The sequence below is a fragment of the Mytilus californianus genome, unplaced genomic scaffold (assembly GCF_021869535.1).
Source record: "Mytilus californianus isolate M0D057914Y unplaced genomic scaffold, xbMytCali1.0.p SCAF_22, whole genome shotgun sequence".
In the NCBI taxonomy this organism is placed as follows: Eukaryota; Metazoa; Mollusca; class Bivalvia; order Mytilida; family Mytilidae; genus Mytilus; species Mytilus californianus.
Genome location: NW_026262671.1, coordinates 2,457,743 through 2,601,921, shown reverse-complemented (window position 1 = coordinate 2,601,921; position 144,179 = coordinate 2,457,743). Strand labels below are relative to the sequence as shown.

Below are 144,179 nucleotides of genomic sequence, written 5' to 3'. Positions count from 1 at the left end.
CACAAAACAAATGAGTCCACAGTATAATCTTCAATATGTAAACATGATACCAACGGTTGAAAACAAATAAATACAAATATCGTATTACAAATGATTGGGGTCATATTTCAAAACAAAAATATGTAAGCTACGTAATGATGTAGATATCATCAAAGTCAACATTGATAGAAAAGAACCCTAAAGAATTGTTTTTGAATGTCTATATTTATAAAATTATCAGTGGCAGATCCACAGGGTGAAGAGGGCATACGTCCCTTTTGATCGCCCCCAAAATAATTATTTCAGATTTATATATTTAAGCATAAAATTGTCCAATTATTTTGTCATACATACAACAGTATATAATGTGTCTTACGGAATAACGCCCCGCCCCCTTTTTAAAAAATCCTGGATCTGCCCCTGATTATTACCTTAAATTTTTTGAATATTTAAACTTACCACATATTTCTCATAGTAAAGCCTCAGACTTGGTTAAGATTTAATTGACCATCTTCCTTAGAGCTGTTTTTCTGGCTGCCAAGGTTGCTGTCCTCATCTTTTTGTCAATCTATTTTTTTGTCCGTTTGTTTTTCTTAATAAATTTATACATATAAAAATATCAGATGCTCTTTTGAAAAATCAGCTTTTTTGAAAAAATTTATCAAATGATTTTTACCAAATAACCAAACCATAACAGATCCCACCCTACATATCTATTATTTAGACTTTTGTTTACATATTTTTTCTTTTACAGAGCTCTAAATAATAGTAAATTTTAGCAAGTATACATCTGATATTTAAAAACACCAAACTTATACAAATATCAATCTTAAAGTACATTATAAGTTAAATTTCCTATTACTGAGGGAATTTCTCAGAAAATATGATGAGTTAAACAGGGGTATTACTTCCCTTTGCCCAAAATTTCACCGTTAAAAATCCACATTCTTGCTATATTTTACAAAAATATAAAATATAGCACAATTAAAATTAAAAAATAATAAAATAACAAAAATTCAGCACATTTTAATAAATTTTACTTTAGTGTTCACCTATGGGCCATGGTGGCCAATCGTGTGTAAAGAGATGTTAAGCACCAAAAATCAATCAATCAATCAATATATTTCCCCCAAGCTATTCTTCAACTATACTTTTTCACAATATTCTTAAAAATGTTTATGCTTCATTACAAACGCAGCATAAAAAAAACAAAAAAAATTACAAGATAAATATCTAACAATCGGGAAACCCAAAAAATACTGTTCAATACAATAACATTTTTTTCTTTTCTTTTTCTTTTTTCTTCTTTTTTTTAGATTATCCATTCTTAACCTACTGGAAGTGTTTGGACTAGACACTGACCATAATCAATACATCTAAAGTAGGTCAAAACCAGATCATTATCCTTAACCATGACAAAAAAATGTCAGACAATAATGGACATGAGCAGAGCTATCGGAATAACACATGGGGCTAAAAAGGAAACATATCAAATTCAAAATACAAGATAATGTACAACTTCATATCCGGTTGAAAATGGAGAATCTTTACAATCTTTTTTTTTTTTTTTTTATGTTAAAAATTATTAACAATTCCTGAAACATACACAAAAATTGTCTGAATTACATTCTTTACTGTTACATCACACAGCCATTTAATGCAGCCACAGTTAAAATTATCTGAAAAAGAAATATACATTATAAACATAGCTGTCAAAACAATATAAAAACTGAAACAATATTTAATGCAAAATAATAACCAAAGTGATTTGTTGACATATATTTTTTAACAGTAAATTCAGAAATTAAAGCGTGCATTTGTTATTACGATTTTTAAAAGAATGGACAAAACATGTGAGATTAATTATTGCAATTCAGGAAAATCTTTATACAGATATATGTATCAGATATCAGAATGTGAGTTCTTATTATTGCGATACTCAACCAGTATTTCACATTAATAAAAACCTTGCAATAATTTCTGGATTCACAATACGAGTTTTTATTAGCAAATAAGGATGAAAACCAAGTTGTTTGTTGCTGTCTGTCAAATTTAATTTGAATTTTCAACATTTTCAACAATGTTTGAACATTAATCAAGCAAACGGTTTTCTAATTTTATTTGTTTCACAAAATTGTCATGTTGGGGTCTTTATAGCTTACTGTACAGGCCATGTTGTTCATTGTTGAAGGATGTACAGTGGCACTTTAGTTCCTTACAATCATCATATGGTCTCGGGTTGATAAATGTCTCATTGGCAATCATACCACATCTTCTTATTTATAATAATAATGGATGAATAGTTCATAAATCTTTGTATTGGTTCTTACCATAAAAGTCAGCGCCAATGGCCCTTCTCAGCCTCAATCCTTACAGACAAGCTGTGATGCTAACCTGAAATATGAAATGCTTCATCAATAAAAATTGTTTAAAAGGATCATAGACTATTTATTATATATATATATATAGAAATGGGTTCATATCTTTTAGACTCATAGAAATGGGTTATATATATATATGTAATAGATGTTGAAAACATGTCGATTAGACAGAAATCCAGCAACCAAATAAATTTTTAATGTAAAGATTTTTAATTTACTCATATAAAATGGTACTGATAAAAGAGAGTAGACTTCTGACCAAACTCTTAAACTTTCAAGCCTAGGGGACATGATTTCTAAAAATATTTTTTATAATACAATTTTTTAATTTTTTTTTTTATCAAAAACAGGAATAACATACTGGTACCTACCTACATATTAGCTGTATTAGACCACCAAGTCTTACTCCCACACCATGAAAACATTTGTCTCAGAAAGAACCTAAAATACAAATTAAAATTGACACATTATATAATTTTTACAAATCCATTTCTGTTGACCTCAAATTTACTATCAACACCAGTTTGCAAAATTAATGAGATGGAAAACAAAAAATAAGTCAAAGATTAATGACTTGAATTTCAACTGCACAAAAATCATCTGCATGTTTTACAGAGTTATCTCCCATTGAATGAACAAAAACTTGCTATAAATTGTACTTGTCTCAGGATTTTCTATTGTTATTCAAATAGAAATTCTTGTTCAACTTAACCTGATATCTTAATATATTAAACCCTTAAAATTAATTCCGCAATGGTGTTTTCTAATCAGAAGTTCTAGAAAATGTATATAAATTGTTTGGGTTAAATAAACTTGCCTGATTATTTTCTTGGTAAGGCATCAGACTTGGTTGAAGATTCATTTAACCATCTTCCATGGAGCTGTTCCTGGCTGCCAGGGTCAGGGGTTCAAATTTTCTTTAAATAATGAAAGGTCCACAACCATTTGAAATTTTAAGTGAAGGGTCCTCCATAAGAAATCAATGGTTGTGTATCAAGCATCATGTAAAGAATGGTAGGTCCTTGACTTTTGTAATTTAAAAATGAAAAGTCCTCTCCTAGAAAAGACAGGTCCCGGACCTCGGACCCACACTAATTTGAACCCCTGAGGGTGGCTGTCATTATTTTATTGCCAATCTATTTTTTGTTCGTTTGTCTTATAAATACAGTTACATATAAAAAAAAAATATCAGATGCACTTTCAACTAATAACTTTTTTGAAAAAAATTCACCAAATCAGTTTTTGTACCCAACAATTTCTCCCACCCAAGAAATCTATAATCTAGAGCTTTGCTTACATATTTTTTTTTTATTACAGAGCTCTAAATAATAATTGATATTCGGTAGTATACATCTGATATTAAAAATAAATTATACAACGTGACGTGAATATCCAAGTAAATAAAAACCTAACACTGAGGAAACTTCAAGTATGTGGAGTTTAACGGGGTATAAAAAATTACCTCCCTTTGACCTAAATTTCACTGTTAGGACTCCACATCCTTGCTATATCTAACAACAATACAAAAAATAGTAAAATTAAAAAATAATTTAATAACAAAAATCCAACACATTTCAATAATATATTAAGTACATTTTGTACATAAATTTTCACCTCTTGGTGACATGAGTGATCTTAGTAGTTCAACTAGTATAACAGTAGCCTGTCAATACTTAAGTTGTGATTTTGAACCCGGCAAGCGGTAGGTTTGACTCTGGTCTTAATTGACGAGGATTGTGAGTTTTCCTTTTAAATATCGGTGATTCTCTTATATAACTGGAGCTTCCTTCCTCAATAAAAAAAATGGCCATCAAGATATAGCCAATAGTGCTCAAAGTGGTGTTAAAAACACCAAAAATCAATCAATCAATCTATTTTCACAAAGATATTCTTCAACTATACTTCTTGCAAAATATTATTACAAACTTTTATTCTTCCTTAGAAACTCAAATTAAAAAAACCAAAAAGTTGGCAAAAATATATATATCTAACGATCAATAATCAATAAAACAAAAAATACATTATAATAAAATTTACATTTTTTTCTTTTTCTTTTCTTTTCCTTTTTTTTTTTTTTTTTAGATTCTCCGTTCTTAACGGACTAGGAGTGTTTTGACTAGACACATACCAATACAAATCAGTTCAGTATCCATAAGCATGACAAAAAGAAATGTCAAGACAATTCTGGACATGAGTAGAGCTATCAGAGTACAGCCATGAGGCTAAAATGGAAAAAAGATTTTAAAAATTTTTAATACAAGTTAACATTCTACTTCCAATCTTGTTGAAAATGGAGAATCTTTACATTTTTTTTTTTTGTAAAAAATTATTAACAATTTCTCAAACATACACAAAAATTGTCTGAATAACATTCTTCACTGTTACAGTTATATCACTCAGCCACAGTTAAAGTTACCTGAAAAATAAATAGACATTCTTAAAGATAGAAGATAGCTGTCAACACTATATAGAAATTGAAACAAAATCTAGTGCAAAAGGATAATTAGTAATTTGATATTGTATATTTGTAGCTACCAGTTTTTATTAGCAAATTAGAATGAAAAAAATTGTTGGTCGCTGTCAGTCATATGGCCGGCGAACACAGTTATTTCGTAGTGCATTTCTTTTAGAGAATAAAGTCAAATTAAAAAAATCGCACCTGCTTCATCTCAAAAAGATTTTTACAGTGTAGTGTACTACTATTGGGACAAATAATATCAAAATTATAGAAAAGTCTACCAGCTCTAACTCAAAATATTGACAATTCTATGTTAAGGGAGTCTAAATTTCAGTTGGACAGCTTCAGTCATACTAGTTTTTGACCTTTTTTAACTGGACCAAATCACTACTTAACAAAGATTCAGCACCCCAATTTTTTTAACATGTAATTTCATCCCCTTACTTAATATTTCATGCATTAAAATATCAAGAAATAAATTTGGAAAGTGTATGAAAAAAATTTGCAAGTTATACACTGTCCACACTAGGGACTATATTTGTAGACAACGAAAATCTGACGACGATAACTGTGTCCTCGGACCGTATTTGATTTGTTTCATAATAAATCAGGCAAATGGTTTTTGCGTTTGAATTGTTTCACATTTTGTCATATTTGGGACTTTTATAGCTTACTATATATGACAGGTGTTGTTCAATGCTGAAGGATGTACAGTGACATTTAGTTGCCTACATCCACATCATTTGGTCTCTGGTTTATAGTTGTCTTGTTGGCAATCATACCACTTCTCCTTTTTTTCATTTTGGGGGACAAATTTAAATACAAAAAACAGAAAATAAGATATCCAAAATTTATCTTGCTTAACCACCTTCCAGATTATATATATGTAAGACTCAGATCGACGTCCACATCTGACGTCATTATAAAATAAGATATGCCCCTCTCATCGACGTCTTTCTTCTTATCAAATCGATGTCCAATTTTTGTCTTCTCTAATTGATGTCCTTTTAACGGACTTGCTGCAATGACATCATAACTTTATTCATTGGTGGGTTTAACCTAAAACTCAAAAAGTTGTTAAAAAAATATATATGATTTTAAATCTTACATTATCCAAATAAAAATAACAATTGGCTGTACTTTTTTTATGTTTATTGTTTGAGACAGTGTATATTGTCCTCTATATGTCACTGGATTATCTTTGTTGTTAGGTTGTTGTCACCTTGTCGTATATCCACATTTATATGAATATGAAAAGAATACAACAACGTAGATCAAGAGGACTCCTTTCACCAAAATATTCAAAATGTGCATGTACATGTAATATGATGTCGGTGGTTGTCTCATTATCATTTTCTGATGTTTGTCCTTTTATTTTGATAAAGATATAAGGAAACAATCAGTTTCTTTAAGCAGCTGTACACCAAGACAAAACTATACAGATAATATGAACAGAGATCAAATTATATAAACAATTGAATGATATTGGACATCGATGAGAGGAGACTCCGACTGAGGACATTGTTTTGGTAATAACGTCACATTGGACGTCGATTAGAGGGTAAAAATATTGGACACTGATTTGAGAAGGTAACGTCACACTGGACATCGATTAGAGACCGGACGTCGATCTGAGTCTAACATATATACAATTATAACTTGAAGAAACAATTAAATATTAGCTCTACATTTGTGCATATTTAAAATCTAGAAGCATTTATATGCTCTTAGATGAATATTTAATAAAAATTTGCATTGGTTCTTACCATAAAGGTCAGCTCCAAATGGCCATTACCAGCTTCAATCCTTACAGACAAGCTGTGATGCTAATCTGAAATATGAAATGCTTAGACATTCAAATTGTTTAAAAGGATCACTGTTGGTATACTATATGTATATTAGATAGAAATGGGTTATATCAATGAAATTGATGTTGAGATTAGACAGCAATCCAACAATCCAGCAAATGTTTAAGCAATCAATTCAGATCCTTAAATTTACTCATATAATGATACTGATAAAAGAAAGAGTAAACTTCTGAACAAAACCCTTATAAACCTCCAGGCCTAGAGGACATAATTTTTTCCAAATATTTTGTAAAATACTTTTCTTGTTTTTCCTTCAAAGCAGGAGTAACATACTGGTACCTACCTATGTATTAGCTGTATTAGACCGCCAAGTTTTATTCCCACACCATGAAAACATTTCGCAGAAACACCCTAAAAAGAAATTACAAATTGACACATTACATATTTTTTCCAAATCCATTTCTCTGTCAACCTCAAATTAAATATCAACAACAGTTTGTAAAATTAATCTTAGAAATAAGTCAAAGATTTATTACCAGTTTGAATTTCAACTGCACAAAAATTATCTGCATAATTTACAGAGTTATCTCCCATTGCATGAAAAAATCTTGGCGGTTTATTGTATTGACTATATATCAACACCAGTTTGTAAAATAAATCTTAGAAATAAGTCAAAGATTTATTATGAGTTTGAATTTCAACTACACAAACATCATCTGCATATTTTACAGAGTTATCTCCCATTGAATGAAAAAAACTTGGCTGTTTATTGTATTGACTGTGAGTCTCCCTTTGAAGTTTATTCCTATCTAAGGATTTTCTATTGCTATTTTAACAGAAAGTCTTGTTCATGTACGTGGTATCTTAAAATATCAAACTGAAAATTAATTCCAAAATGGTGTTATGAATGCTATAGAGGAGATAGATGCTGTTTGTTGTCTTTTTTATAAAGTGCCAGTCTTTGTAAGAATCAGGCATTTTTGAAAAAAATCAAAACATGGCCGAAAAAACCCATAGACCTAACCACCCTATTTTGAAGGTACCGTCATCCCGAGTTAAAAATGGTAGGTCTTTTGTTTCTGCTTGTCTGGTAATTTGAGAAATATCTAGATAAATTTTGGTTAGAATGATAGCAAATTACGGAGTTATTTCCCCTTAATTATTAATTTCTAGTGCATTTCAACCAAATTATATCTTGAATTACAAGAACAGGGAAAGGAAACAAATGTTATATTCATGCATCATTATACATTCTGAACTTAAATTAATGTTAAGTTGAGCCTGTTTTTGTTTGTCATGTTTTCACCACTGCCCGATTCTTAGGCATATTGGCATTTAACAAATATTCACTTTTTTATCAAAAGTTCTAGAGAATGAATAGAAACTGTTTGGCTTAAATAAACTTGCCTTATTATTTTCTTGGTAAGGCCTCAGACTTGGTTGAAGATTTAATTGACCATCTTCCTTGGAGCTGCTGTCCAGACTGCTTTTTTGCTCTTCACCACAGGTTTTTATGCTAATCAGTTCACTGAATCCATTTTATACAATTAATGAAATGTCCTTTCCATAGTACAAATATACAATTGTCACCAGAATATTCCAAAGCACATTTTCTTCCAATCATGGCAACTGGAGTAATTCTCAATGTAACATACAAATGATTTATTAAATTCTTTCATAAAATACTGTAAAAATACCAGATGTGCTATTAAACAGGTAACTTTCTTTTACATTGAAAATTTACCAATTGCTTACATTTTTTTTTTAATTACAGAGCTCTAAATAATAGCTTATATATTGCTTAGCAGACATCTGATATGTAAGTACTTTAATGCAAATGTAATAAAAAAACTAGAGGCTCTAAAGAGCCTGTGTCGCTCACCTTGGTCTATGTGCATATTAAACAAAGGACATAGATAGATTCATGACAAAATTGTGTTTTGGTGATGGTGATATGTTTGTAGATCTTACTTTACTGAACATTCTTGCTCCTTACTACTATCTCTATCTATAATGAACTTGGCCGTGAAGTTACAGTGGAAAATACTTTGTAAAAATTTACAAAAATTTACAAAATTTATGAAAATTGTAAAAAATTGACTATAAAGGGCAATAACTCCTTAAGGGGTCAATTGACAATTTTGGTCATGTTGCCTTATTTGTAGATCTAATTTGCTGTACATTATTGCTGTTTACAGTTTATCTCTATCTATAATAATATTCAAGATAATAACCAAAAGCTGCAAAATTTTCTTAAAATTACCAATTCAGGGGCAGCAACCCAACAACGTGTTGCCTGATTGGTCTGAAAATTTCAGGGCAGATAGATCTTCACCTAATGAACAATTTTATCCTCATCAGATTTGCTCTAAATGCTTTGGTTTCAGAGATATGAGCCAAAAACTGCATTTTACCCTATGTACTATTTTTTAGCCATGTCGGCCATCTTGGTTCGCGAGCGGTGTCATCGGACACATTTTTTAAACTAGATACCCTAATGATGATTGTGGACAAGTTTGGTTAAATTTGTCTTAGTAGTTTCAGAGGAAAAGATTTTTGTAAAAAAATACAAAAATTTACGAAAAATGGTTAAAAATTGACTATAAAGGGCAATAACTCCTTAAGGGGTCAACTGACCATTTTGGTCATGTTGACTTATTTGTAGATCTTACTTTGCTGAACATTATTGCTGTTTACAGTTTATCTCTATCTATAATAATATTCAAGATAATAACCAAAAACGGCAAAATTTCCTTAAAATTACCAATTCAGGGGCAGCAACCCAACAACATGTTGCCTGATTGGTCTGAAAATTTCAGGGCAGATAGATCTTGACCTAATGAACAATTTTATCCTCATCAGATTTGCTCTAAATGCTTTGGTGTTAGAGATATGAGCCAAAAACTGCATTTTACCCTATGTACTATTTTTTAGCCATATCGGCCATCTTGGTTCGCGGGCGGGGTCATCGGACACATTTTTTAAACTAAATACCCTAATGATGATTGTGGACAAGTTTGGTTAAATTTGTCTTAGTAGTTATAGAGGAGAAGATTTTTGTAAAAGATTACAAAAATTTACGAAAAATGGTTAAAAATTGACTATAAAGGGCAATAACTCCTTAAGGGGTCAACTGACCATTTTGGTCATGTTGACTTATTTGTAGATCTTACTCTGCTGAACATTATTGCTGTTTACAGTTTATCTCTATCTATAATAATATTCAAGATAATTACCAATAAAATGCTTCGCTGGGCGCAGCTTGATACGACCGCAGAGGTCGAACCCTGAACAGTTGGGGCAAGTATGGACACAACATTCAAGCTTGATACAGCTCTGAATTTGGATTGTGATTAAATATTTGACACAGCATAGGTTCTGACACAGAAAGAATGTGGTCTAAGAACTTCAATTTTTTTAATTTACCTATTATGGTCCAATGTCCAAAATCAAAATACATGGTTAGATTCGGCATATCAAAGAACCCCATATATTCAATTTTTGTTGAAATCAAACAAAGTTTAATTTTGGACCCCAATTTGAACAAACTTGAAAACTGGTCCCATAATCAAAAATCTAAACACATGTTTAGATTCAGCATATCAAAGTACCCCAAGAATTCAATTTTTGTTAAAATCAAACTAAGTTTAATTTTGGACCCTTTGGACCTTAATGTAGACCAATTTAAAAAACGGGACCCAAAATTAAAAATCTAAAAACACGGTTAGATTTGGCATATCAAAGAACCCCAATAATTCAATTTTTGATGAAATCAAACAAAGTTTAATTTTGGACCCTTTTGACCTCAATATGAACCAATTTGATAGCGGGCCCACAAAATAAAAAATCTAAATACATGGTAAGATTCAGCATATCAAAGAACCCCATATATTCAATTTTTGTTGAAATCAAACAAAGTTTAATTTTGGACCCCAATTTGGACCAACTTGAAAACTGGGCCAAAAATCTAAAATCTAAATACATGTTTAGATTCAGAATATCAAAGAACCCCATATATTCAATTTTTGTTGAAATCAAACAAAGTTTAATTTTGGACCCCAACTTGGACCAACTTGAAAACTGGTCCCATAATAAAAAATCTAAACACATGTTTAGATTCAGCATATCAAAGAACCCCAAAAATTCAATTTTTGTTAAAATCAAACTAAGTTTAATTTTGGACCCTTTGGACCTTAATGTAGACCAATTTAAAAAACGGGACCCAAAATTAAAAATCTAAATACACGGTTAGATTTGGCATATCAAAGAACCCCAATAATTCAATTTTTGATGAAATCAAACAAAGTTTAATTTTGGACCCTTTTGACCTCAATATGAACCAATTTGATAGCGGGCCCACAAATAAAAAATCTAAATACATGGTAAGATTCAGCATATCAAAGAACCCCATATATTCAATTTTTGTTGAAATCAAACAAAGTTTAATTTTGGACCCCAATTTGGACCAACTTGAAAACTGGGCCAAAAATCTAAAATCTAAATACATGTTTAGATTCAGCATATCAAAGAACCCCATATATTCAATTTTTGTTGAAATCAAACAAAGTTTAATTTTGGACCCCAACTTGGACCAACTTGAAAACTGGGCCCATAATCAAAAATCTAAACACATGTTTAGATTCAGCATATCAAAGAACCCCAAAAATTCAATTTTTGTTAAAATCAAACTAAGTTTAATTTTGGACCCTTTGGACCTTAATGTAGACCAATTTAAAAACAGGACCCAAAATTAAAAATCTAAATACACGGTTAGATTTGGCATATCAAAGAACCCCAATAATTCAATTTTTGATGAAATCAAACAAAGTTTAATTTTGGACCCTTTTGACCTCAATATGAACCAATTTGATAGTGGGTCCACAAATAAAAAATCTAAATACATGGTTAGATTCAGCATATCAAAGAACCCCAAGAATTCAATTTTTGATGAAATCAAACAAAGTTTAATTTTGGACCCTTTTGACCTCAATGTGGACAAAGTTGATAACGGGGCCCAAAAATCAAAAATCTAAATACATGGTTAGATTCAGCATATCAAAGAACCCCATATATTCAATTTTTGTTGAAATCAAACAAAGTTTAATTTTGGACCCCGATTTGGACCAACTTGAAAGCTGGGCCCATAATCAAAAATCTAAATACATGTTTAGATTCAGCATATCAAAGTACCCTAAAAATTCAATTTTTGTTAAAATCAAACTAAGTTTAATTTTGGACCCTTTGGACCTTAATGTAGACCAATTTAAAAAACGGGACCCAAAATTAAAAATCTAAAAACACGGTTAGATTTGGCATATCAAAGAACCCCAATAATTCAATTTTTGATGAAATCAAACAAAGTTTAATTTTGGACCCTTTTGACCTCAATATGAACCAATTTGATAGCGGGCCCACAAAATAAAAAATCTAAATACATGGTAAGATTCAGCATATCAAAGAACCCCATATATTCAATTTTTGTTGAAATCAAACAAAGTTTAATTTTGGACCCCAATTTGGACCAACTTGAAAACTGGGCCAAAAATCTAAAATCTAAATACATGTTTAGATTCAGAATATCAAAGAACCCCATATATTCAATTTTTGTTGAATTCAAACAAAGTTTAATTTTGGACCCCAACTTGGACCAACTTGAAAACTGGTCCCATAATAAAAAATCTAAACACATGTTTAGATTCAGCATATCAAAGAACCCCAAAAATTCAATTTTTGTTAAAATCAAACTAAGTTTAATTTTGGACCCTTTGGACCTTAATGTAGACCAATTTAAAAAACGGGACCCAAAATTAAAAATCTAAATACACGGTTAGATTTGGCATATCAAAGAACCCCAATAATTCAATTTTTGATGAAATCAAACAAAGTTTAATTTTGGACCCTTTTGACCTCAATATGAACCAATTTGATAGCGGGCCCACAAATAAAAAATCTAAATACATGGTAAGATTCAGCATATCAAAGAACCCCATATATTCAATTTTTGTTGAAATCAAACAAAGTTTAATTTTGGACCCCAATTTGGACCAACTTGAAAACTGGGCCAAAAATCTAAAATCTAAATACATGTTTAGATTCAGCATATCAAAGAACCCCATATATTCAATTTTTGTTGAAATCAAACAAAGTTTAATTTTGGACCCCAACTTGGACCAACTTGAAAACTGGGCCCATAATCAAAAATCTAAACACATGTTTAGATTCAGCATATCAAAGAACCCCAAAAATTCAATTTTTGTTAAAATCAAACTAAGTTTAATTTTGGACCCTTTGGACCTTAATGTAGACCAATTTAAAAACAGGACCCAAAATTAAAAATCTAAATACACGGTTAGATTTGGCATATCAAAGAACCCCAATAATTCAATTTTTGATGAAATCAAACAAAGTTTAATTTTGGACCCTTTTGACCTCAATATGAACCAATTTGATAGTGGGTCCACAAATAAAAAATCTAAATACATGGTTAGATTCAGCATATCAAAGAACCCCAAGAATTCAATTTTTGATGAAATCAAACAAAGTTTAATTTTGGACCCTTTTGACCTCAATGTGGACAAAGTTGATAACGGGGCCCAAAAATCAAAAATCTAAATACATGGTTAGATTCAGCATATCAAAGAACCCCATATATTCAATTTTTGTTGAAATCAAACAAAGTTTAATTTTGGACCCCGATTTGGACCAACTTGAAAGCTGGGCCCATAATCAAAAATCTAAATACATGTTTAGATTCAGCATATCAAAGTACCCTAAAAATTCAATTTTTGTTAAAATCAAACTAAGTTTAATTTTGGACCCTTTTGACCTTAATGTAGACCAATTTGAAAACGGAACCAAAAATTAAGAATCTAAATACACGGTTAGATTCGGCATATCAAAGAACCCCAATAATTCAATTTTTGATGAAATCAAACAAAGTTAAATTTTGGACCCTTTGGACCTCAATGTGGACCAATTTAAAAACGGGGCCCGAAATCCAAAAACTTAATACACGGTTAGATTCAGCATATTAAAGAACCCCAAGAATTCAAGAATAAAACCCCATTGAAATTGATCAAGAAATAAGCAATTTATACGAAGTATCTTCTTTTGCACAATACTGTGCAATTGAATATTTCTTGCTATTGTGCAATACTGTACAATTGACAATTTCTTGCTATTGCGCAATATTGTGCTATTGGATATTTCTTGCTATTGCGCAATACTGTGCAATTGAAGATTTCTTGCTATTGCGCAATACTGTGCAATTGAAGATTTCTTGCAATTGTGCAATACTGTGCAATTGAAAATTTCTTGCTATTGCACAATACTTATTATATAATAATTTACACATCCTGTTTGGTGTGTATCTCCTACCATATCATTATTATTTGCTTTTAAATATTAATCAGAAATAACCAACTTAAAATGGAAAATTTTAAAAGAAAAAAAAAAGGAAAAAAAGAAAAAAAAAGAAAAAAAAAAATTCCCCCCCCAAATTTTTTGAACCCCCTTATGATTCATCACCCCCAAACTCAATCCCAGCCTTCCCTTTGTGGTATGGTACCTTGCAGTACAATTTCAGAGAGATCCATACACTTGAACACAAGTTATTGTCTGGAAACTAGAAAAATGCTTATTTTTGGCCCCTTTTTGGCCCCCAATTCCTAAACGTTTCGGGCAATTACCCCCAAACTCAATTCCAGCTTTCCCTTTGTGATATGGAACCTTGTAGTACAATTTCAGAAATATCCAAACACTTACACACAAGTTATTGTCATGAAACTAGAAAAATGCTTGTTTTTTGCCCCTTTTTTGGCCCCTAATTCCTAAAATTTTGAGGCAATTACCCCCAAAATCAATTACAGCCTTCCCTTTGTGATATGGAACCTTGTGGTACAATGTCAGAGAGATCCATACACTTACACACAAGTTATTGTCTGGAAGTTACAAAAATGCTTATTTTTGGCCCCTTTTTAGCCCCTAGTTCCTTAACTGTTGGTTCCATAACCCCCAAAATCAATCCCCACCTTCCTTTCGTGGTATTGAACCTTATGGTAAAATTTCATGGAGATCCATTCACTTAAACTAAAGTTAGAGTGCGAAAACCAATGTGTCTTCGGACGACGACGACGACGACGACGACGACGCCAACGTCATACCAATATACGACCAAAAAATTTTCAATTTTTGCGGTCGTATAAAAACGGCAAAATTTCCTTAAAATTACCAATTCAGGGGCAGCAACCCAACAACGGGTTGACTGATTGATCTGAAAATTTCAGGGCAGATAAATCTTGACCTAATGAACAATTTTATCCTCATCAGATTTGCTCTAAATGCTTTGGTTTCAGAGATATGAGCCAAAAACTGCATTTTACCCTATGTACTATTTTTTAGCCGTCGGCCATCTTGGTTCGCGGGCGGGGTCATCGGACACATTTTTTAAACTAGATACCCTAATGATGATTGTGGACAAGTTTGGTTAAATTTGTCTTAGTAGTTATAGAGGAGAAGATTTTTGTAAAAGATTACAAAAATTTACGAAAAATGGTTAAAAATTGACTATAAAGGGCAATAACTCCTTAAGGGGTCAACTGACCATTTTGGTCATGTTGACTTATTTGTAGATCTTACTCTGCTGAACATTATTGCTGTTTACAGTTTATCTCTATCTATAATAATATTCAAGATAATTACCAAACGGCAAAATTTCCTTAAAATTACCAATTCAGGGGCAGCAACCCAACAACGGGTTGACTGATTGATCTGAAAATTTCAGGGCAGATAGATCTTGACCTAATGAACAATTTTATCCTCATCAGATTTGCTCTAAATGCTTTGGTTTCAGAGATATGAGCCAAAAACTGCATTTTACCCTATGTACTATTTTTTAGCCGTCGGCCATCTTGGTTCGCGGGCGGGGTCATCGGACACATTTTTTAAACTAGATACCCTAATGATGATTGTGGACAAGTTTGGTTAAATTTGTCTTAGTAGTTATAGAGGAGAAGATTTTTGTAAAAGATTACAAAAATTTACGAAAAATGGTTAAAAATTGACTATAAAGGGCAATTACTCCTTAAGGGGTCAACTGACCATTTTGGTCATGTTGACTTATTTGTAGATCTTACTCTGCTGAACATTATTGCTGTTTACAGTTTATCTCTATCTATAATAATATTCAAGATAATTACCAAACGGCAAAATTTCCTTAAAATTACCAATTCAGGGGCAGCAACCCAACAACGGGTTGACTGATTGATCTGAAAATTTCAGGGCAGATAGATCTTGACCTAATGAACAATTTTATCCTCATCAGATTTGCTCTAAATGCTTTGGTTTCAGAGATATGAGCCAAAAACTGCATTTTACCCTATGTACTATTTTTTAGCCGTCGGCCATCTTGGTTCGCGGGCGGGGTCATCGGACACATTTTTTAAACTAGATACCCTAATGATGATTGTGGACAAGTTTGGTTAAATTTGTCTTAGTAGTTATAGAGGAGAAGATTTTTGTAAAAGATTACAAAAATTTACGAAAAATGGTTAAAAATTGACTATAAAGGGCAATTACTCCTTAAGGGGTCAACTGACCATTTTGGTCATGTTGACTTATTTGTAGATCTTACTTTGCTGAACATTATTGCTGTTTACAGTTTATCTCTATCTATAATAATATTCAAGATAATAACCAAAAACGGCAAAATTTCCTTAAAATTACCAATTCAGGGGCAGCAACCCAACAACGGCTTGACTGATTGATCTGAAAATTTCAGGGCAGATAGATCTTGACCTAATGAACAATTTTATCCTCATTAGATTTGCTCTAAATGCTTTGGTTTCAGAGATATGAGCCAAAAACTGCATTTTACCCTATGTACTATTTTTTAGCCATGTCGGCCATCTTGGTTCGCGGGCGGGGTCATCGGACACATTTTTTAAACTAGATACTCTAATGATGATTGTGGACAAGTTTGGTTAAATTTGTCTTAGTAGTTTCAGAGGAGAAGATTTTTGTAAAAGATTACAAAAATTTACGAAAAATGGTTAAAAATTGACTATAAAGGGCAATAACTACTTAAGGGGTCAACTGACCATTTTGGTCATGTTGACTTATTTGTAGATCTTACTTTGCTGAACATTATTGCTGTTTACAGTTTATCTCTATCTATAATAATATTCAAGATTACCAAACGGCAAAATTTCCTTAAAATTACCAATTCAGGGGCAGCAACCCAACAACGGGTTGACTGATTGATCTGAAAATTTCAGGGCAGATAGATCTTGACCTAATGAACAATTTTATCCTCATCAGATTTGCTCTAAATGCTTTGGTTTCAGAGATATATGCCAAAATCTACATTTTACCCCTATGTTCTATTTTTAGCCATGGCGGCCATCTTGGTTGGTTGGCCGGGTCACCAGACACATTTTTTAAACTAGATACCCCAATGATGATTGTGGCCAAGTTTGGTCAAATTTGGCCCAGTAGTTTCAGAGGAGAAGATTTTTGTAAAAGTTTACGGACGACGGATGACGGACGACGGACGACGGACGCAAAGTGATGAGAAAAGCTCACTTGACCTTTCAGGTCAGGTGAGCTAAAAAGAGAATGGGACAGTGAGAAAAAATAATTAAAAAAGACATGTAGGAGGTCAATAGAAAGTCTAGATAATTATGAGCTACAAAGATCTCATCAAATTTACAATATACAATGTATAAATAAAATGCTTCGCAGAGGTCGAACCCTGAACAGTTGGGGCAAGTTTAGACACAATATTCAAGCTTGACACTGTCTGAATTTGGATTGTGATCAAATTTTTGACATAATATAGGTTTCTGACACAAAATAAATGTGGTCAAAGATCTTAAAAATTTGAAATGGGACATTTAATTTACCTAGAATGGTCTGATATCCAAAATCTAACAACATGGTTAGATTAAGCATATAAAAAAACACCACAGATTTAATTTAATTCGAAATCAAACACAGTTTAATTTTGGACCCTTCAAACCTTAATATGGACTCATTTGAAAACAGGGCCCAAAATAAAAAATCTAAATGCGCAATAAGATTCAGCAAATCATACAGCCGCAATAATTCAGTTTTTGATGAAATCAAACAAATTTTAATTTTGGACCCTTTTGACGAAAAAATGGTTAAAATTGATTATAAAGGGCAATAACTCCTAAAGGGGTCAACTGACAATTTCGGTCATGTTGACTTCTTTGTAGATCTTACTTTGCCGACATTTATCGTTTTTTACAGTTTATCTCTATCTATAATAATATTCAAGATAATAACCAATAAAATGCTTCGCTGGGGCGCAGCTTGATACGACCGCAAAGGTCGAACCCTGAACAGTTGGGGCAAGTATGGACACAACATTCAAGCTTGATACAGCTCTGAATTTGGATTGTTATTAAATATTTGACACAGCATAGGTTTCTGACACAGAAAGAATGTGGTCTAAGAACTTGAATTTTTTTAATTTACCTATTATGGTCCAATGTCCAAAATCAAAATACATGGTTAGATTCAGCATATCAAAGAACCCCATTATTCAATTTTTGTTAAAATCAAACAAAGTTTAATTTTGGACCCCAACTTGGACAAACTTGAAAACTGGGCCCATAATCAAAAATCTAAACACATGTTTAGATTCAGCATATCAAAGAACCCCAAGAATTCAATTTTTGCTAAAATCAAACTAAGTTTAATTTTGGACCCTTTGGACCTTAATGTAGACCAATTTAAAAAAACGGGACTTAATATTAAAAATCTAAATACACGGTTAGATTTGGAATATCAAAGAACCCCAATAATTCAATTTTTGATGAAATCAAACAAAGTTTAATTTTGGACCCTTTTGACCTCAATATAAACCAATTTGATAGCGGGGCCCACAAATAAAAAATCTAAATTCATGGTTAGATTCAGCATATCAAAGAACCCCATATATTCAATTTTTGTTGAAATCAAAAAAAGTTTAATTTTGGACCCCAACTTGGACAAACTTGAAAACTGGGCCCATAATCAAAAATCTAAATACATGTTTAGATTCAGCATATCAAAAAACCCCATATATTCAATTTTTGTTGAAATCAAACAAAGTTTAAATACTGGACCCTATCTTGGACCAACTTGAAAACTGGGCCCATAATCAAATAAAATGCTCCGCAGGGCGCAGCTTGATACGACCGCAGAGGTCGAACCCTGAACAGTTGGGGCAAGTATGGACACAACATTCAAGCTTGATACAGCTTTGCATTTGGATTGTGATTAAATATTTGACACAGCATAGGTTTCTGACACAGAATGAATGTGGTCTAAGAACTTAAAAATTTTAAATTGGACATTCACCTATTATGGTCTAATATCCAAAATCTAAATACATGGTTAGATTCAGCATATCAAAGAACCCCAAGAATTCAATTTTTGATGAAATCAAACAAAGTTTAATTTTGGACCCTTTTGACCTCAATGTGGACAAAGTTGATAAGGGGGCCCAAAAATCAAAAATCTAAATACATGGTGAGATTCAGCATATCAAAGAACCCCATATATTCAATTTTTGTTGAAATCAAACAAAGTTTAATTTTGGACCCCGATTTGGACCAACTTGAAAACTGGGCCCATAATAAAAAATCTAACTACATGTTTAGATTCAGCATATCAAATAACCCTAAGAATTCAATTTTTGTTAAAATCAAAATAAGTTTTATTTTGGACCCTTTGGACCTTAATGGAGACCAATTTGAAAACGGAACCAAAAATTAAGAATCTAAATACACGGTTAGATTCGGCATATCAAAGAACCCCAATAATTCAATTTTTGATGAAATCAAACAAAGTTTAATTTTGGACCCTTTGGACCTCAATGTGGACCAATTTAAAAACGGGGCCCAAAATCCAAAAACTAAATACACGGTTAGATTCAGCATATTAAAGAACCCCAAGAATTCAAGAATAAAACCCCATTGAAATTGGTCAAGAAATAAGCAATTTATAGGAAGTATCTTCTTTTGCACAATACTGTGCAATTAAATATTTCTTGCTATTGCGCAATACTGTACAATTGACAATTTCTTGCTATTGCGCAATATTGTGCTATTGGATATTTCTTGCTATTGCGCAATACTGTGCAATTGAAGATTTCTTGCTATTGCGCAATACTGTGCAATTGAAGATTTCTTGCTATTGTGCAATACTGTGCAATTGAAAATTTCTTGCTATTGCACAATACTTATTATATAATAATTTACACATCCTGTTTGGTGTGTATCTCCTACCATATCATTATTATTTGCTTTTAAATATAAATCAGAAATAACCAACTTAAAATGGAAAATTTTAAAAGAAAAAAAAAAGGAAACCCCCCCCCCCCCCCCCAAATTTTTTGAACCCCCTTATGATTCATCACCCCCAAACTTAATCCTCACCTTCCCTTTGTGGTATGGTACCTTGCAGTACAATTTCAGAGAGATCCATACACTTGAACACAAGTTATTGTCTGGAAACTAGAAAAATGCTTATTTTTGGCCCCTTTTTGGCCCCAAATTCCTAAACCTTTGGGGCAATTACCCCCAAACTCAAACCCAGCTTTCCCTTTGTGATATGGAACCTTGTAGTACAATTTCAGAAAGATCCATACACTTACACACAAGTTATTGTCATGAAACTAGAAAAATGCTTGTTTTTTGCCCCTTTTTTGGCCCCTAATTCCTAAAATTTTGAGGCAATTACCCCCAAAATCAATCCCTGCATTCCTTTTGTGATATGGAACCTTGTGGTACAATGTCAGAGAGATCCATACACTAACACACAAGTTATGTCTGGAAGTTACAAAAATGCTTATTTTTGGCCCCTTTTTGGCCCCTAATTCCTTTACTGTTGGTACCATAACCCCCAAAATCAATCCCAACCTTCCTTTTGTGGTATTGAACCTTGTGGTAAAATTTCATAGAGATCCATTGACTTAAACTAAAGTTAGAGTGCGAAAACTAATGTGTCTTCGAACGACGCCGGATGACGACGACGACGACGACGACGACGACGCCAACGTCATACCAATATACGACCACAAAAATTTTTTTGCGGTCGTATAAAAACTAAACACATGTTTAGATTCAGCATATCAAAGAACCCCAAGAATTCAATTTTTGTTAAAATCAAACTAAGCTTAATTTGGGACCCATTGGACCTTAATGTAGACCAAATTAAAAAACAGGACCCAAAATTAAAAATCTAAATACACGGTTAGATTTGGCATATCAAAGAACCCCAATAATTCAATTTTAGATGAAATCAAACAAAGTTTAATTTTGGACCCTTTTGACCTCAATATGAACCAATTTGATAACGGGGTCCACAAATAAAAAATCTAAATACATGGTTAGATTCAGCATATCAAAGAACCCCATATATTCAATTTTTGTTGAAATCAAACAAAGTTTAATTTTGGACCCCAATTTGGACTAACTTGAAAACTGGGCCAAAAATCAAAAATCTAAATACATGTTTAGATTCAGCATATCGACGACGACGCCAACGTCATACCAATATACGACCACAAAATTTTTTTGCGGTCGTATAAAAACAGCAAAATTACCTTAAAATTACCAATTCAGGGGCATCAACCCAACAAGGGGTTGTCCGATTCATCTGAAAATTTCAGGGCAGATAGATCTTGACCTGATAAACAATTTTACTTCATGTCAGATTTGCTTTAAATGCTTTGGTTTTTGAGTTAAAAGCCAAAAACTGAATTTTACCCCTATGTTCTATTTTTAGCCGTGGCGGCCATCTTGGTTGGTTGACCAGGTCACGCCACACATTTTTAAAACTAAATAACCAAATGATGATTGTGGCCAAGTTTGGTTTAATTTGGCCCAGTTGTTTCAGAGGAGAAGATTTTTGTAAAAGATTACTAAGATTTACGAAAAATGGTTAAAAATTGACTATAAAGGGCAATTACTCCTAAAGGGGTCAACTGACCATTTCGGTTATATTGACTTATTTGTAAATCTTACTTTGCTGAACATTATTGCTGTTTACAGTTTATCTCTATCTATAATAATATTCAAGATAATCACCAAAAACAGCAAAATTTCCTTAAAATTACCAATTCAGGGGCAGCAACCCAATAACGGGTTGTCCCATTCATCTGAAAATTTCAGGGCAGATAGATCTTGACCTGATGAACAATTTTACTCAATGTCAGATTTGCTTTAAATGCTTTGATTTTTGAGTTAAAAGCCAAAAACTGCATTTTACCCCTATGTTTTATTTTTAGCTGTGGCGGCCATCTTGGTTGGTTGGCCGGGTCACGCCACACATTTTTTAAACTAGATAACCAAATGATGATTGTTGCCAAGTTTGGTTTAATTTGGCCACGTAGTTTCAGAGGAGAAGATTTTTGTAAAAGATTACTAAGATTTACGAAAAATTGTTAAAAATTGACTATAAAGGGCAATAACTCCTAAAGGGGTCAACTGACCATTTCAGTCATGTTGACTTATTTGTTAATCTTACTTTGTTGAACATTATTGCTGTTTACAGTTTATCTCTATCTATAATAATATTCAAGATAATAACCAAAAACAGCAAAATTTCCTTAAAATTACCAATTCAGGGGCAGCAACCCAACAACTGGTTGTTCGATTCATCTGAAAATTTTAGGGCAGATAGATCTTGACCTGATAAACAATTTTACTTCATGTCAGATTTGCTCTAAATGCTTTGGTTTTTGAGTTATAAGCCAAAAACTGCATTTTACCCCTATGTTTTATTTTTAGCTGTGGCGGCCATCTTGGTTGGTTGGCCGGGTCACGCCACACATTTTTTAAACTAGATACCCCAATGATGATTGTGGCCAAGTTTGGTTTAATTTGGCCCAGTTGTTTCAGAGGAGAAGATTTTTGTAAAAGATTACTAAGATTTACGAAAAATGGTTAAAAATTGACTATAAAGGGCAATTTCTCCTAAAGGGGTCAACTGACCATTTCGGTTATATTGACTTATTTGTAAATCTTACTTTGCTGAACATTATTGCTGTTTACAGTTTATCTCTATCTATAATAATATTCATCAAGATAATAACCAAAAACAGCAAAATTTCCTTAAAATTACCAATTCAGGGGCAGCAACCCAATAACGGGTTGTCCGATTCATCTGAAAATTTCAGGGCAGATAGATCTTGACCTGATGAACAATTTTACCCCATGTCAGATTTGCTCTTAATGCTTTGGTTTTTGAGTTATAAGCTAAAAACTGCATTTTACCCCTATGTTCTATTTTTAGCCGTGGCGGCCATCTTGGTTGGTTGACAGGGTCACGCCACACATTTTTAAAACTAGATACCCCAATGATGATTGTGGCCAAGTTTGGTTAAATTTGGCCCAGTAGTTTCAGAGGAGAAGATTTTTGTAAAAGTTTACGGACGACGGACGACGGACGACGGACGCAGGACGACGGACGACGGACGCAAAGTGATGAGAAAAGCTCACTTGACCTTTCAGGTCAGGTGAGCTAAAAAGGCAGTTTAGTAATTGCCGAACACTAAGGGGTCCTCCCGTAGGAAGAGTTAACCATGGGTATTACCTCCCCTTGCCCTGTTTGGACCCCAAACACAGTAACTTAAATGATAGGCTTAAAATTATACATTCAGTCAAAAACAAGTCCGTGATGGAATGAAATAAAAAATCATAATTAATGTTGTTGCCAGTTATTTTCTAACTGCATTTTTCATTCAAGACAAAACAAAAATGTACAGCAAGAATGAATTGTATAAAATACATCACCAAAATCCTTTTTTAAATATTTTTGAAGTATAGTTTAACAATATAACTCCTCCTTTATAGGGTAATTACCAGTGAATATTGTACATAGGTGTGAATTTGTGCTTAATTCTCATGGTAAAGTACTCATGCATGGTCCAAAAATGGATCGTAGACTCAAACGGCTAGGTTACACAGATTGTATTTTTAACAATGGAGGATCATGTCTATATTGAAATTTAAATATATGGGAATATAAACTGCAAAAATGGGGAGAAATCTTTAAAAATCCATATTGAAAGGCGCTAAACCCCTGCTTGTTTTCAAACTATCTGTGACGTTACAAAGATCAGGGTTAAAAAAAAAATGTTACCATCTTTAGAAAGTTGCTGGAAAAAAAGTTCCCTAGTCAATAAAAATTGAAAAATTTTATCAAACGATTCCATAGTAGCAGGTGAACAACTTCTATATTTGTGCAATCATTCTGGAAAATTTCAGAGATCGAGTGAAAACTGAGAGAGTTGATTACACAAAATTGGTACACCGTCTTTGTAAATTTTGATGAAAAATGATACAAGTTCCAAAATTAAAGTTGAATGGGGGAAAATTCCTCAAGGAATTCCATAATAGCAGGTGTGCAATTTTTCTGTGAAGTTTCATAGATAGGAGTTGAAAACTGTAGGAGGAATTGAATACACAAAACTGTTACAATCTTTCATAGATTTTGCAGACAAAAGTTCCAAAGTTTTGATAAATGAGAATTTATCTTACAATTCCTGTCCATGGTACAAGAAACACTGAAATAAAAAAAAATACAAATATCATGAATTATTTAGTATGAAATTTGATTAAAGACAGACAGGCCAATCAATGTTGATCAAATTCAAAATCAAAATTTATGGTGACACTTTAATTGATTTGTTGTTTAAACTTTAATACCTGAAGAAAAATCTGTTTCAAAATTTCAATTAAAAAAGAAATGTTTTTGTTCTTCTGTTGGATAGAAAGTAAAAACACTGATATCTTGCTATAAATAGAGATGGACTAACATGGGGTAACTCTTGGAAACCACTGGTTCCTTAAAGTGATAACAGTCAAAAGTGAACCAGATCGATGTTCTGCATTCAATATACAGACTACAGGAAACAGCTCTTTTTTGCTATTTGAAGATAAAACGGATCCCCAGTATAAACTTAAATTCATTAAGTGATTAAAAGGCGATATTTGAAATCTTCATGGTCTAGAACAGAGTTCAATATAAAACTGCTTGGTTAATAGAACTGATGGTATGCAATTCTTAAAGAATTGACGAGAGTCAGCCTCAGTTTTTTGAAATTATTTTGCAATGTTATTTAAAAAGGATTCCACGGAGAAAATTTATATATGTTGTAATTTGAAAAATATGATATGGTTATAAAGATTCATCTAATATCCATTTCAATAAAAATTCTAAGTTGTATCAATTAACTTCATATTTGTACAAACTAAAGACAATTCATAGAGTGAATGCACATTCATTTGAAAACTCATGTAAAGAAGATGTAAAGAAGTAACTTAACCAATAATCAGCTTCTTATCTAAAATTATAATCTTGAAATGTAATAACTTTTGATTACAAAAAAAAGCAAAATGTCAATCATATCAAGAATTCTGTAACATAAGCAAAATATGTAAGGTGTGATATCATTCAATTCATCGATCACAAAATGGCTTTGGGAGTTAAAATAAGAAACATTTTTTGAGGATGATTTTTAAAAGAAAAGTAGAAAATTTACATTATAACCTTGTCTATAAATCATGAGCAATTGTTAAATGGGATGAAAAAAGTAAAGAAAAAAACAAGTTGTCAATTAGGTTCGGAAATGTTATAATATATTTTTAATTAAATAAAAATACAATGATTTTAGAAAAAAAATGACACCAATTAATGGTCAAAGAAGGCAAAGAAATTAACTTGTTCCAAAAACTTTTAGTATCTAGAATGTAATCTAATCAAGAGTTATCTCCCTTACCACATCCTGCATAAAGAAGTAAAAGAAATTTACAAAAAAAATTTCTAAACTATTATACATTTCTACCCAAGTCCTTCTGTTGGAGTTTGATTTGAAGTATGTTGGAAGTAAGAATATTGAGGATTAATATTTTATTCCTTGGTTCCCCATTTTTTCTGGATTCAGGTGAAGTGCAAACTTAAGCCTTTGACAAAATTAATCTCCATGGGCTTTTATGGAGAACTGATCAAAACCATATTTCAAGTTATTAAAGTAATCATTCAATGTCAGAATGAGGCCAGAATTAAAAATAAAAAAATAATAAAATGCTTTGCTGAGCGCAGCCTGATACGACCGCAGAGGTCGAACCCTGAACAGTTTGGGCAAATTTGGACACAATATTCAAGCTTGATATTGTCTGAATTTGGATTGTGATCAAATTTTTGACATAATATAAGTTTCTGACACAAAATAAATGTGGTCAAAAATCTTACAAATCTATTGCGCAATACTGTGCAACTGAAGATTTCTTCTTGAAACTTTTCAAAAATTTGCAATTTGAAAAATTTTGAAAAAAAAATATGAATCCCTTAAAAAAATTGGAAAAAAAAATCCCCCCCCGCCAAATTTTTTTAAACCCTCCTTGGAGCAATAACCCCAAAACTCAATCCCAGCCTTTCCTTTGTAGTATGGAACATTGTAGTACAATTTCAGAGAGATCCATACACTTAAACACAAGTCATTGTCTGGAAACTAGAAAAATACTTGTTTTTAGCCCTTTTTTGGCCCCTTATTCCTACATGTTTGAGGCAATTAACCCCAAACTCAATCACAGCCTTCCCTTTGTTATATGGAACCTTGTGGTACAATGTCAGAGAGATCCATATACTTACACACAAGTTATTGTCTGGAAACTAGACAAATGCTTGTTTTTGGCCCCTTTTTGGCCCTTAATTCCTAAACTATTGGTCCCATAACCCCTAAAATGAATCCAAACCTTTTACTTGTGGTATTAAACATTGTATAACAATTTCAGAGCAATCGAAATACTTATACACAAGTTATTATCCTGAAACTAGAAAAATGCTTGTTTTGGCCCCTTTTGGGCCCCTAATTCCTAAACAGTTGGGACCATCATCCCCAAAATCAATCCCAACCTTCCTTTTGTGGTATTGAACCTTCTTAAAAAATGTCATAGAGATCCATTCACTTAAACTAAAGTTATTGTCCGGAAACCAATGTGTCTTCGGACGACGACATCATACCATTATACGATCCCAAAAAATTTTTTGCGGTCGTATAAAAATCAAACATTCTTTTTTATGGCCTGAAAGCCTAGTGTTAATCCAAGGTTAAGATGTTTAAAGCAAAAAGAGACAAATTTTAACTGTCCGAAATCAGGATCTGTAACTTGAAAAAACTCTGGGAGATGATGATAGTTTCAGATAGCAAGAAATAAAGTTTTTTTGTGGTATAGTCAAAAAATTAAGTGATTGCTTTTTTTAAATAATAGAAATAACACATTAGACTGTTATTAAATGTTATTTTCTTAACTTCAGGATTACCTTGTTAGCAATCAGTGCTTTGAAAAAGCCGATACCCAGATATTATTTTGAAGAAGCTAAAGTAAAATAACCTATGGGATCATCACACTTGACTTCAATTTAATATACAAAAAAATTTGTTTTCTAATTTTTCAATTTCCAGTTCATTACAATATGTCAAATACAACTTAGATTTGAATAAAAGATATTTTTTTATTCTAACATAATTTTAAATTAAAAAAACATAAGAAAAAGTATGTCTGTTGTACAGATTCAAAGTTCAAAGCAGCTTTTAAATTTTTTTGATCTTATTGACTGCAAAAATATCAAATATATTTCATTTCAGAATTACATATAAAGATCCCTTTGAATGAAAAACACCATATCCTGAATACAAAAAAAACCATAGAACCATCCAAAGAACAAATGAAACAAACAGAAGATATAAACAACCCTACTGCAAGCTTTTACACCCATAAGCAACTATGTAACATGTTAGTAAAGACGCAGCGCTCCAAGCACAATGTATTTCTGAAATGATAATTTGATATTTGCTGTGTCTACAAAAAAACTTTTAAGATAAATATTAATATTCTGCTACCAAACTTTGAATGCACTTGACCATAAGTTATGTTTTTCTACAATCTGACAAATATTGAAAACAGAAAAATTTTAGGAAAATTATAAATATGAAATTTTATTTTGAATGATAATTTTTTTAATGTAGTACAAAAAACAAAACTACATGTATTTTTTTGTTGTTTTTAAAAACCCATTTTTACCTTTAAAAAAGCACTGATAGAGCTAACAAGACAATGTTCAAAAAGTTTCTAAAAAAATCTGTCCGTCATTGGATGATAGGAATCTGTTGTGGAGTAATTTACAGAGACATGTATTACAATCTGATAAACCTCATTCAAAGTCATTGAAACTATCACCATCAGTACCATTGGCGGACTTTGGGAGGTGTTCAGGGGGTTGGAACCCCACCCCCCCCCCTTTTTTTCAATTACGTAAAGTTTCATGGTGTTCCGGGGTTGGAATTAAATTAACAACTTAAATAACAAGAGTGCACACGCTGAAATGTCTCGCCTTCTTTACTAATCATTGATATTATGTTGATAGTCCTAAATATAAAGCTTTATTACAACTGTCACATAAACTTAACATTAACCAAGTAAACTAAACATTGACCAATGAACCATGAAAATGAGGTCAAGGTCAGATGAACCATGCTAGGCAGGCATGTACAGCTAACAATTCTTCCATACAACAAATAGAGTTGACCTATTGCTTATAGTTTAAGAAAAACAGATCAAAACACAAAAACTTAACACTGAGCAATGAACCTTGAAAATGAGGTCAAGGTCAAATAAAACCTGCGTGACTGCCAAATAGATCATAAAATATTTCCATACACCAAATATAGTTGAACTATTGCATATAGTATAAGAAAAACAGACCAAAACACAAAAACTTAACTATAACCACTGAACCATGAAAATGAGGTCAAGGTCAGATGACACCTGCCAGTTGGACATGTACACCTTACAGTCCTTCCATACACCAAATATACTAGACCTATTGCTTATAGTATCTGAGATATGGACTTGACCACCAAAACTTAACCTTGTTCATTGATCCATGAAATGAGGTCGAGGTCAAGTGAAAACTGTCTGACGGGCATGAGGACCTTGCAAGGTACGCACATACCAAATATAGTTGAACTATTGCACATAGTATTAGAAAAAAAGACCAAAACTCAAAAACTTAACTTTGACCACTGAACCATGAAAATTTTGTCAAGGTCAAATGACACCTGCCCGCTAGACATGTACACCTTACAATCATTCCATACACCAAATATAGTAGACCTATGGCATACAGTATAAGAAAAACAGACCAAAACACAAAAACTTAACTATAACCACTGAACCATGAAAATGAGGTCAAGGTCAGATGACACCTGCCAGTTGGACATGTACACCTTACAGTCCTTCCATACACCAAATATACTAGACCTATTGCTTATAGTATCTGAGATATGGACTTGACCACCAAAACTTAACCTTGTTCATTGATCCATGAAATGAGGTCGAGGTCAAGTGAAAACTGTCTGACGGGCATGAGGACCTTGCAAGGTACGCACATACCAAATATAGTTGAACTATTGCACATAGTATTAGAAAAAAAGACCAAAACTCAAAAACTTAACTTTGACCACTGAACCATGAAAATAAGGTCAAGGTCAGATGACACCTGCCCGCTAGACATGTACACCTTACAATCATTCCATACACCAAATATAGTAGACCTATGGCATACAGTATAAGAAAAACAGACCAAAACACAAAAACTTAACTATAACCACTGAACCATGAAAATGAGGTCAAGGTCAGATGACACCTGCCAGTTGGACATGTACACCTTACAGTCCTTCCATACACCGAATATACTAGACCTATTGCTTATAGTATCTGAGATATGGACTTGACCACCAAAACTTAACCTTGTTCACTGATCCATGAAATGAGGTCGAGGTCAAGTGAAAACTGTCTGACGGACATGAGGACCTTGCAAGGTACGCACATACCAAATATAGTTGAACTATTGCACATAGTATTAGAAAAAAAGACCAAAACTCAAAAACTTAACTTTGACCACTGAACCATGAAAATTTTGTCAAGGTCAAATGACACCTGCCCGCTAGACATGTACACCTTACAATCATTCCATACAACAAATATAGTAGACCTATGGCATACAGTATAAGAAAAACAGACCAAAACACAAAAACTTAACTATAACCACTGAACCATGAAAATGAGGTCAAGGTCAGATGACACCTGCCAGTTGGACATGTACACCTTACAGTCCTTCCATACACCGAATATACTAGACCTATTGCTTATAGTATCTGAGATATGGACTTGACCACCAAAACTTAACCTTGTTCACTGATCCATGAAATGAGGTCGAGGTCAAGTGAAAACTGTCTGACGGGCATGAGGACCTTGCAAGGTACGCACATACCAAATATAGTTGAACTATTGCACATAGTATTAGAAAAAAAAACCAAAACTCAAAAACTTAACTTTGACCACTGAACCATGAAAATAAGGTCAAGGTCAGATGACACCTGCCCGCTAGACATGTACACCTTACAATCATTCCATACACCAAATATAGTAGACCTATGGCATACAGTATAAGAAAAACAGACCAAAACACAAAAACTTAACTATAACCACTGAACCATGAAAATGAGGTCAAGGTCAGATGACACCTGCCAGTTGGACATGTACACCTTACAGTCCTTCCATACACCGAATATACTAGACCTATTGCTTATAGTATCTGAGATATGGACTTGACCACCAAAACTTAACCTTGTTCACTGATCCATGAAATGAGGTAGAGGTCAAGTGAAAACTGTCTGACGGGCATGAGGACCTTGCAAGGTACGCACATACCAAATATAGTTATCTTATTACTTATAATAAGAGAGAATCTAACATTACAAAAAATCTTAACTTTTTTTTCAAGTAGTCACTGAACCATGAAAATGAGGTCAAGGACATTGGACATGTGACTGACGGAAACTTCGTAACATGAGGCATCCATATACAAAGTATGAAGCATCCAGACCTTCCACCTTCTAAAATATAAAGCTTTTAAGAAGTGAGCTAACGCCGCCGCCGCCGCCGCCGGATCGCTATCCCTATGTCGAGCTTTCTGCGACAAAAGTCGCAGGCTCGACAAAAAGTAGGTCTGCCACCCTAGGCCTGGGTTAATCTCCAACCACTATTTTAGCTTGTCATGTTGTTGCAATCAATACATGAATTTCAACTATTGAAAATTATGGACATATCTTTTTACTGCATTCCAGAAGAAAATTTAGTCCTATTGTATTTGTCTTACTTTCTGTGGTTCATTCAACCTATACCAACAATTTGAAAATTATAAGGTATAGAATTGTATGAAAAAATGTTGAAATTATCAGAATGATGGTTAAAAAAATGATCATTTGGCTACTGTTATAATTAATGAGATGAAAACTTTTACAATTAAAAATGGCTCATCATAATCTTTCAGAAATATTAAAATTTTTATGGTGAATATTTTTTGAATTATCAATGAACACTTTTTCATATAATAATAACTAATTCAAAAATTGAGACGTGCATTTTCGAATCATCAAAAGTTGGTAGACATTTAAAAATTACTGGATTAAATTTTTATCTAAATATAAATTTAAAATAAAAATATGAAATTCAAATAATCTGAACCCAGTCATATTTTTTTCAATTACTAAATACTTCACAAAAATATCTAAATAGACAAGCAGAAACTGTTTACCATAAAATATTGTCAAAATGTTTTGTGAAAATATTTTGCCATTGATTTATTTTAAATCTTTTAGTTCTAATAAAAAATGGAAACCAAAGGATGTAGTTAATTCAGAAATTAATGTGTGCATATTTTAAATCAAATCATAAAAATTTGTTTTCACATGCATAAATTATTGAAAAGTTTTACACTAGAAAATTAATCTGAAAATAAAGTATTGTCCCAAGTATCATAGGAGTAGGCTATTTCACCTACAAAACTGATTTCATTTCACATATTACACATTAAAGGCAATTAAGCCAGAGGCGGATTTAGGTGGCCCCCTTAATGGAGCTACATTTATGGTAAATATTTTATCTAGTTTGGGACCCCCAGGACCCCCTTTTTCAATATCCTGGATCTGCATCTGATAGCATCACATTTCAATGATGCTAAAATACCCTTGGTAAAATACTGTACACCACCCTTTACTATCAAACAAGATACCAGTGTTTGCATGCAGCAAGACTGAGTCATCATGTATCATTGCTATACTTAATATTTTCTGTAAAAAAGTGCATCAATTAAATTTTGGAACAGTTTAAATGTTAAAAAAAGTTGGAACAATTTCAATGTAAAAAAAATTTTGAACAGTTTAAATGTAAAAAATTATGGAGGCATACTTTCATTTACTAGATATGTGATTTGTGAACTATAATATATAACACATTCAGTAATACAATAATTTAATGTATGAAAAAGGTTTGCAAATTTCTTTTTATATCAGTGGATTAATTAAGGTTAGATTCAAGTGAAATAACATTTCCACATTTTGGTTTTATTCAAGAAATTATTTACTTATTATTTTTAATTGTTCAATGGGAGTTAAAAATATTTAAATATTATTAAGTAAAAAGTTTTGTAGAAAGAGAAGATAAAAAATACAAAAGATCAATGTTGCATTTTAACAATTTTTGTTAGAATAAATGGAGACTTGGGGAATATGTCCATGAAATATCAAAGAATACAATTTGTATCCTACATGAATTCTTAACAAATGTTAAATATGATGATAAGGCAGCTATCATTTGATTTTTATGGTTGAGAGAGTGGGGGGGGGGGGGGGGGGGGGTCTAGGATGAATTTGAAAAAAAAGGCAGGACAGTAGTTTGGGTAAAAAATGGGCAAGATGAGCAACTTGGCAAAAAAAAAGGCAGGATGACAATTTATGTAAAAAAAATTCGTAAGGGTTCCGCGGAACCCAGTGTCTCGCCTACTTTTGCTGTTCATCGCAGGCTCAACAAAAATGAGGAAAAAAATTATTAAAAATTCCTTTCTATACCATCTTTTGATTGTTAGTAGCTTCTGTCCAAGTTTGGTACAAATCCAGGATAGTTTATGAATCTAATAAATGTTTTAAAAACTTAAACTGCAGACTGTATGTAATGTTAACTGGAAGAAAAAATTAAGTCCATTTATAAGTAAAATACGGAAAAAATGGAATTTTTTTTTTACAAAATTTACTTCTGGATACTATCTTTTAATCATAAACAAGCTTCTTTCCAAGTTTGGAACAAATCCAGGATAGTTTAAGAAAGTTGCTAAAATTTTAAAAACTTTAACCACAGAGTGAATGTAATGTTAACTGGCAGAAAAAATTAAGTCCATTTATAAGTAAAATACGGAAAAAATGGAATTTTTTTTTTACAAAATTTACTTCTGGATACTATCTTTTAATCATAAACAAGCTTCTTTCCAAGTTTGGTAGAAATCCAGGATAGTTTAAGAAAGTTATTAAAATTTCAAAAACTTTAACCACAGAGTGAATGTAATGTTTCTTGGCAGAAAAACTAAGTCCATTTATAAGTAAAATACAGAAAAAATGGAATTTTTTTTTTACAAAATTTACTTTTGAATATTATCTTATGATCATAAACAAGCTTCTGTCCAAGTTTGGTAGAAATCCAGGATAGTTTAAGAAAGTTATTAAAATTTCAAAAACTTTAACCACAGAGTGAATATTTGTGGACGCCGCCGACGACGACGACGACGACGCCGACGGAATGTAGGATCGCTATGTCTCGCTTTTTCGACAAAAGTCGAAGGCTCGACAAAAATCAGGATAAACTAATAAAAAAAAAAGGCAGGACAGATTACAACTAAACAAAAATGCAGGACAAAATTTTTCATCCTAGCCCCCCCTCCCCCACCCATAAAAATCAAATGGTAGCTCCCTAATAGAAATTAACAGATGAAAAATAACCTTTTAGTTAAAAAATGTATTTGCATATTATGTGCAATCTTTAACTTATCACAAAGGTATTAACATTTAAAATTGAAGAAACTCTTTGTGAATGGAAAAAAGCTTTTGATTTGTAAATTAGTTAACATATCAAATACTTACTGCCCTTCTGCAGTGCCTAAGTTCCTCCCTGGTCTTTGGGTGGGTTTTTGCTTGGTGTCTGAGAGCATCACTGGTCATTGGTTTGGTTGGTGCTCAGTGCCTGAGATCATACCTGGTCTTTGGGTGGGTTTGTGCTTGGTGCCTGAGTGAATCACTGGTCATTGGTTGGTGCTCAGTGCCTGAGATCATACCTGGTCTTTGGGTGGGTTTGTGCTTGGTGCCTGAGTGCATCACTGGTCATTGGTTGGTGCTCAGTGCCTGAGATCATACCTGGTCTTTGGGTGGGTTTTTGCTTGGTGTCTGAGAGCATCACTGGTCATTGGTTTGGTTGGTGCTCAGTGCCTGAGATCATACCTGGTCTTTGGGTGGGTTTGTGCTTGGTGCCTGAGATCATACCTGGTCTTTGGGTGGGTTTGTGCTTGGTGCCTGAGATCATACCTGGTCTTTGGGTGGGTTTGTGCTTGGTGCCTGAGATCATACCTGGTCTTTGGGTGGGTTTGTGCTTGGTGCCTGAGATCATACCTGGTCTTTGGGTGGGTTTGTGCTTGGTGTCTGAGAGCATCACTGGTCATTGGTTTGGTTGGTGCTCAGAGCCTTAGATCATACCTGGTCTTTGGGTGGGTTTGTGCTTGGTGTCTGAGAGCATCACTGGTCATTGGTTTGGTTGGTGCTCAGTGCCTGAGACCATACCTCGTCTTTAGATGGGTTGGTGTCATATGTTTTTCTTTTCTTTCAGTGTAGTGTTTCATAGACTATTGTTCATTTTTTTTTTGGTTTTGTTTAGTCTTCTGTGTGTTTTATCCCATTGACAAAAATACCAAGCTATTTCTGTAAGAAACCATAACACCCAAAGGACATATAAAGACCGAAATAATTAATACAGTATACCTATACATCTCTGTAAGAACTCTGTAATGGAAACAAATAATAAAGATTAGTGATTTGTTGGAGAAACTTGTTGTCCAATCCATCTAAGCACGCTGTCTAACAAGCTTAGAATAGATTCACCTTGCTACTATTGTATGGACTAGTGAATATATATATGCCACTTGTCCTGGCTGCATCTGTAACAAAAAATAAAATTTTTATAGTAGTAGTGTGTTGGAGAACGTTGGTGTCACTTCCATCAAACAGGCCCTTTAACAAGTTCAGAGTGGAGTGATCATTCTACTGTTGTATAGAGTTACGGAAACTATATGCCACTCTCCCTGGTCTGCTACAGCGGAGCCATATCCAAGATCTATGACTGAAACATCCTCCTCCCGATTGCATCTGTAACAAAAATAAAATTTACAAATTAGTAGTGTGTTGGAGAACGTTGGTGTCACTTCCATCAAACAGGCCCTTCAACAAGGTCAGATCGGAGTGATCTTGCTACTGTTGTATAGAGTTACGGAAACTATATGCCACTCTTCCTGGTCTGCTACAACGGAGCCATATTCAAGGTCTACGACTGAAACATCCTCCTCCCGGCTGCATGATCCTGTAACAAAAATAAAATTAATAAATTAGTAGAGTTTTGGAGAACGTTGGTGTCACTTCCATCAAACAGGCCCTTTAACAAGCTCAGAGCGGAGTGATCTTGCTACTGTTGTATAGAGTTGCGGAAACTATATGCCACTCTCCCTAGTCTGCTACAACGGAGCCATATTCAAGGTCTACGACTGAAACATCCTCTCGGCTGCATCTGCAAAATCAAAATAAAAAATTAAACATCTGTGGGTGAACTCTGAAATGAAAGATAAATATATATGTATATATATACAATTTGACGTATAATTGTTATTTTTTTTTATATTTTGTGACTTGTATGGAGACTTGTCTCATTGGCACTCATACCAAATCTTATTTATATATATATAGGCATTACACAGAAAAAACCGTTCTTCATGATGGCTCTCTTTTTATACGACCGCCAAAAAATTTTTTGGGTTCATATAATGCTATGATGTTGTCGTCGTCCGAAGACACATTTGGTTTCCGGACAATAACTTTAGTTTAAGTGAATGGATCTCTATGAAATTTTACAAAAAGATTTAATACCACAACAGAAAGGTTGGGATTAATTTTTGGGGTTATGGTACCAACAGTTAAGGAATTAGGGACCAAAAAGGAGCCAAAAACCAGCATTTTTGTAGTTTCCGGACAATAACTTGTGTGTAAGTATATGGATCTCACTGAAATTGTACCACAAGGTTTCATATCACATCACAAAGGAAAGGCTGTGATTGAGTTTGGGGGTAATTGCCCTAAACATGCAGGAATAAGGGACAAAAAAGGGGCCAAAAACAAGCATTTTTCTAGTTTCCAGACAAGAACTTGTGTTTAATGGTATGGATCTCTCTATAATTGTACTACAAGGTTCCATACCTCAAAGGAAAGGCTGTGATTGAGTTTGGGGGTAATTACTCCATTGGGGATCAAAAAGATTGGGGGGAGGGGGGGAATTTTTTTTCCAATTTTTTTTTCTTCAAAATTTTTGAAATTTCAAATGTTTTGAAAAGTTTCAAGAAGAAATCTTCAATTGAAAGTATTACGCAAACGCACAGTATTGCGCAATAGATTTTTATGATCTTTGACCACATTTATTTTGTGTCAGAAACCTATATTATGTCAAAAATTTGATCACAATCCAAATTCAGACAGTATCAAGCTTGAATATTGTGTCCAAACTTGCCCCAACTGTTCAGGGATAGACCTCTGCGGTCATATCAGGCTGCGCTCAGCGAAGCATTTTATTTTATTTTGACATTCTTTTTATTTAATATCTGACCATACAGAGCATATGTGCAACTATCAAATACTATGTGTCAAATGAAATGTTGCATGCATACAGACCAAAGTTGAATTATTGTCTTGGAAAACAATAATATATCAGCAATGTTTTTTAGCTCATTTTTACAAAATATAACCAAACTGGCTGATAATAGCAAATTATTACTTTATTATTACACTTTAATTAATGGTTAGAATAAAAATTCTGTTATTTCTGTCTAAATTATAGCGGCTATGCCTCTTTAAGTGATAAATATTCTAATTGTATTTTTTCAAACTTTTAAAAAGCGAATGGAGGCTGGTTAAATTACACAGTATAATTAAGTAATTTATGTAACAATTTAAACCATAAATTCTAAAAAGGTATAGCACGTAAGTGTGTCTAACATATCAACCTTAAGCTTAGCTTTACAAACTTGTTTGATTCTTTCATGTTTATTGAGTACTAGTGACAATCTTCTTGTGAAAAAAAAATATGTTCTTAAGTGCACAAACCCTAGGCCTTGCTAAGAAAAGTAGAAAATAGTAAAAACTTTATCAATTATTGAAATCAAATCTTCTTAACACTTAAAATAGGTTAAGCTGTTTTTTGATCAAACTCATTTTTACTGTGTAGAAACTAAAAATAAGTCTTCAGTCAAATTCAATCAGATGCTAAGCAGTTATTATGCACTGAACATTTCAATGCAAAAAACGAACTAATTGTTTCTTTGTGAGACCTCACTCTAGAAGTCAAAGATGATAAAATACCAGCAATGACAAAGTGCTTTCAAGGTCCTCAACCAAGTCTTCACTAGTGCCATTCAACTTTGATATTTTGTTTGTCGGAAGTCTTTGTGTATCAGTCAAAGTGCAGTGTGAGTGAAATAGTCTTGACAGAGTAAAAATGAGTCAAAATCTTTTAATGAAAATTCTTCTTGTATTTGAACATTTATAAAAATCATATTTATCTAATGATGTGGGATACACATTTGACATATTAGTGTGCTGATGTTTGTATGATGTGGGATACACATTTGACATATTAGTGTGCTGAGGTTTTTATGATGTGGGATACACATTTGACCTATTAGTGTGCTGAGGTTTTTATGATGTGGGATACACATTTGACATATTAATGTGCTGAGGTTTTTATGATGTGGGATACACATTTGACATGTTAGTGTGCTGATGAGGGTCTACATGCATTCAAATGTTTTGTATAAGAATGGCATCCTACATCATAGCCTCTTTTTTTTAAATTTAAAAAAAAATCTTTTGTTGAATTTTTTGTAAGCTTGGCAAAGGGTAATGTTTATATTGTCAATTTCTGCATTTCTTAATCTTAGTTATCAATTACCAATACCTAAGACACTAACAAAGTAATAAAAGAGAAAAGAAAAATAAAGTATTGTTAAAAAAAAATGTTTTAAAAAACAACCAATTATCAAAAAAAAAAGAAAAAAACGTGAAATAACTCACTTGAATAAATTTATTAAATATTGACATTCATATGATAAATAAATTAAAATTAAAAAAAATCCTTTTCAGTTATATGTTACAATATGTGGAGAATATCTTAGAACTGACATATTGGACACAACTTAGTAAAAATTAGAAGGCTAAACATTTAGAAGCAATGATCGATTTACATAAGAAAAGTGTAACTTTCTATCGCAGAAAACAAATGGGAACAAAAATTTTCTTAATTGTTTGAATGAAATGATAATCTGAAAGCTTCTCACACATAAGTTAGTAACCATTGAGTTTTCAAAATTTCAACATTTTGGTCAAAGTTATCTCCCATTGAATTAAAGTTAAAACTTCATCAAAACAACTTCCATTCACTTGTAAAATTTTGAAAAATTACCAGAGCAATTGAAAAATAAATAATTTTAAAGGCCAATGAGATAGCGTTAACTGAAATAATAAGATTGACATTTGTGTCTTGGTGTTAAATTATGGATTTTCAACAAAAAAAATTGTTAAATAATTAATTGCATCTGGTATTTTTTTAGAAAGAAATAAAGTTAGCTAATTTAAAGTTTGAAGCTATACACAAAAATTTCTGCATGAAATTTTGTTTATCAGTAGTATGGTATGATATTAAGCATTGCACAAGATTTCATATCAACAAGTCAAGAACTTTGAGCTTACTTTCAAAATATAAATGCAAGAAATCTTTACTGACGGTGAGATTTGAGATATAAAAAGAAAATTGAATAACTCTGCCATATATGCTCATCTGTTGGTCAGAATTTGGTGGTCACATAAGATTTTTGTTAGTCTCTGTTCATTTTATTCACAAATCTTTTAGATTGTTGTAAACCGTCCAGTCTATAGTTGAAGACATATAGATGTCTTTGGTTATTTATTTTCATTTGGGTTACTGCCTCATTGATTATCAATGCCAATATAAGACAAAAATTTAATATTGTGATGTATAATTTTTAAGCAACAAAAAGTACTCACCATGTATTATTATAGACAAGACTCTTATCATACTCTTTGGTAATTACAGAGATAGCTGTCTTACTGTACACATTGCTTACTCTTCAAGGTCATTGAAAACTGTTCTGCGCTCTGCTCAGTTGTTGGGTTTCTCTAAAATATCAGTTTTGTTTAAAATATTTTAAAGGATTGAAACTTAAAACTCTATATTATTTAAAGTTCTTTATAAAATGTTTATTCCATCCAAGACAATCATATGTTTTCTTTATACATATCCTTTAATCAATTACTTATATATTTATCTAAACAAGTCACAAATATCCAACCAAATATTAATATTATCCTGTAAAACTATTTATTTTTATGATTAAGGATATTATTGTTCTGTGACCTATAGCTGTTATAACCTTATGTTTTGGTCTTGCTGTAGATATAGTTGTCTCAATAGCAATCATACCACTTCTCCTTATTAATACCTTATGTTTTGGTCTTGCTGTAGATATATAGTTGTTTCAGAAGCAATCATACCACATCTCCTTATTAATACCTTATGTTTTGGTCTTGCTGTAGATACAGTTGTCTCAATAGCAATCATACCACATCTCCTTATTAATACCTTATGTTTTGGTCTTGCTGTAGATATAGTTGTCTCAATAGCAATCATACCACATCTCCTTATTAATACCTTATGTTTTGGTCTTGCTGTAGATATAGTTGTCTCAATAGCAATCATACCACATCTCCTTATTAATACCTTTTGTTTTGGTCTTGCTGTAGATATAGTTGTCTCAATAGCAATCATACCACATCTCCTTATTAATACCTTATGTTTTGGTCTTGCTGTAGATATATAGTTGTCTCAGAAGCAATCATACCACATCTCCTTATTAATACCTTATGTTTTGGTCTTGCTGTAGATATAGTTGTCTCAATAGCAATCATACCACATCTCCTTATTAATACCTTATGTTTTGGTCTTGCTGTAGATATACATGATATAGTTGTCTCAATAGCAATCATACCAACTCTCCTTATTAATACCTTATGTTTTGGTCTTGCTGTAGATATAGTTGTCTCAATAGCAATCATACCACATCTCCTTATTAATACCTTATGTTTTGGTCTTGCTGTAGATATAGTTGTCTCAATAGCAATCATACCACATCTCCTTATTAATACCTTTTGTTTTGGTCTTGCTGTAGATATAGTTGTCTCAATAGCAATCATACCACATCTCCTTATTAATACCTTATGTTTTGGTCTTGCTGTAGATATATAGTTGTCTCAGAAGCAATCATACCACATCTCCTTATTAATACCTTATGTTTTGGTCTTGCTGTAGATATAGTTGTCTCAATAGCAATCATACCACATCTCCTTATTAATACCTTATGTTTTGGTCTTGCTGTAGATATACATGATATAGTTGTCTCAATAGCAATCATACCAACTCTCCTTATTAATACCTTATGTTTTGGTCTTGCTGTAGATATAGTTGTCTCAATAGCAATCATACCACATCTCCTTATTAATACCTTATGTTTTGGTCTTGCTGTAGATATAGTTGTCTCAATAGCAATCATACCACATCTCCTTATTAATACCTTATGTTTTGGTCTTGCTGTAGATATAGTTGTCTCAATAGCAATCATACCACCTCTCCTTATTAATACCTTATATTTTGGTCTTGCTGTAGATATAGTTGTCTCAATAGCAATCATACCACCTCTCCTTATTAATACCTTATGTTTTGGTCTTGCTGTAGATATAGTTGTCTCAATAGCAATCATACCACATCTCCTTATTAATACCTTATGTTTTGGTCTTGCTGTAGATATAGTTGTATCAATAGCAATCATACCACATCTCCTTATTAATACCTTATGTTTTGGTCTTGCTGTAGATATAGTTGTCTCAATAGCAATCATACCACATCTCCTTATTAATACCTTATGTTTTGGTCTTGCTGTAGATATAGTTGTCTCAATAGCAATCATACCACATCTCCTTATTAATACCTTAACTATTATGTATACTGTCAAAACGAGTCATCTATTCTTTCTTTCTGTTCAGATTTGTAAGCTAAAAGATTTCAAATAACATTACTTTGAAAGACCCCTTCCATCTCTGTTCCTTTATTATAAGTATATAGTTCAATATTTGTCAACTCTTTCTAATTAACTCTTTTCAAATTACTGACTTTTGACTCTGGATTATATAATTTTTCGACAGGTTACCTTTTCTGTGGTAGGACATCCTGGTACTCGGTCAAGTAAGAGCAACCAAAAGAAGTAAAATCAAACATATAATCAGCGTAATTTGATGGGAAAGTTTACTGTTTTCTGATGATTTTATCGTGTAAAGAAAGTATAAAGCAGTTAATTTTCCCCCAAAATTGTACTGATTGAAAGCTTGATTTTACTTCTTTACGTTGCTCTTACTTGACTTAGTACCAGGATGTCCTACCACAGAGTAAGTAACCTGTCAAATTGTAAATTTAGGAGTCAATAGTCGGTTATATGAAAATTATAAGTCTATTATGAAATTATTTTTTGTTTCATATAAATTTACCTTTTTAAAAGGCTTTGTCCTTTCATAAAAGGTCTTCTTCATGTTGCTGTGGTTTAACAATTCATCAAATTGTGATGTTTTGTGGATTCAGTCTTGTAAATTCTCTGGATCTTAATCCTGCTGGGCCTTCAAAGTTTTCAATTGTATAGGTTTTTCTGTAATCAGAATAAGTAAAATTAAATGTCTTTATAACTGACTTGTATTTCAGCAGCCACAGAAAGTACAGTTTCATAGACATACATAAAAAAAATGTTCAAACTTTTTAGCTCTGGCTTAGTTCTATCTTTTGCAATGTCTAGATAGACATGTAAACTATAAACACAAAGCATATACTTGTAAATACTGTATATCAACTCATAATTTAAGCATCATAGGAAACAGGCAGATATTAAAATGTTGCTGACAATAATATATATTATGTACAAACTGTAAGATTTAAGGATGTTCGCTCCTCTAGCTTTTTAAAAGACTGTTATAAATTGATAGTATATAAATAAAGAAACTAAAAAATCAGAAAAAACATTGGCACCTTTTTTCTTTCAAAAACAATGAAAAAATAACAAGGATTTTATAAGATTTTCAAAGATGACATTTTAAACTATATGTTATTAAATTATGGAAAGAAAAGTAGGGGATAGTGGGCAAAATTTTTAATGGCACTACATGGATAAAACCAGAGGATTCCGAATATCTTGCAAAAATTCAAAAGCAAGAAGAGCGAACATCCTTAAGCTCTATCAAAGATGTCATACCACTTTATACTTTAATGTCCAAAACATAATGATAGCCAAATCTGGGAAATGTACATTGTATATCAAAAAGAATTATCTGAGAAATCCATTGGCATACCAATTAACTAACCCAGTTGCTAACCCTCTCAAATATATAAGAATTAAATAATTTGGGTATATGTTTTTAAATCAGCAGAAAAAACTTATTTAAATGTTTACAGTACATATGTTTTTCATAAATTGTGTTCTTACAGTATATCATTTCCCGCTCCTATCATGTGCTATATTGTAATTAATTTTGTACTGTATTACAATTTATCATGTATACATGTACACTTTTATATTTATATATTGTGTAACTTAAAAAAAATATAATGTAAAAATTCTAAGTATTGGTAGATTTACTAGGTAATGTTTTTTCATTAATAATGTATTTGTGTATTCTGTTAGTTGTCTTTGCTCTTGGAATAAAGTTTTATTATAATTCGTCATTTCAGAATCAAATGCATTCTGGGTAATATTTTCTAAAGTGTACATCAAAGAGTTGTGATTGGTTTAAAACATCCTAAACAATGGAAATTTAACCAATGATGTGACTTTTTTTTCATTTTTGGGAACGAACAATGAAATTACCAGCAATGCTTTGGATTTTGAAATGGCTAATAATCTGATTAACCTGTTATACCTATCAAAAAAGCAAAAAAAAAATGGTTCGTATAACTTTTTTTAATTTACTATTGACTACATGTTTCCCTATATAAACTGGGTCTATATAATGGAGTTGTAATATACTGTCTGGCTTTCCTCCTAAATACATCGGAACACCAATTTAGATGACTAGTATAAGTTCATGATATCTAAGAACTGAAATGAAAAAACTTTGATATTAAAACAAGTCAATGAAAACTGTAATATAGATAAGAATAATCTACTTGATGAGGAAAGATGTCAAACTCACCTCTTTACATTTCGATACTCATTTAGTCAAATGACACTAGACTACAAGGTTTTTGGCATAAACCCATTTCGTAGGTTGTTCCGAACCAGTACCAAAATTTCACCCAAATTCAATTGGTAAAGCTGTCAGTGGTGGATCAAGGGGAGAAGGTGTACGCATCCCCCCCCTTTTCCCCTTTTGATCACCCAAATATATCATGTTTTAACTATTTATGATTTTTAGCATAAAATCTTCCATAAATTTGTCACCCGTCCCTTCACTTGGGCGGTTTATAAATTTTTATGGAATTCAAGGCCCCCTTTCAAAAATCCAGGATCCGCCCGAGTTACTAAATGGTCGCTTTGAATGGGACCTCTATTCCCTTTGATGTAGATATTACTTGAGCCTCCTCATGGGTTTTTGATTATGTGATTACTTGGCCGTTTTGATAGTGATTATTTGATTACCAGACCAAATATTTCATGATTATTTGATTATTTGATAATCTAGGACTGAATTTTTGATTATTTGATTATCTTGTTTAAAAAATTAATTAATGATTATGTGATTATATTGGCCAAAAAATTGATTATGTGATTACTTGGACACCCCCATGAGGGGCCTCTTACTTGTAAGCAATTCATTGTCAAGTTACATGGTTACAGTAACAGCTTAAAGTTGTTACTTTTGTAAAGCTTGTAGACATAAGGTGTTTTACCTCTCTACTCTAGTATTAAAATTGATTCACTTGAAGAAATGGTGTTAATTCATCTTTTTGTTTCACATCCAGCCTAATTCTAAATGAAAAAATTGTGAAATCAATCAATTCTTCAAAAGTTATTTTCTGGAACTCAAAATTTAAAATCCAAAACAGATCACATTGAAGCAATAAATACTTTGTATTATATAATTACCTTAAACTTCTCATAAAACTTTAGATATACTTCATGTCCCCAAAAAATATCTGAGGAAAATATACAAGTCTTTGTCCCAGTAAAGATCAAACTAATGTGGAGCCAAATTCTAACATGTTAATCACATGACCAAACAGGAGGGTCTGGATGGGGGTCCTTCATGTCTTCTTTTTCTATTCTTTCTATTTTTGGATCATTAAATTTTTCTATATTCTTTATATTTTTGGATCATTAAATTTTTCTGTATTCTTTATATTTTAGCAGCCTGTTATTCTTTATCTTTCTTTTTTTCTCATATTTATTTATTGTTTAAATGTTTGTCCAATTCATCATATTCTGTATTCTGTAAACCCCCATCCAGACCCTCATGCAGGTAATAAATCTTTTTACTCACATCTACTCACTTCACATTTGAGTAACTGGCTGTGTACAAAAATATTTAAACCTGACAAAAACATTACACCTTTCATGTAACAGAACTTTGTTCAGATAATAAAGCATTACAGTTAAAGGGGAAAAGTTTCAATTCAAAAACAATAAAATATACAAACATGAGGCTCCAAGAAGTGTATTACTCTTATAGACTATATGCATGATATTGTTCAAAGCATTTAAATGAGTATAACCACATGATATTTAGGTTAGCTTAGTTATAAAATTAAATACATATACATTGTACATGTACCTTGAAATGATTTTGAGGTCCAAATGATTGATTGATTGATTGCTTGCTTTGTTGTTGTTGAACGCCACTTATAGCAGTATTTTTTTCCCCACTGTAAACAGAAGAAATTGATCTTTGAGTAGGATGAATGGGAGGATTTTTTTCTTTTGAAAAGATCACATAGTATCTATTACTCTGAATATACAATATAATCAGACAGGGTATGATTGCCAAAGAGGCAACTATCCACCAGAGGCCAAATGGTGTAGATGTAATATGAATACATGTATATGATTAGATAAGTAAGCCCTTTTCAACTGATTTTTATAGATTGTTTTTATGTTGTGTTGGTGCACCACTGTCCCAGGTTAGGGGGAAGGACTTGAGCGCTCACAAACATTATTAACCCTGCCACATTCTTTATGTCCCTGTCCAAAGTCAGGAGCCTGTAATTTAGTGGTTGTCGTTGGTTCATGCCTGTCATATTTGTGTTTCGAAAATTGTTTTGTTATAAATTAGGCTGTTATTTTTCTCAATTGAATTGTTTTATATTTTTTCATGGTGGAGCCTTTTATAGCTGACTATATGGTATGGGTTTTTCTCATAGTTGAAGACCGTACCATTGCCTATCATTGCTTTTATCCACTTCATTTGATCTTTGGTGGATAGTTGTCTCATTGCCAACATACCACATCTCCTTATATTTTTATATATGTCTATTTCAACTCTTTAATGACATACTGTCATTTTCACTTCCAGTAATCAATGGTAATCAGATATTGGGAGATTTGAAACATAATAATCAGGTACACAGCAATCAGCGCACCTAAAACTTTAATTTTGTCTTCACTTTAGTCGACAATCTGTATACTGTACTTACTAATAGAAGTCCTTTCATTGGTAAATTCATGAAACCAATAATCAGATAATATTATGTAAACAAATTCCTCACATACTTAAGTTCATAAAATCTTCTTTACATATGATTAGATTTCAACGGTTACACACCATTACTCCGACAGCCCATTAGTCCGACAGCTCATTAGTCCGACGGCCCATTGTTCCGACAGCCCATTGGTCCGACAACCCATTAGTCCGACAACCCAATAATCCGACAGCCCAATAATCCGACAACCCGTAAGTCCGACACTTACATGTATCAGGCATCAGGGTAAAATAACATATGTACAGAAATAATTATGTATGTATTACATAGGTATTTCGAATACTTTTAATAATATATACTTAATTCGAAATATGTACTAGACAAGTACACAATGTATATATACGTGATCAGAATTTAGTATATAAAGTTGAAATTGAGAATGGAAACGGGGAATGTTTTTAAGAGACAACAACTCGACCAAAGAGCAAAAACAGCCGAAAACCACCAATTGGTCTTCAACACAGCGAGAAAATACCGCACCCGGAGACGGGCTTCAGCTTACCCCTAAACAAAAGTGTGCGCTAGTTCAGTGAAAATGGACGTCACACTAAACTCCAAAACATATAAATGAACTAAAATTGAATAACATACAAGACTAACAATGGCCAGAGGCTCCTGACTTGGGACAGGCGCAAAAATGTGGCGGGGTTAAGCATGTTTAGTGAGATCTCAAACCCCCCTTCATTCCTCTAGCCAATGTAGAGAAAACAAACACACAGCAATACGCACAGTAAAACTCGGTTTAAAAGATTGATTGATTGATTGATTGTTGGTGTTTTAACGCCACTTTCAAGCGCCACTTTTGGGCTATTTCGTGGCGGCCAGTTTTTATTGGTGGAGGAAGCCGGAGTGCCCGGAGAAAACCACCGACCTTCGATAGGAAAACTGACAATCCTAGTCAATTAAGATTGGAGTCGAGTGCACCCGCACGAGCGGGGTTCGAACTCACAACCTCAGTGTTGACTGGCTAGTGATTACAGTGAACGGTTTAAAAGAAGTCCGAGTCCGATGTCAGAATAGGTATTATACAATTATGTATTTTCGCACTTTTTCGTATATACAGAAATCGTTCATGTATTGACAGAATTAGAATAAAATGCTTCGCTGAGCGCAGCCTGATACGACCGCAGAGTTCGGACCCTGAACAGTTGGTGCAAGTTTGGACACAATATTCAAGCTTGATACCGACTGAATTTGGATTGTGATCAAAGTTTTGACATAATATAGGTTTCTGACACAAAATAAATGTGTTGAAAGATCTTAAAAATTTGAAATGGGTTGTAATATTTGTATTAATTTTCAATTGAAGATTTCTTGCTATTGCGCAATACTGTGCAATTGGATATTTCTTGCTATTGCGCAATACTGTGCAATTGGATATATCTTGCCATTGCGCAATACTGTGCAATTGAAGATTTCTTCCTATTGCTCAATACTGTGCAATTAATGACTTCTTGCTATTGCGCAATACTGTGCAATTGAAGATTTCTTGCTATTGTGCAATACTGTGCAATTGAAGATTTCTTGCTATTGCACAATACTGTGCAATTGAAGATTTTTTGCTATTGTGCAATATTGTGCTATTGCGCAATACTATGCAATTGAAGATTTCCTGCTATTGCGCAATACTGTGCTATTGCACAATACTTCATATAATAATTTACACGTCTTGTTTGGTGTGTATCTCCTGCCATATCAGTATTTTTTACTTTTATATATAAATCAGAAATAATCAATGCAAAAATGGAAAATTTTAAGAAAAAAAAACAAAAAAATTATATAAAAAAAATCCCCCCCCCCCCTCCACCCCCAAGTTTTTTTTTAACCACCCTTTTAGTAATTACCCCCCAACTCAATCCCAGCTTTCCCTTTGTGGTATGGTACCTTGCAGTACATTTTCAGAGAGATCCATACACTTATACACAAGTTATTGTCTGGAAACTAGAAAAATGCTTGTTTTTGACCACTTTTTGGCCCCTAAATCCTGAACGTTTGGAGCAATTACCCCCTTAATCAATCCCAGCCTTCCATTTGTGGTATGGTACTTTGCATTACAATTTCAGAGAGATTTATACACTTAAACTCGAGTTATTTTCTGGAAACTAGAAAAATGCTTGGCCCCTAATTCCTGAACGTGTAAGTCAGTTACCCCCAAACTCAATCCCAGCCTTCCTTTCGAGATATGGAACCTTGTGGTACAATTTCAGAAAGATCGATACAATTACACACAAATTATTGTCTGGAAACAACAAAAATGCTTGTTTTTGGCCCTTAATTTCTAAACTGTTGGTACCATAACCCCAAAATCAATCACAACATTCCTTTTGTAGTATTAAATCTTCCGGTAAAATTTCATAGAGATCCATTCCCTTAAACCAAAGTTATTGTCTGGAAACCAAATGAGTCTTCGGACGACGCTGACGACGATGACGATGACGACCACATCATACCAATATACGACGCAAAAAAAAATGTTCGCGGTCGTATAAAAACTAGAAGCTCTAAAGAGCCTGTGTCGCCCACCTTGGTCGAGGGCACACATTAAAACTCATGACAAAATTCTATGTTTTGGTGATGATGATTTGTTTGTAGAAATTACTTTACAGAACATTCTTGCTGTTTACAATTATCTTTATTCATAATGAACTTGGCATTTAAGAGTAGTATCTGTACCCTGCCACGTCCATTTCGTACTTCTGTTTGATGTTTTTCTGCTTTGTATCCATCTTACGAGTTGAGCCCTTTTCAACTAATTTTAATATAGTGTTCTTGTGTTGTACCATTACACCACTGTCCAAGGTTTGGAGAGGGTTGGCGCCTTCAATGTTTAACCCCGCCACATTCTTTATACGGTAGTCCAAGTCAGTAGCCGGTGGTTCAGTGGTTATTGTTGGTTCATGTTTGTCATGTTTGTTTTTCGTAAATATTTTTGTTATAATTCACCCATCCCGACTCCCCCTTAACTGCATTTTAAAAGTAGCATGTTTTTCAATAAATTTTAAAATAAACTCGGGATATAAATTCGGTTTCCATACTTATATATTAAGTGTCATCTCTATTTCTGATCGAGCGTTATGGGAAGTGCCAGGTACTGTCTCCGCATTTTGTGGATTCATATTCACGAACATGACATTCATCAAATCGCACGATGGTGGTCTTGGTACAAGTTGGAGTTGTTCATCTTTTCGGAGCACCAAATTCTTCCTATATGTCATCTTATTTTCTAGGCCCTAGGTTTGTATTTGTCTCTTTATTTTCCTCATTTTTGACTGACTCGCCATTTTCCGTGAAATAATTAAATAAAAATTAGTTGGACATACACGGGAATTGAAGTGTTACGACCAAAGAGGGCGGACAGGCTAATCCAACCCTTGATACGAAATGGAGAAAACCGAAGATCTACTGAATAGAAGAAAAATCAAGACATAAAACAAAACCGGGGACTAAATAAACTGTTATCACAGAGATATGTCTCGCCTTTTTGTAATTTTGATAATGCAAATGTTGAAATTAAAATAGCAATACTTTAACATGTAAGTTATGCAAATATTCAAAGTCGATGAACCATGACAGAAGGTACATGGCTAAAAAACCTCCTTGGAAATGAGATGTGCCAATGCTAATACAACTGCATACCAAATACCATTGACTTATTATAAGTCGTTCCCTTTAAACAAACCTAAACACAAACATTAACTTGTAAACTATGTAAAAGTTTCAAAGTCAATGAACCATGATCAGGGGTGGAGCTATATAATCTCCATGGAAACGATACTTGCAAATGCCAATAAATTTGCATACCAAATATCATTGACTTAACATTAGCAGTCCATCTTAAACTGATCTAATCACAAACTAATACATGTAAACTAAGCAAAAGTTTCAAAGTAAATAGACCATGATTGAGGGGGCGTGGCCAAATATTCTCCATGGAAATGAGATGTGCTAATGCTTATACAACTGAACACCAATTAACATTGGCCTACCACTAATGGTTCCCCTTGAACTGACCTAATCACAAACTAAAACATGTCAACTTAGCAAAATTTTGAAAGTCTACAGACCATGACTAAAGGGGCGGAGCCAAATAATCTCCATGGAAATGAGATATGCCAATGCTTATACAACTGCATACCAAATATCATTGACCTACCACTAGTGGTTCCCCATGGAAATGAGATATATGCCAATGCTTATACAACTGCATACCAAATATCATTGACCTACCACTAGTGGTTCCCCATAAATTGACCTAATCACAAACTAATACATGTAAACTATGAAAAGTTTCAAAGTCAATAGACCTTGACTGAGGGGGCGGGGCCAAATAATCTCCATGGTAATGAGATGTGCCAATGCTAATACAACTGCATACCAAATATCATTGACCTACCACTAGTGGTTCACCATGAACTAGACCTAATCACAAACTAATACATTGTTGACACCTATGTCTCGCTTTTTGACTCCGTCATGGCGAGACAAAAAGCACAGAGGGCACTGAGACAAATATCCCGCATGAGAAGAATAATCGGAATCTAAACGGATAACCACAAATATTATCGAGAACGGTGTTGGTCTTTATGGAGAAAATTTATCCATACACTTATGACAGATGAATTGTCGGATTAATGGGGCCTGTCGGAATAATGGGTTGTCGGAATAATGGGATGTCGGAGTAGTGGGCTGTCGGAATAATTGGATGTCGGAATAATGGTTGTCGGACTAACGGGATGTCACCGATTTCAACCTTTATATGAGGATTAAGTGTAATGTGTGTCCAAAATTATGGCATTACCCCTGTTTTGACAGTTCTTCAAATGTCAAATGATTTTTATACATGCCTTCTAAGAATTGTTGGGCGGGGGGGGGGGGGGGCAGGGGGCTGATCTAGCCATTTTTAAAATGGGGGTCCCAATACAGGAGAAAAAGGGGGGGTCCAACCATATGTCTCCATTCAAATGCATTGATCGTTCAAAAAAAAGGGGGTTCCAACCCCCGGACCCCCCCCCCCTGGATACGCCACTTGGGGGGGGGGGGGGGGGGGGGGGGGGGCTTGGGTGGTCGAAGTAGTCGAACAACTGTATTACAAGCCTTTCAACATCGAGCTTGTGAGTTCGAATGGGGCACATGACAGGTGCGTGTGACTCCAATCTTGTCAGTTTTCTTACCAGAGGTCAGTGGTTCTCTCTGAGAACTCTGGCTTCCTCCACCAATAAAAACTTACTGCCTCGAAATAGCACAATAGAGCTGAAAGTAGCGTTATAAACCAACCAATCTATCTAAGAATAGTTTATTTTGAATAAAGGAAATATTTTAAACTACAAAATACAGTTCAGCTTGAACCAGACAGACCACCAAGGATGCAGAGTAAAAGTTGTTTCATTTTGATAAAATTTGCCTTTATATGAAACCAATGTATCTGATGTCATATTTTTTATGGAAAATGTTTAAATATGGTAAATCGTTGGATTGCAATTATGATCAATTATAAATGTATGCTTGAACTTATTTTATCAATCTTTTCTGTCCTTTTAGAACACTAAATGAATTAAAGAACCTTTATGAGCACCCTCACATACCCCAAATTGTTACTGAGCAAACAAAAGAAAATCTCACCAGATTCCTATGTTTAAAATCTCATAACTCCTACAATAGTCAGCCGATAAAAATTTCTTGTAGATATGCACATCTAAATAGCATGTCCTTATCATCTACAAAGTTTCATGAAATTCTGTTGCGTAGTTTTAAATGAGTTGCAGTATCATATAGTATATTTAAGCCAAAATTCTATGTTCAAAAGGGCGCAACTACTAGAAAAAAAAAATCATAATTTCCTGTCAATATGCACATCTACATAGTATAATGTTCTTATCATCTACAAAGTTTCATGAAATTCTGTTCCATGGTTTAGAGGAGTTGCGATGACAATTTGTTGCATTAGAATATTTAGTTCAAAAGGGCATAACTCCTAGAAAAAAGTTGAATCATAATTTCCTGGTGATATGAACATCTACATAGTATGTCCTTATTATCTTCCAAGTTTCATGAAATTCTCTTGTGCAGTTTCAGTGGAGTTGTGATGACAAGAACAGGACTGATGGATGGACAGACAGACAGACAGACAGGTTAAAAACATTATACCCTACTGAACTATGCGTACATTATCACTGAAATAGTATACATATTTGTTTAGGGGCCAGCTGAAGGACGCCTCCGGGTGCGGGAGTTTCTCGCTGCATTGAAGACCCATTGGTGGCCTTCGGCTGTTGTCTGCTCTATGGTCGGGTTGTTGTCTCTTTGACACATTCCCTATTTCCATTCTCAATTTTAGAAGTTGAACAACAAGGTATATCTGTTTACACTATGATACCATAATGGATGGCTATATCAAAATAATGTCCTATAAATATTTGTTGTGGCGTTAATTAATCAATATAAATATTTGTAAATTGTATAATACTGTAAAATTCAGAAATTATTGCAAATAATGCACCTGGATGAGTATCCAAAAAAAGAACTTACATTCTGATATCAGATATATATATTTGTAAGCAAATTTTCCTGCAATCGCAATGATTAATCTCACATTTTTGTCCTTTCTTCAAAAATCACAATAATAAACACATGCAATAATTTCTGCGTTTACAGTATTGTATTCTGAATAAACAGCTGCCCCATGAGCGCATGATACGCCCGTCGTCTTGTGTGTGAATTTTTATGCAATAATCAAAAATAGTTTCTGACATACGGCGCGACATGTGAAAACCCCCCTTTTTTTTTTACAAAAAACTCAATATCTCTAAAATAAAATTTTGAATCAAAACCAAAAAGTATACAGATCTTTAGATTAATATAACTAAGAAGTGTGTAAAATTTTAAGCAATAATCATAAATCGTTTTTGAGATACGGCGCGACATGTGAAAACCCCCTTTTAAAAAAAAATCAATACCTCTAAAATAAAATTTTGAATCAAAACCAAAAAGTATACAGATCTTTAGATTAATATAACTAAGAAGTGTGTAAAATTTTAAGCAATAATCATAAATCGTTTTTGAGATACGGCGCGACATGTAAAAAACCCCTCCCCCTTTTTTTACAAAATACTCAATAACTCAAAAATAAAATTTTGAATCATCACCAAAAAGTATACAGATCTTAAGATTAGTATAACTAAGAAGTGTGTAAAGTTTTAAGCAATAATCATAAATTGTTTTTGAGATACGGCGTGACATGTGAAAAAAAACACACACCTGTTTTAGTTACTAAGTCTTGTAACTCAAAAAGTTTTAATGTTATTTTCACGAAAAAGTATACAGATCGTTTGATCATCATAAGAAACAACTATGTTAAGTTTTTTGAAATTTGGATAAGTCGTTCTCAAGTTACGGTGCGACATTTTTACGCCGGACAGACAGACGGACAGACGGATAGACGGACAGACGACATTTGTATACCATAATACGTCCCGTCAAAATTTTGACGGGCGTATAAAAACTGAACAAACTTACATTTATTTGTGGTAAAAATGTGAAACAATGTATTCGTAAGGCCACCCTTAAATTTTTTTTTGATGTTACCTTCCCATGCTTGGGTAGGTAGGTAGGGATTTAGTTTTCTTTGAGTCAACAACATAAGTTACAGACAAGAAAACAACGTAAGAGCAGGAAAAAAATCTTTGAAATTTTTTTTAACCGATTTGTGTCATATAATTTTGCAGGTAGGCTGCTAGTTTAAACATATTTTATTGTCCAAAAACATTGACAATAGGATTAGACACAAATTTTGCAACTTAGAACGTCTTCTCCATTACATACAAATAATAAATAACCGAACAAAATAAAATACATAATAATAACATCATAAACAATATTAATATGGAGACATGAAATTAACAAGAATTTAAACGACATGGCTCATCAATTTTTAAAAGTTGAGTTGACCTTAAATTTATTTAAGGTAGACCTAGTAGGTTGTTTTAAATTTGGAATGAATATTCACTCAAAAGGTAAGTTATTATTTTAAAGCAATTAAATTAAATTTTGTTGTCAACTGATGGGATTTTATATATAAAATCAAATTGATGATTCATGTCTTTGGAAAAAATGAACAATTTCATTCGAAGTCAACAAAAAGTAATTACATTATTATTGTTATATATTTAACCATAATGTCTATACACTATGAAATGCGATTGGTCTCTTTGATATAATTCTGCACTTTTGTAAAAATTAGCGTATTTATGTTCATATTAAACATATCATTACCGTACATTAAAGTTTCCAAGTCAGTAGGTATATTTTCTTTTCTAAGTTCAAAAAATAAGATATTCCTTTGAGCTGTATAATTTTTACATGAAAGGAAATAATGTTGAGCATTTTCATATAAATAACCACATTGACACATTGCGTTAGGTTTAATATTTGCGTGATACAGATCCATGTTAAGGGCACTGCATTTGTTTCTTAATCTTGCGTGCAAAACATTTAAATATCTATCGCCAATAGTGAAATATGTAGGGGGTGATTTGTTTTTATAATATTTCTGTTTAATTTTTAATTTAAACATATTTAAAGACTGTTCATTTCTAATACTTAAATCGAGCGAATTCCACAGTTTAATACTAGATGGAATACTTAGTAAATGATTCTTGATAAAGGGACAGTCTGCTAGAGGTTTGGTATATATTTTGACTGTTTCGTAGATTGTAATTGTTTGTTTCTGCAACTGTAGGGGGTATTAAATATAATAAGTATAAAAGAGTGTCCTCTTTCATAATTTTGTAAAATAAAGTTAATTTCTTAACTTCCCGTCTAATCTTTAACTTTTCCCATCCCGTCTCTAAATAAAGTGATTGAGTGCTAACATAGCTTGTTAAACCAGTGACAATACGTGCTGCTTCCAGTTGTAATGTTTCTAATCTTTCAGAATTCAACTGTCCGCAAGTATACCAATCTTCAGAAGAATATTCTAGAACGGGCCTAATAAAAGTTAAATATATTTTTTCTAAATATTCCATTTTTAGTCGGAATTTCAAACGTCTAAGAACATTTAATTTTTTTGATACCTTTTCTGTTAAAGAATCAATATGCTTGGTCCACTTACAATCACTGCTAAAAAATATACCTAAATGTTTGTGACTAGTAACTGTATCTACCTGAACTCCGCCAAAATCAAAAATCAAGTTATTTTTAGAATTTTTGTTACTAAACAACATGATATTAGTTTTATTGGGATTGAATTTAACTAGCCAATCATTTGCCCAGGAATTAATATTTTGTAGATCGATATTTATCATAGATTGAAGAGTAGTTTCATCTGGAGCAGTATGTCCAATAGATGTATCATCTGCAAACATTCTACTTAAACCAATCATATCATCTGCAATGTCATTAATGAATATTAGAAATAAAAGAGGACCCAGTACCGAACCCTGTGGAACACCAGGCTGCTAGGTGGGTAGGTAGGCAACATCAAACAATCTAAATTGTTTGGCCTAAGACCATGCCCATCTTGAACTTTTCATTCTTTTGAATGTAACTTCATAAGAAAGATGAAGGCACACTTTATCATGAATCACAACTGTCAAACATAATGCATTATCTAATTCTTTAAATAATCTCTTCCCAGCGCACAGAAATTTTAATTTCTAGTCGTTTTAAATATTTTAATTCTGAAATTATTGCAAGGTTTTTATTAATGGGAATAATGCGACTGGTTGACTGAGTATCACAAAAATAAGAACTCCAATTCTTATTCTTAAACTTTGAATTTGATAAGATTGGACTTTTAGAAAATGGCCTTGGTGTGAAATAAATTATGAAGAAATGGGTCTTACCTCTTTAAAACAAAAGTATTGAATCAATTATATTCTTTTGAATTCTGATTTAAAAGTTGTACTTCATAACCAAAGTAAAAAAACAGGGTGAGTGGTTTAAAGATGTGAATGGGTCCATAATGTTTAAAGCTTGAAATATTCATGTACAGTAAGAATATGTGGGGTTTAAGTTAAAGAGACAGCATCTCAAAAATGAATTACCCCGGTATAAAATAAAATGAATGTCCCCGTTCCCCACAGCACATGGAAACATAAATTTGTAGAATTAAAAGAGATCTTGATTACAACCATAAAGTAATGTGCATTTAATGTGAAGGCGAATTTCAAACCTTGTTTTACTGAAATAAATCATAAGATCATCAAACGACATTAAGTCTATTTAGTTTCTTTAATCCAATTGTTTAAGATATCTTATATGCATACTGCTTTTCAAAACTGGCATTGCCCTTGTGCATTTATTAAACTTTTAGTAGATATACTTGTCACATGAATGCATCTCTTACATGAAATTTGTTTAACAGATAGCCAGATTGAGTATCTGGGAACAGTATCAAATTATGCATATGTTTTTAGTATTTTACCTAGTTTGACTTCTGAAACAAAAATGATTAACTAACATCTTGGATAGACATATTTTTGTTTTCAAAATTGCACATAATCAAATTAAGCACTTAGACTAGAAATAAATACATCAATATTTACAAAAATAAAATATTTATACAAAACTATACATTTATATATTGAATATGTTCTATGACCAACATTTTTTGACATGTGCTTAGGGCTGTTCCAGAAAATACTATGCCCACCCCCCCAGGGAAGGCAATTTTTTTCTAATATTATGTGGGTGGTTGTATTTGAAATACCAAAATGCAAAGGGAGTGTTGTTCTAATTTATTTTTATTTCTGTGGGTGGTGGGGGTTCAAAAAAAGTGCAGTCACTGGAGGGGGGCATATTATTTTCTGGAACAGGCCTTATGTCAAAGCATTGAAAAAGACAAAAAAAATGGTTAATAATGAAAAATGTCATCTGAAATTGTTGCAGCAAGCATTGTTTTTTTTCCCTCATAATCAGCATAATATTAAAGTGCTTGTAAGCACTACAGGGTAATTTTTTTTTAAATTTTTCAGTTGGAAGTTAAATTAAACATTGCATTGTAAAAAAAAATATTGACAAAGGAAGATAACTCCAATTTTACAGATTACTTTAACAATGACATCATTGATATTTTAGATCAGATATTAGATTACTGCACCTTGCACAAGTTATGTAATTTTCTTGACAAGTATAACACCATTTTGTAACTTTAATATTTTAACATATATTTCATTGATAAATTTATGGAAATGTTCATGGATAGGATGTTTAGAATGTTATGATCAATGCACTATATTTTGTGTATCTCAAAAGAAGGAATAAACCTTGGAAGACAGTACCATAGGGTTTTGTTTGCATTTCATGCAATCTTTACCCAAAACCACAGATTTATGAATTTGTTCAACAATGATAACAATCATCTGAAATTGTCCTAGCAAGTTATGTTAATTCAGAAATTATTGCGTGCATTTATTATAATTTTTGAAGAATGTATAACCCCGTGAATTTCGGTATGGGTTACATTAAAGTCTGTTGGTCTATATTTGACACTGCGGCTGCTTTAAACGCAAGACCGTATACAATATATACAAATCTATTCACAAGTGTACAGCTTTAGAGCTAGGGGAAGACTGCCCCAGCAACAGTTTACAAAACATACATTTAATTCAAAGTTAAGGATCTTAAAACATCATAATAGGTTCTCATAAAATATAACTATTATTGTCAAATCTTATGTAATAATAATCGGATTATTGTCCTACGGCTAAACTTAGTAAAATAGCGATGGTTGCTGCTTTTGTAGTTGACTGTAAGATACATGTATTATCTTTCGCACTTTTAACTGCCATCGGATTAAGTTGTAAATTACTGAAATCTATAATCCATTTGGGTATTTGAAATAAAGAAACATTATATTTAAAAATAAAAAAACATTTAAAACAAGAAATATTCAATTTAAAACTAAAACGAGAAATATTCAATCTAAAACGAGAGTTCATATAAAGCACTTTGCGAATTATAGTAAAAGTTCCTAACGTCACTTTTCTTCCTGTTATATTCTCCACTACTTCCCCGAAGTGCTCGTCCCGAGCACAAATTACTACATTTCGTATTTGTGTTGGTAATGTTATTTCATCTGTGGGTAATTCGTCTTTGAGTAATTCATCTTTCTGGTTACTGAAAGTGTGCACATACTGAAAACATCACGAACATAGAAAATGCACATTTTGGACCTTTTAATAAATATATAAAGGGGTACGAGGAGGGGGACAAACCGTGATAAATATACTAAAATATTCCGAGTGAGGAGGGGGAAAAACATAAATATACTAAAATATTCTGAGGAGGGGGACAAACATAAAAACACTATAATATTCTGAGGAGGGGGATAGACATAAATATACTAAAATATCCATTTCCACTTCAATATTCAGAAGTAGACAACTTCATTAATTGTGTAGATATCTAAAACAAAAACGGGGCTGTTAATTAACTGTTGCAACAGGGATTTGTCTCGCCTGTATGTTAGTTTGATAGTAAAAATGCAAAGGTTGAAATCAAAATAACATGTAAATTATGGAAAATATTCAAAGTTAATGAAACATGACTGAATGTACATAGCACACGTTTCCGTGGAAAAACGATATGTCAATGCTAATAGAACTGCATACAAAATATCATAAGTCGTTCCCCTTTAATTGAAATAATCACAAACTTTAACATTTTTACAATGAAATTGTTTCAAAGTCATTAAACCACGACTGAGGAGGCGGGCCAATTAATCTCCATGGAAATGAGATGTGCCAATGCCAATACAACTGCATACCAAATATCATAAGTGATTCCCTTAAATGGACCTAATCACAAACTTTAACATGTAAACTTTACAAAAGTTTCAGAGTCAATAGACCATGACTAAAAGGCAGGGCAAAACAATTTCTATGGGAATGAGATGATCCAATGTTTATACAGCTGCATACCAAATATCATCAATTGATCATAAATGAATGGCACCTATCAAAATGACCTTATCACAAACTTTCATAAATTGTTGATGGCACCGACACCATCGAAAACAACATACCTAAGTCTCGATTTTTGACTCGTCAAGGCGAGACAATAATGTCCTTCATGAAATATTGTACACCAGTTAAAATTTTATAGAAAATATTGTCCGCAGACAATGATTTATAATGAAATACAGTACTGTCCAGAAAATTATTTCATTATGCAATAGTGTCCCTGTCTGCTTGATATTTTGTCAACTTCTTTGGAAAAATATTTCACTGTGAAATACTGTCCCTGACATAATTTCACTGAAAATATTACTAATCACAGTATGCCTTACTAAGGACTCCTTCGCTATGAATGTTTCTAGAATCTTTAAAATATTGTTCTTGAAAATTATATTTATTACCAAATAATTCTCATCTGCAGTAGACAAGCATGAAGCACATTTTCATATTTATATCTATAAAAAAAAGAAGAAAGACAAGTGTTTTATATATCGGACGAACATTTTATTATTTCATCATTAGCTTATTTCAAATTAGCATTTATGAATAATCAGAGTCAAACATGTTAATTACAATATACTGTACAATAAAGTAAAATACTGACAATCTCTTTAAATATATAATTATGTTTTTTTATTATCAATGAAATCAAACATTCTAATGACAACTTTGTTCAAACTATTAATGTTTATAACCTCCTTTCATCAATGAAATATTGACTCATTATACACATGTAACTTTGGGTAACCTCCCTTTAACGAGACAATATTTCACTGCTGATAATCAATACATGAAATTTTCTCCATATAACGACAACATTTATATTGAAATTTGTCCTTCTCTGGCATGAGGATTTTGAAAACAAATAAACTGACCTTGTAAGAACTGAAAATAATTAACTTTGCACAAGACAGGATGGAAATGTACTGCTACATCACAAACATGCAGGATACGAATGTGTACAAAAGTGAAAAGGAATATCTGTGCTTCAATACAGCGGGGAAAATAATAAAATGAGCATGCGTAGCAAAAGATGAAAATAAATATTCAATCTGCAGTTCTAGAAATCTACAGGAGGGTAGAATTTTCCATGGCAGGATTGTCAAAATACCATGGCTAATAAATAAAAATTTTAAAACATCTTTTCCAACATGTCTTATACATATCAAATACTAACTGAAGCAATATTACTTTATACAGTAGTTTTACTATATATGATGATAGTTATATTTAATGAAAAATTCATGTTCCAAAAGATTTTATAATACTTTTTCTTAGCCATGGTATTTTCACCCCTACCATGCAAAAGAGAACCCTCCTCCCCTTTTAAGTCAGAATTTCTATTTTAATAGCATTTAATACACTACATTAACTGCTTATAATGTCGTTATTAGTAACTTAGATAAAAAACATAATTTAGATAACAATTCATCACTCTTTTTCTTAGTCAGTATAGTTTGTCCTCTCTACTATGGAAAATTGATACTCCTCCACAAATAAGGTCTCCAGTAAGGTATCCCTTAAGGTCACACTGTCACATCCAAAAATAGCAGCAGGTCATCAGGTCACTTATAAGCAAATTATATAGTTTTAAATTCATCTCATTCTCAGTGTTGAATATTTGTGAAGGTCCCTAGTACTTTTAAAATGTGACATTAGGACACAAGGTCATCCACCAACCCTCCTAAAAGTCGGATTTGACATGTTGGAACCACATAATGGGTCTAGATTTTAATATACAATAGCATATATATTACTTGAACTAGTTATAATGCTGCAAAAAGACGTTTTCTTAGCCATGACATTTTGAACCCCCTCCCCCAATAGGTCACAATTTCAATGAATGATAGCAGTACCATAACATTCACTACTAGTAGTAATAATGTGATGAACAGTATCTTGAAAAAAAACAGTCTCTAAAGAGCCTGTGTTACTCACCTGCATCTTCGATATTGGCCACTTTTTAGTAAAATTCATCATTAAAGGAGAATAACTTTATAAAGAGTTAACTAACAACGAACACCAAGTGAGGTCAGGTGAACTAAAAATAAGAGCTTAAAGATTTTAGATCAATTTTTTAACTATGGTATTTTGAACTCTCTTTAATATTTAAATAAACCCCTCTTTATAATTTCAACTTATTACAGAATATAAGCTACTTGATCTAATTATAATGCTTTACTAGGTATCTGGAAAGAAAAACATATGTTTGAGAAGGTTCTATAACATTTTTTCTTAGACATAACATCCAGACCTTTATTATGTAAAATTGACCCCATGTGGTGTAAGGGTTTAAATTTAAAATAGCAATGCTGTCTACTAATAACATTGTATGATATTCCAATAAATATATGGAATGAATAAGCAAAGGAGTCGATTTTCCATGGGGTTCAAAATACCATGATGATGTGACACGGGACAGTAATCTTCTGGGATTTAAAAAAATATAGGTTTAAGTGTAAAAGTTTTATTTCAGGTTAAAAACAATTAACATAATTATATATATTGGCCCTTATCTTGTAATATATGTCTCTCTCTCAGACGTGTCCTTAAAATCACAAATCGCCCAAACGTGTCAAATTATTCACTTCGCTCAAATGTGTTTACTTTAAACTGCCAATACATTGCAAAACTCTTCGCGCTAATATGTCCTCAGTGAATTTGAAAAGGTTTACGGCAATTGAATGATGGGGGACACGATTGAAGACTTTCGGTTTCGGTTGGTTTCTAAATAAAGATCCAAGCCCCCATCCAATGACATCTGGAGGAAAGGTGTAGCAATCAGTGTAGTCAAATGTCCAAGACGTGAAACACTATGCAAAGTGAAAGATGTAATCACTTACTTTTGCTTTCAAATGAACAGACAAGATCAGAGCAACATTCTTAGAGTATTTAATGGCAATACATAGTTCCCTACTAGTTAATAATTCATTGTTCTGGAACAAAATGCTAACTTGATCTTTAACTGGTCATGGTGTAAACTATATAAAAATAAATGGGGAATGTGTATATAGGACACAGATGATGCCCCGCTTGCATATAACAATACAAATGGACCAACCTAAAGAAGGGTAAAAGTGACGCTACCCAAATTTGTACTTGATCTGAGTTTTGTGGAAATAAGCATTGTGTATAAGTTTCATAAAATTTGGTTGAGGCAAACTAAAGAAGGAGAACGGAAACAAAAAATTCAGCAATTTTTCCATTTGTAAAGGGGCATAAATCTTGAACGGTAAAAGTGACGCCATCAAAATTTAAACTTGATCTGTATTTTGTGGTTATAAACATTGTGTAAACTATATGTTTCATAACATTTGGTTGATGCAAACTAAAGTGAGAGAACGGAAACGAAAAATTCAGCAATTTTTCCATTTGTAAAGGGGCACAACTCTAGAACGGTACAAGTGACGCTTTCAAATTTCAAACATGATCTGAATTTTGTGGTAATAAGCATTGTGTATATGTTTCATAACATTTGGTGGAGACAAACTAAAGTTAGAGAATGGAAACAAAAAATTCAGCATTTTTTTCATTTGTAAAGGAACATAACTCAAGAACGGTAAAATTGATGCCACCAAAATTCAAAGTTGATCTGTGTTTTGTGGTAATAAGCATTGTGTATATGTTTCATAACATTTGGTTGAGGCAAACTAAAATTAGAGAACGGAAACCAATTTTGGGACGTATGTACGTATGTAAAGACGGAGAAGGGTAAAACTTAATGCCCCCTCAGCGATGGCGGAGGCATAAAATTAAATCAATATCTTTAAGCATGACGAAAAAATAAGTCTGGAAAACTGATTATTTGCGTGAACTTTCTAAGTCTTCGGACCTAACTATATATAAAAAAAATATTTTTACTTGCAATGGTTTCATTTTTTTTTATCAGTATAATTATTATTGTTTTAAATATTAAATAAAGGTGCTTCACATTTATAAAACCAAAAACAATTGATCTTGCAAGTTTTAGTGCTTGAATAGTGACCAAGTGGTCATTTATAAGCATTAGTTTGTTCCACATTTCTTATTGATATTTAGCATAATTAAATGATTAATTTGCAACACATAAAAAATGAGTCATTAATTCTCTTGTCTTTTGATTTCTCAATTTCCAGTGGTAAATATTTCATGAATATTTATAGCAAAATCAAACATTGCAATTCATTAGTTTTGAACAGTTAAGTTCTTGCCTAACTACATTAATAATAAATGAGGGTATCACACGACCAGCTCCTGGCAGAAATGATTTCTGGGTAAAAGAAGAGTAACTGTCTCATTTTTTCAACACAGTAAAAGGAAGGTTCCTATAATAAATTTGATTGGATTAGATATTACACAACATATGTAATTACAAATCACTATTCAATAGCGGTGGACCCGACTTGGGTTTTTAACGTTTTAAGCACATTTGGGCCTTTTTTCTAAATGGACATAGTTGGGCGTTCATAAAAAGAACATGTTTTTGAGCCTTTTAGCAACTGTACATGTTATAATAGTTCATTTGCATCATATGGACATGTTTGGGGAATTAGACACGTTGTGGGGGATAGACACGTTTCTGAGTGTTACATATATACAAATCAAAGTTAAGCAACATAACTTCTGACTGAACATAAAGTAAAACAAAATCTCGATTTAAATTTCAAGTTTTTGTTATCTTTATTTTCAATCATTCCTGTATTCAAAAGTATTTCCGTAATGTTGGTGAAATTTCAGACAGGTACAACGATCGAAAACTTTGAATACCAAAGATAGTTGATTTATTGCTTATAGTATCTTTATACACATAGTTCACACCATCGCTGCCAGATTATAAGTAATCCCTATCTTTCATTATAGGCGAGACAAAAACTATTTTCACTATTTTGCTCTGCATACTATCTTTGGTCATATAGGTTGCACTTTGTAAATACAGCTGTTTCTCAAACCACGCCTCTTTTGGGGAGATATATAATATTCATAGATAATTAATTTTGTTAATGTACTGGTTCCCGGATATGATCTCTATGTTTCATCTCGTAGAGACATAACTTGGGAATGTTACCAGTAAATATATATATATTCATAGTGATCAAGTTAAAATCTGTGGAAATCCTTAAACCAAGGTAGGGGCACCATAAAATTTTAATACAAGTTTTAACTCACAGAAGTTCGGGGCATATAAGCGTTGAAAATATGCCGCACAGCCCTATATTTTGACCTTTGAAAAAAATAGTAGTGCATATGAACTTTCCATTCTAGGATATAATTTTTTTCAAAACATCATAGTAAAAGTGGTACAGTTTTAGCCGTGAAAGGAGTTCCTATGGGAAATTGCATTGTTGATATTTACAGAAATGCAACCTATAAAAGCTTCTGTCCAAATTTCTTAAATTCAATGAAGGCTTTTGAAGTCTAAAACAAAACTGTCCCACAGATGACTACGCTGAATGCAATGTATTGCTATGTCTCACTTCCGTGACATAAATGTTGGAGGCTCCACAATAATTGTCAAAGTATCATAGCTGTCATTCAAATTGAAAAATAAAAATAACATTATAGTATTGTCAAAATAATACAAAACTAGAGGCTCTCAAGAGCCTGTGTCACTCACCTTGGTTTATATATATATGCACATTCAACAAAGGACACTTTCAAACCTTGTAGACGAGAATAGAATGACAAAAATCTCTGTTCTTTTTGTATCTTATATTGCTGATCATTGAAGTCTGTTTAGTTTCTCTCTATCATCATATCTTATTTAGCTTTTGCTCCAAACACAAAAGAGGGTAAAAAAAATCCTATAAAGAGTAACAGTCTACTGATTATATCAGCAAAATTTGACTTGTTAGTAGGTCTTGTCTTGCTTATCATTTTTGATTATTTAAGTTTCTATTTATCTATTATAATTTTTATCATAGAAGGCAAAACGCAAAAAAAAAAGGTAAAAATCGTAATAAAAGGGCAATAACTCCAATAAGGAGTCTTCGGACAATTTCTGCCATTTGTCTTAATTGTAGATCTTGTCTTGCTGATCATTTTTTTATGTTTAAGTTTCTTTGTATCTATTATAAGTTTTAAGATATAAGACAAAAACGCCAAAAAAATTGTACAAATCGGCATCAAAGGCCAATAACTCTAATAAGGAGTCAACTGATGATTTCAACCATAAGACTTATTTGTAGAAATTGTCCTTCTGATCATTTTTGCAGTTTAAAATTTCTCTCTATTTATGATAGTTTATAAGATAATAGGCAAAAATCAAAAAAAGTGGTAAAATTTGGATAATTGGTGGAGCTGAACATTCTGAACAATTTTACCCTTTTCAGATTTTCTCTATTTAAAACGGTTATCAGAAGAATAGACAAAACTTGCATTTTACCCCATATGTTCTATTTTTTGCCATGTCGGCCATCTTTGTTGGCAGGCGGGGCTATCTGACACATTTTTAAAACTAAATACCCTAATGATGATTGTGGCAAAGTTTGATTTTTTTTGGCCCAGTAGTTTCAGAGGAGAAGATTTTTGTAAAAGATTACAAAAATTTACGAAAAATTGTTAAAAATTGACTATAAAGGGCAATAACTCCTTAAGGGGTCCATTGACAATTTTGGTCACTTTAACTTATTTGTAGATTTCACTTTGCTGAACATTATTGTTGTTTACAGTTTATCTCTATCTATAATAATATTCAAGATAATTTCCAATAAAATGCTTCGCTGGGGCGCAGCTTGATACGACCGCAGAGGTCGAACCCTGAACAGTTGGGGCAAGTATGGACACAAAATTCAAGCTTGATACAGCTATGACTTTGGATTGTCATTAAATATTTGACACAGCATAGGTTTCTGACACAGGATGAATGTGGTGTAAGAACTGGAAAAAATTTAATTTACCTATTATGGTGGAATCTCCATAAACTAAATTGTTTGTTAATTTCAATATATCAAAGAATATGTAGAATTCAATGTTTGATGTAATGTAATAAAGTTGAAATTTGGACCGTTTTTGTTCAATGTGGACCAATTTGGTAACATGTATAAATAATCAAAAATCTAAATACATGGGAGCCCATTTAAATACATCATAAAGGTATTAAAATAGAAAGTGACATCATAGTCATGGCTAAAAATAAACAAAAATCCTTAATCAGCAACATTTAAAGTAATATCTAAAAATAAAATTCCTTTGTAACCATAAAAGCCCATTTAAATACATCATAAAGATATTAAAATAGAAAATGACATCATAGTCATGGCTAAACATAGCAAAAAACCCTTAATCAGCATCATTTAACAGTAATATCTAAAAATGGAAATTACATCATAAAGGTATTAAAATAGAAAATGACATCATAGTCATGGCTAAAAATAAACAAAATCCTTAATCAGCATCAGCAACATTTTATAGTAATATCTAAAAATAAAATTCCTTTGTAACCATAAAAGCCCATTTAAATACATCATAACAGATATTAAAATAGAAAATGACATCATAGTCATGGCTAAACATAGCAAAAACCTTAATCAGCATCATTTAACAGTAATATCTAAAAATAAAAATTTCTTTGCAACCATAAAAGTAAAATAGAAAATGACATCAAAATCATAGCTAAAAATAAACAAAAATTTTTTTTATTGGCAAATTTTAAATGGAGTTTATTATACTAAAACAATAAATTTGCAACCATAAACATGATAAAACCCCATTTAAACACATCATAAAAGTATTAAATAATTCAACTACATCATACGGCTATAAAAATAGAAAATGACTTCATAGTCAAGGCTAAAGGTAAACAAAAAACCTTCATCAGCAAAATTTTATATTGGCAAATTTCCAATGAAGTTTATTACACTAAAATTGTTGGCAAATTTCCAATGCATTTATTAACAATAAAGTTATTGGCAAATTTCCAATTTACATAATTTAAAAGCAGTGTAGATGAGATATTTAAATGAGTTTGAATTACCAACCTTACACTGCTTTTAAATAATGTTCTTTACTCAATTATTTGTCTATTAAAATGGAAACCCTTGTTTTTTAACCTTTTTTCCCCTTATTCCTTAAACATTAGAGCACACTAAAAAAATCCTTATTTTCGACCAATATTTGGCCCCTTATTCATAAATGTTTGAGCAATTAACCACAAAACTCAATTCCTACTTTCTCTTCGTGATAAAAAATAACTAACTTAAAATGTAAATTTTAAACAAAAAAAAAAGGAAAAAAAAAAATACCCCTTTTTTGACCCCCGCCCCCCTTTCCCCCCAAACCAAGCTCAATAACAGCCTTGCCTTTGTGGTATGGTACCTTGTAATACAATTTTAGAGAGATCCATACACTTGAACACAAGTTATTGTCTAGAAACTAAAAAATGCTTATTTTAAACCCCTTTTTAGGCCCCTTATTACTAAACGTTTTGGGCAATTACCACAACACTCAATTCCAGCTTTCTATTTGTGAAATGGAACCTTGTAGTAAAATTTCAGAAAGATCCATACACTTACACACAAGTTATTGTCATGAAACTAGAAAAATGCTTGTTTTTTGCCCCCTTTTGGCCCCTTATTCCTAAAATTTTGAGGCAATTAACCCCAAAATCAATCCCAGCATTGACCCTTTGTGATATGGAATCTTGTGGTACAATGTCAAAGAGATCCATATGCTAACACACAAGTTATGTCTGGAAGTTACAAAAATGCTTATTTTCGGCCCCTTTTTGGCCCCTAATTCCTTAACTGTTGGTACCATAACCCCCAAAATCAATCCCCACCTTCCTATTGTGGTATTGAACCTTATGGTTAAATTTCATAGAGATCCATTCACTTAAACTAAAGTTAGAGTGCGAAAACCATTGTGTATTCGGACGACGACGACGCCAACATCATACCAATATACGACCTCAAAATTTTTTTGCGGTCGTATAAAAACTGCAACAGTAACCCAACAATGGGTTGTCTGATTCGTCTGAAAATATCAGGGCAGATAAAACTTAATCTGATGAACATTTTTAAACTAGAGATCTCAATGATGATTGTGGCCAAGTTTGATTCTATTTGACCCAGTAGTTTCAGAGAAGATTTTTGTAAAAGATTACAAAAACTTACGAAAAATTGTTAAAAATTGACTATAAAGGGCAATAAATCCTTAAGGGGTCAATTGACCATTATGGTCATGTTGACTTATTGGAAGATCTTACTTTGCTGTACATTATTGCTGTTCACAGTTTATCTATAACTATAATAATATTGAAGATAATAACCAAAAACTGCAAAATTTTCATAAATTACCAATTCAGGGGCAGCAACCCAACAACGGGTTGTCTGATTTGTCTGAAAATTTCTTAGACCTGATGAACAATTTCACCCCCTGTAAGATTTGCTCTAAATGCTTTGGTTTCAGAGATATAAGCCAAAATCTACATTTTACCTCTATGTTCTATTTTTAGACATGGTGGCCATCTTGGTTGGCGGGCCGGGTCGTCGGCCACTTTTTTAAAACTAGATACCCCAATGACAATTGTGGTGAAGTTTGGTTAACTTTGGCCCATTAGTTTCAGAGGAAAAGATTTTTGTAAAAGTTAATGGACGACGGCGGACGCCAAGTGATGAGAAAAGCTCACTTGGGCCTCTGGGCCAGGTGAGCTAAAAATAATGATATAAAGTATGAAAGCTTTAAGTATTATTGCTATTTTGGAAGGACAGACAGACTTGCAAAGACTTTAACTATGTCCCCTGCTCTGCGCAGGATATATAGAACAAATGAAGTTCAAAAGTATTAGCATCATACATCTTAGAAACAATGAGGCTAAATCCCACCTCTAGTTTTACTAAAGACTTTAAGTTTACATTTCCTCCAAATTAGAATGTTGCTCTAAATATATTGTGTGAAGCCTACTTTCAAGCTATTGAACATTTCTTTGACCCCTTTTGCTGACTATGTGGCTTCTGTTCTGATGTGTTCTTAGGTTTCTTTGGAATTGCACCTTCACCTCTAATTTCTTCTGATCCTCTAAGGGTATTAAGATCCACATTCTTTAAAACTTCCTGTAAGCAATGTGCACCCCTACCAACGTTTACTAAAGCCTGTACAAGTACCCGTAGTGTAGGTTTCACTGTTCTGTCTTCTCTCCATGTAAACAATACTTCCTTATTCTGAGCTGCTAAGTCTTGGGAATTATTGCTCTGTATATTTTCTAGGTTTGCAATTGACAACCCAATTTCAGCACCAAGTTGAAAAAATATCTGACCAATTTGTGGTGCTAATGAATCCAAGATCTCATCTGTCGGAACACAATCTAAGTATTCCAAAGGAATATCTGAAATATCAGAATGAATAATAGATATAACAAGAGTGCACATGCTAAAATGTCTCGCCTGCTTTACTGACCATCGATTTTACGTTGATAGTCCTAAATACACAGCTTTAATACAAGTATCACATAAACTTAACATGATCCAAGAAAATGAGGTCAAAGTCAGATAAACCAAACCAGAAATACTCCTTACAATCATTCCATACGCCAAACATAGTTGACCTATTGCTTACAGTTTCTTAGCAAATATCTTAACCTGGTAAACATTGACCAATGAACCATGAAAATGAAATTAAGGTCAGGTGAACCATGCCAGTTGGACATGTACACCTTACAATCAATCTATGCATTAAATATAGTTGACATATATTGTTTATAATATCTAAGAAACAAACTTAACCATGAAAACTTAACATTGACCAATGAACCATGAAAATGAGGTCAAGGTCAAATGATACCTAACAGACAGACATATACACCTTACAAACATTCCATACACCAAATATAGTTGACCTATTGCTTATAGTTTAAGAAAAACAGATCAAACATAAAAAAATTACACTTAGCAATGAACCGTGAAAATGAGGTCAAGGTCAAATAAAACATGCCAAACCGACATGTACATCGTAAATATTTCCAAACACCAAATATAGTTGATTTATTGCATATAGTATTAGAAAAAAAAACCAAAACATGAAAAACTTAACTTTAACCACTGAACCATGAAAATGAGGTCAAGGTCAGATGCCACCTGCCAGTTGGACATTTACACCTTAAATCATTCCAGACACCAAATATAGTAGACCTATTGCTCATAGTATCAGAGGTATGGACTTGACCTTGTTCACTGATCAATGAAATGAGGTAGAGTTCAGATGAAAACTGTCTGACAGGCATGAGGACCTTGCAAGGTACGCATATACTAAATATAGTTATCCTATTACTCATAATAAAAGAGAAATTGACATTACAAAAAATCTTAACTCTTTTTTGAAGTAGTCACTAGACCATGAAAATGAGGTCAAGGACTATGGACATATGACAGACGGAAACTTCATAACATAAGGCATCTATATACAAAGTATGGGGCATCTATGTCTTCTACCTTCTGAAATATAAAGCTTTAAAATAGTTGTTTAACGCAGCTGCTGCTGGATCACTACCCCTATGTTGAGCTTTCTCCAATAGAAGTTGCAGGCTCGACAAAAATGATGTAATTAGAAACAAATTCCCAAAAATACTATTTGGATTTGAGTGAAACTTGTGAGTCGTTATCTAGACAACATTTATGTATGGTATACCAAATAATAAGCCTGGTATCGTAGATGCATTTTTACAAGGTACGTATCACCAGCCCAGTAGTGAGTCCTTCTGTCCTGTTGTATCATTGGTACAGTAATGTTCTGTAAATGTTCATTAATTGTTAAAATCATTCGAAACTGTTACCTTGTTTTTCTTCCCCAATGAATAGACGACCTTTGCTAGATTTGGTAAATTTTTGTTTGATATTTGTGGTTTTTAATGACCTTCAACTTAGGTTAATTATGATTTCAAACTGTTTTGATTCAGGCACATGTGTGGTATCTTTTTTTTAAGAGTTTTAATGTTATAAAAATATTAAGAAAAACTAGATATGAGCAATGCTCCCCCCCCCCCTTTTCTGCTCTGCCATATGCACGAGTATAGTTCCACATAATTTAGATTTGACAAACAGTAACTATGGCATACAACTTGAAATTGTTACGGTCTGTAAGACACAAATAATGCCCCCGCCTGACCATAGGAAATTATAAATTTAACACTATGTATGATGATGTAACTGTAGGAGGAGATAGCCAGACAAACCATGATCTCTTTATGCAGCTAGTACCAAAAATATGACGAAGTCCAACTACCTGTCATTTTCAGAATATTTAAAAGAAATCAAAATCCTGTGGCCATGCACACCTTTATTATGTGTATGAACATTCTACAAAATATTAAAGTTGTACCTCTAAAACTGTAGGAGATAGCCGGACAAACAATGTATCCTAATTTGGACGGACGAACGGACAGGGGTAAACTAATATGCCCCCCGACTTTTTGTCGCAGGGGAATAAAAAGATTATTGATTTCTCTATTTAAGCTACATAAAAAAAGGCCCTGATGTTTTTGTTTCGAAATTGGAAACTATCTTTATTTTTAGAAAATAATGTTGTAACCATCAGTAATGTGAACAAATATGCTTAGTTAGGTCACCCCTTTGGAAAAGGCGGGAAATATGGTATTCTATGATTTTACATTCCACATTTTTTTGTCCAGCTTAATTTGACAAACATTGATAAAACTGCACCACAATGACAATCCCCATGTGCAGATGTTCACTTAGGGTTTGGTATTTTCAAGATGGCCACCGTCACCATGGAAACGGCAAAAATGTGAAAAACCAAAAAGTAGTCCAAATTTAATGAAATTTTCAGGAAATATAACTCGTCATTCGAAAGTGTGCCATCCATCTTAAGAACTTTCAAAATTGCTACCATTGCGATGGAAACAGTCCAAATGTGAAAAAACGAAAATAAATCCTTAATTAATTCATAGTTAATCAACCGTTACAGATATGACCCCCAAACCTACACCGCCGTAACAATAGTATGAACTGTAGAATTGATTGCCGTTGGAATTTTTTAGATTGCTTCTGTGTAACCATGGAGATAAGGCTTAAAGTGTAATATTGACCCATACGGGATAAAGCGTCAAAGTAACATTTTCTTTCAAATTGTAAGCTCAACCCCAGTTAAATGTTATTGAAATGTCAGCTGTCTTTGAAATTTTCAAAATGGCCGCCGTTGCCATGGAAACAGCGAAAAAAAATGCATAAAACACCTCGTAAATTTGAGGCAAAGTTCTGTAATCAAGAGTATGTGCATACGATCAAATACAAATCTGTACTGCTAACATCTACTAGAATATGCTAGAAGAAAAAAAAAATATCATTTAACGTGCTTTTATTCTATACAAAAATCTTGCTTTGAAGAGAGAATGGCCACCTAGAAAGGGAGAAACACTAAGAGTACATATTAGTGACATTTCTGCACTTGCATTCATGTACACATTCGGGATTCAAACACCTACTAAAATATACACATTAGCTGAAATCAATCGATGAACGTGTAATTAAATTGTACAAGATAAAATACATATCAAATGCATGTATCGTGTGATCCGCGATCAACCATCCGTTACATATTAAAGAACAAAGTTTGTACGGGTTCCGCGGAACCCAGTGTCTCGCCTACTTTTGCTGCTAGTCACAGGCTCAACAAAAATGGGGAAAAAATATTAAAAACTTCCTTATAGATACTATCTTTTGATTGTAAGAAGCTTCTGTCCAAGTTTAATAAAAATCCAGAAAGGTTTATGAATCTAATAAATGTTTTAAATACAGACTGTATGTAATGTTCACTGGAAGAAAAACTTAAGTCCATTTATAAGTAATATACGGAAAAACAGGAAATATATTTTTACAAAATTTCCTTCTAGATACTAGCTTTTGATCATAAACAAGCTTCTGTCCAAGTTTGGTACAAATCCAGGATAGTTTAAGAAAGTTATTAAAACTTTAAAAACTTTAACCACAGAGTGAATGTAATGTTAACTGGCAGAAAAACTAAGTCCATTTATAAGTAAAATAAGGAAAAACAGGATTTTTTTTTACAAAATTTCCTAGTAGATACTTTCTTATGATCATAAACAAGCTTCTGTCCAAGTTTGGTAGATATCCAGGATAGTTTGTGTTTCCTATCATGATTTCCTTGATAGAGGATTGCTGCTCACAAGGAAGCTATTAAACCAAGAGTTCCAAATGGTGAAGTTGAAGTCATCCCTTCGTAAATTTTACGGACGCCATCACGAGTTGGTTGACCGTTATGGAATAACCGTTTCACAGATAATATCGGATATGTTCCTTATGTCGTAACTACCATACCCTCCCTTTTCACGAATGTGACTTACCGAATTAGACTATTTACCATATTTGTAATAACATAAGCAACACGACGGGTGCCACATGTGGAGCAGGATCTGCTTACCCTTCCGGAGCACCTGAGATCACCCCCAGTTTTTGGTGGGGTTCGTGTTGCTTAGTCTTTGGTTTTCTATGTTATGTCATCTGTACTATTATTTGTCTGTTTGTCTTTTTATTTTTGGCCATGGCGTTGTCAGTTTGTTTTTGATCTATGAGTTTGACTGTCCCTCTGGTATCTTTCGTCCCTCTTTTAAGAAAGTTATTAAAATTTCAAAAACTTTAATCACAAAGTGAATATTTGTGGACGCCACGCCACCAACGAGGACGACGCTGCCACCGACCGAATGTAGGATCGCTATGTCTCGCTTTTTTAAACAAAAGTCGCAGGCCCGACAAAAATGAACAGTATGTATGCTGCTCCGTCAATATATACACATGTTGTCTGTTCCAAAGTCACCTCTAAAAAGACTATTAATGTGCTAAGTCCATGCTAATATACTTAAGCATCACGTGACCCCATGTTCTTCCTCGCACAGGGGTCTTATTTTAGATTCAAAAGATTTCCCAAATTATATATAGATCTCAAACTTTACGGGATTATTGCATTTTTTGTTTACGGGAGGGTAGATTCAAAGACATGGAAGTTCTGGCATGTATAGAGGTGCCATTTGACTTTGGTATATATTTACAATGGTTGCTGCTACTGTGGCAATGTCCAGTACGGGGTGACATCCTCCGTTATTGCTTGCAATAGCAAATCTAGTTTTGTTTAGATTTTAATTTGTTATCTGTGGTGTTACGTCTTTTTCGAGATTACTTACCAGGCTCTGCTATTTTGACTCTTCTTACCTGCAAAATATATTTATAAATAATGAAATAAAAAAATAAAAAACATACAGTTCATATTTATAGAAGTAGTTGAAAACATATTTGTATATCCTGTTTTACAAAATATGTGCCTGGTGTTTTAAAAATTTGATCATGATATAGGTAGAACGAATGATATTTGAAGAACCTATTTAATCTATGAATTTAAAGTGGAATACATTATATTCATATGTATACCTCATTCTCCTTTTAACATGCATCAATCAAAGGCCATAGTAATTGTCTTTACCTTTAATAGAACTTTAAAAGACACAGTTTTTATTGGTGAAGGAAGCTAGGAGAATAAGTCCAGGAGAGAACCATGACTTTTTCAACAGAAAAACTGACAATCCTAGTCATCTACGATTATTCGAAAGCACCTGCCACATGCGGGTTTCAAATTCACAACCTCAATGTTGACAGGCTTGTGATATAGTAGTTTGACTACTTAGACCACTGGGCCACCGAAGCCCTGGGAACCAGATTTTCATACAAATAATCCATACATCACAATGTAATGTGTAAAGCTGTTGCTTACACTGTAATGATATGCAGTTACAAATAACGGCAGCATATCAGCTAATTCTCACATATCATCCTTGTTATATCAATGGGTATTGATGGGTTTGAATTACAGGATTTTATTTTGCTGATCACATTGGCTTGCTTCATTTTTCTCTACCTATTACAGTTTCCTAAAAAGCTGACAAATAATAAAACTATCTTTCAAGGGCAATAACTCTTATAAAGGATCAACTGACAATTTGCCCATATTAACTCAATTGCAGATCATATCTTGTTAAACATTTTTACTATCAAAGGATTCTCTTTATCAACTATAGTTTCCTCAAGAAAAGCTAAAAGAGTAAAGATCATCGATTATAAAAGGAAGTAAGTCCCATAGGGTGTTATTTGTAGATTTGAAATTGTTTTGGTCATTTTCAATGTTACAAATTTCTCTCTATCAGTTATAGTTTTCAAGATAATGACAAAAACTGCATAAAATGCAAAATATATATATTTCAGGGACAATAAATCACAAATGATTTGTCAAGATTTTTCTGAAAAAAAGGAGATAGACTTTGATCTGCTTTTATTGCTTATGTTTGTAAGATTTCAGCCAAAACATTTACAAAAAAAAGACATTTCAGGGGCATTAAATTCAAAATGAATTGCCCGATTTTTCTGAAAGTTCTGTAGAAGATGACTCTTGACCTGTTTATCATGTTTATCAACTGCATTACTTTTTTGAGATATAAGCACAAAATGCATTTTATCACTTTATTTCAGCAACAGTGGCCATATTTGCTGATGGATCAAATCCCTAGATAACAATTTTAAACTAGATAACCTAAGAAACAGGCAATTATTATTTGGCAACATAAGGCCTATTAGTTTTACTGGAGAATTTTTTTTGAATTTTATGATAATGGACAAACAATGGCAGCAGACACCAAGTGAAAGCAAAAGCTCACATGGCCTTTTTGGCTAAATGATGTTTTCTTTTCTATTCTTAATAAGACTTGCAAACCAAAGACACATAAAAAACACAACAGAGACATCTTAGAGGACATAAGGTTTCAGGACAAACAAGTGTACATATCAAGCATAAAATGTTTCAATATTGGATAAAAGACAAGTTAATGAAACATTCAAAGGTTTACAATCTTTACAAAGTATTTAAACTTACTTGACACAAGACATGTGTTGATATATCCATGTTTTTCAGAGCCTCTGCCAAGGCTTTGAAATTGCTCTCTTCTTTCATCTCTTTCCATTTAGATAGAACCAAAAACTTTGCTACCTCTACATTGTTTTGATAATTGTGTTGAATATCATCCCATTTCTCAGACATTTCGAGATATGTAACTAATTTATACATTTGATTTGATGAACATTTTATGGAAAAACGTAAGAGTTCAATATCACTTGGTCTTTGGTTTAAAGCATCATCACTTAAACCTGAAATTACACATTGTAATAAACATTTCATCTGCCAAACAAAAAGCAACCTGCAAATAAACATTGTCATAAAAATATCATCTACCTAACAAAAACACATCCTCATTTAACCCTGCAAATAAACATTGTGATAATATTTCATCTGAATAACAAGTTAAATCCAGAAACTACCTTCCCACGATTCCAACATCCTTATTGAACATACCCAAACTATTGCCAAACTTGCAAAATATATAAAGGACCCGTTTACTATGTTCAGTCTGCTCCATATAACAAATGACGAGGAAGTACAAATCAGCCTAACATATAAAATGCTTTATGAAGTTAATTATCAAACCTGTTATGGTGTTTTGTAGATCTCTGTCTGTTTATCTATATTTATATATAATTCTTTACAATAGCTGAAACGTTTTCAAAATTGAAGAATTGAGTGTGCTGAAAATCATTTGTGATGTTTTGATAAAAATGTTTTGACATACCATATGGTAATAATAAGTCACTGTGAATATAGGATAACATATAGATTGTATTAACTGTATGAAGTCACTGTGAATATAGGACAACATATAGATTGTATTAACTATATGAAATCACTGTGAATATAGGATAACATATAGATTGTATTAACTATATGAAGTCACTGTGAATATAGGATAACATATAGATTGTATTAACTATATGAAGTCACTGTGAATATAGGATAACATATAGATTGTGTTAACTGTATGAAGTCACTGTGAATATAGGATAACATATAGATTGTATTAACTATATGAAGTCACTGTGAATATAGGATAACATATAGATTGTATTAATTGTATGTTTCTTTCAACAAATCATTATCACCATAACTAACTTGTTTCGTTGATTGATAGCATTTGTTTTGTCAGTTTTTATGGACTTCCACTTTTTGAAATTGCCTTGGAGTTTGGTATTTTTGTTATACTTCTTTTCGATGAATTATAATGTCTATACAGCAAGATATCTTACCTTGACAATTCTGCTCACACTGTTCTTTCTTCTGTAGAAATAAAATATATCCAAATTATTATTGACAAAAATGATAAAGTTACATGTATAAGTTCTCAAGATACAAGGTGAAATTAAAATCATAAGCTAAAGCAAAGTTAAGCAAAACAGCAAAACATAGATCACTATACAGGACAACTTAAGATTTAGCAAAAACAGGGCCGAAATACATAAAATAGAACATCCAAAATTGTCCTCAATCACCACATTTACGCTACAACACATAATACTCATTTCATGTTTAGTTTCTGTTTGTGTAACAGTAACAAGAGGCTCTCAAGAGCCTGAATCGCTCACCTGTATTTCAGAGGAAAAGATTTTTAAATGTTGGCAAACTTAATGAACAAATTGTGTAAACTTGTCTTTAAAGGGCAATAACTCCTTAAGGGGTCAATTGACAATTTTGGTCATATTAACTTTTTTGTAGATCTTACTTTGCTGAACATTATTGCTGCTTACTGTTTATATATATATATCTATAATAATATTCAAAAAAATAAAACAATTTTACCCCAATGTCACATTTGCTCTAAAAGATTTAGTTTTTGAGATATAAGCCAAAAACTGCATTTGACCCTTATGTTCTATTTTTAGCCATGGCGGCCATGTTTGTCGATGGATACAAACTTCGGATACAATTTATAAACAAGATACCCTAAGGAACATTTATTTAAAGTTTGAAGGTAATTGGCCCAGTAGTTTTAGAGGAGAAGATTTTTAAATGTTAGCAAACTTGATGAACAAATTGTGTAAAATTGTCTTTAAAGGGCAATAACTCCTTAAGGTGTCAATTGACAATTATGGTCATATTAAATTTTTTGTAGATCTTACTTTGCTGAACATTATTGCTGCTTACAGTTTATATATATCTATAATATTCAAAATAATAACAAAAAACTGCAAAATTTTGTTAAAACTACCAATTCAGTGGCAGCAACCCAACAATAGGTTGTTCGATTCGTCTGAAAATTTCAGGGCCGATAGATCTTGACCAATTCAACAATTTTACCCCCATGTCACATTTGCTATAAAATATTTAGTTTTTGAGATATAAGCCAAAAACTGCATTTGACCCTTATGTTCTATTTTTAGCCATGGCGGCCATGTTTGTCGATGGATACAAACTTCAGATACAATTTATAAACAAGATACCCTAAGGAAGATTTAGTTAAAGTTTGAAGGTAATTGGCCCAGTAGTTTCAGAGGAGAAGATTTTTAAATGTTAGCAAACTTGAACAAATTGTGTAAAATTGTCTTTAAAGGGCAATAACTCCTTAAGGTGTCAATTGACAATTATGGTCATATTAACTTTTTTGTAGATCTTACTTTGCTGAACATTATTGCTGCTTACAGTTTATATATATCTATAATAATATTCAAACTAATAACAAAAAACTGCAAAATTTTGTTAAAACTACCAATTCAGTGGCAGCAACCCAACAATGGGTTGTTCGATTCGTCTGAAAATTTCAGAGCTGATAGATCTTGACCAATTGAACAATTTTACCCCTGTCAGATTTGCTCTAAAAGCTTTAGTTTTTGAGATATAGGCCAAAAACTGCATTTGACCCCTATGTTCTATTTTTAGCCATGGTGGCCATGTTTGTTGATGGATCAAAACTTCGGATACAATTTATAAACTAGATACCCTAAGGAACATTTAGATAAAGTTTGAAGGTATTTGGCCCAGTAGTTTCAGAGGAGAAGATTTTTGAAATAGTTTACGAAGACAGACGACGATGACAGACGACGGACGCCAAGTGATGGCATAAGCTCACATGGGGCCTTTCGGGCCCCGGTGAGCTAACAACATGAACAATAAACTGTTGACACAGAAATATGTCTCGACTATCAACATAAAATTCCGAAAAAGACAATCTGATACATGTCTGATGGACAGCAACATGGTTTATTCATTCTGTCACTCGACCATGACCTAGGAGACAGGGCCTCAAAATAGTCCTCAAACTGATATATACTGATAGTAATGCAACTTTATATTTAATATCAATGATCTATCAGAAGTAGTTCCTATCAAACTAACTTAAGCAGAAAACTTAACAATTGTTGATGCCAGAGCCGTCGTCATCATTACAAAGCAATCCCTATGTCTTGCTATCCACAACTTTCATCGCAAGCGATATAAAAACTTAGTCATTGTGTGATTAATGCATGTTAATAATCAAAGTGTGAAAGCCCTGAAAAAGGCATTGACAGTATACTTGCTAAGCAAAACGCGTGTGTGCAAGTTTTCACCCTTTTTGATGATACATGTCTGATGGACAGCAACATGGTTTATTCATTCTGTCACTCGACCATGACCTAGGAGACAGGGCCTCAAAATAGTCCTCAAACTGATATGTACTGATAGTAATGCAACTTTATATTTTATATCAATGATCTATCAGAAGTAGTTCCTATCAAACTAACTTAAGCAGAAAACTTAACAATTGTTGATGCCAGAGCCGTCGTCATCATTACAAAGCAATCCCTATGTCTTGCTATCTACAACTTTCATCACAGGCGATATAAAAACTTAGTCATTGTGTGATTAATGCATGTTAATAATCAAAGTGTGAAAGCCCTGAAAAAGGCATTGGCAGTATACTTGCTAAGCAAAACGCGTGTGTGCAAGTGTTCACCCTTTTTGAACAAGTACAGGATATAGATCGTTTGTCACAAATCAAGAAATAATTTCTTACCAATTATCTTCGGTAATAAAATAACAGAAATGTGAATACACTTTTTCCTCTATAAAATATGAAATACAATGATTTACTGACACTTGATCATTAAAACAAAAGTGGTGTCAAAATCAGGTTTCATTCATAATTTATAATAATTTAGAAATTTCCAGTATTTCTTTATTGTCTCAGACTAAGTAGCATGGTAAATTCCTTAGGATTTACATGCTTATCATGTTTATGTCATTTTAATATGTTGCATTCCACAAATTAATGTCATATATCACCATAAATAAGTATTGCAATCCATATTTATGTATAATAAGTATACCTTTTTTCGCCACGGAAATTCACAAACAAAATGTTTCAAGTTAAATGTTGTTGTTAAAAATTGCAACGATTTGGGGTCATAACGTTATATCAGCTGCACCAACTTCTTTGGAATCGGATCCCGCTACCTCTGAACTTACTTTCTATTAATGGAGTCAGAAGTCCTATAGTGTTTAAGCTAAGTTCTAAGCCTGATCAAAGGAGCCAAGGACCAACAATCCCGGGGTCTATAATGTAAAGCTTGAGCATGAAGATAAAATCAAAATGGACATTAGAGCCAGTCTTTGTTGCCACAAAATATATCATGGGTTATTTTTCTTTGTTTAAAGGCGTTTAGGAAATGGTTCTGAAACACTTCCTGATCGAGTGTTAAGAATAAGAACAAATAACCAAAGAAAAACAACTGGAAATGTTGCGCATTTGACACTACAAACTGTAAATTAAAACAAATGTGAGTATGAACATGGCAAGTGTGTGAAAATCATATATTTATTACACTGTATAGATTACAAAGTACTATAGCGTTAAAAGTTAACTAGTGTATAATTCATTCAACACTTAAATATTTTAGTGACTCTTAGCTTAAAGAAAACATTAGCACTCAGCCTAAAACACCAAATCCAAACGTTCTAATATATTTTTTTACTTTATACAAGTTCATGTAGACCCTATATGCAGATATTGCTTTCCCTATTAAGTTAAGGCCCTAACCATTGAATTTTGAAAGTTAACATGCTAAAGAGACCAATAATAAGCAGATTGGTTATTCTCAAGGTTCCATTAAAATTTATCATTATTTTTATAAAGATCATATTATAGTAAAGTATTTAGTCATAATAGCTGCTGATGAAGGGATTAATATTAAAAGGTGTTAAAATGAACATTCTTGGAAAGCAATTTTCCAGACATTGGTGTAGATTCTAAAAGATCAAATGCTGTAATCTCTGTTACTACAGATGAAGACTCACTGTTGAACTGCAGTAAATTATACACACATATATACATTGTTAATGTGTATAGTAATTCATGCATCCCCACAATTTGTTTTTTGGGAAGTTGGAGTTGGGGTCATGAAGCTGATTCGTTTAAAACAGTAAAAAATCAATCAGAATGTTGTCTTTGATAGTTTGTACTAGTAATTTTAATGGTTTTCCACCATCATGACCATAAGCCAGTTGGCCAAATTGTCTAAATAAAAACAGATGTAACCAGAATATTTTTTTCTCTCTATTACTAGACTCTCACATACCTGAGCAAGATCTTATATGTCCCTGGTAAGACCTACCAATATAAGTTATATGGTTCGCTACTGACCCCCTACAGATCCATAGAGGGTTAGTAAAATCCATAGGGGTTGAGGCCAAAGGCATTGTGCAAAGTATAACAAATTTTTCGCACAGGGGACTTTTTCTGCTGCGTTTTGTAGAAAAATAAACAATGAAACACAACAACATTAATAAATGACGTCACCATTAAAAGTAGACATGACATCATGAACCCCCCTATGAAATTTACTAACCCCCTACGGATCCATAGGGTGTCACCATGTGACGGTGTTAAACCAATCACAAGGTGATAATTTACCTGCGGTGTGATAATAGTAGATGTCACTGTACAGATTATAAGGAAGGATTAAACAATATTTTTGAATCCAATGCTGCATCTATTACATCATCTTTCCTACTTGAATAATTGATGTAAATATTAATTTGCTTTAGTGCTGCAGTGCCAAATCAGTGAGCTCATCACCCTTTACAGATGATGTGGTAGGTTGTATTTTTGAGGCTATGGAAAGATTATCAACAGGAAAATTGGGTAAATATTTGGAAAAAAGTTTGGCATTGGGAATACAGTCAATATTTGGCTGAAAATCAAGGGTTGAAACTCTAAAGACTGATTTCATCTATAATACAGAACTAGAGGCTCTCAATAGCCTGTGTCGCTCACCTGACTCTACTTTGGTTTTGGAAATCATGTAAAACAGAAAAAAATCATAACAGATACCCAAATAATGATTGAGGCCAAATTTGGTTTAATAATTGCCCCGTAATTTAATAAAAAATCCTGGTTGTCATTTTGAACAGTAAATCGGCAAAAAAAGTAGCAACACTTCATCAGCACCTCATAAAGAACATTAATGCTATGTTTGGTTTCATTCCATTCAGTGGTTCTCTAAAAGAAGACATTTGTATGTATTTCCCTTAGGGTCCTATGTTAAACTAAGTCCCCAGCTGGCGGCCATCTTGGATGATTGAGCAGCTTCAAAGTAACAACACTTGGTCAGCACCTCATAAGGAACATTCATGCCATGTTTGGTTCCATTCCATTCAGTGGTTCTCTAAAAGAAGACATTTGAATGTATTGTCAATAGGGTGCTATGTTAAACGAAGTCCCCCGCTGGCAGCCATCTTGGATAATGGATCGGCTTCAAAGCCACAACACTTGGTCAGCACCTCATAAGGAACATTCATGCCATGTTTGGTTCCATTCCATTCAGTGGTTCTCTAAAAGAAGACATTTGTATGTATTTCCCTTAGGGTCCTATGTTAAACTAAGTCCCCTGCTGGCGGCCATCTTGGATGATGGATCGGCTTCAAAGTAACAACACTAGGTCAGAACCTCACAAGGAACATTCATGCCATGTTTGGTTTCATTCCATTTTGTGGTTCTCTAAAAGAAGACATTTGTATGTATTTCCCTTAGGGTCCTATGTTAAACTAAGTTCCTCACTGGCAGCCATCTTGGATGATGGATTGGATTCAAAGTAACAACACTTGGTCGGCACCTCATAAAGAACATTCATGCAATGTTTGGTTGCATTCCAATCAGTGGTTCTCTAAATGAAGACATTTGTATGTATTTACCGTAGGGTCCTATGTTAAACTAAGTTCCCCGCTGGCGGCCATCTTGGATGATGGATCGGCTTCAAAGTAACAACACTTGGTCAGCACCTCATAAGAAACATTCATGCCATGTTTAGTTTCATTCCATTTCGTGGTTCTTTAAAAGAAGACATTTGTATATATTTCCAATAGGATCCTATGTTAAACTAAGTCCCCCGCTGGCGGCAATCTTGGATTATGGATCGGCTTCAAAGTAACAACACTTGGTCAGCACCTCATAAGGAACATTCATGCCATCTTTGGTTCCATTCCAATCAGTGGTTCTCTAGAAGAAGTTAACGATGACGATGGAAGACGACAGACGCCAAGTGATGAGAATAGCTCACTTGGCCCTTTGGGCCAGGTGAGCTAAAATGACTTCACTGTATCACTGCGTCCAGAAATACACTCTGTTTTATAACTATTAGCAGCATTTTTTTGAGTGAAGGGATTCATTGATAAATATTGCCTTTCGAGGAATACTCAATTGAAATAAATCAATTTACAATATGAAATCAAGCAAAAATACACTTTTGCCTGATCTTGGAACATTTAAAGGAGGAAAAATTGTATTTCAGTTCAACATTGCTTGCACATGATAAAAATGCCTTTAATCTAATAACTCTTTAATTCGATTCATTATTGTGTAAACTTCCTAAAATAAAATGCTTCGCTGAGCGCAGCTGAATACGACCGCAGAGGTCCAACCCTGAACAGTTGGGGAAAAACTGGACCCAATATTTGCGCTTGATACAGGTCTGAATTTGGATTGTAATTGAATATTTGACACATAATAGGTTTCTGACACAGAATAACTGTAGTCAAAGAACTTAGAATTGGGAATATGATTTGAATTTATATTCAATTTTTTGCTTTTGTGCAATACACGATGCTGTTGCGAATTGACACCCCCTTCCAAAAAAAAAATTACCCCCCTTTTTTTTTGCTTTTGTGCAATACACTATGCTGTTGCATATTGACCCCCCCCCCCCCCCTCAAAATTTTTTTTTTTTTTTTAATTTCTGAAATCTGAAATGAGAAAAGATTGCCCCCCCCCCTCCAAAAAAAAAAAATTTCACCCCCACCCCTTTTTCCAAAAAAAAAAAAATTCTTTCCCTCAAGATATGGTCATAATCTCAATTCAAATTTCCAATGGAGTTTGCAACCATAATTACCAATTTAAATACATCATAAAAGTCTTAAAAAAGAAAATGACATATAATCATGGCTAAAATTAATATTCCTTTAATAATAACTTCTAAAAATAAATTGACAGCTCATCACCTCAAGACAATACAACATTTCTTTATAGATAATTTAAAAGAAGTGTAAGGGAGGTAAATCCAAACATACACAACATTGTACTTTAAATGTGTTTAGATTACCTCCCTTACACTGCTTTTAAATTGTCCATTAACTAGGAAACCCTGGTTTTTCCCCCTTTTCTGCCCCAAATTCCTAAACGGTTTGAGCCATAACCCCTCCAAGTCAATCCTAACCATCCCTTTGTGGTATGGAAATGTGTGGTATAATTTCAGAGAGATTCATACACCCTTCCACCAGTTATTGTCTGGAAACTAGAAAAATGCTTATTTGGGCCCTTTTTTGGCCCCTAATTCCTAAACTGTTACGACCATAATCCCCAACATCAATCCCAACCTTCCTTATGTGGTTATAAACCTTGTGTTTAAATTTTATAGATTTCTATAAACTTATACTAAAGTTATTGTCTGGAAACCAAATGTCTCTGGATAAGGACGAGGACGACGTGATACCAATAAACGACCGTAAAATTTTTTGCGGTCGTATAAAAAGGAGTTTAAAATTGGACTATATCCTGATATAGTTTTTAACTTATTGTTACTTTTCCTTAGAATTTATTATCTACATAATTTGCTTATTTACTGTAATAATATATATACCTTTTCTTGGTTCCAAACAGCTGAGTTTCCTGCTCTATGTGTATGGTTATGCTCGTCACAAACCCATTCATTGGTCTGCAAAGCTTCTTCTTCACTGATGAAGCATTTCAACTCAGAACATGAATATTCAATATGGAAAGGTAATTTTTGGCTGCGGTTTACATGTATGGTGGACTGATAGAAATCAGAAATTCTCTCCATTGTTGTAACCAAGCATTCTTTAACTGCAGTCGCTATATCTGGTACTATAAGTCCAGCGGAGGTTTTATGGACTATATAAAGAATAATCTTGTTGCCTTCAACACATACTACAATATCATGTGCCTTGTCAAAGGATACTACAATAAATCCTGAAAAGAGGAGTTTTCTCCCTTCATACTGCTTCAAAGTCCACATGCTCAGACATGCACTGATCAGACGATTGGGCAAAGCTGGTGGTATAACAGTGCCTTTAAAAACAAATGACAAACATATAGCTCTCACTGGTGTACACTCGTTCTCCATGAAGCTGGTAGCATTTCTTTCTGTGACCATACAGGGAACAAAGAAGTTCTCTACTGGTAACCTACTTCCTGTAGCTGTATCATATCTACGTTGCTCTGCCAGAATGTCTAAATGAATGAGGATGTTGAATATAAACTCTTTGTATGGTAGAATTGCCCGAAAGTTCTTTTGTTCCCAAATATTGTACAGGTCTCCTCTGCATATTATTCCACTATCTGACATTCTTCTGAAAATTTCCTGCATTCTTCTTTTCTTTGGCCAAAATAATTTGTCTGAAAAAAATAATAGACAGAGGTAAAATACTTTCTGGGGATATTAACATGAATTATTTTTTCCATTTTCATTACTGATTGTTTCAAGTGATACATAATTCTACTGGACTTACAAATAATACATAATAATACCTGTATCATCCACAATAGTAATTCAAGCACATGAACTATTAAATAACTGATTTATATACTGCAAATGTGCTATTTAGACAGTCAAATTGCATTGATTGTATATTCATTTGTGATATACAGTCGTTGACCATATATCGCCTTGTCTATGACGTTGATAATGTGTTTCCCTTGAGTTTTATTTATGACGGCAATACAGAATACAGGTTCACAGAATTTGTAAGTCGTCCACTTCAAATGAAAAAATGATGGTTTTTAACCAAAATATTTCATTTGAAGCAGTTGTAAGAGTTATAGTTTATCAGTGATAACCAAATCTGTCTTGAAGTATCATTTTTTTGTACTTGGCTCAAAACAGGATAGAAATGCTTGGCAACCACTAAAACTGAAAAAGCAGGTCATGACCTGCATTGAGGTAGAAAATGTCAGGTCATTTATAACACGTACAAACTGTTTTCAGTTGAATTTTTGTATTTAGATTTTTTTTATAATAAAAATTATATACTCTAACATATACCAATAATTTCCTACAATTATTCACTATTGTATTTGTTCATTATATAAATATTTATCATTAATTATTGCAAACCAAATGTTAAATTTCCACAAATTCATCTCCTATTGGTCAATCCAATTAAACTTTTGTCAGTTTTATTTTCCCATTGAATAAATGCAATAGCTTTTTTTCTCTGTGTAGTTTGTTTACTGGGACCTTTAAATTTCATCTAAGAGAAATCCATCACTCATTGATTACTTTACCTGAGAAAGAGAAAGGTGAATACCGGATACAATAATGGTCAGAAATATGGATGAAAACAGGTTATTTTCTGAATTCCGGGGTTAGTTCATCACACGTCGGGTATTCAAAAATCCAAGGTCGGAGGGGAATTAACGGGTGTGACCCGCAAAATAGAGGTCAGTTGACAGGTATGATAATTGTATATATAATGTTCAACTTTGGAAATATCTTTCTTTACAGTTTAAATCTTTTTATTTAAATTGTTGATAGCTTTGATGAAAAATTGTCAAATAACGAAATAGTTTGTTCGTGAGTCATTTGGATTGAAATACAATACTAAGCAGGGTTTGACAGATTTTATTTGACAAGACTCGACATAATCTCGACAGTACTTAACTGTACTTAACTGTACTCGACTTCGGTCTCGACTTGACTTAATAAGTCTTATTAAATATTTGATAATTTTGGTAAAGTCTGAATATGGTCTCGACCAGTCTTGACCTTTAAATTTAGTCTAGACTGGTCTGAATCAGCCCACTTATGTCAATTATATATTGACCGTACAAAATTCCAGGATATTTGGTAGTTTGGTGTATTGCCGTCAAATTTAAGGATTTAAGTATAATTTTCATAAAACTATACAGCTATCTCAATTATATATTGATCTTACAGAATGCCAGGTTGTTTGGTAGTTTGGTGTATTTCTGTCAAATTCTATGATTTAATTTGTAGGTAAAAAAAGCTGGAATTTTCAGTTCGTACTAAATTCAGATAGTCACCTATAAACATTTCTATAACTGTGCAAATCAACTTGAATTTTCATCAAAATCTACAGCTATCTCAATTATATATTGATCTTACAGGATGCCAGGTTGTTTGGTAGTTTGGTGTATTGCTGTGAACTAAAAGGATTAAATTAATAGGTACAAAAGGCTAAAATTATCAGTTTGGACTAAATTCAGATTGATATCTATAAAATTAATCTTTAAATTTGACAGCAATAGAACAAACTACCAAATAACCTGTTTTTTACTTGACCCTCAAATAAGACAGCCGTTATGTCAAACCATGCTAAGCTGCAATTCTACGACCAAAAAAACATTGCATTCAGGATTATGTGGCTAATGGCTAAAAATTGTAATTCTGAGAAAAAAGCGATCAAAATATCCAATTTTTGGAAATTTCAAATTTCATTTGACCTATTGGAATATCATTTAAGTCATTTCAATATAGAAATAGAAAAGGACTTGCAAACATGACAATTTAAGGACTATTTGCCTAAATTGAAATGTTTTATCTCAACAAAAACTATTTCATGATTTAATATATCATTTAAAAGATTTCACATATGCTGGCATTATGCAAAGTATAATTTTTATTGGACTTCTCTCTTTTTACATTTATGATGTCACAAATGACAACAATGGTAAAAATTAATGACATCTTGCGAAATAGGGTTGTTACATAATTTTTCCATTATTAAGTACATGTCACAAAGTATCTCATAACCTCCATAATAAGTATTGACATAAATACCTGTCACAAAGGATTTCATAACCTCCATAATAAGTATTGACATAAATACCTGTCACAAAGGATCTCATAACCTCCATAATAAGTATTGATATAAATACCTGTCACAAAGGATCTCATAACCTCCATAATAAGTATTGACATATTTACCTGTCACAAAGGATCTCATAACCTTCATAATAAGTATTGACATAAATACCTGTCACAAAGGACCTCATAACCTTTATAATAAGTATTGACATAAATACCTGTCACAAAGGACCTCATAACCTCCACCATGAGTAGTGGGTTGATTATGACATAATCTCTGAGCTGCTGGGTATCAAAGAAGACAATTTTCCCCAGCGAGTGCTGGAAATGAAGGAAATCATGAAGTTGTTCTAAATCCAGAACTGACACCTTGCTGATTGCATTTAATTCTTCACATTCTTCCAATGACAGGATTTGCTTTCCTGCAGCAACCAACTCAGCCATCTCTAGTTCAAGGGGAACCCAGGCATTTGGCATCTTCTCCCCCCAACAGGGATGGTCGAAAGTAAGCTCTGTGATGGCTTTTTTCAGGGCTTCAATTTCTTGGTCAGTTTTATCAGTTGCATTTACAAATATTTGTTTGTCAAGAACAAGATGATTTCGTCCCTCATGGTCCTTAAACAAGTCCTCTACTTCACTGTACAATAGTGCACGTCTAGTTTCCACATCCTCCTGCAAAAAAAACAAACTAAATGTTAAAATGAAGAAATAATCATTGCATGGAATGGCACAACATAATTCTCATCCAAATTCAGTTAGTTCATTCTGAGTACAGCTTACAATGACTACAGACATAAATACTGAGCTGCTAAAGCTCTTATTTTTTTTATATAAGACGATTTTTTCCCTTCTTAAACTTTATTTTTAGTCTTCTTATTTTAATCATGACCTATGTTACCTGTGTTACCACTTTGTTTAATTAACACAGTCATTGTTGTATTTGGTAAGCAAAGCTATAACATTAAACTTTTATTATATATATTGTAAATTATATTTAAGTTAAAACATAGAGTATCTGTAGGTAAAATTGGAATAACATGAACAATCACGTGTGTGAAGTACATTTAATGTATATATATATGTATGACTACAATATACTTTTTAGTATTCAGTTTTTGAAACGTGACAGGTTGTTGTTAAAAAACTGGTGGACATCATTCTTTTTTTATTTCTAATTTCTATTTAAATGAAAACGAAACAACAAATAATACAATTAAAAACCAATTGTTCACAGAACAATTGAAGGTCTTTCCACATCAATTTTCTAAATAATTGATAAGAAGCTACTTCTGGTTTACTCAAAGTTACTATTGGCGTCCAATCATAGGTTTCTTCATACTGATTCAATAAATATATGGTTTCTATATACTTTTGCCTGAAATAAGGGAGATAATTGCCAACATCCGGTTTAGAAAATGTAATTCTGGTCTCATATGACAGCTTTATTTACACTGATTCCAAAAATATATGGTTTATATATACTTTTGCCTGTAAAAAGGGAGATAATTGGCTACTTCCGGTTAAGAAAATGTCACTTCCGGTCTCATATGATAGCTTCATTCACACTGATTCCAAAAATATATAGTTTGTATATACTTATGCCTGTAATAAGGGAGATAATATGCTACTTCCGGTTTGTAAAATGTCACTTCCGGTCTCAAATGATAGGTTAATGTATGCCCATTCAAAAAATATATGGATTTCTAGTACTTTTCCATGAAAAAAGTGCAAAAATGGCTACTTCCGGTTTTCTCAAGGTCACTTCCGGTTGTCATTTTTCAAGGTCATATGTCACCCAACCTTTTGTAAAAGGTCATATGGCTTTATAATGAACCATGTTGAAGTAATAATCAATTAACCTTATAATTGGACATTTCAGGGGCACTAACTCCTATTTGATGCCATTAGATTGTTTCAGACCAAATTTAACATATCTTCATTACAATTAAGCAAACATTTTTCACTTGTTCTTTTATAGATATATTTAAAAGTGTTGGAGAAAATGCAAAAACAAGGAAATATCAAAATTGAGAACTTGACCTTGACCTTGACTTCATTTTCTAAGTTAGGACCTAGGGGTCTCAAATAAAAATATTCTAGGGTTATACGGTTAACGGTTTATGAGTTAAAAATACATACCAACAAATTTATTTGGTAAAGGTAGATAACTCCTATAAAATTTCACCGAATCGCTTCAATCCAAATTAGCCAAAAATTCCTTAGGATGTAACGAACAATTTAGAAAAAGAATTTTGTCGATAACTTTTTTTGTTACAAAGGAGATGCACACACTTGATAAACAGTGAATAGGGAGATAACTCTTACAAAGAAAATTGTTCGGCTGAGCAGGGTGAAATTTAAAAGCGCATACACTGTACGCAGTGATATTGTTGTCTTTTTTCAAAACTACCTCTACCGTTTTTTTTGGGGAAAAATGCATAATTTTTATTGAAATTGGGAAATTGGTTTATTTTTTATTTAAACCCATCTCCAATTTCTGCTAAACTTGACTGTCTTTTTTGCACAGTTTTATCACGTATATTCAGACTGTCAGACATTTTCAACCTGAAAGGTACTTTTTGGGGAGGGGAAACAATGATGATGGGTACTTAATGTATTGAAAACCACATGTGTTACAAATACCGTGATGATTCTGATCAGAAACCTGGATCTCAAAAGTGCTTTCATAATATCAAAACAATAACATCAATACGAAATTTACATTCATTACTATCATTGCCATCACTTTTGGGAAAAATGTAAAACTTATTTGGAGGAATTTTAAGCCATTTTTTTTAGTAATTGGGAATTTTCTCTAGGGGAAAAACCCGAATTTCGGATGTTATTTGAGGCAAACAATATCACTGGTACGATACAATGTAAGAAATATCTAAGCGGCATATTGCGAAACAAATATCTATCGCAAGAACAAAATTTGGCGGAAAAAAAAAAAAAAAAAAAAATAATAATCAGAACAAAAACAATAGGTCTTTCCACAGAAAAGTGGAAAGACCTAATTATGATTCAAACAGCTATTGTAAGTGCTTATAAAAGACTGTTGATACCTTGTATAGTCAGAACATCTTCTTCTTAATGATGAGGTATGATTGCCAATAAGACACACATCCACCAAAGTTCATATGACGTGGATGTAAGTAATAACAAGAAGTAACTGTAACAGGATGCTGTTACGAAGTCTACCAAACAAAGTTCCCATAATTCGCAATTCCCATGATCCCATATTTCATTTGATTTGTTTTATTGTCCCATACAAGAATATATATGGTTTAGGGGTAGGGATATCGACCGTTTACAAGTTTTCAAACAGGAGGGTGTGGGGAGACCCCTGGGACTTCACCTACATTTCGTTTGATTTGTTTTGTAGTCCCATGCAAGAATATATATGGTTTAGGGATGGGGATCTCGACCATTTACAAGTTTTCAAACATGAGGGATGGGGGTGACCCCCATGGACTTCCCCTATATTTCATTGATGTGTTTTATTGTCCCATACAAGAATATATATGGTTTAGGGGTGGCGATCTTTTCCGGTGAAGTAAACATCACTTCCGGTCTCATTTGATAGCTTCTTTTACACTGATTCCAAAAATATATAGTTTCTATATACTTTTGCATGTAAAACAGGAGATAATTGGCCACTTCCGGTTTATCGAAAGTCACTTCTGGTCTTTAGTGATAAGTTTATGTATTTATATTACAAAATATATGGATTCTGAGTACTTTTCCATGAAAAAAGTGCAAAAAAGGCTACTTCTGGTTTTTTCAAGGTCACTTCCGGTTGAATTTTTCAAGGTCATTTGTCACCAAACCTTTTGTTAAAGGTCATATGGCTTTATAATGAACCAAGTTGAAGTAATAATCAATAAACCTTATAATTAGACATTTCAGGGGCACTCACTCCTATAAGATGCCATTAGATTGTTTCAAACCAAATGTAACATATCTTCATTACAATAAAGCAAACATTTTGCACTTGTTCTTTCATATATATCTTTAAAAGTGTTGGAGAAAATGCAAAAAAACAAGGAAAAGTCAAAATTGAGAACTTGACCTTGACCTTTGACCTTGATCTCATTTTCTAAGTTAGGACCTACGGGCCTCAAATAAAAAGATTCCAGGGTTATACGGTTAAAGGTTTATGAGTTAAAAAAACATACCGACAAATTTTTTTGGTAAAGGTAGATAACTCCTATAAAATTTCATCGAATCGCTTCGATCCAAATTAGCCAAAAATTCCTGAGGATGTAACGAACAATTTAGAAAAAGAATTTTGTTGATATCTTTTTTTGTTACGAAGGAGATGCACACACTTGATAAACAGTGAATAGGGAGATAACTCTTACAAAGATAATTGTTCGGCTTAGCAGGGTGAAATTTATAAGCGTATATATATACACTGTAGGATACAATGTAAGAAATATCAAAGCGACATATTGCGAAACAAATATTTATCGCAAGAACAAAATTTGGCGGAAGAAAAAAAAAAAAAATTAAAAACCAATTGTTCAGAGAACAATTGAAGGTCTTTCCACTTCTAAAGAATTATTTTGATACAAAATATTCAAAATCAGTTGAGAAAGTCATTTCCTATGTCAAATGATAGCCTATTGTATGCTGATTCCAAAAATATATTGTTTCTACACACTTTTGTATGAAGTAAGTCCAAAAAATAGATACTTCCAGTTTACAAAAGGTCACTTCCAGTTTGCTTTTTCTAAGTCGTTTGGTTTGTAACCTTAAGCACAGAGTCCTATGGCTTTATCGTGTATAAATATGAATTTGAAGCAAAGGTCAAAATCTAGAACGTCCAATTAACCTATGACCTTGACCTCAATTTCAAGGTCATAAACCAAGGGCCTTCAATCAAAAGACCCTAGGTCTTTAATATGTATGGTTTATGAGTTATATCACTTTACACATAAGTTTAAATATAAGAGGTGCAAAAACTCCCATTTATTGTCTACGCACCCTTTCAACCAAAATTTTTAAGTTACGACATGTCGCAAATGACAATTTGATAAGAATATGCAGTCAATATCTTGTACGGTTAAAGAAAATAAGTTAATATAAGCCAAAATCAAAATTTAGAATATGACCTTGACCTAATTTTCTTTTTTTTGGACCAAGGACCTCAAATCAAAAGATCCTAGGCCTATATCACTAATGGTTTACCAGTTAGAAATGCATATCACTTATATCAAATGCATAAGGGGGAATAACTCTCATATGGAGTCTCCGGATAGCTTTGGTCCAAATGGTCACCCTAATCCTGAAGACGTAACAAGCAATTTGGTAAAATAAATTTGTCGTAATCTTTTACAGTTGCGAAGGAGTAGTGGAAAAACAGTGTTTGGGGAGATAACTCTTACAAGGTAAAGTCTTTGGTTCAATGGTGTCAGTTTGAAAAGCGTACAAACTGTTTGATATCATATGCGTAAAATGTAAGCGACATCTTGTGAAATGACAATACCCCACAAGAACAAAATTTAGGCGGAAGAAAAAAAAAAAAAAAAATATAAATCAATTGTTTTAAAAACAATTATTAACAGTCTTTCCCCTCTGAAACATGATTGATTGATTGGTTGGTTGGTTAATTGATTGATTGCCTCATGAAACACGTGGAAAAGGAATTGATAGTGTAGTTCCCGTGTTTAAACACTTGAGACCTAGCCTCTAGGAACACGTGGAAAAGGAATTGATAGCCTAGTGCCTGTGTTTAAACACTTGAGACCTAATCTCTAGGAACACGTGAAAAAGACATTGAGAGCCTAGTGCCCGTGTTTAAACACTTGAGACCTAGCCTCTAGGGACACGCGAAAAAGGAATTGAGAGCCTAGTGTCCGTGTTTAAACACTTGGGACCAAGGCTTAAGGAATACGCGAAAAAGGAATTGAGAGCCTAGTTCCCGTGCTTAAACACTTGGGACCTAGGCTTAAGGAATAAGCGAAAAAGGAATTGAGAGCCTAGTTCCCTTGTTTAAACACTTGGGACCTAGGCTTAAGGAATACGCAAAAAAGGAATTGAGAGCCTAGTTCCCGTGTTTAAACACTTGGGACCTAGGCTTAAGGAATACGCGAAAAAGGAATTGAGAGCCTAGTTCCCTTGTTTAAACACTTGGGACCTAGGCTAAAGGAATACGCAAAAAAGGAATTGAGAGCCTAGTTCCCGTGTTTAAACACTTGGGACCTAGGCTTAAGGAATACGCGAAAAAGGAATTGAGAGCCTAGTTCTCTTGTTTAAACACTTGGGACCTAGGCTAAAGGAATACGCAAAAAAGGAATTGAGAGCCTAGTTCCCGTGTTTAAACACTTGGGACCTAGGCTTAAGGAATACGCAAAAAAGGAATTGAGAGCCTAGTTCCCGTGTTTAAACACTTGGGACCTAGGCTTAAGGAATACGCAAAAAAGGAATTGAGAGCCTAGTTCCCGTGTTTAAACACTTGGGACCTAGGCTTAAGGAATACGCAAAAAAGGAATTGAGAGCCTAGTTCCCGTGTTTAAACACTTGGGACCTAGGCTTAAGGAATACGCAAAAAAGGAATTGAGAGCCTAGTTCCCTTGTTTAAACACTTGGGACCTAGGCTCTCAATTCCTTTTTTGCGTATTCCTTAAGCCTAGGTCCCAAGTGTTTAAACACGGGAACTAGGCTCTCAATTCCTTTTTATGACATTTGTAGGAATATGCAAGGATTTAAACACACTTACAAAAAGTATCCTTGCATTTTCCTTTATAAATGTTCTCTTTTTTTATAAGGCTTCCAAGTACTTGTGTCTTATTTACTTATTGTGTTTGCATTGTTTTCAATTTTATAATTAAAGGACATCGAACCTAACCTGCATGGATCTTTTGTATTTAACCCTGTACGTGCACATTTTAATTCTTTTCGAAAAGGGGAAAACCCCTATTTTATTTTAGGTAGCACGCGCTGCACCGGATGGTTGGTGTGATTGTGACATCACCAAGCTGATCGATATACACAGAAAGACTGTTTTTAAAATTCAGTTGCAGAGGGATTGTCGTCAAGACCAGACCTGTGTATAAAGATTGTCAGCTAACAAATTTAAATTTTCTTTCATTTACAGGTCATTGATGTGGATCACGCATGCTTTTTTCCTACATATATTTACGGGAACACAGATTTGTTTTTTAATGCATGGCTAGAAATTTGATTCTAGGATTTTACTACTATTTACGAACTTTTGAGGGATTTCTACGCCATTGATTTTAATTTCTCAATCCAGATTGGAACGTCAAGCGGACTGCACGTGATTCATACTGCTAACGGAAAATATGTTTTCTCGATTTATTTTACAGGTAAACTATTGTCCGAGCGCTGACCACTGGTCGACTCATTCATTGCATGCACACAAAATTAATGTTGGTGTTATAATACTTTAACAAAACGTTTATCGATTAATTTTCAGAAATACATGAATTGGAGCAGATTTTGCAGGAATGGATTTGTATTTCAGAAAGAAGTTTATTCATAAAAAAGAAGGATTAGCATTTTTATAATAAAATAGAAATGGGATTCAAAAAAAAAGGGGGGGGGGGGGGGGTCAAGAGGGGTGGTTGTGGGCCTTGGATGATTAACAAAGATAAATTGCATGTACGCATCATGATAGCTGTAAAGTTTGAAGCTATAATTAGTTAATTTGTTCATTTTTCCATTTCAGTGGCATGGAACCCCCCAAAAAATGACACGTAACATTACGACAAAAATATCTCCAGTTAAATCATGTCGCGACTAACATTTTGATCACAATTTTTAAAATTTTACCCCTAACTTTTTTCTGAGTAAAAGCAGCTTGAAGTGAATGTCAAAATTTAGAACATGACCTTGACCTTTGACCTTGACCTCATTTTCCAAGTTGGGACCCAAGGACCTCAAATAAAACAACTCTAGGTTTATACGGCTTACGGTTTATGAGTTCATATGCATATCACTTATATCAAACGCATAAGGGGAAAAAAACTCTCATATGGAGTCTCTGTAACGCTTCGGTGAAAACTAAACTGAACATCCTGAAGATATAGCAAGCAATTTGGTAAAATAAATTTGTCGAAATCTTTTACGGTTGCGAAGGAGTAGTGGCCACAAGAAAAAACAGTGTTTGGGGAGATCACTCTTACAACGGAAAGTCTTCGGTTACAACGGTGTCAGTTTTAAAAGCGTATATACTGTTGGATATTATATACCAAATATCTAAGCAACATCATGCGAAACAACAATACCTTGCAAGAACAAAAATTAGGTGGTAAATAAAAAAAAATAATAATCAGAACAAATACAATAGGTCTTTCCACCGAAAAGTGGAAAGACCTAATAATAACAAGAAATGATTGTAACAGGATGCTGTTACGAAGTCTCCCAAACGAAGCTCCCATAATTCGAAATTCCCAGTGTCGCCTGACATTGGACAAAGTCCAGTGAAAATATGGTTTGGTCCAGTAAAGTATATGCATTAGTGATGCCTGGGGACTAACCCTGTATATCATTTAAATCATCTTGGCATGACAAACCAGAATATATATGGTTTAGGGGTGGGGATCTCGACCATTTACAAGATACTAGAACATTGGGGGTGGGGGGAACCCCTGGGGACTGACCCTATACATCATTCAAATGTTCAAGACACGACGAACAGGAATATATATGGTTAAGGGGTGGGAATCTCGACCATTTACAAGATATTAGAACATTGGGGGGTAGGGGGAACCCCTGGGGACTGACCGTATACGTCATTCAAATGTTCCAGACATGAGGAACAGGAATATATATGGTTTAGGTGTGGGGATCTTGACCATTTACAAGATATTAGAACTTTCTCAAATGGCAGGGGGTCGGGATGACCCCTGGGGACTAACCCTGTATATCATTCAAACCATCTTGGCATGACAAACCAGAATATATATGGTTTAGGGGCGGGGATCTTGACCACTTACAAGATATTAGAACTTTCTTAAATAGTAGGGGTGTGGTGACCCCTAGGGACTAACCCTGTATATCATTCAAACCATCTTCGCATGACAAACCAGAATATATATGGTTTAGGGGTGGGGATCTTGACCACTTACAAGATATTAGAACTTTCTTAAATGGCAGGGGGTGGGGGTGACCCCTGGGGACTAACCCTGTATTTCATTTCATGTGCTTTATCATGACAAACCAGAATATATATGGTTTAGGGGTGGGGATCTCAACCATTTACAAGATATTATAACTTTCTCAAATGGCAGGGGGTCGGGATGACTCCTCTGGACTAACCCTGTATATCATTCAAACCATCATAGCATGACAAACCAGAATATATATGGTTTAGGATGGGAATCTCGACCACTTACAAGATATTAGAACTTTCTCAAATGGCAGGGGGTCGGGATGACCCCTGGGGTCTAACCCTGTATATCATTCAAACCATCTAAGCATGACAAACCAGAATATATATGGTTTAGGGGTGGGGATCTCGACCATTCACAAGATATTAGAACTTTCTCAAATGGCAGGGGGTCGGGATGACCCCTGGGGACTATCCCTGTATATCATTCAAACCATCTTAGCATGACAAACCAGAATATATATGGTTTAGGGGTGGGAATCTCGACCATTCACAAGATATTAGAACTTTCTCAAATGGCAGGGGGTCGGGATGACCCCTGGGGACTAACACTGTATATCATTCAAACCATCTTAGCATGACAAACCAGAATATATATGGTTTAGGGGTGGGGATCTCAACCATTTAAAAGATATTAGAACTTTCTTAAATGGCAGGGGGTGGGGGTGACCCCTTGGGACTAACCCTGTATTTCAATTAATGTGCTTTATCATTTAGAACATTTTCAATTAAAAAGATTGTGTCTATCACAAACGGTTTTTTAATTTATAATCATTTGAAAATTTTAAAAAATAAAATCCCATAGGGTTCTATAGAAAAACCCTCCTTTCTTTTTCCCCCTCAAAGTACCCCTTTATAAACCCTGATTGCACAAACAAAACCCTGATTGCACCACTAGACATGTTAGTCTAGCATATTGTGAAACCCTAAGTTAATCTGACAAGCGGTTTTGGAGAACGGGTGCGGACAAGTTCAAATTTAAAAGCGGCAGAAGAAGAAGAAGAAGAAGAATAATAATAATAATAAGAACTGAGCAAAACCAATAAGTCTTCCCAAACTTCGTTTGGGAGACTTAATAAAAATAATAAGAACTGAGCAAAAACAATAAGTCTCCAAACTTTGTTTGGGAGACTTTATAAGCAGCCAAACTTTTTAAAAATGGGAAAACCCCCTACTTAATAGTTGGCTATAAAAGCCCAAAATAAAAAAAATATGAAACAATATAAAACTTGATTTTTGATTTATGTTAGGTCTGAGGACATAGTTATCGTCCTTCGATATTCGTTGTCTATAGAGTCCAAAGTGTGGACATGCAGTGTATAACCTGCAATTTTTTTTCTAAAAAAAAAAAACATTTTACCACAGACTGAACCTAAATGTTGCCGCCGCCACCAACAGAATCCAGGATCGCTATGTGTCGCTAAATTTCGCAGGCACAACAAAATTGTGGCAAGACTTGTACAGGTCAGAGCACTAACAAGACTAACAGACGCCGCTATTTTCATGTCCCCCGCAACGTGTCGGGACAAATATTGTATATATTTATCATACATTTTTTGTGGTGATAGTCTCTGATTGTGAGATTTTGTCTACTCAAAATATAGGGATACATTTTTTTTTTTTAAATTTTTTCAAAAGCAATAAATTCATAAGATACATAATGTCATTGAGTGAAATAATGGTAAGGTTAAGGTGTAATACCACCATTGATTTTCCCCTATTAGTCTTTGTTAAATTTGCACTTTTCAAAAAATTGTGCAGAATTTATCTTTGTTTCAAATAAAGAAATACTTGGCATGAGTAAAGTTTTATCCTGTCCAGTACTATAGAAAAAATTTCACATAACATTTCATTGCATATAAGAAAATAACCATCACTGGAAGTTAACCAATAAAATTTTCCCCCTTTTTTAACCTGTGTACAAGCTTTAGTAACCATGTAACCTCAAGTTTCCAAAATATTTTATAGAAACCTCAAATAAAAAAATAATGGTGCTTTGAAATACCCAAGATATATATGTTTATGACCCAGAAATGTTTTACTGCAATGAAATGTAGGATCAATTACCTACAACTGTCAAATTCAAGGGAATATTTTTTTAGACCTATTTTTGATGCAACCGGATGTGACGTACTATGATTTGGTGGTATTACACCTAAAGAAGACTTTTTTGTTCAATAAACTGAATGTGACTTTATTCCTTTGTAATACTGGTTATTTCAAGCATTCCTGTCAAGGTCTGTCATAATCAGTTCAATAATTTGAGAAAAATCTAGTATAATGTTATACAACACAGTGATATTGTTGTCTTTTTTCAAAACTACCTCTACCATTTTTTATTGGGAAAAATGCATATTTTTTATGGAAATTGGGAAATTTGTATATTTTATTCTAAACACATCTCCGATTTTTTGCTGACCTTTGCTGTCTTTTTTGCACTGTTGTTTTCATGTATATTTTGGTTGTCAGACATTTTCAACCTGAAAGGTACTTTTCGTAGAGGGGAAAGAAACAGAAGCAATGATGGTACTTAATGCATTGAAAACCACATGTGTTACAAACACCAGGATGATTCTGATCAGAAAACTGGATCTCAAAAGTGCTTTCATAATATCAAAATAATAACATGAATACGATATTTACAAACATTACTACCAATGCCATTACTGTTTGGGGAAAATGTAAAACTTTTTGGGAGGAATTTTGAGCCATTTTTTTTAGTAATTGGGAATTTTCTCTAGGGGAAAAAGCCAAATTTCGGCTGTAATTTGAGGCAAACAATATCACTGCTTGAACATCTACAGCGATTCGAGCAAAATTTCTTCTAAAAATCCAAACCCAGCCACATCATGATAGAATATAGTGTGGACCAATAAATGATCAAATATTTATCTCATCTGCCTACAAACAGTTGAATATGATATAAAAGATGACTTTAGGATGATAAATAGTACTAATGGCCTCTTTGTCTTCCTTATAAGGTCTCTTTTGGTCCATTTATACCTCTCATTTCCTCAAAATTTCTACTTTTTAGGCCAATAAATAAAAATTTTGGGGTAACTTTCACTCATTTATGATAGAAATGTTATAATAAATGATTAATTGAAGTATTCAAGCTGAATGAACTATCCGTATAAAAGTTTGCTGTCTCCAAGGAGGTTTCAATAAGTCTTTAAGTAAAACTTAAAATTTACGCCCCGTCCCAGAGAGGGACATAAAAAGCTTCTCTTTTGGTGTTGTTACTGCTTTAAAAATAATTTCATTTACTTAAAACTATATATTTATTTAAGTATTTCTTAGGAAAAAATTTCTAGTATAGCAGAATATAATAAATCAGGAGAAAAAGCTCACCCAAACTCTAAGTAAGGCTTGTTCTGTCAACTAATATTCATGGTAAAGTCCTATTTCAAGGAAATTTTCTTATAAAATGTGTTTTGGAGACTCAATCCACTCAGAATATTTCATTATTTGTAATATTTCACTTAAATAGCAAGAAATTTTAACACATGAGAGTACTCACAAGGTCAAAAGTGCATGTACAGCTTCCCATATTAGGTGTAATACCACCATTGATTTTCCCCTATTAGTCTTTGTTAAATTTGCACTTTTCAAAAAATTGTGCAGAATTTATCTTTGTTTCAAATAAAGAAATACTTGGCATGAGTAAAGTTTTATCCTGTCCAGTACTATAGAAAAAATTTCACATAACATTTCATTGCATATAAGAAAATAACCATCACTGGAAGTTAACCAATCAAATTTCCCCCTTTTTTTAACCTGTGTACAAGCTTTAGTAACCATGTAACCTCAAGTTTCCAAAATATTTTATAGAAACCCCAAAAAAAAATAATGGTGCTTTGAAATACCCACGATATATGTTTATGACCCAGAAATGTTTTACTGCAATGAAATGTAGGATCAATTACCTACAACTGTCAAATTCAAGGGAATATTTTTTTAAACCTATTTTCGTATGCAACCGGATGTGACGTACTATGATTTGGTGGTATTACACCTTAATGTGAGTTATCTGTTCAAAAGAATTGCTTTATATTAAAATAAGGAGATGTATTAAAGTATGGCATACAACTGTAAGAAAAACCCATAGAGTATAAGTTTAGGTGGATATACAAACCTCCCCCCCCCCCCCCCCCCAACATAAAAAATGCATAAAAATTCAAAGGAGACTACTAACAACTAACATGAAGATTAATACCAAATCAAAATTTCATGGAACAAATGGAAACATGGACAGATGTAAAGAAGTCTACCACCCCTTTTGACATATGCAAATTACTTTATACTATTGATAAATATCTAGATCTCCTAAGGAATGCCCTGTATAAAACACCTGTTTATATCTTTTTTACTTACCACTGGTACCTTGTACTTATGTGTGGTAACAAACAAGATCTTAGGAATGCCTGTATAAAAGTCCAATTTATTTATTTTATTTTCACTTACCACTGGTACCTTGTCCTTATGGGATGCAACAAACAAGATCTTAGGGATGCCTGTTTAAAAGACCTATCTAGATATTTTACACTTACCACTGGTACCTTGTCCTTATGGGTTGCAACAAACAAGATCTTAGGGATGCCAGCATACACCACTTTACAATAGGTTAGGATTGAGTTTACCCAGTGCAGTAAGAAGACTGAAAGTAGAATAAATTCAAAGTATAATATGTGATATGAGTTGTAATGCATCTCAATCATATTTTAATACATATTACCTAATAACGTAAATGGTTTTATTTGTAACATTTGATCAGTTTTGAAAAAACAGAGGCAATCAAAAACTAGAAGTTCAATAATAGAATACAAACACCATGTTCCAAAATAAAAAAGAACAACAAGACAAACAAGCAGTCAACAAGCACTTCACAGATAATTATAGATTGATCAACACGATTACCACCAAAAACAGGGTGTGGACTAGTGTTCTCCTGTGTGGATGGTTAGCATGTCCGGATATTGGCACCAATCCTTTTTCTTATTACATTGATATGTCTCATGTAAATGAACAAAGATGTGAAGTACATGTGGATTCGTAATCTCCGTAAAAAGTGAAAACATTTAAAATATTGTAGTCTGCCTTCAAGTAATATGATATTTTCATTTGTATGGACAAACATGACAAAGTTCAGTAATATAGATGTTACAATTTTAATTAACATAAATTACCTGCTGGGGTTGGTGTCATGTGCTGCCCTGGAAAACACAGTACATCAGGGACTTCTTCATTCAATCTTTTACTTCCATCAAAAACTACTAGAAACAAAGCTCTGAAAGTCATAAATGTCTGGTGTGTCGTGTAATAGACATACTGTCCACCAAAGTCCCAGAAGATGAGTCTGCCCACTTTCATTTTATATTTCCCACTTTTGAGGACTTTCTCCATTCTCTTTCTTATTTCCTTTTTGGTCATTTTGGTTGTCATTTTCTTCTTCATTTGCTGTTTTTTAGACTCACCAGAGGACATCTGTGGTGACAAAGATTGGGCTGCTGGTGGCTGTGTAGAGGGTTCACTTGAGAGGTTCACAGGGAAAGCTGTTGACTTGGTAACTTCTGACTTCTGAGAACGATTATCTTCTTTATTTTGACTATCAACAGGTTTGGCATCAGATTCATGTTTTTCTGGTGTTTTTGTTTGTTTACTTTCATCTTCTTCTACGGAGGTCATTAACACTTTATTGTATACAACATCCAAGGCATTGTAAGTTGCTGTATAAATAAACAACAAATAACTGATGTTATCTATTATATATATATATAAATATTTATGCAAAATAGATAAACTTTGGTATGAATAGCTAAGTTAATATGGACATCCACTTTATTTGAACTTTGGTGGATAGTTGTCTCATTGGCAATCATACCTCATCTCCTAAGCCTTATCTTTATATTAAAACGATACACAAATTTAAATCTAATCAATACAGGGATAACTTTGTCTACAACGTTACAATATGTCAATATTATTGTTCACGCTGGGACAAAATGCTGCTTGCAGTTTCTTTTCACATCTTTTGTAAAAATAACGACTAGCATAACCAAAAAAATAAGACTGACACTAGACTTTCTACTTATTAAATAAAGCCCCATTATTAACCTTATCACTATTCACCTTCTAGGGTTTGTCCAAAATCAGGCATGGGGTAATGCAAATTTGTAATGGTAATGCATTACTTTAGCAAAAAGTTGTGTAATTTCATGCATTACATTGCATTACTTTTTTTCAAATCATATATATCTTTAACAGATTGTTGGAGATTTAACTTAACCCTTTCGCCGATGAGTCCCGGTTTACCGGTATTCACGCTTCAGACAGCTGACGATGAGTCCCGTTTTACCGGGATCGGAATACCTCTTTTATATTTCCCGCTCAAAACAGTGCAAACACGAGTTATTTTTCTTTGTTGAATACCAGGATGAAAGTGTAAACATGGCGCTTCCGTTTGTTGAAAACCGTGTCAAAATCAGAGGAAATTTACGGAATTTACGAGAATTTGAAATGAGGGAACATTTTTTTGAAAGAATATGGAAGAATTGAAGCCAAACTAGTATACTTTTTTGACATAAAATGTCGTTTTATGTACAAAACACTTGGAATGGACATCGTTCAGTGTAAGGAATTTGTACAACTTCATTAAATTTTTCAAAATTTTGCCGTTTTGGGGTTAAAAAATTACGATTTTGGGTCAAAGAGCAGAATTTTGAGAATTTCACCTACATAATGCCGAAAATTTGAAAATTTGAATATTTTATGAAGAAAAAATTATCAAAACATGAACAAAACTGTGAACATGGTGTTAGTGAATGAAATAAAGACACAAAATACTACAGACAAGTTTTTATTGACATTTATTATGAAGATCTCCCACTTGAGTAATAGTAGCCAGGGAAGCCATCGTCTCAGAGTAGCTTCTGTCTGGGCAGCTATAGGTGAAAGGGTTAAGCAGAATTTAAGATTTCTTGATTAACAAAGAACATAATTATTTGAATATTGATTTCCTATTTTTTATCTATTTTTCACACTTTACATAAATCGCTAGAGGGAATTTGGAGATTGAGCCTTGCCCACGGTAAAACTTGAAAAAAATTTGGTATAAATACTAGAATGACCAAGTTACAATTCTAAATGCATAAAACAACAGTTACACTGTATATCGATCTATATCAGATTTTTTTTTATTTCATTTTATTTCATACATGTTCCTGCATAAAAATATTGATATTTGAAAAGCATAACTGTGTTACATTGTTGTCAAAAGATCAATTAATACCTTGTCAATTAAATAACAGATAATTGATGTCATAAAAAAAAAATTAATTTGTTTTACAATAAATCTTTTCACCGTTTTGATACTTGGTGAAAAATTAAGCTCTATGTTTATTTTATAATTAAGAAGGAAGTTCTCAGTAAATATTTTGATTGTAATTAAAAAAAAAACCAAATGTATAATATTTATGAAAGTAAAGGTAATATAAAGTATAAAAGAAGTACTAACTTCATCTCTGTAATTCGTTTTTAGAGAGAACACAGAGATGTATACCTTGAAACATATAATGCACATGATCGAAGGATGAAACTTTCGGAACCCTTATGATGTTAAATTGTAACAGTCGTATTGAATAGACCTTGTACATGTATACTAAAATTCAATACATGGAACATTATTGCATATGCTAGAATCTCTTGTGACTTGATGTTGTTTTTCGAAATATTTGATTTTTCTTTTCACTTGATTATAAAATTTACTAATGTAATGTGTAATTCAATGCATTACTTTGCAAAAGTAATTGTAATTGAATTCATTACTTTGATAAATACATGTAGCTGTAATTGTAATTAATGCATGTTTTTGTTAAAGTAATTGTAATATAATGCATTACATTGCAATGAAATTCTCCCCATCCCTGTCCAAAATAAAAAACATAATCAATTTCAGTTGTCAAATAATTTTCTACTAAATTAGTTGCTAAATAGGCAACCTAGTTCTCTGAAATGAATAACTCAAAACAAAAAAAAAATCCCTGCAAAGCACACTACTAAGTAAGGCTTCAGAATGCTAAACAAATATGCATGAAAATAAGAACTAAAGTATGTCATATGAATTGATATTCAGTTTGTTAATGTCTATTTTCAGTATCTGCCTGGTATAAATTTAGTTTCTAAATATTTACCAATCAAACTGTATGGAAAAAAGAAATTTCATAATGTAAATTGATTCAAACCCTGTTAGACTGACAATAAATCTTTACTACTAAAGGAAGAGACCGATTTCATTGAGCCACAACTCCACTGAAACAAAGTTGGAAATATTTGTGATATGACGTATAAATGTAGTGTTTTGCACTTCCTAAAATAATCTTTTTTCCACAGAAAACGACAATTTTTGAGAAAATATCCAAATTCGGAGACCATTATCGATCCGTGTCTTTTGCGCATGCTCAGTCGATGTAATGCCCAACAACTCGGCCCACGACCAACTCGCACCACTCAAAAAAAAGAAATATAACAAACTCGAAGAAATGTGTTTAATCATAAGATTGTTTTCTTCTTCTCTTAGTAAATTCCTCCTTCCTCAGAGCACCCACATCACACAGAGACAGAACTCGCACCACTCGAAAAAAAAAAAAAATACTACAAACTCGCACCACTGAAGAAATGATTTAAATCATCAGAGAGTTCTAGATTGTCTTCTTCTTCTCTGAGTTATTTCTTCCGTTCTTGGAGAACCCGTATCACACAGTGACAGAACTTGACTCGCACCTTTCGAAAAAAAAAAGAAAGAAATACTACAAACTAGCACCACTGAGACATGTTTTAATCATCAGTGTTCTAGATTGTCTTCTTCTCTGAGTTATTTCCTCCGTTCTAGGAGCACCTGTGTAACACCAAGACAGAAGCTAACTAATTGGACATTCAAACTCCTATGGAAGAACTGACAAACTAATAATAAACTGTTATCACAGAGATATATCTAGCTTTTTGTAATTTTGATTATGCAAATGTTGAAATCAAAATGGCAATACTTAATAAGTTAGGCAAATATTCAAAGTCAATGAACCATGACTGAGGTACATAGCTAAACCATCTCCATGTGAATGAGATGCGCCAATGCTAATACAACTGCATACCAAATATCATTGACTTATTATAAGTTGTTCCCTTTAAACAAACCTGAACACAAACATTAACTTGTAAACTATGTAAAAGTTTCAAAGTCAATGAACCATGAAGAGGGGGTGGAGCTATATAATCTCCATGGAAACGATACTTACAAATGCCAATAAATTTGCATACCAAATATTATTGACTTAACATTAGCAGTTCATCTTAAATTGATCTTATCACAAACTAATACATGTAAACTAAGCAAAAGTTTCAAAGTCAATAGGCCATGACTGAGGGGATGGGGCCAAATATTCTCCATTGAAATGAGATGTGCTAATGCTTATACAACTGAATCCAATTAACATTGGCCTACCACTAATGGTTCCCCTTGAACTGACCTAATCACAAACTAATACATGTTAACTAAGCAAAATTTTCAAAGTCAATAGACCATGACTAAAGGGGCTGAGCCAAATAATCCCCATGGAAATGAGATATGCCAATGCTTATACAACTGCATACCAAATATCATTGACCTACCACTAATGGTTCCTCATAAACTGACCTTATCACAAACTAATACATTGTTGACGCCGCCGCCGTCGAAGCCGGAAACAGCATCCCTTTGTCTCGCTTTTTGACTCCGTCAAGCTAGACAAAAACTATCAACTTAATGCATCAGTGCATAAAAATGGTTTGAGAAACACGAACCCAAGCTGTGTATCACCATAAACATTTCAAGTAGTCTTCAAGCCGCGCTTGTGTGGGTTTTTCCTAGTATATAAAATGACAGAACCTAAGTGAGCACATCCACAAACCCCACTCCCCTACATTATCATTGGGCAAACACTGAATCTTCCTCAGATATAAATAAATGTATGTATTTGTCTATTCTTACCTGGATCAATCATGATCCAACTTCTGGTCTCAATATCAAGGCCACAGCGACCTTCTACGAGCGAAATGCCATCAGTGGGACGTCTCTTTTCTGGAACATTATCCCCCACTAAAAGCTTGACCAGACTTGATTTTCCCACTGCAAATTGCCCGGTTACCATGCAGCGCATGTCAAATGATTCATAGCTTCCACTGCCAAGCAATTTGTTTAACATGGCAGGTCGGTCGAAATCTGGAAATATTTTTTTCCAAATGGTCAATTATTGATGTATTTCTGATGATGTCTCAAGAAATCTGTGCTTACACCTTATAAACAGTGACTAAATAGTATCATTCCTCAGCATTCATGAATATTCTTATTTTTATCCTGCATTTTAGTTAAACTGTTGCTAGCTAAAGGGAAATAACTCAAATTTTGTGACAATTTTGATAAACTGTAAATTTTAGCTTTCTGACTGTCAGATTTAAAGCATACTTACAATCCAAAAAGATTTCTTATCTTTATTGTTAGTATCAAGGTATTGCTGAAACTTCTATGCATACATTTATTGTATTAAATGAATCATTGAAAGTTGAGGTAGTAATTTTTGAATAAGAATCAGCATAATCAGACATAATTTTCAACTAAAATCATAGAATGTTGAGGTAGTAATTTTTGAATTGCAATAAAAATGTCAAAATTTTTATAGTAATTTTCTTTTACAAAACATCTTCTTCATAAGAATCAGCATAATCAGACATAATTTTCAACTAAAATATGTAATATTCAGTAAAATATATATGAATGTACAATATATTGTCAATATGTTTCCAAGGTAGATAAAATGCCCCATTTTAGCTCACCTGTCCGAAGGGCCAAGTGAGCTTTTCTCATCACTTGGCATGCACCGTTGTCCGTCCTCAACAATTTTACACGAAACTACTTGGCCAAATTTAATGATGATACGCCCGTCGCGTTTTCAAAGAATAAAGTTCAATAACTTCTCAATGTCACATCCGATATTTATGAAAGACTTATCTTAATAGATATAAATCAATCACCAAAGTTTAATGAAAACTGCTCAAAGCACTTTAAGGATGTTGTCCGAAAACTGGAAAATGATCCCTTTTTTATGAATAAAATCCCATCACTGTAAATGTAAAATCTAAAATTTATAAAAATCTAAAGAGAGCTTACATCAATAGATATAAACAATTCACCAAAGTTTCATGAAAACTGCTCAAAGCATTTTTGAGTTATTGTCCGTAATAGGAAAATCCCCCTTTTTGTAATGAATAAAACCTCATAACTCAGAAATGTAAAATCTAAAATTTATAAAAATCGAAAGGGAGCTTACGTCAATAGATATAAACAAGTTATTGTCCAAAAACTGGAAAATCCCCCTTTTTGTAATGAATAAAGCTCCATACCTCAGAAACGTAAAATCTAAAATTTATAAAAATCGAAAGGGAGCTCATGTCAATAGATATAAACAATTCACCAAAGTTTCTTGCAAATTAGTGAAAGTTTTTTTGAGTTCTTGTCCGAAAACTGGAAAATCCCCCTTTTTTAAGGAATAAAACCCCATATCTCCGAAACGTAAAATCTAAAATTTATAAAAAAAAACAAAAGGAGCTCACGTCAATAGATATAAACAATCCATCAAAGTTTCATACAAATTGGTTTAAGCGTTTGTGAGTTAATATCCGACATGTTGTCGATGGACGGACAGGCGGACAACGGTATACCATAATACGTCCCGTAAATGGGCGTAAAAAAATTGAGCATAGGGGTAAAATGAAATTTTGTCTATTATTTTGTAAACCGTTATAAATAGAGAAAAATCTGACAGGAGCAAAACTGTTCAGAATGTTGAGCTCTTACAACTGTTCATATAAATCAAAACGACTTCTTATAGGACTATTATTTTGAAAATTAACTAGAGGCTCTAAAGAGCCTGTGTCGCTCACCTTGGTCTATGTGCATATTAAACAAAGGACACAGATGGATTCATGACAAAATTGTGTTTTGGTGATGGTGATGTGTTTGTAGATCTTACTTTACTGAACATTCTTGATGCTTACAATTATCTCTATCTATAATGAACTTGGCCCAGTAGTTTCAGTGGAAATTATTTTGTAAAAATTTACAAAATTTATGAAAATTGTTAAAAATTGATTATAAAGGGCAATAACTCCTTAAGGGGTCAATTGACCATTTTGGTCATGTTGACTTATTTGTAGGTCTTACTTTTCTGTACATTATTGCTGTTTACAGTTTATCTTTATCTATAATAATATTCAAGATAATAACCAAAAGCTGAAAAAAATTCTAAAAATTACCAATTCAGGGGCAGCAACCCAACAACGGGTTGCCTGAATGGTCTGAAAATTTAAGGGCGTATAGATCTTGACCTAATGAACAATTTTGTTTTTGAAAGATTTGCTTGAAATGCTTTGGGTTTAGATATATGAGCCAAAAACTGCATTTTACCCTATGTACTATTATTAGCCATGTCGGCCATCTTGGTTCGCGGGCGGGGTCATCAGACACAATTTTCAAACTACATACCCTAATGATGATTGTTTACAACTTTGGTCAAATTCATCTTAGTAGTTTCAGAGGAGAAGATTTTTGTAAAAGATAACAAAAATTTACGATAAATTGTTAGAAATTGACTATAAAAGGGCAATAACTCCTTAAGGGGTCAACTGACCATTTTGGTCATGTTGACTTATTTGTAGAACTTATAATAATATTCAAGATAATAACCAAATTCATCTGAAAATTTCAGGGCAGATAGATCTTGACTTGATAAACATTTTTACCCCGTCAGATTTGCTCTCAATGCTTTGGTTTCAGAGATATAAGCCAAAATCTACATTTTACCCCTATGTTCTATTTTTAGCCATGGCGGCCATCTTGGTTGGTTGGCCGGGACACCAGACACATTTTTTAAACTAGATACCCTAATAATGATTGTGGCCAAGTTTGGTTAAATTTGGCCCAGTAGTTTCAGAGGAGATGATTTTTGTAAAAGTTTACGGACGACGGACACCAAGTGATGAGAAAAGCTCACTTGGCCCAGCTAAAAAAGATAGAAATTTTAAATTGCAAAAAGAATCAGGAAGACAAGTTCTAAAAAAAAGTCTAATTGTCAATATCGTCAGTCAACTCCTCATTAGAGTTATTATACTTTGATGACAATTTTACCAATTTTTTGGCGTTTTTGCCTTATATCTTAAAAATTGTGATAGATAGAAACTTTAATAAGCAAAAATAACCAGCAAGACAAGATCTACAATTAAGACAATATGGAGGAAATCGTCTGATGACTCCTTAACGGAGTTATTGCCCTTTAATGACAATTTTTGCAATTTTTTTTGCCTTATATGATAATTTTTTTTGCGTTTTGCCTTATATGATAATTTTTTTTGCGTTTTGCCTTATATGATAATCAAACAGCTCTGAGGGAAAAGACAGCCATTGTTTCTATTTTTTTGGGTATCAATATTTAGTTAGAAAAATGCAAGAACAGTTAAGCTAGCCACTGTGAAATATTTTGAATTTTAATATGGTGGACGAGGTCAGATTATTAAAAGTCTTTGTGAGGGCAACTTTATTCATACTCATAAATAACTAACTTAATAAAATGCAACTAAAATGACAACAATAATGCACATGCTGAAATGTCTTGCCTGATTTACTTGATTGAATTAAATTTCATACCATACATCAAATAAAGTTGGCCTAGCCTATTGCATATACTCAGATACTGTAAGCCAAAGGGCCAGACCTGATTGCCAAAATTGAGCATTGACAAAATTAATGAACCATGAAAATGAGGTCAAGGTCCGATGAACCTTACCAGACAGACATGTACACCTTACAATCATTCCGTACAACAAATAAAGTTGGGCTTTGCTTATTGTTAAAGGCCTTTCAGTGACCTATAGTTGTTAATTTCTGTGTCATTTGGTCTCTTGTGAAGAGTTGTTTCATTGACAATCATACCACATCTTCTTTTTTTATATTGACCAATGGCTTACAGCATTTGATAAATGGACAAAACCATGAAAATTTGTGAAAGACATGTCCACCTAACAATCATGATATATACCAAATATAGTGTCTGATGGATATATGTACATTGTTGTAGACCTTGCAAGCATCAAATATACAAAATATATTACCCTATAACTCATAGTAAGGGAGTAAATCACAGCAACAAAACTAAAACAAGCATTCTGAAAGTATTTCAGGGCAATACATAGTCCCCTACCAGTTAAAAACTCATTGCACTGAAACAACTTGATCTATCCTTATTGTTAATATGATCAAACTGCATAATGAATATCAAAGCAAAATCTTCAAGTGCGAAGAAAAGAAAAAAGTGTGGAAAATTGATTATTTGTGTGAATTTTACGAGGACCATATTGAACAGGCACTTGTCTCAGAAAACAAATTTCCCGTTATACCTTAATATAACACAAGGAAATTAACTCGCATTTTTGAAAAATGTCACCCGGTTGCGAAATTCCGTTATATTTCGAATTCTCAGTTGTCAACCCCACTAAAACTTATTATGCCGTAAATCTAAATTGATTTACCTACACAATGGTGTATAACACGCCTACCTTTGATATCAGAATCATTCGTAGCATGCCTACTGGCCTACCTAAGTATGTCAACCGTAATTATTTTCCTCTACCAACACCCGATTGGAAATATAAGACTCGCAGTAAATGATTAATTAAAAAAAGTATTTAAAAAAAAACCTGTTAGTTTTTGTCTGAATAGAACTTATCACCCAGATAGTAAATTTGTAAAAGATTCCGTGAAAAAATCTAACAAGTGTTATTTGAGGTATGTCTAATGAGTTAAGAGTTTCAATTTTTAGACTCAAATTTTCCCATTCCATCAATGTGGTTCAGACTCTCTCTGGACTTTACATATAAAATGAGATAACTCCAAGAAATATTTATTTTTAGCAATAGACCTTCCCATAAAATTTGACCAATAGGATACCTTTTACTGCGAGTCTTATATTTCCAATCGAGTGTTGGTAGACAAAATAATTACGGTTGACATACTTGGGTAGGCCTGCTATGAATGATTTCGACAACAAAGGTAGGCGTGTTATACACCATTGTGTAGATAAATCAATTTTGATTTACGGTATAACAAGTTTTATTGGGGTTGACAACAGAGAATTCAAAATATAATGGAATTTCGCGACCGGGTGACATTTTTCAAAAATGCGAGTTAAGTACCTTGCGTTATATCAAAACCCTTTCATCCCCAACGATGCCTTGAGGCATCGCCTGACGTTGGCCCAACGATGCCTTGAGGCATCGTTTTTCGGTATTTTTAAAATCAGTTTCACAACGAAATGACGGGGCGTATGATCGAGAAAATTGACGTAGTCATTGAGCGTATTTTGAAATTTGTTTCTATGCTTCGTTTAGTGCAATCGTACAGTTTAAAATAAGAAATATACAGTTGAAACGTCATTCACGATGGGGGAAATTAATGGCTTCCTCCGTGGAGCAACATGGGTTCAACGGCCGTTTATTTCAATGTTTTATGTTTTGGAAAAGGCCTCTTCCAGTGAAAATCATAAATATTTATTCCTTGACCTCATTTGCGATCATTTGCATATCAATGCGGATATTTAGGGGGCTTTTAATCCAACATTTCATTGAAAGTTGTCGTTTTCAAATTTGGATGTGCTTACCTTTGTGTTGCTTCGTTATTTCTTCAATTGTGCCTGCAAATGGCCACGACAAACATTTATTTAGTCCAAAAATGAGACAGCATGCACATCTCCATTTGTGTTTTGTTTTTCGATTCTATTTTATAAATAAATTGACCTTTGAAGACGGCCTTCAGTTGACCAATAAAAATTGGGATTCCGTTTTTTTTACGTCGTAATGTCATGTGAGATGTCATGTGCTTGCAGTAAAAATAATGTGCATGTTTCGAAGTTATGAACACAAAATATACACAAGACTGAGAGAACTGTTTTTGGTAAATGGAACAAGGTATAAAATGCTTCTAATTGTATCTCCTCAGATATTTAAGAACCTGCAAGACTTTCACCTTACACTCGTGTCCCAAGTATGCAGACCACAATTTTTAAAGTCCAGTCACAGCAGGCTGGATAAAAATAAATTATAAAATACACAAGCTAATACACGTGTATGTCCAGTCTTTTTTTTGTTATATATTGGAACAAGAGTGCACACGCTGAAATGTCTCGCCTTCTTTACTAATCATTGATGTTATGTTGATAGTCCTAAATATAAAGCTTTATTACAACTGTCACATAAACTTAACATTAACCAAGTAAACTAATAATTGACCAATGAACCATGAAAATGAGGTCAAGGTCAGATGAACTATGCTAGGCAGGCATGTACAGCTAACAATTCTTCCATACAACAAATATAGTTGACCTATTGCTTATAGTTTAAGAAAAAACAGACCAAAACACAAAAACTTAACACTGAGCAATGAACCTTGAAAATGAGGTCAAGGTCAAATAAAACCTGCGTGACTGACAAATAGATCATAAAATATTTCCATACACCAAATATAGTTAAACTATTGCACATAGTATTAGAAAAAAAGACCAAAACTCAAAAACTTCACTATGACCACTGAACCATGAAAATGAGGTCAAGGTCAGATGACACCTGCCCGCTAGACATGTACACCTTACAATCATTCCATACACCAAATATAGTAGACCTATTGCATACAGTATAAGAAAAACAGACCAAAACACAAAAACTTAACTATAACCACTGAACCATGAAAATGAGGTCAAGGTCAGATGACACCTGCCAGTTGGACATGTACACCTTACAGTCCTTCCATACACCGAATATACTAGACCTATTGCTTATAGTATCTGAGATATGGACTTGACCACCAAAACTTAACCTTGTTCACTGATCCATGAAATGAGGTCAAGGTCAAGTGAAAACTGTCTGACGGACATGAGGACCTTGCAAAGTACGCACATACCAAATATAGTTATCCTATTACTTATAATAAGAGAGAATTTAACATTAAAAAAAATCTTAATTTTTTTTTAAGTAGTCACTGAACCATGAAAATGAGGTCAAGGACATTAGACATGTGACTGACGCAAACTGCGTAACATGAAGCATCCATATACAAAGTATGAAGCATCCAGACCTTCCACCTTCTAAAATGTAAAGATTTTTAAGAGGTTAGCTAACGCCTCCGCCGCCGGATCACTATCCCTATGTCGAGCTTTCTGCGACAAAAGTCGCAGGCTCGACAATAAAATGGAAAAGGAGTTGATATTTTAACAGATTAAATTATAAAGATTGTAGTTAACTGGTATTGCAAAGTAGCCATAGACAAGAACAATATTTTAATGTGAATGGAAATGAACATTTTAACCTCCAGCTCCAGTTTAATGACATATATATATATTCAATATAAAACCTCAGAAATTAAAAGGAAATATCTTATTAATATCTTGGTAATTTTTTTATGGAGGGCTTCAGTGGAAAGCAATAAACAAAATCAGAGACATATACTCAGACAAAATTAAATAAAAGAGGTAAATTCCAAATTTTATTTTCAAGAAATATTTTGAAAAACCTGGGTGTTGTTTAAGAAATTTCAATTCCAAATTTAAAAGTCCTAGTGTGTTAGTAAGTTCAGATAATAATTTAAATAAATCCTAAAAGTATCTGGTCACTGGTGTAAAACATATGAAAATAAAAAAAAAAATATTCTATTGACTATTCTATGCAACTATAAATAAATCATCAAAATTCTAATGATAGAAAAGTGAAAGTAAACATTTTATATTCAGACTTCTGGAAAATCAGGGTATTTTTATGCTGAAATATGGACATGAGCTGCTTTTCACGCTACTTATTGTTGTGTTTAGAAACGTGACCTATTTATATAAATAACTCGGGAAAGCCAATTCCAAATCGAGTCAAGGTCAACAATGGCTGCAGATGAATGTTGGACGCTGACAAAATATTATGATCATCGTGAGACGTGGACCATACGGCATACAGTTTACTTTACACAACTGTTTGAATGATTAAAATAAGTCGTCGCCGATTTGTTTGATGATGGTATTTTAACAGAAAATGTGCGAATATGATTCTTTATAAAGAGACTTCTCCGCTAAAAAATTCCGTTTTTTGACAAATTCACTTAATTTTTCCATAGATTTACTCAAATTAAATATATATTTTACATTTATAAACGGAAAAAAATACGACAGAACAGTTATTGTAATATGCACTATCGATGTTTAATCAACAATCGCACGCCAGCTCCAGGAAAAGCATCAACATGTCGATTTACAAAATGTCTGAAATGACTACAAAAAAACAAGCACTTTTATTGAAATCAATTCGGGCGGGTGACGGTCGCGTGCAATTTCTATAATGTCATAGAGACGCACAATCCAGTTCAATCCGGTAAAGAAAGTGTTAAGGTATAATGGGATTTTTTTTTGTTGAGATAAGTGCCTGTGCCATATTGCTGCAAAAAAATCATTCGAAACAAACAAAATTCAAACTTGATCTGTAACTTGTCAATGTAAAACTATATACCAAATACCAAATCAATATCTTCAAGCATAATGAAAAAAAATGCAGAAAACTGATTACTCGAGAGAATTTTCTAAATCCAAGAAACATAACTCTGCAAAAAATCATCAGATCGGAACAAAATTCGAGCTTGGTCTGTAACTTGTAATGGTAACCTCTATATAAAATATCAAGCATGACGAAAAAAAATGCAGAAAACTGATTACTTGCGTGAATTTTCAAAGTTCAAGGATCATAACTCTGCACAAAATCACCAGACCAGAACTAAAATCAAATTTGATCTGTAACTGGTCATGATAAAACTATATATACTAAATATCAAATCAATATCTTCAAGCACCAAGGAAAATAGTCTGGAAAACTGATTTGATGAACTGAAGAATGGACAGACAGACAGACAGAAGGACAGAGTGCAAACCTGAATTTCGTCGATAGGAGACTAAAAATATTCAAGCAGTTGCTTAACCATGAAAATGGAAATAGACATAGAACAGACAGGAAACTTCGTAATATAAGTATATAAGGCATTTGCATACAAGGTATGAAGCATCCAGGTCTTCTACCTTCTGAAATATAAATATTTATATACAAATAGTTTATGCTGTTGCTGCCGCTAGATTGTAATCCCTATGTCTTGGATTCTGTGACTTTCGACACATGCAGTCTTCACAATAGACTTTTGAATCTAAAAGCTGAATTTTAAGAAAATTTTAGTTAAAATTATATTGGCCTGTGGAGATGATTTTTACAGGCCCGACAGAAGTTTTACAAGCCTGGGCTGGTGGGCCTGTGGTTGAGCACGAAGATTGCACATGTGAGACAAAAAGATCAAGGTTTAATGAATATTGAATAATATACTTATGATCTAAGAGACTGATCATTTTATTTCATAGGGGGGACCTTGAAAGAAAATAAATTCAAGACCCTCTTCCAAAAACCATGAATATTTGAACACCCCTCCGGACTCCCGACAAATTTCTCAATACTTTAATACTGCCTGTTTCTGTATTGACCCTGTTATAGATTCAATATAAAAATAAGAAGATTTGGTATAATTGCCCATGAGACAACTCTCCACAAGAGACCAAATGACACAGAAATTAACAACTATAGGTCACCGTACAGCCTTCAACAATGAGCAAAGCCCATAGTCAGCTATAAAAGGCTCCAATATGACAAATGTAAAACAATTCAAACAAGAAAACTAACGGCCTGACTTATGTACAAAATAATGAACGAAAAACAAATTTGATATACAGCAACAAATGACAACCACTGAAATACAGGCTCCTCTGGAACAGGCACATACAGAATGTGGCGGGGTTAAACATGTTAGCGGGCGCCCAACCTTCCCCCTAACCTGGGACAATGGTGTAACAGTACAACATATGAACTACAAAAATCAGTTTAAAAGGGCTCAACTCATCAGATAGATACAAAGCACAAAACAAGAAACAAAAACACAGAGGGTACTTATACATCCTCACAACAAAAGGACATTAAGTACAAATCTGAGAGTACTCACAGTTACTGACAGCTAGTTCAAAGCCAATAACAACTAATAAAAAAAATTATGCATCTAAGACTAAAATATCAATCAGTACACATCCAACTTCCTATGGATTTAGTGTAAAGACATCACTAATATTTCAAAAGATCTAATTACAGTGTTGATTTGGTAACCTTTAAGAATAAGTTTATCTAAAGGATCTATAAGTTTACCCGGATTGTTTCTAAATTTCCGGGCTTGGTAAACGACATCTCTGTAATAAAATGTTCCACTGGGCGCAGTTTGATACGACCGCAGAGGTCGAACCCTGAACAGTTGGGGCAAGTATGGACACAACATTCAAGCTTGATACAGCTCTGAATTTGGATTGTGATTAAATATTTGACACAGCATAGGTTTCTGATACAGAATGAATGTGGTCTAAGAACTTAAAAATTTTTAATTTACCTATTATGGTCCAATATCCAAAATCTAAATACATACATGGTTAGATTCAGCATATCAAAGAACCCCAAGAATTCAATTTTTGTTAAAATCAAACTAAGTTTAATTTTGGACCCTTTGGACCTTAATGTAGACCAATTTGAAAACGGGACAAAAAATTAAGAATCTAAATACACGGTTAGATTCAGAATATCAAAAAACCCCAATATTTCAATTTTTGATGAAATCAAACCATATCATTATTATTTGCTTTCATATATAAATCAAAAATAACCAACTTAAAATGGAAAAATGCTTATTTTTGGCCCCTTTTTTGCCCCTTATTCCTAAATGTTTTGGGCAATAACCCCCAAACTCAATTCAAGTTTTTCCTTTGTGATATGGAACCTTGTAGTACAATTTCAGAAAGATCCATACACTTACACACAAGTTATTGTCATGAAACTAGAAAAATGCTTATATTTTGCCCCTAATTCCTAAAATTTTGAGGCAATTACCCCAAAAATAAATCCCAGCATTCATTTTGTGATATGGAACTTTGTGGTACAATGTCAGAGAGATCCATACACTAACACACAAGTTATTGTCTGGAAGTTACAAAAATGCTTATATTTTGCCCCTTTTTGGCCCCTAATACCTAAAAGTTTGAGGCAATTACCCCCAAAATCAATCCCAGCCTTCCCTTTGTGGTATGGTACCTTGCAGTACAATTTCAGAGAGATCCATACACTAACACACAAGTTATTGTCCTGAAACTAGAAAAATGCTTGTTTTTTGCCCCTTTTTGGCCCCTAATTCCTAAAAGTTTGAGGCAATAATCCCCAAAATCAATCCCAGCCTTCCCTTTGTGGTATGGTACCTTGCAGTACAATTTCAGAGAGATCCATACACATGAACACAAGTAATGGTCTTGAAACTAGAAAAATGCTTATTTTTGGCCCCTTTTTTGCCCCTTATTCCTAAATGTTTTGGGCAATAACCCCCAAACTCAATTCAAGTTTTTCCTTTGTGATATGGAACCTTGTAGTACAATTTCAGAAAGATCCATACACTTACACACAAGTTATTGTCATGAAACTAGAAAAATGCTTGTTTTTTGCCCCTTTTTTGGCCCTTAATTCCTAAAATTTTGAGGCAATCACCCCAAAAATAAATCCCAGCATTCATTTTGTGATATGGAACCTTGTGGTACAATGTCAGAGAGATCCATACACTAACACACAAGTTATTGTCTGGAAGTTACAAAAATGCTTATTTTTTGCTCCTTTTTGGCCCCTAATTCCTAAAAGTTTGAGGCAATTACCCCCAAAATCAATCCCAGCCTTCCCTTTGTGGTATGGTACCTTGCAGTACAATTTCAGAGAGATCCATACACTAACACACAAGTTATTGTCTGGAAACTAGAAAAATGCTTATTTTTGGCCCCTTAATGGGCCTTATTCCTAAATGTTTTGAGCAATTACTCCCAAACTCAATTCCAGCTTTTCCTTTGCGATATGGAACTTTGTAGTATAATTTCAGAAAGATCCATACACTTATACACAAGTTATTGTCCTGAAACTAGAAAAATGCTTGTTTTTTGCCCCTTTTTGGCCCCTAATTCCTAAAAGTTTGAGGCAATTACCCCCAAAATCAATCCCAGCCTTCCCTTTGTGGTATGGTACCTTGCAGTACAATTTCAGAGAGATCCATACACTTGAACACAAGTTATTGTCTGGAAACTAGAAAAATGCTTATTTTTGGCCCCTTTTTTGCCCCTTATTCCTAAATGTTTTGGGCAATAACCCCCAAACTCATTTCAAGTTTTTCCTTTGTGATATGGAACCTTGTAGTACAATTTCAGAAAGATCCATACACTTACACACAAGTTATTGTCATGAAACTAGAAAAATGCTTGTTTTTTGCCCCTTTCTTTGCCCCTAATTCCTAAAATTTTGAGGCAATTACCCCAAAAATAAATCCCAGCATTCATTTTGTGATATGGAACCTTGTGGTACAATGTCAGAGAGATCCATACACTAACACACAAGTTATTGTCTGGAAGTTACAAAAATGCTTATTTTTTGCCCCTTTTTGGCCCCTAATTCCTAAAAGTTTGAGGCAATTACCCCCAAAATCAATCCCAGCCTTCCCTTTGAGGTATGGTACTTGCAGTACAATTTCAGAGAGATCCATACACTAACACACAAGTTATTGTCTGGAAACTAGAAAAATGCTTATTTTTGGCTCCTAATTCCTAAACGTTTTGAGCAATTACTCCCAAACTCAATTCCAGCTTTTCCTTTGTGATATGGAACTTTGTAGTATAATTTCAGAAAGATCCATACACTTATACACAAGTTATTGTCCTGAAACTAGAAAAATGCTTGTTTTTTGCCCCTTTTTTTTGGCGAGGCCAAATAATCTCCATGGTAATGAGATGTGCCAATGCTAATACAACTGCATACCAAATATCATTGACCTACAACTAGTGTTTCCCCATGAACTGACCTAATCACGAACTAATACATGTAAACTAAGCAAAGTTTCAAAGTAAATAGACCTTGACTGAGGGGGCGGGGCCAAATAATCTCCATGGTAACGAGATGTGCCAATGCTAGTACAACTGCAAACCAAATATCATTGACCTACTACTAGTGGTTCACCATGAACTAGACCTAATCACAAACTAATACATTGTTGACGCCGCCAGAAACAGAATACTTATGTCTCGCTTTTTGACTCCGTCAAGGCGAGACAAAAACTTAACATTGAGCAATCAACCGTGAAAATGAGGTCAAGGTCAAATAAAACATGCCAGACTGACATTTACATCATAAAATATTTTAATACACCAAATATAGTTGACCTGCTGCATACAGTATTAGAAAAACAGACCAAAAAACAAAAACTTCACATTGAGCAATGAACCGTGAAAATGAGGTCAAGGTCAGATGACACTTGCCAGTTGGACATGTACACCTTACAATCATTACATACACCAAATATAGTAGACCTATTGCTTATAGTATCTCAGATATGGACTTGACCATGAAAACTTAACCTTGTTCACTGATCCATGAAATGAGATCCAGGTCAAGTGAAAACTGCCTGACAGGCATGAGGACCTTGCAAGGTACACACATACTGAATATAGTTATCCTATTACTCATAATAAGAGAGAAATTAACATTACAAAAAATTCTGAACTTTTTTTTCAAGTAGTCACTGAACCATGAAAATGAGGTCAAGGACAATGGACATATGACAGACGGAAACTTCATATCATAAGGCATCTATATACAAAGTATGAAGCATCCTGGTCTTCTTCCTTCTGAAATATTAAGCTTTCAAGAAGTTAGTTAACGCCGCCGCCGGATCACTATCCCAAGTCGCAGGCTCCACAAAAACCTAGTATAAAAAAAATCAATATGTAACCTTACTAAAAGGAAACATGTTTTTGCTTAAATACTTCACAATTGATTTAAGTGCAGTCACGTGACCGATAGTCGTACAAGATACCAGGAAACTTGAGAATATATTACTGAGGTATACAAACATAATGAAAATCTGAAGAAACAGGTGATACAGCTGGGCTGATTGATGAAATGTAGCCTAAAAGACAGGTTCTGACAGCTAAAGACCAAAGATATGACAGGGAAAAGCAAAAACGTAAATTTTTGCCCCAATGGAAGGTGAATCATCCTTGGGTGACTTTCGATGATTCAACTGATTTATCCCTCACACACTGAAAGGGAAAATGCTCTGGTTTTTGGACACAAAACTTAAAACTTGACCCCATAAAAAATCATGAAACTACCTCCCAGCATCTATATTGCCAAATCAGTGGTTAAAAGAAACTTATAAACAAAGTTGAGCTGTTATCTGACAAGTTAGGCTAGTGTGTTCTGAAGCAGCAGGGGCCTCGGTGGCCCAGTGGTCTAAGTAGTTACTACTGTAATCACTAGCCAGTCAACACTGAGGTTGTGAGTTCGAACCCCGCTTGTGCAGGTGCACTCGACTCCAATCTTAATTGACTAGGATTGTCAGTTTTCCTATCGAAGGTCGGTGGTTTTCTCCGGGCACTCTGGCTTCCTCCACCAATAAAAACTGGCCGCCACAAAATAGCCCAAAAGCGGTGCTTAAAAGTGGCGTTAAAACACCAAAATCAAATCAAATCATCTTAAGCACCAATTGAAACCAGAACAATTAAAAAGGTACGCAGTGTTATTTAACACAGCATATAGGGTTGGCATGGGAAAGGGGAACCCTTTCTGATTGAATTTTTTTTAGAAATTCAGAAACAAGAGGCTGAATCACTCACCTGTATTTCAGAGGAGAAGATTTTTAAATGTTAGCATGGTTAGCAAACTTGATGAACAAATTATGTAAAATTGTATTTAAAGGGCAATAACTCCTTAGGGGGTCAATTGACAATTTTGGTCTTATTACCTTTTTTGTAGATCTTACTTTGCTGAACATTATTGCTGCTTACAGTTTACATGGTTTATATATATCTATAATAATATTCAAAATAATAACAAAAAACTGCAAAATTTTGTTAAAACTACCAATTCGGTGGCAGCAACCCAACAATGGGTTGTTCGATTCGTCTGATAATTTCAGGGCCAATAGATCTTGACCAATTAAACAATTTTACGCCATGTCACATTTGCTCTAAAAGATTTAGTTTTTGAGATATAAGCCAAAAACTGCATTTGACTCTTATGTTCTATTTTTAGCCATGGCAGCCATGTTTGTCGATGGATACAAACTTCGGATAAAATTTATAAACAAGATACCCTTAGGAACATTAAGTTAAAGTTTGAAGGTTATTGGCCCAGCAGTTTCAGAGGAGAAGATTTTTAAATGTTAGCAAACTTGATGAACAAATTGTGTAAAATTGTCTTTAAAGGGCAACAACTCCTTAAGGGGTCAATTGACAATTATAGTCATACAAACTTTTTTGTAGATCTTACTTTGCTGAACATTATTGCTGCTTACAGTTTATATATATCTATAATAATATTCAAAATAATAACAAAAACTGCAAAATTTTGTTAAAACTACCAATTCAGTGGCAGCAACCCAACAATGGGTTGTTCGATTCGTCTGAAAATTTCAGGGCCTGTAGATCTTGACCAATTAAACAATTTTACCCCTGTCACATTTGCTCTAAAAGATTTAGTTTTTGAGATATAAGCCAAAAACTGCATTTGACCCTCATGTTCTATTTTTAGCCATGGCGGCCATGTTTGTCGATGGATACAAACTTCGGATATAATTTATAAACAAGATACCCTAAGGAACATTTAGTTAAAGTTTGAAGGCAATTGGCCCAGTAGTTTCAGAGGAGAAGATTTTTAAATGTTAGCAAACTTGAACAAATTGTGTAAATTCAGAGGAGATGATTTTTGAAATAGTTTACGACGACGACGGACAACGACGGACGCCAAGTGATGGCATAAGCTCACATGGGGCCCTTTGGGCCCCGGTGAGCTAAAAATGAGGTTGACATATGATGAGTGCTTTGGAAGGGTAAGCATATTCTGTTTTTCTAGCTTGAGTTTTCAATTCAAATTATACTTTCCAAGAATAAAGGAGGGACCTTTAAGTACTTTTTGGTCAAAGGTTTTGGACCTCCCATTGCCTAAAGAAAATTTGAACCCTAGCATCTGGACAACCTGTTTCTCATCTGATATCAGCCTATTTAAAGTAACTTTGACCTTGTCATTTGACTTTGTGACCTAAAAATAAATAGGGATCTCCCTCTCATTATATTTACATTTATTATACTTCACGTTAAAATGCCATATTTTGATTGGCTAATACGAGTGTGTTAATTAACTCTATTACCCTTCATGGAGACGCTTGATCAAGTGTGCGCTTTATTAAATACGACTCTATCCTATGGAAAATACTCTATTACCCTTCACGGAGAGGCTTGATCTAGTGTGCGCTTTATTAAATACGACTCTATCCTATGGCAAATACTCTATTACCCTTCACGGAGACGCTTGATCAACTGTGCGCTTTATTAAATACGGATGGTTGTTATGTACAAGACGTCATAGTTTATTACTTTGAATTTGAAATTTAATCGACAGTAATAACAGAACATTCAGTATAATAAATTAAGTAACACATATCTGAGAGGGTGATAGAGCAGATTGTTACCCCTCGAAAAGACATTGTCAACCTTGGCTTCGCCTCAGTTGACAATGTTTTCTCGGGGTAACAATCTGCTCTATCACCCTCTCGGCTATGTGTTATTTATATAGTGTTAATTCTAATAATGAAATAATGTATGAGATAATACCTTCCATCCTTGGTCCAGCAGTACTTGAGGATTTCTCTGACATGACTGTCTAAAAAAAGAAGGAATATGCGCTGTGAGTTTTTGTTTACCTTGCATGGTAAATATTGACAAATTTTAGTGTTTTTTGCATATTATCTCAAAAAAACAATAGAAAAATTAAATTGTAAACAGCAGAAAAGACCAAATATGCTTGATCTTCAAAAATGCCAAAATAACCAAACATTTTAGAGCCACTGCCGGTAATCATAACCAAATGTAACCACTATTTAGTACCACTACTGGTTAAAAGTGTATCATCTACCAAGTAGACAGTGTTAGTAGCACTGCTGGTAAGGGTATCCAAGTCTACCACCTACCAAGTAGACAGTGTTTATTACCACTACCTGTAAGGGTATTCAAGTGTACCATCAACCCAGTAGACAGTGTTTAGTACCACTACCTGTAAGGGTATTCAAGTGTACCATCTACCCAGTAGACAGTGTTTAGTACCACTACATGTAAAGGTGTCCAAGTCTACCATCTACCCAGTAGACAGTGTTTAGTACCACTACCTGTAAGGGTATCCAAGTCTACCATCGACCCAGTAGACAGTGTTTAGTATGACTCCCTGTAAGGGTATCCAAGTGTACCATCTACCCAGTAGACAGTGTTTAGTAGCACTACCTGTAAGGGTATCCAAGTGTACCATCTACCCAGTAGACAGTCTTTAGTACCACTGCATGTAAGGGTATCCAAGTCTACTATCTACCCAGTAGACAGTGTTTAGTACCACTACCTGTAAGGGTATCCAAGTCTACCACCTACCCAGTAGACAGTGTTTAGTAACACTTCCTGTAAGGGTATTCAAGTGTACCATCTACCCAGTAGACAGTGTTTAGTACCACTACTTGTAAGGGTATCCAAGTGTACCATCTACCCAGTAGACAGTGTTTAGTAGCACTACCTGTAAGGGTATCCAAGTGTACCATCTACCCAGTAGACAGTGTTTAGTACCACTGCCTGTAAGGGTATCCAAGTCTAATATCTACCCAGTAGACAGTGTTTAGTACCACTACCTGTAAGGGTATCCAAGTTTACCACCTACCCAGTAGACAGTGTTTAGTACCACTGCTGGTAAGGGTATCCAAGTCTACCACCTACCCAGTAGACAGTGTTTAGTACCACTACCTGTAAGGGTATTTAAGTGTACCATCTACCCAGTAGACAGTGTTTAGTACCACTACCTGTAAGGGTATCAAAGTCTACCACTTACCCAGTAGACAGTGTCAAGTAGCACTACCTGTAAGGGTATCCAAGTGTACCATCTACCCAGTAGACAGTGTTTAGTACCACTGCCTGTAAGGGTATCCAAGTGTACCATCTACCCAGTATACAGTGTTAAGTACCACTGCCTGTAAGGGTATTCAAGTGTTCCATCTACCCAGTAGACAGTGTTTAGTAACACTGCCTGTAAGGGTATCCAAGTCTACCACCTACCCAGTAGACAGTGTTTAGTATCACTGCCTGTAAAGGTTCCAAGTCTTCCACCTACCCAGTAGACAGTGTTTAGAACCACTGTTGGTAAGTGTATCCAAGTCTACCACCTACCCAGTAGACAGTGTTTAGTACCACGACCTGTAAGGGTATCCAAGTGTACCATCTACCCAGTAGACAGTGTTTAGTACCACTGCCTGTAAGGGTATCCAAGTGTACCATCTACCCAGTAGACAGTGTTTAGTACCACTGCCTGTAAAGGCGTCCAAGTATACCATCTACCCAGTAGACAGTGTTTAGTACCACTACCTGTAAGGGTATCCAAGTCTACCACCTACCCAGTATACAGTGTTTAGTACCATTACATGTAAGGGTATTCAAGTGTACCATCTACCCAGTAGACAGTGTTTAGTACCACTGCCTGTAAAGGTGTCCAAGTCTACCACCTACCCTGGAGACAGTGTTTAGTACCACTGCTGGTAAGTGTATCCAAGTCTACCATCTACCCAGTAGACAGTGTTCAGTACCACGACCTGTAAGGGTATTCAAGTGTACCATCTACCCAGTAGACAATGTTTAGTACCACTGCCTGTAAGGGTATCCAAGTGTACCATCTACCAAGTAGACAGTGTTTATTACCACTGCTGGTAGGGGTATCTACATCTACCTCCTACCCAGTAGACAGTGTTCAGTACCACTACCTGTTAGGGTATTCAAGTGTACCATCTACCAAGTAGACAGTGTTAAGTACCACTGCCTATAAGGGTATTCAAGTGTACCATCTACCCAGTATAAAGTGTTTAGTACCACTGCCTGTAAGGGTATTCAAGTGTACCATCTACCCAGTTGACAATGTCAAGTAGCACTACCTGTAAGGGTATCCAAGTGTACCATCTACCCAGTAGACAGTGTTTAGTACCATTGCTGTAAGGGTACCCAAGTGTACCATCTACCCAGTATACAGTGTTTAGTACCACTGCCTGTAAGGGTATCCAAGTGTACCATCTACCCAGTAGACAAGTGTTTAGTAACACTGCCTGTAAGGGTATCCAAGTGTACCATCTACCCAGTAGACAAGTGTTTAGTAACACTGCCTGTAAGGGTATCTAAGTCTACCATCTACCCAGTAGACAAGTGTTTAGTAAAACTGCCTGTAAGGGTATCTAAGTCTACCACCTACCCAGTAGACAGTGTTTAGTACCACTGCTGGTAGGGGTATCTACGTCTACCTCCTACCCAGTAGACAGTGTTTAGTACCACTGCCTGTAAGGGTATTCAAGTGTACCATCTACCCAGTATAAAGTGTTTGGTACCACTGCCTGTAAGGGTATCCAAGTCTACCATCTACCGAGATGACAGTGTTTTGTACCATTACCTGTAAAGGTATCCAAGTCTACCATCTACCCAGTAGACAGTGTTTAGTACCACTACCTGTAAGGGTATTCAAGTGTACCATCTACCCAGTAGACAGTGTTTAGTACCACTACCTGTAAGGGTATTGACGTGTACCATCTACCCAGTAGACAGTGTTTAGTACCACTGCTGGTAAGGGTATCTATGTCTACCACCTACCCAGTAGACAGTGTTTAGTACCACTACCTGTAAGGGTATTCAAGTGTACCATGTACCCAGTAGACAGTGTTAAGTACCACTGCCTGTAAGGGTATCCAGGTCTACCATCTACCAAGCAGACAGTGTTTAGTACCACTACCTGTAAGGGTATTCAAGTGTACCATCTACCCAGTAGACAGTGTTTAGTACCACTGCATGTAAGGGTATGCAAGTCTACCACCTACCCAGTAGACAGTGTTTAGTACCACTGCTGGTAAGGGTTTCCGAGTCTACCACCTACCCAGTAGACAGTATTTAGTACCACGACCTGTAAGGGTATTCAAGTGTACCATCTAACCAGTAGACAGTGTTTTGTACCACTGCCTGTAAGGGTATCCAAGTGTACCATCTACCCAGTAGACAGTGTTTAGTACCACTGCCTGTAAAGGTGTCCAAGTCTACCATCTACCCAGCAGATAGTGTTTAGTACCACTACCTGTAAGGGTATCCAAGTCTACCACCTACCCAGTATACAGTGTTTAGTACCACTACCTGTAAGGGTATCCAAGTCTATCACCTACCCAGTAGACAGTGTTTAGTACCACTGCCTGTAAGGGTATTCAAGTGTACCATCTACCCAGTAGACAGTGTTTAGTACCACTGCTGGTAAGGGTATCTACATCTACCACCTACCAAGTAGACAGTGTTTAGTACCACTACCTGTAAGGGTATCCAAGTCTACCACCTATCCAGTAGACAGTGTTTAGTACCACTACCTGTAAGGGTATTCAAGTGTACCATCTACCCAGTAGACAGTGTTTAGTACCACTGCTGGTAAGGGTATCTACGTCTACCACCTACCAAGTAGACAGTGTTTAGTAGCACTACCTGTTAGGGTATTCAAGTGTACCATCTACCTAGTAGACAGTGTTTAGTACCACTACCTGTAAGGGTATCAAAGTGTACCACCTACTCAGTAGACAGTGTTTAGAACAACTACCTGTAAGGGTATCCAAGTGTACCATCTACCCAGTAGACAGTGTTTAGTACCTCTACCTGTAAGGGTATCCAAGTCTACCACCTACCCAGTAGACAGTGATAAGTACCACTGCTGGTAAGGGTACCCCTCTGCCCAGTGGACAAGGTTCAGTGCTACTGCTGGTTAGGGTACTTTAGTGTATCATCTACCAAATAGACAAGTGTTTATTTCCACTGTGGTAAGGGTACCCAAGAGTTCCATCTACTCATTAGCTAGTGTTTAGTACCACTGCCTGTAAGAAAACCCATTTATCCAGTAGTATTAAAAAGACAGATTTGATATCAGTATACTGTTATTTAAGTACCATTACATGTAAGAAAACCCATCTACCCAGTAGACAGTGTTTAGTACCACTGCCCGTAAGAAAACCCATTTATCCAGTAGACAGTGTTTAGTACCACGGCCTGTAAGAAAACCCATTTATCCAGTTCTACAGTGTTTAGTACCACGGCCCCGTAGGAAAACCCATTTATTCAGTAGACAGTGTTTAGTGTTTTTCACGAAAGCCAAGAAGAAAATATTAAAGACAGGCTTGATATAAGTATGCCGCTATTTTGTTTACTTCTTCAGTTTGACTGGACACTTTTAGTAGGGTACAAGTCCCCATGAATACCTTAAACCTTGCAGCAAATCCTACTCAACTGTCTGAGTTTACTTTTAATTTGAGAAATAAACAGGACTAAATAATGAAAAACAATCGCTTTCAGTGTCCTCCTTTTGGCTTTATTTCGTGTTATAACTCTTTACACTTCTTAATTTATACTTAATTTCTGTGTCATTTGGTCTCTTGTGGAGAGTTACCTCATTGGCAATCATACCTTATCTTCTAATTTTATGTATGGTGCAGCAATAAATATTGATTTCATGTTATTCTGTTTAAAAGTAAGAACTTGTAATATATGTACCTGTAAGTATTCCATTACTTCCTTGTATCTTGGGGAGTTCGTCAGTTTTGCTGCTGCAAGATCATATGGAGTTTCACCCTGAAATCAGTGAAAAATATTGATATTTATCATTTGATCTCTTTTGTAATACTTATCTTACAGTACATTCCTACCAGTAACAGATGAGTGGTATTTTATTTCATTGCCTGACCCCTCAGCTCTGATCATCACGTCATACTCTTAACAGATGAGTAGTATTTTATTCTATTTTGTGACCCCTCAGCTCTGATCATCAATTCATACCAGTAACAGCTGAGTGCAATTTTTATTTTATTTTGTGACCCCTCATCTCTGACTTTCACTTCATACCAGTAACAGCTGAGTGTTTTTTGTGACCCCTGAGCTCTGATCATCATTTAATACCATTAACAGCTGAATGGCATTCTATCTATTTTGTGACCCCTTTGCTCTGATCATCACTTCTTACAAGTAAAAGCTGGGTGGTATTTTATTTTATTTTTTTACTCCTAAGCTCTGGTCATCACTTCACACCAGTAACAACTGAGTAATATATTATTTTTTTGTGACTCCTCAGCTCTGATCATCGCTTTATACAAGTAACAACTGAGTGGTATTTTATTTTTTTGTGACTCCTCAGCTCTGATCATCGCTTTATACAAGTAACAACTGAGTGGTATTTTATTTTTTTGTGACTCCTCAGCTCTGATTATCACTTCACACCAGTAACAGCTGAGTGGTATATTTTTTTTTTTTACCCCTCAGCTCTGATTATCACTTCACACCAGTAACAGCTGAGTGGTTTTTTTAATTCATTGTGACCCCTCAGCTCTGATTACACTTCATACCAGTAACAGCTGAGTGGTATTTTATTTTTTTGTGACCCCTCAGCTCTGATTATCACTTCATACCAGTAACAGCTGAGTGGTATATTATTTTTTTTCTGACCCTCAGCTCTGATCATCACTTCACACCAGTAACAGCTGAGTGGTATTTTATTTTTTGACCCCTCAACTCTGATCATCACTTCACACCAGTAACAGCTGAGCGGTATTTTATTTTTTTGTGACCCCTCAGCTTTGATTATCACTTCACACCAGTAACAACTGACTAATATTTTATTTTTTTGTGACCCCACAGCTCAGGTTATCACTTCACACCAGTAACAGCTGAGTGGTATTTTATTTTTTTGTGACCCCACAGCTCTGGTTATCACTTCACACCAGTAACAGCCAAGTGGTATTTAATTTTTTTGTGACCCCACAGCTCTGGTTATCACTTCACACCAGTAACAGCTGAGTAATATATTATTTTTTTGTGACTCCTCAGCTCTGATCATCACTTCATACCAGTAAAAACTGAGTGGTATTTTATTTCATTTTGTGACCCCTCAACTCTGATTATCACTTCACACCAGTAACAGCTGAGTAATATTTTTTTTTTTGTGACCCTCAGCTCTGATCATCACTTCACACCAGTAACAACTTAGTAATATTTTATCTTTTTGTGACCGATCAGATCTGATTATTACTTCATGAACTTAGTGATATATTTCAACAAGCTCAAACTTGCAGTTCCTGAGAAAAAATAAGTGACAAACATTTTTAATATATGACAGAAAAAGAGTTAAGACATAAACCTGTATACAGCTGTGGAGCAGGGGATAAAATGTATTCATGTCCAGCGGCAAATATTTAATGCATATTAAGGATGATAAATGTCACAGTAACACGATTATTCTCAACTTTGTATTAGACTGACATGTTAACTCAAGCAATCTAGCTCCAATAGCCACAGATCACAAGAATAAATATCATCATACTCTTGATATATGATTCTGACTCTGAGCCAAAGAGTCTAAGCTTTTTTCCCTAAATGATGTAGAATTGGCAGAAGGACATTTATTTACACACCTGAGTTCACCAGTAACTGAATTCTATACAAACAGCAATGTTATACTGTAAATTCAGAAATTATTGCAAGTTTTTATTTATGCGAATAATGCGACTGGGTGAGTATCGCAATAATATGAACTCACATTCTGATAACTGAAACATAGACCTGTATGCAAATTTTTTTGAAATCGCAATAATTCAACTCGCATTTTTTTCCATTCCTGAAAAAACGCAATAATAAATGCACACAATAATTTCTGAAATTAAAGTAATGTATCTAGACAGGTCCATAATATCTTAACTCAAATTTGCCAGAAATATCACTTAAGTGTTGTATCTTAGTTAACATTTATAACAATAAAAACCTTGTACCAAACAGATTTTACACATCATCTAAGTGATCCATAAATTAATTGAACACTGGGCATATACTATAAAATATTACCTTGTGTGTTTTAACCAAGGGACTGATACCTCCTTGTTCTACAAGATATCTTGTGACCTGAAGATGTCCAGACTGAGCAGCCAGGTGTAAAGCTGTTTCTCCGTCTCTCTATAATATAACCAAATAACATGTAAATATTATGGACAATACTTTGTTATCAATATCAATAATATACAACATATCCTACAACTGACATTAAAACTTGTCTGATAAACTGGACAATGTTGTGTAATAACAAGAAATGATTGTAACAGGATGCTGTTACGAAGTCTCCCAAACAATGCTCCCATAATTCGTAATTCCCAGGGTCGCCTGACATTGGACAAAGTCCAGTGAAAATTGGTTTGGTCCAGTAAAGTTATATGCATTAGTGATGCCTGGGGACTAATCCTGTATATCATTCAAATCATCTTGGCATGACAAACCAGAATATTTTTGGTTTAGGGGTGGGGATCTCGACCATTTACAAGATACTAGAACATTGGGGGTGGGGGGAACCCCTGGGGACTGACCCTATACGTCATTCAAATGTTCGAGACATGACAAACAGGAATATATATGGTTTAGGGGTGGGGATCTCGACCATTTACAAGATATTAGAACATTGGGGGTGGTGGGAACCCCTGAGGACTGACCGTATACATCATTCAAATGTTCGAGACATGATGAACAGGAATATATATGGTTTAGGGGTGGGGATCTCAACCATTTACAAGATATTAGAACTTTCTCAAATGGCAGGGGGTCGGGATGACCCCTAAGGACTAACCCTGTATATCATTCAAACCATCTTGGTATGACAAACCAGAATATATATGGTTTAGGGGTGGGGATCTTGACCACTTACAAGATATTAGAACTTTCTTAAATGGCAGGGGGTCGGGGTGACTCCTGGGGACTAACCCTGTATATCATTTGATGTGCTTTATCATGACAAACCAGAATATATATGGTTTAGGGGTGGGGATCTCGACCATTTACAAGATATTAGAACTTTCTCAAATGGCAGGGGGTCGGGATGACCCCTGGGGAATAACCCTGTATATCATTTGATGTGCTTTATCATGACAAACCAGAATATATATGGTTTAGGGGTGGGGATCTTGACCATTTACAAGATATAAGAACTTTCTTAAATGGCAGGGGGTGGCGATGACCCCTGGGGACTAACCCTGTATATCATTTGATGTGCTTTATCATGACAAACCAGAATATATATGGTTTAGGGGTGGGGATCTTGACCATTTACAAGATATTAGAACTTTCTCAAATGGCAGGGGGTCGGGGTGACCCCTGGGGACTAACCCTGTATTTCATTTGATGTGCTTTATCATGACAAACCAGAATACATATGGTTTAGGGGTGGGGATCTCAACCATTTCCAAGATATTAGAACTTTCTCAAACGGCAGGGGGTCGGGATGACCCCTGGGGACTAACCCTGTATATCGTTTGATTTGCTTTATCATGACAAACCAGAATATATATGGTTTAGGGGTGGGGATCTCGACCATTTACAAGATATTAGAACTTTCTCAAATGGCAGGGGGTCGGGGTGACCCCTGGGGACTAACCCTGTATTTCATTTAAAGTGCTTTATCATTTAGAACATTTTCAATTAAAAAGATTGTGTCTATCACAAATGGTTTTCAGTTTATAAACATTTGAAAATTTTAAAAAATAAAATCCCATAGGGTTCTATAGTAAAACCCTCCTTTCTTTTTGCCCCTCAAAGTACCCCTTTATAAACCCCATTGCACAAACAAAACCCTGATTGCACCACTAGACATGTTAGTCTAACATATTGTGAAACCCTAAGTTAATCTGACAAGCGGTTTTGGAGAACGGGTGCGGACAAGTTTAAATTTAAAAGCGGCGGAAGAAGAAGAAGAAGAAGAAGAAGAAGAAGAATAATAATAATAATAATAACTGAGCAAAACCAATAAGTCTTTGGGAGACTTAAATATAAACAAAATATATATCACATGAATCAGTGGTCAATGCTGAATAAAATGACCAGTCACACTTGTATTTGTATTCTATATAAACAATAAATAACCATGTTTTGTTGTGAAATGTCACAACTTCCATTAAACCTGATATCTTAAAAAAAAAAAAAATTCAAGAAATGTGTAAAATAATTATATCAATGGATTCAGTAGAACAAAACAAGTAAAATGAGACCCCACTTTATATGATTCTTACAAATATTTGTTCATTAAAACTGTCTAATTAACATCAGGATTTAGTGTAGATTCAGTATAATCATTCATTTTAATAAAATAATTTTTTTAAAGAAACATGAAAAGGAGTAATATTTTCTGATTCAGAACAATAATATGAGTAAAATGAGACCCCACTTGATATAATTATTACAAATATTTGGTCATTAAAATTGTCTAATTAACAACATGATTTTGTGTTGATTAATAGTAATGTGATCAGACTAAGTACATAACATACTGTTGTGGTGTTGATCTTACATCCTGTATCAATGAGAAGGCGACAGATCTCCAGGTGTCCTCTCTCAGCAGCCCACATTAATGCTGTCCATCCACCTCTCTGGAATAATACAACTGACATTAAAACTTGTCTGATAAACTGGACAATGTTGTGTAATAAATATAAACAAAATATATATCACATGAATCAGTGGTCAAAACTGAATAAAATGACCAGTCACACTTGTATTTATATTCTATATAAACAATAAATAAACATGTTTTGTTGTGAAATGTCAAAACTTCCATTAAACCTGATATCTTAAAAAAAATTTTTTTTTCAAGAAATGTGTAAAATAATTATATCAATGGATTCAGTAGAACAAAACAAGTAAAATGAGACCCCACTTTATATGATTCTTACACATATTTGTTCATTAAACCTGTCTTATTAACATCAGGATTTAGTGTAGATTCAGTATAATCATTCATTTTAATAAAATAATTTTTTTAAAGAAACATGAAAAGGAGTAATATTTTCTGATTCAGAACAATAATATGAGTAAAATGAGACCCCACTTGATATAATTATTACAAATATTTGTTCCTTAAAACTGTCTGATTAACAACATGATTTAGTGTTGATTAATAGTAATGTGATCAGACTAAGTAGATAACATACATCTGTGGTGTCGATCTTACATCCTGTATCAATGAGAAGTCTACAGACCTCCAGGTGTCCTCCCTCGGCAGCATACATTAATGCTGTCCATCCAAACATCTGGAATAATACAACTGACATCAAAACTTGTCTGATAAACTGGACAATGTTGTGTAATAAATATAAACAAAATATATATCACATGAATCAGTGGTCAAAACTGAATAAAATGACCAGTCACACTTGAATTTGTATTCTATATAAACAATAAATAAACATGTTTTGTTGTGAAATGTCAAAACTTCCATTAAACCTGATATCTTAAAAAAAAATTTTTTTTTCAAGAAATGTGTAAAATAATTATATCAATGGATTCAGTAGAACAAAACAAGTAAAATGAGACCCCACTTTATATGATTCTTACAAAATTTGTTCATTAAACCTGTCTTATTAACATCAGGATTTAGTGTAGATTCAGTATAATTATTCATTTTAATAAAATAATTTTTTTAAAGAAACAAAAAAAAATTATAATTTCTGATTCAGAACAATAATACTAGTAAAATGAGATCCCACTTGATATAATTATAATAAATATTTGTTCATTAAAACTGTCTGATTAACAACATGATTTTGTGTAGATTCAGTATAATCATGATAATCATTAATTCTATTGATAAAATATGTTTTTTAAAGAAAAATGAAAAAAAGTTATATTTTCTGATTCAGAACAATATTATGAGAACAATGGAATTACATTTAATATGAATTTACTGACTATTTATAATTTTTATAAGATGTTAAATATAACTATCCGACTAAAGTAGTTAACACATCCAAGGAAAACCGGAGTGTAAAAATTGTTTCTTGCCAAGAAGCAAAATAATAACTTTACCATATATTATTCAGAACAAAAAAACAAGTATTTCAAAGAGAACTCCTTCATGCATATTTTTCTATAAAAACTGTCTGATTAAAAAAATTTTTTTGATTAAATGTTGAATCATTGATATAAGTATCAGTTTCCATACAGACCTAGGTAGTTGAACTGTGCAGGTTTTTTTACTAGTGTTTTACTTTTATTATCAATGGTCTAGATAGGTGAATTGTGCGAAAGCAAATATGGTTTAACCCCTCCACATTTTGTGCCTGTATCAAACAGACAACCCGGACCATGTGTTGTTAGTTGTTGAATTTGTTTGTATATTTACTGTCAGTAGTCAGGTGTTTGTGGTTGGTGTGGTTTGTCTATTTACTGTCAGTAGTCAGGTGTTTGTGGTTGGTGTGGTTTGTCTATTTACTGTCAGTAGTCAGGTGTTTGTGGTTGGTGTGGTTTGTCTATTTACTGTCAGTAGTCAGGTGTTTGTGGTTGGTGTGGCTTGTCTATTTACTGTCAGTAGTCAGGTGTTTGTGGTTGGTGTGGCTTGTCTATTTACTGTCAGTGGTCAGGGGTTTGCGGTTGGTGTGGTTTGTCTATTTACTGTCAGTAGTCAGGTGTTTGTGGTTGGTGTGGTTTGTCTATTTACTGTCAGTAGTCAGGTGTTTGTGGTTGGTGTGGTTTGTCTATTTACTGTCAGTAGTCAGGTGTTTGTGGTTGGTGTGGTTTGTCTATTTACTGTCAGTAGTCAGGTGTTTGTGGTTGGTGTGGTTTGTCTATTTACTGTCAGTAGTCAGGTGTTTGCGGTTAGTGTCGTTTGTCTATTTACTGTCAGTAGTCAGGTGTTTGTGGTTGGTGTGGTTTGTCTATTTACTGTCAGTAGTCAGGTGTTTGTGGTTGGTGTGGTTTGTCTATTAACTGTCAGTAGTAAGGTGTTTGTGGTTGGTGTGGTTTGTCTATTTACTGTCAGTAGTCAGGTGTTTGTGGTTGGTGTCGTTTGTCTATTAACTGTCAGTAGTCAGGTGTTTGTGGTTGGTGTGGTTTGTATATTTACTCGGAGTAGTCAGGTGTTTGTGGTTGGTGTGGTTTGTCTATTTACTGTCAGTAGTCAGGGGTTTGTGGTTGGTGTCGTTTGTCTATTAACTGTCAGTAGTCAGGTGTTTGTGGTTGGTGTGGTTTGTCTATTTACTCGGAGTAGTCAGGTGTTTGTGGTTGGTGTGGTTTGTCTATTTACTGTCAGTACTCAGGTGTTTGTGGTTGGTGTGGTTTGTCTATTTACTGTCAGTAGTCAGGTGTTTGTGGTTGGTGTGGTTTGTCTATTTACTGTCAGTAGTCAGGTGTTTGTGGTTGGTGTGGTTTGTCTATTTACTGTCAGTAGTCAGGTGTTTGTGGTTGGTGTGGTTTGTCTATTTACTGTCAGTAGTCAGGTGTTTGTGGTTGGTGTCGTTTGTCTATTAACTGTCAGTAGTCAGGTGTTTGTGGTTGGTGTGGTTTGTATATTTACTCGGAGTAGTCAGGTGTTTGTGGTTGGTGTGGTTTGTCTATTTACTGTCAGTAGTCAGGGGTTTGTGGTTGGTGTGGTTTGTCTATTTACTGTCAGTAGTCAGGTGTTTGTGGTTGGTGTGGTTTGTCTATCTACTGTCAGTAGTCAGGTGTTTGTGGTTGGTGTGGTTTGTCTATTTACTGTCAGTAGTCAGGTGTTTGTGGTTGGTGTGGTTTGTCTATTTACTGTCAGTAGTCAGGTGTTTGTGGTTGGTGTGGTTTGTCTATTTACTGTCAGTAGTCAGGTGTTTGTGGTTGGTGTGGTTTGTATATTTACTCGGAGTAGTCAGGTGTTTGTGGTTGGTGTGGTTTGTCTATTTACTGTCAGTAGTCAGGGGTTTGTGGTTGGTGTGGTTTGTCTATTTACTGTCAGTAGTCAGGTGTTTGTGGTTGGTGTGGTTTGTCTATTTACTGTCAGTAGTCAGGGGTTTGTGGTTGGTGTGGTTTGTCTATTTACTGTCAGTAGTCTGGTGTTTGTGGTTGGTGTGGTTTGTCTATTTACTGTCAGTAGTCAGGTGTTTGTGGTTGGGTGTGGTTTGTCTATTTACTGTCAGTAGTCAGGTGTTTGTGGTTGGTGTGGTTTGTCTATTTACTGTCAGTAGTCAGGTGTTTGTGGTTGGTGTCGTTTGTCTATTAACTGTCAGTAGTCAGGTGTTTGTGGTTGGTGTGGTTTGTATATTTACTCGGAGTAGTCAGGTGTTTGTGGTTGGTGTGGTTTGTCTATTTACTGTCAGTAGTCAGGGGTTTGTGGTTGGTGTGGTTTGTCTATTTCTGTCAGTAGTCAGGTGTTTGTGGTTGGTGTGGTTTGTCTATCTACTGTCAGTAGTCAGGTGTTTGTGGTTGGTGTGGTTTGTCTATTTACTGTCAGTAGTCAGGTGTTTGTGGTTGGTGTGGTTTGTCTATTTACTGTCAGTAGTCAGGTGTTTGTGGTTGGTGTGGTTTGTCTATTTACTGTCAGTAGTCAGGTGTTTGTGGTTGGTGTGGTTTGTATATTTACTCGGAGTAGTCAGGTGTTTGTGGTTGGTGTGGTTTGTCTATTTACTGTCAGTAGTCAGGGGTTTGTGGTTGGTGTGGTTTGTCTATTTACTGTCAGTAGTCAGGTGTTTGTGGTTGGTGTGGTTTGTCTATTTACTGTCAGTAGTCAGGGGTTTGTGGTTGGTGTGGTTTGTCTATTTACTGTCAGTAGTCTGGTGTTTGTGGTTGGTGTGGTTTGTCTATTTACTGTCAGTAGTCAGGTGTTTGTGGTTGGGTGTGGTTTGTCTATTTACTGTCAGTAGTCAGGTGTTTGTGGTTGGTGTGGTTTGTCTATTTACTGTCAGTAGTCAGGTGTTTGTGGTTGGTGTCGTTTGTCTATTAACTGTCAGTAGTCAGGTGTTTGTGGTTGGTGTGGTTTGTATATTTACTCGGAGTAGTCAGGTGTTTGTGGTTGGTGTGGTTTGTCTATTTACTGTCAGTAGTCAGGGGTTTGTGGTTGGTGTGGTTTGTCTATTTACTGTCAGTAGTCAGGTGTTTGTGGTTGGTGTGGTTTGTCTATCTACTGTCAGTAGTCAGGTGTTTGTGGTTGGTGTGGTTTGTCTATTTACTGTCAGTAGTCAGGTGTTTGTGGTTGGTGTGGTTTGTCTATTTACTGTCAGTAGTCAGGTGTTTGTGGTTGGTGTGGTTTGTCTATTTACTGTCAGTAGTCAGGTGTTTGTGGTTGGGTGTGGTTTGTCTATTTACTGTCAGTAGTCAGGTGTTTGTGGTTGGTGTGGTTTGTCTATTTACTGTCAGTAGTCAGGTGTTTGTGGTTGGTGTCGTTTGTTGTACTTTCCTATATTTAGGCATTCCTGATACCAACTTATGAATTATCAAAACTGAGATGTTTTCAAGAAAGTCAAACTCATTTTGAGTGTTGTTTTTATCAATGTTGGATTATAATAAGTAGTTTACACCTTTGTACTTTGATTAAAAGTAGGTTTCACATTCAGTGTTGTTTTAGATTACAGGTATGTTTCACATTCAGTGTTGTTTAGATTACAGGTATGTTTCACATTCAGTGTTGTTTAGATTACAGGTATGTTTCACATTCAGTGTTGTGCTTTGATTACAGGTATGTTTTACATTTAGTGATTTGCTTTGTTTACAGGTATGTTTCACATTTTCACTGTTGTGCTTTGATTACAGGTAGGCTTCACATTAGTGTTGTGCTGTGATTACAGGAATGTTACACATTCAGTGTTGTGCTTTGATTACAGGTATGTTTTGCATTCAGTGATTTGCTTTGTTTACCAGCAATTTTCACATCTCCACATTCACTGTTGTGCTTTGATTACATGTATGTTTTACATTCAGTCTTGTGCTTTGATTACAGGTATGTTTTACATTTGGTGTTGTGCTTTGATTACAGGTATGTTTTACATTTGGTGTTGTGCTTTGATTACAGGAATATTTCACATTTAGTGTTGTGCTTTGATTACATGTATGTTTTACATTCAGTGTTGTGCTTTGATTACAGGAATGTTTCACATTCAGTGTTGTGCTTTGATTACAGGCATGTTTCAAATTCTGTGGTGTGCTTTGATTACACTTATTCTTTACATTCAGTGTTGTACTTTGATTACAGGAATGTTTGACATTCAGTGTTGTGCTTTGATTACATGTATGTTTCACATTCAGTGTTGTGTTTTGATTACAGGAACGGTTCACCTTCATTGCTGAAGGCCGTACGGTGACCATGGTGACCTATAATTGTTAATTTCTGTGTCATTTGGTCTCTTGTGAAGAGTTGTCTCATTGGCAATCATACAACATCTTCTTTTTTATATTTGATTACAGGTATGTTTCACATTCAGTGTTGTGCTTTGATAACAGGTATGTTTCACATTCAGTGATGTGCTTTGATTACAGGTATGTTTCACATTCAGTGATGTGCTTTGATTACAGGTATTTTTCACATTCAGTGTTGTGCTTTGATTACAGGTAGGTTTCACATTGTGTTGTGCTTTGATTACAGGTATGTTTCACATTTGGTGTTGTGCTTTGAATACAGGTATGTTTCACATTCAGTGTTGTGCTTTGAATACAGGAGTGTTTCACATTCAGTGTTGTGCTTTGATTACAGGAATGTTTTACATTCATTGTTGAAGGCCGTACGGTGACCTATAATTGTTAATTTCTGTGTTATTTTTTATCTTGTGAAGAGTTGTCTCATTGGCAATCATACCGCATCTTCTTTTTTATATTTGATTACAGGTATGTTGCACATTCAGTGTTGTGCTTTGATTACAGGTATGTTTCACATTCAGTGTTGTGCTTTGATTACAGGTATGCTTCAAATTCAGTGATGTGCTTTGGTTACAGGTATATTTCACATTCAGTGTTGTGCTTTGATTACAGGTATGTTTCACATTCAGTGATGTGCTTTGATTACAGGAATGTTTCACATTCAGTGTTGTGCTTTGATTACAGGTATGCTTCAAATTCAGTGATGTGCTTTGGTTACAGGTATGTTTCACATTCAGTGTTGTGCTTTGATGACAGGTATGTTTCACATTCAGTGATGTGCTTTGATTACAGGAATGTTTCACATTCAGTGTTGTGCTTTGATTACAGGTATGTTTCACATTGAGTGTTTCACATTCAGTGTTGTGCTTTGATCACATGTATGTTTGACATTCAGTGTTGTGCTTTGATTACAGGTATGTTTCACATTCAGTGTTGTGCTTTGATTACAGGAATGTTTCACATTCAGTGATGTGGTCTGATTACAGGTTGGTTTCAAAGTCAGTGTTAATTGATTGTAAATAGATTTACAAATCCTTTTTTTTTGTGTTTAAATTAAGAAATAATTCATGGCAGCTGTAGATTTGTTTTCATTCAACAATGAGTTTGGCATTTATATTCATATTTTACCAATCGCTATTACTCAGGATAAAATAATCGAATATAAATACCCAACCAATATATACTTTATTTGTACAAACTTCTAGTTGTGTGTTTTATACTTTATATGTACAACCTTGTAGTTGTGTGTTTTATACTTCATATGTACAACCTTGTAGTTGTGTGATTTATATATATATGTACAACCTTGTAGTATTTTTGAAGTATCTTATAGTTGGGTGTTTTATATTGTTTATGTATGTTCTTGCTGTCATGTTGTGAAGTGACATTTAGTCATGTGTTTTATTCTGTAAATGTTCTTACTGTTAAGTTTTGAAGTGACTTATAGTTGTGTGTTTATTCTGTTAATGTTCTTACTGTCATGTTTTGAAGTGTCTTTTAGTTATGTGTTAATTATGTTTATGTTCTTACTGTCATGTTTTGAAGTGACTTATAGTTATGTTTTTATTCTGTTAATGTTCTTACTCTCATGTTTTGAAGTGACTTATAGTTGTGTGTTTATTCTGTTAATGTTCTTACTGTCATGTTTTGAAGTGTCTTTTAGTTATGTGTTAATAATGTTTATGTTCTTACTGTCATGTTTTGAAGTGACTAACAGTTGTGTTTTTATTCTGTTAATGTTCTTACTGTCATGTTTTGAAGTGTCTTTTAGTTATGTGTTAATAATGTTTATGTTCTTACTGTCATGTTTTGAAGTGACTAACAGTTGTGTTTTTATTCTGTTAATGTTCTTACTGTCATGTTTTGAAGTGACTTATAGTTGTGTGTTAATTCTGCTAATGTTCTTACTGTCATGTTTTGAAGTGACTAATAGTTGTGTGTTTATTCTGTTAATGTTCATACTGTCATGTTTTGAAGTGACTTAAAGTTGTGTGTTTATTCTGTTAATGTTCATACTGTCATGTTTTGAAGTGACTTAAAGTTGTGTGTTTATTCTGTTAATGTTCTTACTGTCATGTTTTGAAGTGACTTATAGTTATGTGTTTATTATGTTAAAGTTCTTACTGTCATGTTTTGAAGTGACTTATAGTTGTGTGTTTATTCTGTTAATGTTCTTACTGTCATGTTTTGAAGTGACTTATAGTTATGTGTTTATTCTGTTAATGTTCTTACTGTCATGTTTTGAAGTGACTTATAGTTGTGTGTTTATTCTGTTAATGTTCTTACTGTCATGTTTTGAAGTGACTTATAGTTGTGTCTTAATTATGTATGTTCTTACTGTCATGTTTTGAAGTGACTAACAGTTGTGTGTTTATTCTGTTAATGTTCTTACTGTCATGTTTTGAAGTGACTTATGTTGTGTGTTTATTCTGCTAATGTTCTTACTGTCATGTTTTGAAGTGACTTAAAGTTATGTGTTTATTCTGTTAATGTTCTTAATGTCATGTTTTGTAGTTACTCATAGTTGTGTGTTTATTCTGTTAATGTTCATACTGTCATGTTTTGAAGTGACTTATAGTTGTGTGTTTATTCTGTTAATGTTCTTACTGTCATGTTTTGAAGTGTCTTTTAGTTATGTGTTAATAATGTTTATGTTCTTACTGTCATGTTTTGAAGTGACTAACAGTTGTGTTTTTATTCTGTTAATGTTCTTACTGTCATGTTTTGAAGTGTCTTTTAGTTATGTGTTAATAATGTTTATGTTCTTACTGTCATGTTTTGAAGTGACTAACAGTTGTGTTTTTATTCTGTTAATGTTCTTACTGTCATGTTTTGAAGTGACTTATAGTTGTGTGTTAATTCTGCTAATGTTCTTACTGTCATGTTTTGAAGTGACTAATAGTTGTGTGTTTATTCTGTTAATGTTCATACTGTCATGTTTTGAAGTGACTTAAAGTTGTGTGTTTATTCTGTTAATGTTCATACTGTAATGTTTTGAAGTGACTTATAGTTGTGTGTTTATTCTGTTAATGTTCTTACTGTCATGTTTTGAAGTGACTTATGTTGTGTGTTTATTCTGCTAATGTTCTTACTGTCATGTTTTGAAGTGACTTAAAGTTATGTGTTTATTCTGTTAATGTTCTTAATGTCATGTTTTGTAGTTACTCATAGTTGTGTGTTTATTCTGTTAATGTTCATACTGTCATGTTTTGAAGTGACTTATAGTTGTGTGTTTATTCTGTTAATGTTCTTACTGTCATGTTTTAAAGTGACTTATAGTTATGTGTATTCTGTTAATGTTCTTAATGTCATGTTTTGTAGTTACTCATATGTGTGTGTTTATTCTGTTAATGTTCTTACTGTCATGTTTTGAAGTGACTAACAGTTATGTGTTTATTCTGTTAATGTTCTTACTGTCATGTTTTGAAGTGACTTATAGTTATGTGTATTCTGTTAATGTTCTTAATGTCATGTTTTGTAGTTACTCATATGTGTGTGTTTATTCTGTTAATGTTCTTACTGTCATGTTTTAAAGTGACTTATAGTTATGTGTATTCTGTTAATGTTCTTAATGTCATGTTTTGTAGTTACTCATATGTGTGTGTTTATTCTGTTAATGTTCTTACTGTCATGTTTTGAAGTGACTAACAGTTATGTGTTTATTCTGTTAATGTTCTTACTGTCATGTTTTGAAGTGACTTATAGTTATGTGTATTCTGTTAATGTTCTTAATGTCATGTTTTGTAGTTACTCATATGTGTGTGTTTATTCTGTTAATGTTCTTACTGTCATGTTTTGAAGTGACTTATGTTGTGTGTTTATTCTGCTAATGTTCTTACTGTCATGTTTTGAAGTGACTTATAGTTATGTGTTTATTCTGTCAATGTTCTTACTGTCATGTTTTGAAGTGACTTATGTTGTGTGTTTATTCTGTTAATGTTCATACTGTCATGTTTTGAAGTGACTTATAGTTGTGTGTTTATTCTGTTAATGTTCTAACTGTCATGTTTTAAAGTGACTTATAGTTATGTGTTTATTCTGTCAATGTTCTTACTGTCATGTTTTGAAGTGACTAACAGTTGTGTGTTTATTCTGTTAATTTTCTTACTGTCATGTTTTGAAGTGACTTATGTTGTGTGTTTATTCTGCTAATGTTCTTACTGTCATGTTTTGAAGTGACTTATAGTTATGTGTTTATTCTGTTAATGTTCTTAATGTCATGTTTTGTAGTTACTCGTAGTTGTGTGTTTATTCTGTTAATATTCATACTGTCATGTTTTGAAGTGACTTATGTTGTGTGTTTATTCTGCTAATGTTCTTACTGTCATGTTTTGAAGTGACTTATAGTTATGTGTTTATTCTGCTAATGTTCTTACTGTCATGTTTTGAAGTGACTTATAGTTATGTGTTTATTCTGTTAATGTTCTTAATGTCATGTTTTGTAGTTACTCATAGGTGTGTGTTTATTCTGTTAATGTTCATACTGTCATGTTTTGAAGTAACTTATAGTTGTGTGTTTATTCTGTTAATGTTCTTACTGTCATGTTTTAAAGTGACTTATAGTTATGTGTTTATTCTGTTAATGTTCATGCTGTCATGTTTTGAAGTGACTTATAGTTGTGTGTTTATTCTGTTAATGTTCATACTGTGATGTTTTAAAGTGACTTATAGTTATGTGTTTATTCTGTTAATGTTCATACTGTCATGTTTTGAAGTGACTAACAGTTGTGATTTATACTGTAACAATCTGCTGTATTGTTAACCAGCAATGTTTAAGTTATTTAAAGTAAGTGTTTTAAACTG

The 144,179-nt window shown here is 33.7% G+C and overlaps 2 protein-coding genes and 2 long non-coding RNA genes across 10 annotated transcripts in view; all 4 read right to left on the bottom strand.

The window, feature by feature from the left end:
• LOC127732106 (uncharacterized) overlaps positions 1 to 2,853 on the bottom strand; it is a 10,126-nt gene extending 7,273 nt beyond the window's left edge. Inside the window, exons 1-3 of the long non-coding RNA XR_007996058.1 lie at positions 2,732 to 2,853; positions 2,310 to 2,373; positions 439 to 1,658 (exon numbers count right to left, since the gene is read on the bottom strand). This is a non-coding gene — a long non-coding RNA (uncharacterized LOC127732106). The remainder of the gene's footprint in view (positions 1 to 438; positions 1,659 to 2,309; positions 2,374 to 2,731) is intronic.
• A 330-nt stretch (positions 2,854 to 3,183) lies between these two features.
• On the bottom strand, positions 3,184 to 7,039 carry LOC127732108 (uncharacterized). Its single transcript, XR_007996061.1, has 3 exons — positions 6,970 to 7,039; positions 6,585 to 6,649; positions 3,184 to 4,776 (listed from the first exon to the last, which is right to left on the bottom strand). It is a non-coding gene; the product is annotated as an uncharacterized LOC127732108 (long non-coding RNA).
• Positions 7,040 to 39,236: 32,197 nt separating this feature from the next.
• On the bottom strand, positions 39,237 to 40,892 carry LOC127732099 (uncharacterized). Of its 7 annotated transcripts, none has more exons than XM_052241156.1 (6): positions 40,745 to 40,892; positions 40,347 to 40,537; positions 40,200 to 40,268; positions 39,922 to 40,059; positions 39,775 to 39,843; positions 39,237 to 39,634 (listed from the first exon to the last, which is right to left on the bottom strand). In XM_052241156.1, the coding sequence occupies exons 1-6, from the start codon at positions 40,875 to 40,877 to the stop codon at positions 39,350 to 39,352; spliced, it is 885 nt and encodes a 294-aa protein (XP_052097116.1). In that variant the 5' UTR covers positions 40,878 to 40,892; the 3' UTR covers positions 39,237 to 39,349. The 7 variants fall into 7 exon arrangements, with proteins under 7 accessions (XP_052097116.1, XP_052097113.1, XP_052097115.1 ...); XM_052241153.1 differs by having other exon boundaries at positions 40,347 to 40,691; positions 40,761 to 40,892; XM_052241155.1 differs by lacking the exon at positions 39,775 to 39,843 and having other exon boundaries at positions 40,347 to 40,691; positions 40,761 to 40,892.
• Positions 40,893 to 52,085: 11,193 nt separating this feature from the next.
• On the bottom strand, positions 52,086 to 134,306 carry LOC127732090 (death-associated protein kinase 1-like). The gene is made up of 13 exons (XM_052241144.1): positions 134,216 to 134,306; positions 131,094 to 131,201; positions 128,757 to 128,834; positions 123,789 to 123,837; positions 106,943 to 107,173; positions 102,108 to 102,647; positions 101,472 to 101,578; positions 88,001 to 88,454; positions 84,576 to 85,351; positions 76,719 to 76,749; positions 75,457 to 75,728; positions 73,721 to 73,748; positions 52,086 to 68,896 (listed from the first exon to the last, which is right to left on the bottom strand). Exons 1-13 carry the CDS (start codon positions 134,291 to 134,293, stop codon positions 68,478 to 68,480), a joined length of 3,171 nt encoding a protein of 1,056 aa, XP_052097104.1. The 5' UTR covers positions 134,294 to 134,306; the 3' UTR covers positions 52,086 to 68,477.
• Positions 134,307 to 144,179: the final 9,873 nt, after the last annotated feature.

Excerpts from the sequence above, each read along its gene's own strand:
- LOC127732099 (XM_052241153.1), bottom strand. The coding sequence starts at position 40,877 with ATGATTGCTATTGAGACAACTATATCTACAGCAAGACCAAAACATAAG. Across the intron at positions 40,692-40,760 it reads CAGCAAGACCAAAACATAAG|GTATTAATAAGGAGATGTGG; the intron begins GTATTAATAAGG and ends CCAAAACATAAG. Across the intron at positions 39,635-39,774 it reads CAGCAAGACCAAAACATAAG|GTATTAATAAGGAGATGTGG; the intron begins GTATTAATAAGG and ends CCAAAACAAAAG.
- LOC127732090 (XM_052241144.1), bottom strand. The coding sequence starts at position 134,293 with ATGTATGCTGCCGAGGGAGGACACCTGGAGGTCTGTAGACTTCTCATT. Across the intron at positions 131,202-134,215 it reads GTAAGATCGACACCACAGAT|AGAGACGGAGAAACAGCTTT; the intron begins GTATGTTATCTA and ends GTTATATTATAG. Across the intron at positions 68,897-73,720 it reads AGTCAAAATAGCAGAGCCTG|ATATTCCTTTGGAATACTTA; the intron begins GTAAGTAATCTC and ends CTGATATTTCAG.